Source organism: Scleropages formosus, chromosome 21 (genome assembly GCF_900964775.1).
Source record: "Scleropages formosus chromosome 21, fSclFor1.1, whole genome shotgun sequence".
Classification (NCBI taxonomy): domain Eukaryota; kingdom Metazoa; phylum Chordata; class Actinopteri; order Osteoglossiformes; family Osteoglossidae; genus Scleropages; species Scleropages formosus.
Genome location: NC_041826.1, coordinates 8,567,708 through 8,711,094, shown reverse-complemented (window position 1 = coordinate 8,711,094; position 143,387 = coordinate 8,567,708). Strand labels below are relative to the sequence as shown.

Sequence of the window (143,387 nt, the reverse complement as noted above, 5' to 3'; positions counted from 1 at the left end):
TCTGTTACCTGCACAACTGTCCTTTTTCTTTCCGCTTGCTGGAAATATCATCATGGTTTTTGTTTAATCAATGAAATGCCAATTATTTACGAAACCAGAGTTGTCTGTGCTACTGTACCTGCTACATCTAAGCTTTTAATCCATATGCTGCATTCGCATCATTTGGATCATCATGGGGGCCGCGGTGGCGCAGCGGGTTGGACCGGGTCCTGCTCTCTGGTGGGTCTGGGGTTTGAGTCCCGCTTGGGGTGCTTTGTGACGGACTGGCATCCTGACCTGGGTGTGTCCCCTCCAGCCTTAGGCCCTGAGTTGCTGGGTTAGGCTCCAGTTCCCCGTGACCCTGTATGGGACAAGCGGTTCAGAAAGTGTGTGTGGATCATTATGATTAAAAGAACTATTCTTAGACCATCATTCTTCTACACCCAAAAGACACTTTGGATGTCAGGTGCTTAAGGGTTTTGACCGCAACCAACATGCACTACAGCTCTTGCAAAGAACCTCCAGCAACAAAAGTGCACCTCTTATAGTAGCTTAGTGAAGATTCACTAGGACCCTCATTCATAGCTGACCAGATGCAGCTCAGTCCCAGACACACTGTAGTGTACTGTGAAATCCATAAGCAATGGCGCCTTGCTCTGAGAACACACACACACACGCTGAAAGAAGAGCCACTGGCCTCAATATGCTGATTTTTCTCTACCCGGGAAACGTGCGTCTGACCTGGTGAAACACCTCCTCGCGGACCCCAACGGCAGGACCACGAGCCTCCCGTGCGCGCATGTTCCAACTCGTGCCGAAGGGCTGCTGAGTGTGCAGGGGTCCACTTTGAAGCGGATGACATCCTGCCCTCTCAGAGGTCAAAGGGGATCAGACAGAAAACAAACTCAAAAAAATCCATCCCTCTGATGCCCAATAGGAATATTTATATCTTCTCATTCCTCAGGTTCGTGCCTGCTGGAATCATTTAAATTCAGTCAGGCCATCATTCCTGCTCCCTCGCCGCTCAGAGGCAACTCCGCACATGCTGTCGAGCACATTATCTATTCCAAGCCTTCCGTGCCCTCGTCTGCCAGCGAGCCAAGGCAGAGAAAACATTGGGCGTTTACGATAACTCACCATTCTCAACATGCCCCGTCCAATGAGTCACCCTGAGCAGGTAAGCAAGTCGAGCCCGTTTACCAAAGACCGCAAGAACATTTGGCCTAAAGATCAACACATGTGTTTCAAAGAGTAATACTTACACAGAACACTGACCACAAGCCACCGCGATGATACGTCACGAAAGTGCGAGACGACGGAGTACAGGGGAAAGCGTGCAAACGTGCTTTTTTCCGGGAAAACACGTTATCAGGAAGCACGAGGACGATAAACTGTTGTAGAAGGGTGACGTATCACCTATGCCCTTGGGCTGAGCCTTCTTACCGGTGACTGATGATCAGAGGTGGCCGTAGCCAACACGGTATCATCCTACCGCGAGCTCCGTTGAGTCGGCTGAGCTGGTCTAGTCCTGTTGAGCCGGACGTCGCTCCGCATACAACGCAAACCAAAAGCGAAAACCAAGCGAAAGTGAGAGCCGGCCTTCGGAAACGCGTGGTTTTTTTTCACCCGCGTGGAATTTCGATCTATGCTCCTTGTCGTCGGCGCTCCCGACCTCCGGACGGAAGAAGGGCCGCGCCAGTTGCTCGAGCAAGGTAGCGGTGCTCCAGGGAGGAGGGCTGAAAGAATGACTTAGCACAACAAAAAAAAAAAGACACGCGCTCGCACACGGGAGACGGATTATGTTTTGCGGCAGATCGATTCGCTCGGATAAAAACAGCAGGAAGAGAAAGCAGCAGTGAGCAGCTCTGTCCTGTTAAGTAACAGGGAAGCAGGAACATTTCCAGTCCCTGATGGGGGGCTGGAACCAATCTCCAATAGCAGGATACAAAATACAGTAAATGCTGCCCTAATAGCTCCAGGCGTTTTGGCTACACAGATCTGCACTGCTTTTACCGCACACCAAAGCTTCTTAAAGCCACTGGAGACACGTATCAACTCGGGGATTAAATTTATGCAGAAAATGTCCAGATATAAGTAAATTATTTACAAACGCATGATTAACACAGTTGAGAGGCTGGGTCTTTATTTGGAGGTGCAGTGAAAGAGAAAGAATTGGCTTCAGTAAGTGTTTTAACTGCGTGTTATTTTCTGCGTGTTCCTCAATAGCTATTCTGACCTTGGCGAGAAAAGAGGGAGAAAAAAAAAAAAAAACGCAAATCCTGAACATGAGTTTAAGCACTAAAATACAGTAACATAAAAATGAGGTAAATAAAATAATATAAGGCAAAGATAAATTCAGCAAAAAAATTTTATCTGCTACTCACTTCAATCTTACGTTGCTACTTGGAATTCCTTGTAAGGGTGACAAATTCACGGTTTTGTTTTCACATGTTACAGTTTTTACACTGTGCTCAGTTGAGCCACCATAATTATCCATTAACTCTGTTTTCTTATTAACTAGTAAATACAAGAAATATCTGTTCTTAAGTTTTCTTACAAACATTTTATTTTTTAAGGTGGTTAAAATTCATTTTTGGCCTCATTTCCCTCACATTACAAAATAATAAAACATGGTTTATATCTTTGGGGCCATCCTAATGATCCAGTGTGTGAAATAGCAAACGTGGACTGAGTAGAGGAAATGGAAAAGCCAAAATGTAGGGTTTACAAATATTACAAGAATATGGATCATCCATCCTGTCTATTTTCTATAAATCCCAAACCCAACTTTGAACTTAAAATTTAAACTCACATTCAGGTTCAAACTCCATGCTACTGGGGAGGCTTTTCTGCTGTGCAAAATCTCACCCTGTAATTATTCACTTAGAAGAGAAACCAGAGCAGTTCAAAGAGCCAAGTCAGGAGTTCGAGAGCATAATCCACTAACAAGAGGAGGGATTAGATCCAGATTTTGCACTCATGTCTTTATTTCCATACCACAATCACATGGACAACTTTACAACATCTGCTGTCAGAACTGCAATACTTTGTAAGATTGAAGGTGTTTTTATCCAAAAGTGCCATACGTACAGTGTTACACAGGCTGTGCCTGCACTTTTACCCATTTGTGCTGCTCAGTACTCCAGTGAGACAGGTCAGGTCAAGTACCCGGTTTGGGAGTAAAGAACCAGGCTTCTTACAGGAACTTTCAATTAAAAGTTTGCGGCCACAGGTTCAAGTTATTTACCGCTAAAATTTTTGCTGAAAAAGAAGATAAGAAAGACAAAAATGTTTTCGTTGTATGGTGCAATAAAGGAATAAACCATGAATGTTATAACTGTGCGGCACTCCATAAAACATTTGTCTAATTATAAAACAAACTCAGACATGGTTACCCATTAACTGCCAGAAGAACATCTTGTCTTTTATGGACATGGCAAATGAAAAACAATGGTAAATCAACGGCAACCGCTATAGACTCAACCTAGACACAGTAACGTCAAAATCTGCCCGGGGTGGCCAGTGCTATTTCTAATCCCTGCACTCAAGTATGCAGGACAACAAGCTGCTCTGAGGCGAAACAGGATGGGACAGAGGTGAAAGTCAAGGTTTTGAACGAAGACTTGCAATTTGACACCCATGAGACCGGGAACGCAAAGATTACATAAGAGCCGAGGAGTCACGGTTCACCTCTCTGGAATTTTCTCATTCCGGGTCCAGAGCGCTTGGACAGTGAAACAAAATACATGGGATACGGCGTCAAACTTTCACCCAGAATAGTCACAATGGAAACAAAGCATGCAAAGCAAAAACATTCCTCCGTGCCTCTATTGTCTTGTCTTAATTTACTGCTAGTACATTCATAGCCCTGCTCAGCCAGAAAGAAAACCATAATGCACTTTTTCTTATTATACTTTCCAAAACACTTTCAAGTACAGCGGCAACAGCCTCTTATTTTTCAACTGCTCAGACAATTTTACATCAGTGTAAAAAACAGCTGTCATTCAGCCAAGAGCAATAACTTCCGGAGCACGGTTTCTAGACGGAGGGATGCAGCGACGGGCTACAGCTGAGTTTCTACAACTTGTTTGGACGGAAGACGTGGAAAACGCTGTCGGAATCACAGTGACATTTTTGTCAACCCAGTGTTGATCATATAATTCCTGTTTTCAGACTGTTGCAGCGGATACACATCAACAGTACGTGTAAGTCGTTTTGGGCACCTTCTCAGTTTCGGTGTGAGGTAGAGAACCCGTACAATCGTACGGAATTACTTTGTACACTTAAATGCTATCTAGCTAATTTCGACAGCACATGTACCCCACTTATTTGTTGCCCTGAATGAAATCATCAATAAACAGGACAAAAAAAAAAAAAAAAAAAAAAAAATCAATAGCTGGTGTGTTTGCTGTGTGCGTTCGTGTAATCGATGGATATCATCAAGTGTCTCGGTGTGGTCAATGCAGTCCGTTCCCCCGTCATCGTGCCCATCGTGTCTGAAATCAGTGCGAGATGAATTAATGACCTGTGAAAAGGAAGTGAGAGGAAAGACATTCGGCATTTCTTTGAACGCCATCCTAAGTCCTAAGAGAAGAGCAGGTTTCGGTGGTGCACGATCGCACGTAAAACGCGGTTCTTTCGACAACGTCGAAACGCACGACCGAGTCATGTTGTGGTCTCCACGTTGCGACGACAATAAACACCAGTAGAATGAGCTGAACTGGATTACCCAGATTTTCATATGTAACACACAACTGTTTCTGAGCTGATCTCATCCATTCATACCCAGCATGCCTGTCCCCTAAAATTTACCGAGTGTTACGCTCCTGCCTTCATCTAAGCCAGATCTCTGTTACAGGGAGTTTTTTCCACGATGTTTAAGTAATAAACTTTTGAAAGGTTCCTTAAATGACTCAGACTCAGCAATGATCCAGCCTGTGACCCATGAATCAGACTGCGAGACTGAGATTGGCACTTGAAACATAAGTGACACAAATTGGACTCTGATTTCGAAATGACTGTAATTGCCAACAGAGCCAGTGACAAGACAAGGAAAGGTACAGTTTATGACAAAGCGGCAGCTACATTAAAAATAAGAAAATAGAACGGGAAAGCATAAGCCTGAAGCAGTCATCGCAGCGCCCGTAGTTCAGCCGGTAAGAGTCTGAATCAGGGAGTCGGTTGAGCCGCAATTGAAAAATAACCTCGGAACTGAAATGACACGCCGATTACACCGTTCACTGACTAATCCCTCCGTGAGAACAATGGGCCAGAATGCGCTGTATTGTGACACTGTCCATTTGCCTGCTCTCTTTGTCTGCCCTAGCAAAGAAAAACTTACTAATAAGAGCCCTTCGCAGATAACAGGAAAGTCAATAGACACACAATCGGTAAACAAATTCGGCTATTTTCCGAAAAGACCCCGCTTGCATCCTTTGAGCAATGGCTATTTAATTTATCCTAGCATGTAATGCTTCGCGAAAGATCAAGTCGATGCCGAAGACAAAAGGGCACACGTGTCGGACGGAGAGCTGCAGGTGATCTTGAGGCGCAGAGAGTGGGGTGACAGGTGGAAATCTTTGAACAAAAATTAATTTGCTCACTTAATGAAAGAGGACAAACAAACAACCACATGCGGCCACTAACCGGACACACCGTACCGTACGCAGGAGAACAATGAGCCAGCTCGTGTTGTTCTTTCCAAAAGTGCAGAGTATGTAAGATTCTGGAATTATTTCAAATAGACATCGAATGTTTTCACATTATGTTCGGCCTGTTCGTGGAAAAGCCCTTTCGCACAAAATTACCATGCCTTACACCAACACACCACGCAGGTTTTTTTTTTTTTTCTGAAATGCTGCCAAAGGGGAAAAATGTATTCCTGTGGCGCCAAACCATAATTTACTGTGGCATTTTAGGATCAAATTACAATAATCTGTAGTCAGAAAAAGCACTTCAGGAGACAAACTCTTCCACATCGTCCGCGTTGCCTCCATTCCCCAGCCTTCAAGTATCTTGCTGATTGTGTGTTTTTTCCTTGGAAGCCCCCCCCCCCCCCCAAAGAAAAAAAGCCAACAGTGCCCCCCTCCTTGTTAGGAGAAATTAATAATCATGGGACAGCCCTTTGACATACACAGATTTGGGTATGCAGGCATAACCAACTGGCTCTCAACCTATCTTACGCTTGATTTTGACTGGTTTTGACACACCAGATACCGGTACGCTTGATTTTGATGAGTTGAACTCGGGAATCCAGCAGAAGAACAGATATCAGTCTGCATCAGAGGGAAAAAAAAAAAACATCTGCGAATGGCTCATGCGCAGGTACAGCATCGGTCTCCATCGCAGAGACAGATGTCGGTCAACGGCCGATGGCAATGTACAGCATCGGTCTCCCGTGTCTGACTCCAGATGAGGTAGAGGTGTCAGTCTCCAACAAAATGACAGATAGATATGAGTCATCAGCTAATGGGGAGCTGCAGTGTCGGTCTGCATCTTGAGGAGAGCTATCGGTGTCTAGGTGAGGGACGCTACCGTGCGCCACGTTCATTCGCACAGTTGTGTACCGCAGCAAAATAACGACGACGAGGCGTGCTACAAAAACGGGTCGGCTCACCACGCTCATTCACCGTCCTGTCAATGAAGAGATGACAGCGTGTACCCTGGCGGTACACATAATGGCGCACAAATACTCGTCCGACTTTAAACATATTTAGAAGACATGATTTTGTCATGTTCTTCAATTTGTTGCCAGAAAGTAATTTTGCCGTGAGATTTCCTTATTGCCCAAAGAAGCGACGGCAAGTAGAGTCGCTCTCAAGACACTGAAGTGGAATGATTTAAATTGCTGCCGCACAATTACAGACTCCCGCTGGCTGGCCCTGCGCTGCCGATCGCAGGCTGCCTGGAGAGGGGCCGATCCCACCCGCCGGTGGGGGAAGGGGTCGGCCGCTGCCCCAGCCGACTCACCCACGCGGCACCGGCTCCGCGCACCTGCCGCCGCGCCGCAGCTTCTGATGCTTCCGCGGGCAGAAGACGCCCTGGCCCCGTCCCCAGTCACACCTCACACACGTCAAAAGTTTCAGAGAAAGCTAATTGTGCTCATGATGAAGATCGCTCCAATTTGCAGGCAAGTTCCATCTCTTCTTTTAACTGTATGAGGGTATGCTGCTGAAATGCAAAGACTACTTTTAAAACACACTGGAGGAAGACGAGAGAAAATATTACTGCAAATATTTTAAAAGGCACCTTCCACCTGGCATGCTTGGGAAACCAGAAGAGGACATGACAGCATTCATCAGGAATGGATGCTATGCTCTCGTCTGAGTTCACGGTGACGCTCTCTCTGCGGTCATCTGGCTCTCCGTCACCAAAATGAAAAAAAATTATTTCGCGGCTACAAAACTGTAGAAAGAAAAAAAAAAAAATCAGGCCTTTTGCAAAAAAAATTAACAAAAAAGAATTTTGCAAAATGACATCTTTCACTTGCAAAACATTTTAGGACACAAAATACTTAATACGTTTCAAAATCAAATGGAAATTGGAATGATGTAATAAACAGTGCCCTCACTTTTGTAATATTTTGTCAATAATAATAATAATAAGAATCTTCAATCCAAATAAATAATGCACAAGTGTAAGTCAACGTGGTGAATAAAGTGTGTGGGCTGATAACACTACATAGAGTTCATTGGAAGTCGCTTTGGAGAAAAGCGTCTGCTACATAAATAAATGTAATGCAAATGATAATGGTACCACAATTAAAATATTATCCGGTACCTAACAGTTGCAGGGAACATAAAGCCGCGGAAATATTAAACGTAAAAATCCAATGGCACGACAGCCGGACATAACCCTAACCCTAACCCATCACCTTTGGTGCTAAAATAATGAGGTGACATTGAAATGAGAAGAAAAATGCGTTTTAAAACAGGAAAGCGGAGTAAAAGGAGCCGTTGCACCGCTCAGGCCTGTCAGGTACACAAATGAGAAAGGTTCCGTCACAGCGCACATGGGTCTCCCCCCAGACGGACAGCTCCTTCGGGAGTGTCTGAGCTCATCACCAGACGGGGGAAGCCCTTCTGCTGGAGGCCAGGTCACCAACGTGGAGCGAGTAAATCCTTCCGCAGAGATGGCTGTTCCCGCAGCTGTGAGGTAGTTACCAGCAGCAAGCGATGAGCGGAACACGGGGACTGTGGACTCACCTGCCTGTACAGTCCTGCACCAGCCTGCCCCTGTTTGTCCCTCCCTCTCCATACGTCCCTGTCCCACGATCCCCCCTCTCCTGTGCAATGTGTTGAGTTTTTCTGTGTTGTGTTGTATTTTACCATGTTTGGTAATGTTGTATCGCAGTACTCTGTTGAGTGTCGTGCTCTATTGCGCTGGGTTGCGTTGCGTTCGGATGCCTTTGGTTGTGCCGTGGGGCACTGAACCGCTTTGCATCGTGTTATAACATCCTGTGCGGTGTTGCGCTCTTTAGATTTCTTTACCGATGATCCGTGTTGCGATGCAGTGCGTTTGAGGCTCCACGTGTGTTGCTGTTTTGCAGTTGTGCTGTGCGTTTCCCTTTCTGGTAGTGTCTTCCTTTCCAGCCACTGAGCTATGAGAGACATTTTTAGGTTCTCTGAGGCTCACTGTCAATTAAATCCAGGTGCTCAAACTGACTTCATCTAACTGAAACCACAGCCTCTTATTTTGCTCACTGCATGATCATCCACTCCTTATACGGTATATTTTTGTATTCATTAATAAATATACTCAAAAATAGACATTCAAACATATTCTTTTAACAGCGCCGGTGCTGATCACAACTCAGATGTTTGCTGCTTGTCAACATCTGAGATCCTGCTACTGCAAGCTGAGAATGTACTACCTTTGAGTCAAAATCGAGAATATTTTAACCTACCTTTGAAATACAATGAAAATCAGGTTTAAAGAACGTTTAACCGATAATTGGCTCATGCGTTGCCATAGTGTGAAAGTGCTGAATCGATATAACTTATAAAGCTAACAGACAAAATACAATGTGTTTTTCAGATTTTTTTAAATATTAGCCTATCCGGCATTGCAATTACACCAGTCTTCAGTTCAGTCCAAAACTGTCCAATAACTGTTCTGAACTCCACTTGTTACAAGACAACTTCTTTCACCATCCAAGGAACTGCAATACATGTATATTTATTTTCAATCAATAAAAAATTAATATTCATTACCATAAGTGGGCAGCACATGTGCCATTTACAGCAAACCTCTCTATTGATCGAACTATAAACAAAATCATTAAACCAGCATGACTCTTATGAATAAAATATGAAAGTGGTTCTCTTACTGTTAAAAGAAAATATCTAGATGCTCAAATTCTGGTGGCAACTGAACTCCAGTAGCTTGAACGGTGTTTTAAAATACCCCATGAATGTGTGTGTGAAATAAAAAATATTTTTTAAAAATTTTTGCCAACATATTCAGAAGATTATGGAAATAAACAATGGTTACTTTTCAAAACCTGACAGTTTTGTTATTTCAAGTTGTCTTAACCAACCCCCGGCACTCCCAAATATCATTTGCAACTGAACTGGCATTTTCTTTTAACAGTGCGTTATTTAGACATTTCTTTCTCGCAGTATTTGTGACTGGACCCCAGTGCTACTCGCTGAGACCAGTATGACCTAAATAAAGGCTCAATCACCATTAGCGTGAGAAAGCTGCCAGTCGGAGCCACATTAAAGGGCAAATTTCCCATTTTCACATCTGGGAACTTGATCACACTTACCTGGACGTGAGTGTGTCCAAACCTCACATTGTCATCAAATCAAGTCACACTGGTTTGAAATATTTAGCATTTTAAGCAAAAATGCCCAGGAGACACAAGAATGTATCTACTGTACATGCAAGGTATGTGTTTAACTCGCTAGATGTGTGTGCCCTATGCGCACAGTATTTGTCAGTAACACTACTAACATATCCACCGCATATGTGCAGAATGTGGCCAACACACCGTAGAAACTATACATACTGTACATTATACAGGTCTCATATATTATGTGACCGAAGCATCGTGAAAATATCTACTGTAAATGTACAGTATGCAAAAAGCACGCTATACATGTGCAATACATATGTGCAGTATGTTACGTGGCAAATGCAATATGAAACAGGTATACAGTACATGGACAGTATGTAAATGACACACTAAGGACATGTCTACTGTATATTTACAGTATATGACACAGCATATGTATGTATATATGCTGTGTGCCTGACAGCCACACTGTGATCTTCTCTACTGTATGTGTACAGTATGTGGCAAAAAGGCAAATAATACCCTTTCGCACTGACAAATAATTAGTTTATCAACAGAAGTTCACCTGCCAAGACGGAGGCGTACAGAATAGAACAGTACGCTAGGGAGCACAGCGGCATTTCTTTAAGGAAACAAAAGAAATAAAGAAAAAGAGTTTGGCCGCAGTTATAAAACTGAGAAGATTCTTTGGTTTGTTACAAATTTACACCCAGGCCATTTGTCACATTGACAGTCCCACCATTATGTTACACCATGCTCAACAGTTTCACCAGACATAGTAAACGTGGTTCACCTCAGCCTCTTCTCCCTATCCAGAACTTTACGTGTATATTTATACTTCAGATTATACACAAACAAGTCAAGTTTAAAAATGATTGGTTTTCCGATGGGAGCTACCCTATTTAAATCTGAGTGATGTAATGCTGATGAATACCACACACACAATAAAGTGATCACAGCTTAATTATGTCTAATACAGCATGAGGCACCAGGCCACAAAAGAGAAAAGAGAGTTTGGGATGAAAGGGAGAAGAGAGGTGTGTTTTGTGCACATGGCAGAAAGCAGTGTGAGTGACACACCTGTATAGGTAGGTAGGTAGGTAGAGGTGTGTGTGTGTGTGTGTGTGTGTGTGTGTGTGTGTGTGTGTGTGTGTGTGTGTGTGAGAGAGAGAAGATAAGAAAAGACAGATAAGATAAGATCTTTATTCATCCCGAAGGAAATTCTTGTGCCAGAGATTCCTCGAAATCCTTCTGAGATGCGAGAAACTGCAGATGGACGCGACGCACCGATGGAAACTGTTTTTACCAACACGGTTCGAGCTTCATCTGACAAAACACAAAGTGAAATATTTACACAATCATGTGTCACAGAAGCCAGGTCTTATTGAGCCGCTTCAGGGTTTTCGAAATGATCCAGTGTAATGAAAGAGGAGGGATGGTTAACTTTAATAAACATATTTGGGTCCACCTCGTTTAAGCACTTAAACATCATGTTTAATTTTTTCCATTTCTGTCATATTAAAATATTATATATAGCCAACATAAACAGCATACAAATCCCTCTATGAATTATGAAAACAGCTGTCTTTGATTGTTCCAGAATGATGCGATAATAACTAATAATAAAAATGTTACGAAAACCCAGTTCGAAATGACATATTTTAGTATTCCAAAAAGTGTTTAATATTCGCTTGGTGTCATCACTCCTTGGTATTTATGTTAGTAGGTTATTAATTATTCAACAGTTATATTCAGCCCTTCGACATACACACAGGCGTGGGATATTTCAGGTCAGGGTGCCTCCTCATACCTCACTGTACAATCGTGCGTGGGTTCGAGCGCTGCGGGGGGTGAGCAGAGCTCGCAAGTTCTGCCCATTTCTGCCCCCCAAAAGCTGGCAGTGATAAAGCGCTTCTGCACCTCCTTCGACGGCACTTACCCTAGTATTTGAAATAAACCACGGTATCGCAGCCCAGGCTTAATTTGCCTGAATGGAAATTTGCTCGTAAGGCACTGTGCTGTCATTTGCATCGTTTTAGGGATGAGGGGGGAAAGCAGGGGTCACGTGCAATGCCCCGAATGGAGAGAGTTCAAAAGAGCCGCCTCCGCCACGCGCACCTGTCCCCCAGGTGGAGACCCCCCGCGAGCGCGCTGTCCCCCAGCGGCTATTTGTGCCACGCTTGGAGAACATTACTTTGGGCGCGTAAATGAAAAAGAAAAAAAAAAAAGCGCATCGTTTTACTTTTTTTGTATTTTATTTACTTTTCTCTGGTACCAAATGAAGCGCATGTGAAAGGTGCGTAAGGTGCGACTGGACCGCTGTTCCACACTCCTGCGTTCTTTAGTAGGAACACAGCTCGGTTCTGGAATTATTGCGAGCTGCTGAAAGTTGAGCAGTTTCACACTACTTTCACCAGTACTGTTTCTAGGGAGGAAATCGAGGTAAATTCACCGGTGTGTCCGATGGGAAAGGAATTACTAACAAATTAGCGGCTTTGTCTTGTCCGGGGTTGTAGAATAAAAAGGAGAGGAAAAATCCAACTCTCCTCTTAAATCACGGCTTGATGCCTTTCTCCTAAAATACGCTGTTACTAATGTGCGAGTACCGCAAATGACCGAAACGTTTTTATTCCATCTAAACATATATTATCGCTACGGATTAATTCGGGTCGCGATCCCATTTTTTTTTTTTTTTTTTACTTTTCAAATAATTATTTTAAAATAAAAAGGTAACGGAACTCGCTGCAGAATCATGTGATCGTCCACAAATAATATCGCATTGCCGGGGGCAAACGAGAAGCGCTACCTACGCTCAGTAGTAACCCGAACCTGGAATTCCACTCCAAGTTCCTCAGATGCTGCACGTTGGCTCGTTTAACACGCCGAAAACGACACTGTAATAATGGCGAGATGGAGCGGGTCTTAGCCCCTTTGTAGGCACTATTATAATGAATAGACCTGGATTCATCATTTATCTTTTGTTGCTTAACGCCGTGATGGATGTACCGTCACTCAGCCTCATCGCAATTGATGCAGAAGGTTTTGTTCACACCAAATAAATCATTCACATTGTTTAAGGTACATTGATCAATCTAATGGCTTGTAATAGGCTCCTAATTATCAGGAGAGAAAAGCTTCCTTGTGCCTGGATGTGACCGCCTCCCGGAGCCTCTGCAGGAAGTCACTATACCACCTCTATACTAGTGTTTTTAGTATAAATTAAAATTCAAACAGCTACAGCAATGCGTGCGATCCGCGTGGCTGTAAACATCATGTACGATTTGTTGTTTAAACCGAAAATCGGCAGGCCTTCTCGAAACAAATCAGAACGCTACTGCGTGTCACGTTTCATCATGAAAACATGGTCTTATCATTTCCGCATTATATAAAATATCACTGCGGATCATATGAAAACACATATCTTGCTAACAATTTGAAATTATTACGGATGCTATTGTCTTATTCCTTTATGCCGTGCATAAAGGAATAAATTATGCTGGACGATGTTCAATAATCTGTTGATTAATAATTTTAATCGATTGTCCTTTTTAAGGACAATCTCGAGTAATGGGCGATCAGCGTTATTGGTATTTTCATAGAGGTTTTTTGAATCCGAAAAATTGAATGGAGCATTGGAAATCGTCACATCTTTCTTTCCGGCACAAATGCAATTTTAATTGTGGGGGGAAAATGTATAGTATAGGACTCATATGTAAAGTTAGAAAGGTATGATTGAAATACACCCGAATAAAACCTATGATCGCGCTGCATCTTAATGCCCGGGCAGAATATAGATCTGTGCTGAAAACCCATATAGGAATCAATCATACATTTAAGTTCACATAAACCGGCATTCACTTTCTGCAAGGGGCACTTTTGCATTTCAATCAAATTTGTTTATGCATAATCGACATTTAATAGTGCTAATTGCACTCAAGTCAAATTGCCATGATTGCAGAAATGAAGCAATTTTCCGAGCTCTGTGCCTGGGATTTGAAGAAATTGTTTTATATTCACCTCTCCGTAGGTGGGGATATTCACAAATGGCACTTGGACTGACTGGCAGCATTCAGGCTTCATAATAGAACATTATTCGGCCGTTTTGAAAACTCTAATGTACAGCTTTCGCCGAAAGCCTTTCCCGGGGAAAATTGCTTTAACTTTTAAAGGGACGATGATTAGCGGGCCATTGTCACATTACGCAATTACACTAAATGTTTTATCAGCCCGGGCAACATTGTCATAATGCATTGATCTTTACGAAAAAAAAAAAATATATATATATATATATATATATATATATATATAGCACCCGTGGAAAATGCATTGATAGAAAATTGATAGACCCTTGAATATTATGCATGTACACTTTTGTACGTTCGCGCAAATTACCGGCGCTTGTCGTGTGACATTTGTTTGCCTCGTGGTAAAAAAGGCAGTGTCGTCATAGCGTAAACTTTCCCGTCCCCCGTCGGAGACGTCCATTGGAGGCAAACGCGTTACACTTGTCGGCAAAATAATTTTATGCACTTGTCATCAGTCCGAAATTCTTTCACCCCTCCCCTCCCCTCGCCCCGCACCCTAGCCCTGGGATAATGAGTAGCCCTCGTGCTGGCTGCAAGACTATTTCATACAGATTTAAACGCGCAAACACACACAAGGACACACGCGCGCGCGCGCGTCAGCAGGAGTTAAAATTCACCTGTTGTAGGAGATGTTGTCCTGGTGCTGGAAATGACTCTCTGGACTCCTGTCCTGGGCAGCGCGCACCTCCAGGGTGAAGTAGTCCCTCGGTTTACCGCGAGTGAGACACCAGCGCTCCACGTGTCTTCTTTTTCTTCCACTCACTCACTCAGCCCTGAATTAAAAGCAAAGTTGCTGTTGTTCCTGAACGTACGATGCACAGAATGATAACGGAACACGCGAGGAACAAAACTGTTAACCGATGCTCGATTAATAGAAATGCAGATTTACTCCAGCATGCCATGTGTTACGCAACGGCAGGTCGAACTATTTCTTATCGTTAACTTGAATCGAGACGATCCATTTTGCAACATTAACACGGAAATTTTGTATGACATTTTAAAATAATCGCGTCAAAAATGTGACAAAATTAACAGACAGATATTTTATAACACAACGAAAGCATTTTTCATCTACATACGCAAGAGATCACGAGCTCCAAAATGACGACTTTTGCGTTTCCAGTAAACAATAATACCTGTTACTACTGGTGCACATTTTCCCAACACACAGCATTTCCAAGAAAATAATTATAATAATTCCCAGCACACAGAACCCGGCGTAGTCACTCATAACGGCCCGCTCGCGAGTAGTTTGAACCTTACCCTCTAGAGTCGCGGAGCATTTAAAATGGCAAAACTGGATTTAAAAACACTGTAACGTAAGAAGGATTTTAAGCTTGGTGGTGAATGTGTGTATATAATACGTACTGGAAAATGTGAGGGCACTTGATGCTCGGGACGAAGCCCTGGAGCAGCTGCTGATTGACGAGCGAAGAGGGGAGGGGGGGTGCGCTGCCCTCTCCACGCCTCCTATTGGCTGAGCTCCCGTCCGCGCGGGGCTCCCGCTGCTGGGATTGGCTGCTCGCTCCGGCCAGCTGTACTTCAAAGAAGGCGCTTCTCTACAACTGGATATAGAGTTTGGAGCGCTGTGCGCGAGCGCTGTCAGAGGTGTTGCCGCGGAAACACGGACACGACACGAGACGGACACGAACACGCACTCGTCTGTCGGACCCACTCCACGGACCACAGGCCTGGATATGGCTACCTCTATACTCGGGGTGAGTTTTAAAAAATCATGTTCACTTAGAGAGAATAAAAAAAAAAAAAAAAACTTCTTTAACTTCATGCAGAAGACGTCACGGTCAAGCATGTTTTGTTGTGATTCCGGTTTAACATTAGTTGCCTGTTTGTATGTAGTTTTTTTTTTTTTTTAACCCGTGATTAATGCATAAAAGTTCTGTTTGACAGCTTTAGTTTTCTGTATTTTTTTTTTCCCTGGAGTTTACCCGAAGCATAGTTAGAATAACTTACATTGCAGCTTTCTTTTTTGTCCCCTTGATATCTCCTACTTCCAAAAAAAAGGCATAAGAAAAGCAATATTTAATCAGAAAGAAACAATCATGGCATGTAACATTTTTCGTGTGACAGACAAGACCTGGCTGGAGGACGTTTTTATCGATGTTGCAAAAACTTTTCTTATAGATATATACATTTTTTTTTAATTCTGTTTTTTTTTTTTTTTATTTTTAACGGTAGGAAGAGCCACGATTCGGAACGACTCCCTTAGCCATGCTGGCCGCAACGTGCAACAAAATTGGCAACACCAGCCCCCTCACCACACTACCTGACTCCAACGCGTTCGCCAAGGGTGGATTTCATCCCTGGAAAAGATCCTCGTCCAGCTGCAATCTGGGATCCAGCCTTCCCGGCTTCGCCGTGGCAACGAGCCGGGGGTCCACCGCCGGACTAACCTCCAGCACAGGCTCGGCCAACAGCGCCTTCTGCTTGGCCTCCAGCTCCCCGACCACGTCCGCCTTCAGCTCCGACTACAGCAGCCTCTTCTCCAACTCGGCCGCGGTGTCTTCTCAAGAAGCGGGCCAGTCCGCCTTCATCTCCAAAGTGCACACGTCCACGGAGACGCTGTACCCGCGGGTGGGAATGGCGCACCCGTACGAATCCTGGTACAAATCCGGCTTCCACTCCGGCATCTCCACCGACGTGGCCAACGGCGCGTCCTCGTGGTGGGACGTGCACACGAACCCGAGCTCGTGGCTCGAGGTGCAGAACCCGGCGAGCAGCCTGCAGAGCTCGCTGCACTCGGGCACCCCGCAGAGCATACACTCCCAGCTCAGCGGCTACAACCCTGACTTCTCCACGCTGACGCACTCGGCGTTCAGCTCCACGGGGATCAGCCCGGCGTCGGCGTCGCACCTCCTGTCCACGGGTCAGCACCTGTTGGCTCAGGAGGGCTTCAAAACCGTCATCCCCGCCTACACGGACTCCTCGGCCCCGAACGCCATGATCTCGGGGGGCACCTCTGCGCTGGGGGGCTCGTCCAGGTCGTCCAGGAGGTACTCGGGCAGGGCCACGTGCGACTGCCCCAACTGCCAGGAGGCCGAGCGGCTGGGGCCCGCGGGAGCGAGCCTGCGCAGGAAGGGTCTCCACAGCTGTCACATCCCGGGCTGCGGGAAGGTGTACGGCAAAACGTCGCACCTGAAAGCGCACCTGCGGTGGCACACCGGCGAGAGACCGTTCGTGTGCAACTGGCTCTTTTGCGGGAAAAGGTTCACGAGGTCGGACGAGCTGCAGAGACACCTGCGGACGCACACGGGCGAGAAGAGGTTCGCGTGCCCCGTGTGCAACAAGCGCTTCATGAGGAGCGACCACCTGAGCAAGCACATCAAAACACACACGGCCGGGGGCGGCAGCAAGAAGGGCAGTGACAGTGACACGGACACGAGCAACCTGGAGACCCCGCGGTCCGAGTCCCCGGAGCTCATCCTCGAGGGGGTGAACCCCAGCAGAGTGGCCGTCAAAGACCCTTCCCCGCTCAACGACTCATAAGCATGATGTTTGAGTCACGATAGACACCTTCCAAATAACCTCGGAGACGACTTTACGCACGACTAAATGAGTGAGAAAAAAAGCAACGTTTTATTTAAAACAAAAAAAACTAAAACGGGTCTGGGGTGTGCGGAGCCCTGCTACATGGGGGACGTGTCACTTTCTGAAAATAAAAAAAGTCTTTTATAGTTCAGACACCTTCCTTCACCCAGTAACAGAAAGTGGCATCCTGTGAGATGAGCTCAGAATGAGCAGTAATTTAATTATGAGCATTTATTCCCGAGACAGATCCCCGACGAGCTCAGATGAATGACTCTTTGAGTGGATAGACGCCCACGCCCGTGATGGTCAGCGCCTCCGCTGAGCTGGTGGAACCGCGGCTGTCCTCTCACATTCATAATGTACATGTACAAAATACTGGCAAACATGATATTTTTTTTTCCTGTAAATGTCTATGATCGTTTTGTCCGTGGTTGGTCTCCTGAAATTCAGGAGGTTTACTTTCAACGCACTTTGTGGATATCAGTATGTATGTAAACAGCTATTTAAATACGACTTTAATTTTTTTTTTTTTTTTCCCCTCGAATAACTGAAATTCACTCGTTTAAATATGATATAAACCTCTACTTGTATAAGAAATTGCAAATATAAGCATTTCATTTCCTTATTATTAATTAAAACGATCTGCATCAAGTCTAAAGCGTTTTCATTTAATCATGAGGAAATATATTTTTTTGTGCTTTTTATATTTCCCCATCGAACAGATTTTATTCTAGGTACTTCGTTAGATATATCATCTTGTACTGTTGGGTGAAATTCCTTGTTCTTAAATGTACGGTTAACATGTTTACAAGAATTTTTTGCTAAAGACGAAATGCAAATGATGAGAGGCTCATTCTGCCATAGATTCAATTATATATTGCTAATAAAAGGAATGGCAAAGTGACAAACGTTTTACTCTGTGGAATAAATCAATAATTAATATCCCGAAACTTGACTTTCAGGGCCAAAGGAAAATAATGTTAAATGTTATTAATTATGACTCGGGGCATATAGCGGCCCCCAGAGTGCTGTATTCCCGATTAGAGATCCGTGTCTTATCAAAGATCTAATTAATCTGCCAGACATCATTTGTTCTGTCCAACTTTATTTGGATTCTTCCGAAGGGAGAACTCCTCCGGTTCCGATGACAAATCTCCCTTGAATATCTGTTTTAATTGTCTAAATTAACTGATTAAATTTGCATGTCAAGTAGAGTGCTGGTGATACGAGAATGGAGGAAAACAGCTTTAAGATGTAAAAAATGCGACACTTGATCTGTGTTATGGGAAGGCGACTGTTTGTAACCTATTGAAAGAAGGGGGGAAAAAAGGGTGTGTGTGTGTGTCTGGGGGGGGGGGGGGGGGCTATATGCAAATAGTGGATTTAACCCGCTAGTGGGGGTGCGCGGTCAAATGGTGTCTGTGTTATTTGAATGTTATTTGAATGTCAGTGGCCCCACATTGAAACGGCTCGGAGATGCTCTCTTGACTTCTTTGTGTGAAACCAGCGCAGCGTCCGATCCGAAAGAAAAACCCCGAAGAATAATGAGGCCATGGGAACACGTCGGCGGCCCAAATCTCATCTGGACAAACCCTCTCTAAAGACCATTGACAAATTGACCAGAAGGCCATCATTTTGGACGAAAATCATCTTTGTTTTTCCTTTGTGTCCTGGCGGCTGCAATTACAGCAAAGATGACACAGATTTTTAAAAAAAAGAAAAAAAAAAAAAAAACCTCAAAAACCAAATCCAGTTTTACTTTTACCATAAGACCCAGCATATAGTGCTATTTTGATCAGTTAAAGTATTTAATTGGACATAGATACATGTCACAATTCATATTACCTCGAAATACATATATGCGACAATTAAGAAATACGTACTGGAAATACTGATGGCAAAATATTTTGAAATATACACTTGCAACAATTTAAATACTGCCATGCAGTATCGATTCCAAAGTATTCTGCCCTGTAAAAATGTTAATACAGAACATTTATAATTTATACTTCTATTATTATTATTATTATATTTATTATACAATCGGCCCCGGTTGAAGGAGGTTTCACACATTTCATTTCCATATGAACGGACCTCAGTAATGATTTCCTAACGTTATCACAGAGGAAAATGAACTGAGATTCCACTGAGACGAGCAGGACACTGGAACTTGGGGCACCGTGCGGCTGCGGACAAACACTGTGATTTACACCGCGCTGCCGAGCCCTGAGAAGCGGCTGCCAAGCGGACGGACGCGGACCCGGTGAGGCCTGCGCTCGGACACGGGAGCTGGTGTCACTCAGGTATCACTCCGGGTGTCACTCGGGTGTCACTCAGGTGTCACTCGGGTGTCACTCACCGCGGCGCTGCGGACCTGCTCTGCAATGTGCTCCGGCTGTGCGTCCAGTGAAAGTCATCCCTCCCGGTCTTGAAGGCAACACGAGAGCAGATGAAAGCAACAAGGGGTCCAGTGAAGGGGGGACAGACAGCGACATCAGTGTGACCAAGGAGGAGCTCAGATCGCGCTGCTGCCCTGGGGGTCACAAACTAGTGTCCCTCATCATCACAAGCGACAACAACCGCAGCCAGCAAACGCTTGAGAGCTGCTGTGTGAACAGCTTGCAGTTCCGCATGAGCTCAGATGGGCTCGAAAACGGGCTGCCTACTGCTTCCCTGTCCATTCATCCTTACATTATGGATTTATGAAAACTGTATGAAAAGTCAAATATCGCTTACATTCTAATACAAGCCTATAATGCATTATGCGCATAACTAAGGCACGTCTCAGTGCATCCGGCTGCGATTTTATTGTCATTAGTGCTGAAATTCACACGTTGACACTTAAAATTAAATTTGGCAGCCGCCGTTTCCATGAGTTGGTCAACACACGAGCGCCATCATCCGGTTAAAACAAGTACTGCTGAGGGAAGGAAGGTTTTTTTTTTTCCCCCTCATCCCGAAGATCTCCACGAGGTTTGAGGGAATAGTTCTTCAAAATAAATAGATAAATACATAAATAAATAAATAGCCCCCGATGCCCATGTCTTTAAAACAAACAATCTTCAGCACGGTGACATTTGCAACACTTGCGGAATTTATTTACTGATGTGGATTTGCGTTTAACGGTCTAGTGGAATTTGTGCTACACTGGTACAGTACTGTACTTTTTTACTCAGCTGTGCGTATTTACAGCATTCGGGCCGAAAAGGTCGTTTTCCCATAAATCTTAAGGGAGGTCGAGGGATGCCCCTTGAGCTCAGGCCGTGTTACCTGAGTGCAGTAATCACAGTAATTAAGTACATTAGAATTACCTACTAATTACATTAACATGGAATCGCTCTTAATGGAAACCTAATGAGCCTGAGAGAGAAACAATTAATCAAAGACAACATAAATACAGGTGTTAATAAACATTCAGCCCCATGCGCCGCTACAACGGGATGCAACGTAGCAAATGACCGCACTTTTCATCCTCTCTCTCTCTATTATATCAGAATGTTTAAAATCATTGCCGCGATAAGTTGTTTCGATTCATGCCGGAAACAATGAACCATCTTTAATTTTTAAAGACATAAGGGTGATGTGAGGTTTTTTAAAGAACATGTTTAATTATTAATACTGGGAAAGGGACAAAGACAACGATATTTTTACGGTACGTAGTAGCTTTACTCAGAATACTTTTGGTTTTCATATTGTAATATGTAGAAGAAGGCCATTAAAAATACATAATTTTATTAGAGAACGTTTATACATGATATTTTACCATATCCAAGTAATAAAATTATGTCAAGTAACTGACAGGTGTTCCTATAATAATGCGAACACATAAAAATATTTAGCTGTGCATTAACAGGTAGTTTCGGAGTGTACAGATTTGATTTCTGATCTAACAGGATACGTTTAAGGCGGCAAAACGTTTTATGCCGTTAAATAAAGTTAAACTTTATACATGTGTGCTTAGTTCAGTTGAGTGTTCACTTTAAGTTTAATCCTGAGATCAACAAACATACATGAAATTAAGGGGCCTGTGAGGAGCCACAGGTATGTGGAAAGGTGTGAGAAACTTTATTTTTTTATTGCAGCTTAAGAGGATGATGATAAGTAGGGCAAGTAGATGAATTTAATTTAATTTAATTTAAACTAAATAGAAGAATGTGCGGTACATAGAACAGTAGAAATGGTAATAATCTTCCGCAGGTGGGTTAAATAAATTCACCTGCCATCCAAAAAGTCCACTAGATAAGTAATTTAATATAAACATATCAACTGTATGGGAAAGGAAGAAATACAAATAAAAATGAAAATACGATTCCTTATTAATGAATGATGCTACAGTACAGTTTAATACATAATCCAATGGTCTTTTATTGGTTGAACATCGGGTATCAATAACGCCCAAGCAATCCGGATACCTTCAGCTGGCTTCATACAGCAGATAGGCGACAATAATTGTAATAATTTTAAATCAAAGTTGACAGTATCTCAGTTACTTAGAAGGCTCGTTTGTTTGCATTTATTTAAAGAGCAGATAATCAAAGAAAATATTAAATGACATTTGTTTAAATTGCCTATAGCGAGTGGATGTGTGTGATGATGATGGACCGGTGTCCCGTTCGCTGTCCTGCCTCGAGACATCGCTTCTGGGACGAGCCCCGGACCACCCACATTTAGGAGAGTGGATGGATGGATGGATGGATGGATGGATGAACGAATGAATGAATGGATGAATACTAAACTTTTTTAAAAATCTCAAATATTTTAAAATGTATTAAGTTTCGACACTACTAGTGATTTTAAAACTAAAATATCATGTGAATTAAACAGGCTAAAATAAACAATATTTTCTGTTACGGTATGTTCTGGACCATAATATTAGAAAAATATCATCAAAATAAAGATTGCGTTGCAGTTTTTACCCAGATTATACCAAAAGTTAAATAGCGACGCCGAGAAGTGCTTCTCTTCCAGACCTGGGACTGTTACACCATCTACTGGACTAAAATGATCCACTTGCAGCTGAACATGTGCGTCAGACTCTGAAAAAAATAGTCCCCACCAACCATTATGTAACAACTACACATATTTTTTTAATAGCTGGTCTAAAAAAGATCTTTTTCTCATCATGAACAGCTTTCCATTATTTACAGAATTGGGAACACAGAATCATGCTACAGAGTATCTGCAAATTGCCAGTTTTGTCTGAATTTCACCATCTGAAGCTTGTTATCTTTAAACTGCTTTAAATCTCTGATCTCTACTGTAGCAGGTACTGTACTTCTTGGGGCTGCATTGTGTACTCGCGTCACCTGGTTGCGTCGGTACTGCCGGGGACCCGCTCTCATCCAGCCTGCACTCCGCGGTCCAACTGTTTCTCCCCAGTCAGGTGTACCACAGCTCCTGCTGCTCTGCAGACCGCCCTCCGGCCGCAGTCTCCCTGACCGCTCTGTCCGCTCACCGCCTTGTCCTCCCAGTGCCTCCTGCCTCCATCACACACTGCTTCTCTCCTTGGCTGCAGAGCCCAAGTGCATGATGGTGCCACCCGTCTCCTCCTGCTCCTTCCTCATACTCTAACCCCTGACCGGCTGTGAGAGGAGGTCTCGGCCCGAAAGCCATTTCTCCCGTTGGAACTGACCTTTCAGACCATCCGTAGTCCTTTGGCGTATCAATAATGACACACAATAAAGCTTAGAAATGGCTTATTAGAGTTCTGCAGAATTTCACCAGGCGTTATCCGTCGCACGTACACAGTTGCGCACCTCTTTCTGTCTCTTTATACACCTTCAAACTCACATACTTGTACTGGAAATAAAGACCACCAAAGGCCTCCTCCATCCAATCCCACTACATGGAGTTTACAAGCGTCTCTCTTCTAGAACTTTCTACAGCAGTCTGCATCACAGGTGTATGCACCGAATAAAGGAAAACAAATAGAAGCAATATATACCGTCACAGGGCAGTGCAATAAAAGAAATATGATCCAGTGAATAATACATTGACTAATTTACTAAGTACAATGTCAAATTGTTTCCCCATTCATACAGCTGAGTCATTTTACTGGAGCAATTCAGGGTAAGAACCTCACTCAGCAGAACTACAGCTGTAAGATTCAAACCCACAACCTTCCTTCCAAAGGCAGCAGGAATGACACAATAATTAGGAGTGAAATGACAATATACTGTAACGTGTAGCTAATAATGGAACTGTGCAGCAGTGAGTGGACTCCATGGCGCAGGGTTCCACTCCTTGCTTCACGTGTCCCTCTAGGAGCACTCAGCCCCCCCGCCCACGAGTCCTTTTCCCCTACATGATCACATGATCATGATCATTTCCTTGCCACTGCACTGGTCTTCAACGTCTATTTCAAAGATTCGCTGAATGTTTGTGTGACGTCGCCGATTCGTGTCAACGTCGAATCACGAGAGCAGCGCTGTCACGACACATGATGTCACGCGCGCCGCGTGGGAGGGAACACGGCGGCATCATGCAGTGCAGTCCCGTCTCATTGATTCCCGGCCAAGCAGCATCAGCATCTCATTTGTTGCTTGTGCAATTGAGCACTTGTTACGTGTGCAGAACTGTCCCCGAACGGAACCGGACCGTGTTCATCGCCGTGGAGAGACACGTTAAGAGGTGAGAGCGGCACGAGAGAAGAAGCGCAGCCGCCCCCTGCTTCCTTACGGCGTGGGCTCGTGTGTTTTTCCGCACGCGTGTAATTTTAGCAACTGAACTCACTAGAAGCGCCCACTGACGGGGGGGCAACATGTGTTTGTTCACGTAATTGGCCACTTGCACCAACAATCAAAACGAAGTTCGAACACGTGCCATAGATATTATTGCGGGGACACTTTTCTTCCGTGAGCCACACTGTCATCCAGTGGCTTTGTGTGTGTGTTGTGTGTGCCCAGGGGTGGGGGCAGATGATTACCTGCAATGGATCCCGAACAGTGGCATCCCTCCCCGCCAGGCTTTGTTTAAGCGCAAAGCCACTGTGTCACATGTCTGCCATCAACTCAGAGGGGAGCATCGACAGGCCTGTTAGTGCAAATCACAGCCTAAAGGGCTCTTTCATGTCCGTCCGGCCGGCCGGTCGCCGGCAGCCTGTTGCCGGGAGGGGAGAACAAGTCAACTGTGGCCCGTTCTCCGGCAGGGGGGAATCACACGATGCGGTATTATTGCCCTGAAGCGGCAGTGGGCCTCCTCTCAACACACAGTAATTGCGTTGCTCCTCCGTCCTCGTGCCGGACCCTCCCTCAGCAAACACACACAGGAGTCCCTCGCTGCCACTCAGCGACAGTCAGCTCAGCACTTGGAAGAGGAGCTCTAGACCAAAGCATGGCAGAAAACGCGGTAAAACCCACACCTCTACCCCCTTCTTTTAATTGGCACATCCTTTGACCAGGGGCAACATAATGGTAACATTACATTAACATATTCTATCTTCTCATCTGCATCTTGTCACTGTCATTGTCTGTGCTGTGGAAGTTTCTATCACCAAGACAAATTCCTTGTATGTGTGAACATACTTGGCAGTAAAGCTCGTTCTGATTCTGATTAACCCTCACTGTGTGCAACTGTGTGAAATGTGTTACTTTGCCAGAGCATCAGCACCTCCATGTACTGGAGCTACTGACATATTCCTCTTGATTGTACCCTTATGTGCATTACTTCTACATTTGTCTGACACTTTATTCCAAACAAACCTATGGTTTCAAGGTACACTCTGCTACAAAAAGTATTCACCCTTTTCACTGGAGCAATTTAGGGTAAGGACTTTGCTCAAGGTTAATACAGCTGGAGGCAGGATTTGAACCTGCAACCTTTGGGTTCAACGGCAGCAGCTGTAATCAGCTCTATATTCTGTAACAGGGCAGTACAACAAAAGATACAAATGAATACCATTTAGTAAATAATAGTTTGTCATTTAGTTGACACTTTTCTCCAAAGCAATGCACAATGTTATTTATCTTAAGACCATTTTTTTGTGTTCATATCTACCCAAAATGAGTTGCTGTCAACTGACATTTATTTATTTAGCAGACTCTTTTCTCTGAAGCAACTTCCAATGAACTCTATGTAGCGTTATCAGCCCACACACTTTATTCACCATGGTGACTTACACTGCTAGATACACTACTTACATTAGGTCACTCATCCAGACATCAGTGGAACACACTCTCTCTCTCTGTCACTCACACACTATGGGGGAACCTGGACAGCATGTCTTTGGACTGTGGGAGGAAACCCACACAGACACAAGGAGAACATGCAAACTCCACATAGACTGAGCAGGCATCAAACCCACATCCTCTCATACCACCCAGGTGCTGTAAGACAGCAGCACTACTTGCTGTGCCACCATGCCACTCTACCCAATTTAGCAGAAAGAGAAGGCTTGGCATTTTTTTTATGTCAAAAATGTTCAAAATAATGTTTTTTTTTAAATACAGAGGTTTGTTCATACATAAGCACTTCCAAAAAACCGTACTCTGAAACATTGCTGCATTACTGCATAAATTGTGCAGAAGCACATTCTTTGAGCAAAAGTGTCTGAGTCTCTTTCTCTAATTTTCAGTACAACTTTCTCAGTGTACAAAATCGACACTGAGCAGGAGTACTTTTCTGGAATATTTCTTGTGGAAGCCAGTATTAATTGCACAGAAAAGTTTACTGTATATTATTGTATACTATAGACTAGTATTGGATTGTGTTATCTTGAGTGACTTATGACGATTTACATTAACTAAATTCTTAGATGCACTCTTTTCTTAATTTCCTCCATTAATTAAATCAGATTATTATTGTACTTTACGGTACCTCACTGCTGCTGTTTACACACCTAAATTCGCAGAACACAGAAATTATTGTCACACATGAAATACTGTGGAAATTCATTGTTCGCCACACACTGCACGACTTTTGGAACTAGTTATACTGCATTTGCATCAAAATGTACGAGTTTTGTCCCGGGATTTCGTCTCAAGAGGCGCCACTGTGATGATTTCAAACCGTACAACAACTCCCTCCCCGGGTCGTGGTGACGTCACACGCCGCTGTCTGTTCAAGACGCGCTTTCCGTTCTCAACCACCAGGGGGCGCACTGTTTGACCTAATACAGGAAACGTGGCCGCTTTACAATATTTTCGACTCTGTCGAAGTAACGAGTGGCGTAGAGTGTGTGACGAGAACAATGCCGTGACTTTTGTCCATATTGCAGCACATTCTCGCGAAACGTTCCGCCCGGAAGTTGGTGCGAATCAGCAGTTCACAGACGTGGGATGCAGTACGTTGGGTGTGTGCGTGCACGCGCGCCCCCACCTGCCCCGGACTCACGAACAGACACACGAGCGCCGCGACAGACGAACGGAAAGTGTCCAAAGGCCGCAATGTCGACACCCGCCGGGACGTCGTTTCCTGCCGACTGAAGCGCGACCTTTGCACCGCCTCTCTGCCGTAAAGCAGCGGCTCTTACTGCGCGCCGTGCCGCCTGACCCCTGTTTCACCCTGTTTCACCCTTCTTCTACTAACTAGCACTCCGAGTGCACTGTCGCAGGGACGGACCGCGAAATACTAGTAGAGTACAACACCATATGATCTGTACCTATCTGCACAGGAAACGGGTGTGTATCTTTCACACGCACACACACACAAGACGACGATGGCGACGCGCGCGGGCGCGCGCGCACACACACTGACTGCTGTGTTTGTGTGCGTTCGTTCACTGCGGGAGACACTCAGCGTATTACTAACAATAGTAATTATTTATTTATTAACCTACTTATCTGATCCCCTTGTTTGTTTAGCTGGGTATCCTTAGTTACTGTCATGTCATGATTTTCAGGTAAGTACTGTTACTGTAGTAAAGCATGATCATGATCATCATGATCATCATGGCACCTGATGATGAGCCTGGTACAGCTCATTTGTTCGGGTACCTGCCTGGATGCGTTGTTTGAGTAAAAGGTCTTGTCCGTGTGCTGAGCATCTCCTGTCCCTCAGGATGTTGCCGTCCTCCTGCGACACCTTTGTGGCTCTGCCTCCGTCCACCGCTGGCCCCCGCATCGTCTTCGGGAAGAACTCGGACCGGCCCTGCGACGAAGTGCAGGAGGTGGTCTACTTCGCTGCTAGAGACCATGGTGCTGGGGACAAAGTGGAGGTGATTCCCACGTTCATCTTCCTCCCCGCAGACGCCTCCCTTCGTTCAGAGCATCATCAGCTTTCGTGTGGACCTGGGTGTAGTATTGTTCTACCACAAGTGACACAAGGTCACTTTGATTTACCACCTAGGCATTGGGCTTCTCCACTTCTTCTTTAATATATACGCTTGTTATAATTATTTTCTAATTATCATCATCGGTAAATTTCATTTAGCTTACTCGTTTACCCAAGGAGATGTTAATTGTTACAGTCAACTTTGTCATGATTTATCCACTTGTATTGCTGGGTATTTGTATTGTTTCAGTTCTGAGTAAAAACTTTGATCGCTACTAGTTTGATGCGAGTGAAGAGTGACCACCACTCTGTGCCTCTCATGCTCAGTGCACGTACATCGAGATCGAGCAGGTCCCGCACACCTACGCCGTGGTGTTGAGCCGACCAGCGTGGCTGTGGGGGGCGGAGATGGGGGCCAATGAGCATCAGGTGTGCGTAGGGAACGAGGCGGTGTGGGGCAGGGAAAGTGTGGACGACCCGGAGGCCCTGCTGGGAATGGATCTGGTCCGGTGAGGCTTCGCTAAATGTCGAAAATGCCAGTTCTGTTGTTCAGGTGGACATGTCATTCTTGAAAACGACCTTTTCGGTGAGGCTGTCTCACACCCCCGATTCCCAGGTTCTCGCACCTTGGCCTTGTGAAAGCCACTATTATTTTAATTGAACCAAAAGAGCGTATACATTAAATTCGTTCTACCTCAAACTATGACATGTCGCTCTTTGACCCCACGAAAGCAGCTACTGAACTGAACCCCCTTCATTTAGACTTGCCCTGGAGAGGGCCGACAGCGCTCAGAAGGCCGTGGACGTCGTCGCGGAGCTTCTCGACAAGTACGGACAGGGCGGCAACTGCATTGAGGACATGAGCGGCTTCACGTATCACAACAGCTTCCTGATAGCAGACAGGAAGGAGGCCTGGGTGCTGGAGACTGCTGGGAAGTACTGGGCAGCTGAACGTATCAAAGGTAACACTAGACTCCACAGTACCAGTGTGTGATCAGGGGTCCCCACTGGCTTAAATGGAGCTTAATAAAGCTGTGTTGCTTTCCTTTGTTTTAGTAATTGCATTTTTGATGCTTTATTTAAAAGAGGGACATCGCAATATTTCCAACCAGTACTCAATAACCACCAAGATAGACAAGGAGCACCCTGAGACGAGGCGGTATGCCAAGAGCCGAGGCTGGTGGGACGGGAAGTCCGAGTTCAGTTTTGCAGAAGTCTACTCCTACAGGACAACGGGCAGAATCGAGGCGTCAAACGATCGATATTGCGAGGGACGCAGGCTTCTGGAAAAAAGCAATGGTATCCGTTTTATTTTGCTGGTTTAGAGAGATGAGGAGATGAAAGAGTGGTGGAGAGAAGGGACATTATGAAATGTCAACTCTGATATTTTCTAGACTGGGAAATTTAGCACCTGTATAGGTTCAACAGTGCTTTTCACTGATCAACAGGACACATCACCGCTGAGACCATGATGGAGATTCTAAGGGACAAAGAAAGTGGCATCAACAGGGAAGGGATTTTTATGACAACTGGCAGCATGGTGTCTGTAGTCCCACGGGATCCGTCCTTGCCGGGTGTACACTACTTCACTGGGACTCCTGACCCAGAAAGGTGACTTAACATAGCTGATCTGCAGAAAATCTGCACTAATTCCACTTATTTTCATGCAGGTCAAAGTGCCATTAAACGTGACTGTAATACTGTAATACATAGTGTGGATAGGAAGTCATGCGACTTACATTGGTTGCCCTGCTCATCACCCAGGTCTGTTTTTAAGCCCTTTATCTTTGTGGAGGACATTAAACAGTTGAAGGAGACTTGCTCTCCAAGCTTTGGGCCGGATGACCCTGTGAAGAAGAAACCACGCTTCCAGAGCAAGCCCAATCGCAGACACCCGCTGTTCTTCAAACACGAGGTGGTGGCTGCAATCATCGAGACCAACAAGGTAGAGCACAGCTTTCTGTAACTTTGATTCATTAAGGACCCTTAATTTATTTGGGCTACATTTTGCCACTCTAGTGGAAAATCCGTTGGACTTCAAACAGCAGATCTTCCCCCAGTTATAAAGGGCAACATTGTTCAATTTTCTGTCAGTAATTCCAGACAAAACCTGTTAAAATTAAAATCGTATTGCAATCAGAGGACTATTATTTGTGAAGATTTTCAGTTTTGCTGCTGATTAGAGTGGCTGTTTCAGATCTGAGAAACTATAGTGGAAAAGTTTTCTTTTTTTTTTTTTTTTTGTGTTTTCTCCAGGATAGAGGTATGAAGATTGTGCAGAATATGAGGCAGCTGGAGAAGGAGAAGATATGTGAAATGGAAAAGTATCTGACAAGTGGCATCGAGGACTCCACATTAGCGGTGCATCTTTTCTCAAACACCACTGAGGAGGAGCTGAAGATATATGGCAAAGCCTAAGAAAACAATTGTTGGTTGTTAATGAATTAATCTGCATTAAACAAGTTAATGATTAAATAGTGCACATTTTCAACTCTTTAGCCTCTAATATAAGATGAAAATAGAAATGGTACAGATAGTACTCCTGATCTGTAAAATTTATAAGGAGCTTAATGAGCTAAAGGGGGTGTTACCTGGTTATTACTTGGATAATTCCAAATGTTGCATTATTGTACGCAAGTGAAATATAACATGAACCGCACATATGTGTTTAAAATGGTAACCAATAAGCAATTTGTCCAAATCACAGTAGATTGCAGTAGGTCAGTAGTTTCACTATAAACATACTTCAGGACAGTAATGTCACAGATACAGAAGATATTGAGGACAAAAGTACTGATTCATCATGAAAGGAATAGCTGTAAATGAATTTGTTTTTACAAGTATTAAAAGAATGAAGACCACTCAAACTGCATGTTTGGTGCATGCATATACTACAAAAAGTTAATATTTACAATGAGAAAAATGTGAAGTTGTCAGGACACAAACATATGTCACTTCAGAGCAAATTTTATTTATGATAAATATTGCAGTGACTGGGTACTAGACTAATGTTACTGCTTTTATTCTTGTAAAGCCTGGCATTTCTGTATCAACAAAAACAGCCTGGCAACAATTTTTGTATTAAATCATCAGACCATTATGAGTTACAATGAAAATGAATTATTTTTTTAGACTAGTTTTATACCTACAGTACTTGTTTTCTTACAACTTGTAAAAACCTTTTAATAGTTCTTACCTGATGATTACCTGTTTTACTGTGTTTAAAAGTGATGAGATTGGAGCGGTAACTGGTTAAAAAAGGCAATACAAAATAAAACGGTAACAGCGGTTTCCACCCCTTATGGCTTGTTTCAAAATAACATGAAATTGTTCTGTAAAAATTGACCATCCTTTTGCCTTACTGATAACAAACATGAGAACGAATCAAGTAGAACCCCTCAGAAATGTCAGCTCTCACCAGTGAGAAACAGAAGCTTAACAGGGCGTCCGTCATAGTACCGACATTACACAAGCAAAACAAAAATCTGGCTTGGTAACATGGTTTACCTGAGTACTTCAACAGGAGAAACATCTTTAAAATGAGTTAAGCACATATTTTCCACATGCAACCTATATCAGTAGCTCTGTTATTAGAGAAATGTGTTATGCTCCCTTACATTTGCCTTTACAAACTCCAGCTGCCTAAATACACCACCGATGGTCAGTGAACACGATGGGTCCTCCTGATTTCTTGCTAAAATTCACTCCATCCTTACAGTACATAACTCCTCTTGGATGCATTGTAACACTTCTAGTAATTATGGATTATGCTTATTACATAGATTATTTAACCTGAACAAGACTTTCTTCCTGAACTCAGAACAGCCCATGAAATCATGTCCATCACCCTTAAACTTGTGGAAGAGGAAGCTCCTTGCCACACTGCACACATGAAGGTTAGTGCTTGCATGAAGAGAAACTTGAAAAAGTTATCAATACAAAAAGGAATTCGGTAAACTTTAAGTGATGGATGAAGTGGACTGGAGTTTACAATGAAATGACAGCAGCATTTTAAATTTCAGTCAGTTTCATGTCATTTTTAGGGTTTAAACTGCAATTAATCCAATGGATGCAATTCAGTGCTGAGCATAAGATGCCTCAATGGTCATAAAGTAACCAATTATAACTGTGACCTAATTCTCATAGGTGTGGAAGAGAAAATAACGCTCAATGACATTAGTGAATACCCCATATGTGAATCACAGGTGCTAATCAGTACAAGACATCATTGCTGGTACAGTGTCACTGTGGCCACTGCCACCATAGCAGGACGAGGTGTGAATCGCAGATATGTGCCCTGCCCGGTGCTGCACAAAACATTTACCCTAGAAGGCAGGTCAATGGACGGAAGCCCAAAAAATGTGTACACCTGCAGCAATGTCCTCAGAGAAGATCAGTCATGAATAGAGAGAGAAAAGGCTACGAGGAGAAGAAAAAAACAAGAATTCATAACATCTGAGCGAGCATGTCCGAGCTCACTAAAGCTGTAAACCCTAACCCTAACTCGTGACCTGTGACAGCTACAGGCATCTGTTTGACATGTTTTCCTCCAAGACGTCCAAGTCTGAGGAAAAACAGTGCAATTGTTCACATTCTTCAGTTCCACTCATAAATTCCCACCATGCAACCAAAGTTAAAAGCAGCTACTCGTTACGTTATTCGGCTACGTGCCGGACAGTTACAGACAGTCCCTGCAACCCTGCGCTAATCCAGTTGTCCTCCCATGCGTGAGAGGTGCACACGCCACATCCTGGTGCTACCTCGCCAGCCTGCCGCCCTCCGTGAAGCGGTAGTGCAGGCTGTCGTCCTGGAAGCCGACCTCGCGGGCGACGTGTTGGAGCACCCCGCCCTGCTCCAGCTGGGTGCCGTAGAGCAGCCCCTCACCCCGGTCCCGTGCCACTCCCGCCCTCAGCAGCCACTCCACCAGCTCGCTGCCCAGAAAGGTGCCCACCACGGTCCTCTCTCCACACCTGCGTATCAAAGGAAGGATTCACCCACTGGGCCGGTTAGGCTCTCACCAGAGCTGCTAGGCAGGGGAGGAGAAAGATGAGAGAGAAAGAGCAGGGAAGAGGACAAAGGGGGAAGAGACACATAAGAGGAGCTAGAAGGAGCAGATACAAAAGTGCAAGCATGAGCAGGCAGGCAGAAAATGAAATGCGTTACACTGGCTCCTCAACTCACAAGCATTGCTGGGACCGAAAGTCTGCTCATTTCGTTCATAACTCCAAATTCGCAATTAACAGAAGTTTCATAATACAAATGTTCATTTTATTTATCTGCTCATTGGGGTATGTAGAAATCCTGAATATACCAATGATAAATGTAAAAAAAACTTTGTTAAAAATACTTTGGAAGACACTTTTTCACTGGTATTTCACATTTTAAAATACATATTGTAAGACTTTTTGAAAATACTTAACTCCAATATAGCTTGAAACGAACACAGATTTTAAATGACTGAAAATAAAGATGCATGATGTCCACAGACTGCTATTCAGCCCTGATTGTTGACCAGTTCATCCCAAGAACGTGTGAACGGTTGTCGTTTTGTTATTAATCGCAACACTATCGCTAGCAGACAAGAGCTGTAAACATGTAGAAGTGAGCTGACTAGAGATGGTTCCACATTATTGCTCTGAGTACACTTTACTGCCAGCTATGGGCCAAGTGGGTAAATACAGGCTAAATGTACTACAGGTGTTTCCCAATTTACGATGCGGTCATGTTATGTGCCGCAAAACCCATCGTAAGTCGAAAATACATTTAATACACGTAGTACACACCCCTGCGTGACAGACTGGGAGATGCGGATCGCTGCCGCTGCCCAGCATCACGAGAGAGTATTGCTCCGCATATTGCTTGCCCGGGAAAGAAAAAAAGAATCAAAATTCGAAGTAGAGTTTCTACTGAATGTTTATCGCCACCATCGTAAAGTCGAAAAAAACCGTAAGTTGAACCATCGTAAATCGGGGACCACCTGCACTACCAACCCATTTTAGAAAGGAGAAGAAAGTTCAATAAAAATACATTTCAAAACCTGGAAGAAATGTTTGTCTTCAAATATTTGTCACCTGACCATTTGTAAAACGAGGAGCTCGTATTTTCTTTTGTCTCTCCTGACAAATAATGCAGTCCCATCATGCAACATTAAACCGACATACATGATGTAATGTTTACTTGAATCAGTCCCATCATGCACTTTGCAAAAAGCCTACATCCTTGCTTTTCCGCATAATCTTAAAATAATTAACGCAATTCGAATGAGTAAAAGCTTTGGCACGAATAAAGCCGAAAGGGTCAAGTGACACAGCTGTAATTAATTAATTGTAATTACTCACAAAACACTTACCAGTCTATGATGGGCTATAATGTATCATATGGGATGGGGCTGCTGAGCAATTGTTTCTACTAAACAGAGCCTATGAGGAGAACCACTCTGATTTCGACCCATAATGCAACAGTGGAAGAAAAGTGAGACAGATGTTACTGAACCCTTACCTCCTCTTCTGGACGATGTCCTGCACGCACTGGTCCTTGTGGTACCTGATGAACTGCGTGCACGTCAGTCTGATCTCCTCAGGAAGAGCAGCCTGGGGCTCTTCCACCCTCTCGCGCCCTTGCCACAGACTCGCCAGCCTGGACACGCAGGAGCAATAAGCATGTTGAGCATGCTGAGCATTGTGGGAGCACCACTGATTGTACTATCGAATCATTAATATTATTATTGCCATTGTTACTGTTTATTTGCATATGCTGACACCTTTTGACAAAGGCACCTTACAATGCTAGGTACGCTACACTTACAAGTACCTACCCATCCACACAACTGAACAATGTAACCCACATGCAGAGTCACACACCATTACGAGTCTCCAGTTTGGAGAAAAAACATGCGTCTTTGGAAAGTGGGGGGAAACCAGAGCAGCCAGCAGAAATTCAAACAACACGGTAAGAATGTGTAAACTGCACACAGACTGAACACTTGTCCAAGTCTCACAGCCCAGACACTGCGGGGCACACATGCTACCCGCTGAACCACCATCCATCTCATTTATTTAGCATGATTCTTTAACCCGGAGCAACCCACATGGGCATTATGGCAAGGTACTGCGGGGTTAAATGATTATGGTTGGGGAACATAAGTAGTGCCACCTCGCTGCAAAACTATATTATATAAGAGCATGTTACACTTCAACAGCTGAGAGAGCTGAATAAAAACCACCCAAATAAATCCAAAGGCTCAAAAATGGAACTGAAGCTACAGCAATAAAAAAAAAGCGCTTACCTTTTTTTGAATGGTATTATAATTAAATGCTTGTCCAGTCCAAAAATCCCAAATGAAATAAAGCCCTTTGAAGAGAGAGAAGAGCAGCTCATTCACTCTGACTTTCGTGTAGCATTCATCACCAGATGGTTAGGACAGCTGGACAGTTGGACGTATACCTGTCCATAATTGGCAATGGCACAGAAGAACTGCAGCTCTAAATAGAGGCTCCCAGGGTCTCGGTTAAAGAGCCACCACAGACAGCTGGACAAGTTCTGAAACACAACAGAGGAAGCTGTGTGCTGCGGCTGCTGCCAGTGTGTGTTTCATTAACACACAATGGTGCTGCTAACACACAGCTCAACCACACACACGCACATTGACTGAAACTGCTTGTCCTGAGTGGGGTCGTGGCGAGCCGGAGCCTAACCCGGCAACAGAGGGCGTGAGGCCAGAGGGGGAGGGGACACACCCAGGACGGGACGCCAGTCCATCACAGGGCACCCCAAGAGGGACTCAAACCCCAGACCCACCAGAGAGCAGGCACAGGCCAAACCCGCTGCGCCACCACACCCCCACAGCTCAACCAGCAATGTTAAATTAACTTGAAATAAGTTAGGGAGAAAATACTTCTTGTTACAGTTCTGTTCATCCATTCTGATTTTCATAGCGTGCTCTTTTATCTATGTGTTTATTATAAAACCCGCTCACATGTCTTGATGCTAGAGGTCACATGATTTTTCACGGTTTCTCACAAACAGATTTTTCTATATATAACTTACATAAGAAATTATGGTTAATTTTTTGAATGCTCGTGAAATTTATATTTCAGATCAAAAGATAAATATGAGGACGAGTGCAGAATGTTGGCTTTTTAGTTCTGGGTAATGTTTTTCCATACAGGTTAAATCCGTGTTGAAAAATATCATTTTTGCCCTCTCGCTGTCTGGATATATGTATCTATATATGTACCTGCTTAAGTATGGGCATAAAGTATGTATAGATACATTTCTGTTACCACCTACATATTAAAAAGCGTCACTGCATCAGGCAATTATACTACAATGACACATCAGTGATGTCCACTGGGGGCCATCGTTATTCCGATTTCATATGCTCTACTGCACATTTGTAGTCATTAACCAAGTAAGTATTTTATATGTTTTTAGAGAAATTATAAGGGAAACACTGATGAGGTTCGGGGGGGCTGATGCGACTCACAGCCAACAGGCTAACGGTGAGCAGCAGGCAAAGCAGCGTGTGGCGAGCCACCTGGCGATCGGCCGCTTGCTGCAGGCGCTCCTCCTCCTGGACCAGCAGGCAGTGGGGCGACTCGCACGGTGCCGTGCACTCACCTGGAAGGGAGACACACACGGTAGAGACACCGGTTACTGGCAGCGCTTGCCGGACGGACACACACACACACACACACACACACACACACACACACACTCCGTGGACACATGGGACACCTGCCCAGGGAAGGGCAGTTCCACCAAATGTCACGTCACATTCACAGATGCTTGTCACACACGTAGGCTGACAGCGGAAGCTGTGCACATGGAGGAACCCGTTTCAGAGAGAGGAACTGAAAAAGACCAGAATAGTGTGGCCATGGCTTAGCAGAGCAGCCAAGTAACAGTACTTGTTTGTACCGTACGCACTTAACAAAATACGCTTGTTTTTGGCAGAAACCCTCGAGAAGCCAGACAACGGTGCTGAAACCACGCTTATGTCATACAGAAAAAGATAAGTGCAGTTGCCCACGTGTCTCCTTTAACTGGAAACTTACATAAAGGACACCAACAACAGTTCCAGAAATTTCTGAAAATACAAGGTTTGTTTCTTTAGATTAACTATTTTATGTATTATTATTATTATTATTATTATTATTATTATTATTTATTATTTTATGTCCCCTGGGTATTTAGATGACACCCTGTCCAAGGTGACTTACAATGTTAATTAACTTTACAATAATTTCAACATTTGTAGAACTGAGTCATATTTACTGTACCAGCTTGATTAAGGGTACTATAGGAGGGAGGGGATTCAAATTACATTGAACCCCAAATTAAGTCAGTACACATCACTTCCAGAATTTCAAACATAAACTACAGCAACTTCTTACCCTGGTTTTAGAATAAAAAATTACATATTGCATTTCATTAGTGGCTATAGTAATGCTGCCAGCTCTTTATTTGCAGAAGTGGCTGCTGTATTTGTAAAAACCAGGGACAGCCCTGACAAGGAAAAAAAATAATATTCCGAGTTTTTAAACTAGTCAAATAAAGGAATGTAACTTTGTATCATACGCTGAGTTTTTCTGCATGTTACAGTGAGCACCTTTAAGCGCAAATGAGCACAGCGGTGAGTGGGTAAAATACCTGGCTGCAGGCAGGATGTGTCGTTCACGTGGGTGCTGACGATCATGTCGGGCATGGGCTGCGGCTGAGCGCACTCACACATCTGGCACTCTGACAGGACATACACAATGACATGAAGACACAAACAATGCCGCTGGACATCACAGCGACGCTGTCATTTATGAAAAACATTCCACTCACCGAGTTCGCATGATCACAGTCTGGACAGAAAAGGCAAACCGTTTCCCTTGTCCCCCCATCTAGTTCATCCCATGAAAGAAGACTCATGTTGGTGTTTAACGCACGACTTCTGGACGAGAACTCACTCAAACATTATAACATTAAGAATATATGAATGCTATATTTACATTTATTCACTTAGCTGATGCTTCTCTCCAAAGAGCCTATTTTATTAGTATTTATTATTTACCCATTTACACAGCTGGGTGATTTTACTGGATCAGTTTAGGGTAAGTACCTTGCTCAAGGGTACTACAGTCAGAGATGGGGATCAAACCTGCGACCTTTGGGTCCAAAGGCAGCAGTTCTAACCACTACACTACCAATTTTTCCCTGATATCATTCACAGTCATTCTGCTTTAATTATCATTTTAATAATCCTTCATACTGTGCCTGTGAAGTAATCCATTTATAATACTTTCACATTTTTTTTTTTTTGAGACCGTCTCACGACCTTCAGGAATACCCTCAGCACCCTCACTTGGGTCACGACCATGGGTTTGGGAACCACTGCCTTAGACCACGTGTGTTTACAGGCACCGTACACACAACCATCTCGCTAGCACACAGTACCTCCATTAATGCAGCCTCCTCTTGTCCCTGACTGCAAAACGGTCTGGTCCTCCAGGTTGTTTTCGGGCTGCAGGTCTTCTGTGGTGCCTGAGGTGGAGCCCCGTTCGAGGACCTGGTAGCTGAGGTCCTGGGTGCCCCGACTGAGACCCATGAGAGAGCAGCCTCCCAGCAGGATGCTGCAAGACTGCACCACTGCGGTGCTGATGATCTGGCAGAGCGACAGGAGAGCAGTGTCAACATACACGGTGCAGCCTGCAACACAACTGCCCAGACAGTATTTACAGTCATGTGACTCGAACCTCATTTCACATTTTCTTTGCATGGTGTTAATCACCCTATTGGAGAAAAAAATACACACTTGCATTTACAGTTTGGCTTCAAGGTATTTTTACATTTACATGCATTCATTTAGCAGACGCTTTTCTCCAAAGCGATGTACTTTACATCTCACAGAAAATACAATGTGTGCATTACATCAGCAGAAAGAGAGACGAATGTAGATGCGTGATTCTTAAGTGCAGTTAGTTCGTTTCTTTCCACCACATGAATCAATGTACATCACACGAATAGCTGCATAAAGCCTTATCCAAATATCGACGATTCCTTCCTAGTATATATATAATATTTGTTGCATTTTTAAACATAAACTTGGAAATTTCTGTTTAATCAAACTCAGCAAGGGAACCTTCACGTTAAACATTCAGTGTGCAACAGCAGCGCATACCCATGTGAGGCACAATGGTTCAACAGAACCCTCTGGGCCTCCTCAGCCTGCGCTCGTACCTGAGTCCGTCCGTAGAAGAAGGCTGAGTCAATGGTGCCAGGCACGCTCTCTGCAACTATGAGCAGGATCCCCATTGTGAGTGCTGGCACTCTGCAGAAAGTCACGGGAAGCTTCACTTTGAGTAGTTCTCACACTGACCCCTGTCCCCACAACAGCCCGTGACACTCTGGAGAAAGGGAGCAGCACCTACCCCCAGCCCAGGATCGGAAAAATACCAGGGGGGACAGTCATTTCATTGTTCTTCTTCATCAGGACGAGGGACAGAGATATGAGACCTGAGACACAGACAATGTGTGGAAAGACAGTGATTGATTATTACTACAGCTATTACTATGATATAAAACAATGAAGCTAAAACACTAATAATAATAGCAATAATACTAATAATGATAATAATAATAATAAATGGCTGCAAATGTTTAGCTGAACTAAATTATGTAATTTTTACTCATTTACAGTGAGGTATATGACTAGAGCATTTCAGGTCTGAGGAGCTTTGAGGAGCACTCCTGTCAAAGGAACCATATCAAAGATCCTAGACCAGCAACTTTCAGGTTAAAAGTGTCTGTCTCACCCACTATAATCCATGATTTCCCAGTACTATTGCCTGTTACAGCAGGGTATTTATACCAGAGTGATTCAGGGTAAGTACCTTGCTCAAGGCTACTACAGCAGGAGCGAGGATTCGAACCCAGGACGTCTTATCAAGGCGATGGTCCTAACCTCTACACGACCTGCCGTCCCAGTATCATTGTAGTTATTTCCAAGTCACTCTGTGTAAATAAGTTTGCCGTCTCTAGTCCGTTAATGACGAATGCACATGCAACACACCTGTCCACACATAGGTGCTGTAGAGAGAACCGTACAGCAGCGTGAATGTCAACACCTGTCCAATGAAGTTGTCCTGCTTCACGATGAAGTTCCACAAGATCATGCCAATGCAGACCAGAAACTGGGAGGAAGCGAGGGGAAAGGGTTAAAGTGTCGCAGGTGTGCATTGCGCTAGCGCTGTGTGACGTGGCATGGAGTCCTGTGCCGAATATCGTGGCCTTGCCTGCGCCAAAAACAGGTTCATGGCGAACATGTGCGGAAGTCTCTTGAACTTCTTGCTCAGGAGCATGACGGCAATGGTCCAAACCTGGAACGTAGAGACAGACAGGGAGCCTGATGGTGAGTTTCCACTTTGTTTCTTCCTATGCACAATCTTTTTGTGCTGCTTTTTCTATTCACTTCTCAATTTATGTTGACAATATACCGGTTCACTGACTTCCTCAGTGCCTTGCAGATATGAAGGTCTACATTTTGTTACTGTCCCAGTGACCTTGAGCCAACAGAGAACCGTGTCAGAGAAACTTTGGTATGAAATCAAATCTTCCCAGCTTCCAAAGAGTCTTTCTTTTGCTCAGTTCCTCGACAAATTAAATGGTATATTTAAAATATTTTCTTTTTACTCCTGACTCATAACTGCCATGGAGACAGGACATTTAGACACTAGAGCACAGTGCACAGAACCACAAACTCGGGCTGTTCCGCCACTTTATTCTTGGTTCCCTCACCCCTCCGCCGCGGACGGCAGTAAGAGGGAGATTGCTGCTGGCCCTTCCTGTTACACCCATTCATACACGTTCATCTCTTAGTTTGCCTCTCTTGGTACCACAAGTCTACTTCATGAGGCTGATGCTGTGTGGCTTGAGTGAGACTGGGCATGCTTACAGCATACTTGGGGAAATGAAAACCAAGCGGGTAGAACAGAGGAGGAAAAAAAAAGAAAAACAGCAGCATCCGAATATAACCAAAGCCAGTACCAGTTTCACAACGACATGCAGGAGGACAACAAACACTCCTCACCAGAGCAACTAAACTGACGATACTGATGTTGAAACTGACGTTCTGCAGCGCAGTCACCAATGGCTTTGGGTCCATCCATGGGATTGTCAGTAACCAAGCGGAGACATACATAATAGGTGCGGACAGGAATGTGCTTATTACCATCCCTGAGGTAATCTGCAGATGGGAGGACAAATATTTGGTTACGTATATGTTTGCAAAGGTTGCAAAAGTGCCGGGTAAGCATAGCGGGAAGTCTGCGAGATGGAAAGTCCTTGAGTCATGAGCTTAAAAAAGTCAGCTTTCATGCACTTTCATAGCGTCTGTGACTCACAACTTCAAGTTCCATGTTGTACTGGGAGGCGTAGATAGCCACACTGGGGGCTGTGGGGAAGACGCCATAGAGAAATGCATAGTTGGAGAGGCTGGTGTGGTTTTGAGGACTACTGCTGTTTGAGTCCAGCAGCTCCACCATGTCCCGGCAGATCAATGGCATCACTAACCTGGAAGGGAGAGGACAGAAAAATTGAAACGCAGCCACAAAATTGCGTTCCCACCTGTATTCCATCAAAGCCAATGAAAATCAAAACAAGAGGAAATGACCGGGTCCAAAAAACACTCTCAGTGGTATTCGCAGTGATCTAGTCCCTCACCTTCCAGTCATATCAAAGCTAAAGTTTCACACAAAGCCAACCTATAACCTGATCTCTAAGCTTTGGCTTATGGAACAGTGACTCAAAGATTGTTCTCTTGACTTCTTAAGAAATTGCAAATACATATTTTATTCCTAGTGCAGGAAAGGCAGGAATTTATTAACCTTGCCCATGCACCTGCCTGCTGGGTTATGGTAATCCCTGAGTCTACAAACCATAAAGAACAAGAGGAAAGTCTATTAACCTGGTTGATTTAGGTTTGCACAGCAACAAACATGTACATATCATAGAAAATAGCTGGAGGAATCAGTAGTGTCCACAGCTCTATCTGGTGGTATCTGGTCAGGAAAGCTTTTGGGGGCTTTTTGAATATTGCAATGATCTCTGATGGCTTTTGTGTTGTGTAATTATATGGCACACCAATAAATATTTAGTTTTAGAAGTACACTAAGCAATGTCAAGTCTTTGAGTCAAACCCTACAGGAGTTCAACAGCAACACAGCGTGAAAAGTGAAAATTCTTTGCAGAACCCAAAAGTACTTGAAGGAATGTGGTCCAGCTTGTCACCCTGTTGAATATGTCATTGAGCAACAGGTGAAAAATATATGTATATGGGATCAGCTAAAGTTCAGACCTGTGTGCTGTCCTATCCTCGCAAAATGCTTCATTAGAAGCAGGCATGACTGAAAAACAGCACACAGCTTTAAGAGCTCCGCATTCCTTGAGGTTCACATTTCCTCAGTTCAAGGGACACACACACGCGCGCGCGCACACACACACACACACACACACACACACACACACACACACACACACACACACAGATTCCTTTGTAAAGACTTTAATTAACACTGTTCTCCTGACTTGTGTCATACGTTGGATTTCATTTTTATCTTTAGCCAAAATACCATACAATCCGGGACACTCCCTACTTGGCTGGTAGTGTTCCAAGAACCCAGCCGTTAAAGACTTAGTGCTTTGCCCACCACTTCCGAGACACTCACAATTTAGCAGTGATGAGAAGAATCAATGCCACCACAGTAGACTTGGTGAACTTCCTGAGTTGGCCCACCATGGACAAGCCCAGGTAGAACAGAGCCGCCCCGCCGAAAGAGTTTGCAAGGCCATCCACAAACTCCTGCATGACAACAGGGATCTTGTGGCCCAGCAGAAAGTGGGAAACAAGGCCAACGACCACCATGAATACAATGGGATTCTTCAGAACCTGCAGGATCACCACGCCCACAATCCGCAACTTGTTGTGCTGTTGGTCCTGACTGTTCCGCCACTTCTGGATCTCACAGAAGGCAAACCCAATAGGGTTGAGGATCATGAGGGACACCGGAGCCACCAGGTAAATGTACTGCAGGTACTCTGGATAGGTGTTCTTGTACAAGGCCTCCACTGAACATGAAATGAACAAAGGAGACCGTGACAATAAAATAGGTACAGACAAATTAATAAAATCCAGGTAGTTGGAAAGGATGAATATTATATCCTTCCTGACAGAAAAAATAATCAGACTGCCTTGTTGTACCAGATAAGAGGATAGTAATTTCAAATTTTAGGTTTAATATCAAAGGAAATCCTTTGTTTAATGTTGAACATTAGGTTGACACTAATACCTGGCTCTCTGGCCAATAATAGCACATTGTCCTTACTCACACAATGTGAAGCCTACACAGTCATGAGCGACAGCAATGAATGAAAGACACACTACTCACCAGCTGGGTGAGCAACGTCATTCAGTGGGATATCAGTCAGTGACGGGACTACTCACCAATCGGGTATCCTAAAGCAAAGTCATTGCTTTGAGTGGCGAATATGGAGTAAAGGCCGGCTTTACTGAAGCGACTCTCTGGGCCGGCAACCACCAGAGTGAGCACGCACACAATGATGAACACTGACACCTTGGCGATGAGGATGCTCCAGAGGAAGGACCAGACGACGTTGCCAAAGTCCAGCAGCACCATGTTCTTGAAGAGGAGTGCCGGCAGGGCAAACTTGGACACGAAGTTGCCCAGGCCTTTGGCCTGCGTGGACGTGATGATGTTGGCACGACCTGCCACGTACCCACACAGGATGATCCCGAAGCACTCAAGCAGTGCAGGGAAGAGCTTGTCGATGGACATGGCTGTGGGGGACCCAGAGAAGCTGTGGGAATGGTTGAGCCCATAGCGGCTGCCAACTGCGTCCCCTATCATGGCTGTGGTTATGGACCCTCAGGGACCGGCGCTGCTGTATGACGGCGATGATGGTAACGACAACATCGGCCACCACACAAATCCGACTCGCTGAAGAATGAAAAACTGGAACAGAAGATAAAAAAGATGTCTTTTACCATGCTCCTCACTGGACTGACAGCAATCCACATTTGGCCTAGCGACAAAAATTCTAAATGGGATTATCTGGCTCAACTTCTTCACTGTACTTTTTATTAATGACTGAAAACTCAACATTCTGAGAGAAACTGTAGCTGCCAAATACCTAAATAAACAACATATAGTCATTTTTTTCAAAGCACCCCTTCCTGAAATGAACATGCCTATTATACGTAGGAACATATTACATAATATATTGTACAATATATACAGACAGTTGGTAGTTTAGTGGTTAGAACTGCTGAATTTGGACCCAAAGGTCACAGGTACAAATCCCACCTCCTGCTGTAATACCCTTGAGCAAGGTAATTACACTAAAATTGCTCCAGTAAAATTACCCAGTTGTATAAATAGGTAAATAACTGTGAGTAGCTTAACACCGGGAATTGCTTTGAAGAAAAGCGTCAGCTAAACAAACAAATGATGAGCTATACGAAGCCTGACAGTCATTTAGATGTGCCGTATACATTCACACTAAGCAATGCAACAGCGCTTACACAACACACAAAAACGGCACAACTTTTTCATCCTTAAATTAATTTACATCACGAATAACGGATCAGCACAAAATGCTGTGTGTGGTGTTTTCACAGAATGGCGGGGAAATAGAGGGCAGAGTCACAAGCGCTGTCAAGGTAGAGACCCACATTGTCTTGCTCAAAGCGGCCCCACACACACACACACACACACACACGCACACACACGCGACAGGCAGCGCGCAGTGTAATCCTATAACTTGTGCAAGGTGCTGCTCACCCCAGTTTGCATAACTGCTGCTTTGTATATTTAAACATCCATTTTTCTCTATATGTTGGATTTAGTTCTTAACAACATAACGTGCAATTTCTCTTCAAATGCGCCGTGAGCGCAAAACACGCAACGAGGCCACAGTCACTCACTCTGCCGTGAATTCTTTGCAAAGGGCGCATGCACTTTGGTGAAACTAAAACTCAGCAAACCGCTGAGGGAGGAGCGAAACGTGTGGCGCAGCAATGCGTTTGATCGCAACTAGAGCTCCTACTGAGGTCAGCTGGGCTGGGTGTCCACTGCAACACACTACCCACTTGTTCAGACACGCGGTGTAGAATGTGGTCTGGAGTCAGGTCTTTCCTTTCTCTTCCTGCAGGCTCGCAGCATATGGAGGGCTCCCCTCTACACAAACTCTACATCAATTAATTAAAGTAATTATTAATTAAAGCAAAGTTATTTATTGAATTACAAACCCCATTTCCAGAAAATTTGGGATATTTTCTAAAATGCAATAAAAACAAGAATCTGCAATTTGTTAATTCTCTTTATTTAACTGGCAAAAGTGCAAAGAAAAGATTTTCAATGTTTTCACTGAGCAACTTAATTATATTTTGTATATATAAACAAGGGGTGCGCGGCGGTGCAGCAGGTTTGGCCAGGTCCTGCTCTCTGGTGGGTCTGGGGTTCGAGTCTTGCTTGGGGTGCCTTGCGATGGACTGGCGTCCCGTCCTGGGCGTGTCCCCTCCCCCTCCAGCCTTGCACCCTGTGCTGCTGGGTTTGGCTCTGGCTCGCCGTGACCCCACTCGGGACAAGCAGCTTCAGACTGTATGTGTGTGTGTGTGTGTGTGTGTGTGTGTGTGTGTGTGTGTGTGTGTGATAAATAAATTTAGAATTTGATGCCTGCAACATACTCAAAAAAAAGTTGGGACAGAGGCACATTTACCACTGTGTTACATTACCTTTCCTTTCAATTACACTTTTTAATTTATTTGGGAACTGAGGATACTAATTGCTGCAGTTTTGCTAGTGCAATTTCTACACATTCTTGCTCGATACAAGACTTCAGCTCAACGGCGACCACCCAACGGTCTGATTCTCATCTTCATGCCATGCATTTTCAATAGGAGACAGATGCGGACTGCTGTCAGGCCAGTCAAGCACACACACTCTGTCTACAAGGCCATGCTGTAGTAGGATGTGCACAATGAGGCCTGGCATTGTCTTGCTGTATAACCATGGACTTCCCAGGAAAAGACGTTACCTTGATGGCAATATATGTCTTTCTAAAATCCCAATATACGCCTCCGCGTCAACAGTACCTTCATACATATGTAAGTCACCCATACTGTGGGCACTGATGCACCCCACACCATCAGAGATGCTGGCTTTTCCACCTTTCACTGATAACAGTCTGGATGGTCCTTTTCATCTTCGGCAGGGAGGCATCGATGTCCATTTTTCTCGAAAACGAGCCGAAACGCAGACTCATCTGACCACAGCACACGTTTCCGCTGCCTTTCGGTCCATCTGAGATGAGCTCGGGCCCACAGAACTCGGCGGTATTTCTTGATAGAATTGATGTATGGCTTCCTCCTTGCACAATAGAGTTTCAGGTTGCCTTTCTGGATGCAGTGGCGGCCTGTGTTAAGTGACAACGGTTTTCCAAAGTACTGCCGAGCCCACGTGACTATATTTATCACAGCAGCGTGACGGTTTCTCACGGAACGCCGTCTGAAGGCTCGAAGGTCACGCACATTCTTTAATGGTTTCTGGGCTTGCCCTTTACGCACTGATATTTCCCCAGATTCCCCGAATCTTTTCACGCTATTACATTCTGTAGATGGTGAAAGATCTAAATCCTTTGCAGTCTTGTGTTGCAAAATGTTCTATTTCAGCTGACTGACAATTCTCGCACAAAGTGGTGAGCCACAACCCATCATTGCTTTGGTGGATCCTCCTTTTATACCCAATCACGACACCCTCGCCTGTTACTAATTAACCTGCTTATTGTGGAATCTTCTAAAACAGCGTTACTTGAACATTCCATAAACTTTTCACTCTTATTTTGCTTCTGCTCCAACTTTTTTTTCAGTGCGTTGCAGGCATTAGTACTAAAGTTGTTTACATTTACAAAATACAATCACGTTGGTCAGCCAAGACATTAAAAGTCATTTCTTTATACTTTTGTCAGTTAAAGGAAGGTTAAAGAGAATTTACAAATTGCAGATTTTTGTTTTTATTACAGGGGGCACGGCGGTGCAGCAGGTTTGGTCGGGTCCCGCTCTCTGGTGGGTCTGAGGTTCGAGTCCTGCTTGGGGTGCCTTGCGATATACCGGCGTCCTGTCCTGGGTCTGTCCCCTCCCCTCCAGCCTTGCGCCCTGTGTTGCCGGGTTAGGCTCCGGCTCCCTGACACCCCGTATGGGACAAGCAGCTTCAGACAATGTGTGTGTGTGTTTTTATTGCATTTTTGAAAATATCCCAACTTTTCTGAAAATGGGGTTTATATTTTTATGTATTTATCTGTTTTTTTTTTATAATTATAATATAATAACAGAGCAATTTTAATTATTAAATTACTTCTCCAGTTAAACAAATTTTGCCTTTTCTTGGTCTCAGCGGCAAGGTTTTCAGGTGTTCATCAAATCCAGGACCAGGGCCTGAAGACAAACCTCCATCTTGAGGACGGCTCGTGTCTGGGAACAGTGCACTTCTACCTGTCCCCTCTCCTCAGAGAAGAAAGTCGAGTGGCAACGATCTCACACACACGTGCGGTGAAAGACCAGGGGACTGTGCCTCAAGATAGAGCAGCTGACATGACAGCACTGTCATACAAAGGCATCAGTTTTGCCCCTGGCGAGGGGGTGTTGGGCCTCCGTCTATCTTGAGACAATGCAGATCTGCCAAGTCTACACCTTTTTTTTTCACTAAACTACAGGCAGTCCCCGGATTACGAATGAGTTCCGTTCCTAAAACATACATAAAAACTTAACGTAGAAGAAACATTAAAGAAACTTTTTTTGCTTTTCCATTGTTCCTTGGCGTTTCAACTTTTTCCGATCGCTTTATTATTTCCGCTTTAGTATCAGTCGTGATCGTTTTCATTTTCTTTGATGCATAACCATCACTTGCATCACATTTATGCTTTGGTGCCACGGTTAGGAGGGCAAAATTGTTTTTCAAATAAAGCCAAATAAAGTAACACAAGACGCTGTTAACAGAAACGTGGTTTGACTGAAAAGAAGGAAGTCTTTGTCCTACTTCGGGCTCACGCGCCCCGCCCACAAGCCGATGAACCGCTGTAGACGCATTATGTTTTGACGTGAAACGCAAAGTAGCGCCCGTTTGTTATTACAAATCATTGTATGCAACTCGAATTTTTAATATAGTAGGCTTTACGGGGAGCGGTTCGTAACTACAGGTTGTACGTAAGTCGGACGTTCGTAACCCGGGGACTGCCTGTATACACAAAGTGAGAAATGTATATTTAAATAAATACTTTTTCAATTTGCAGGCAGTTGCTATGTATGCAGGTTTGTGTTTTTTCCCCCATTGCTAGGCAGCTTGTTCATTCTTTCGTGTTCTTCATCGAGTCCTTTGTGTCTGCTGTGCCTCTTTATGATATTTCATTGTTCAGTTGACACTTATCAAAAGTCACTAGCAAATTAATTGACATCTGGATATTTCATATGGGCAACTCACTTTAAGTACAGTACCATGCGCAAAACTACCATGGTTTCATGCTGGGGGAAAATACAAATACAAGCAGAGCTGGTTGGCTGCTGTGTTTGGTTCACCCTGAATGAAGCAACAACCAACTGTATCGGCCCAAAATTTAATGCCACTATTTCTGTTAGGATTAGTTTTTAATCTAAGAGGTTGCAAAACTGGAACTTCTTCTGAAGTATTTTTCCTTGGCTGGTATGTGTCAGGTGTGTGTCCACTCCCCTCTGAAAATTGTGGCAAGAACCAGAGGGAATTGCAGGATGCTATGATGCAGGAACACGCGATGTAAAGGTGCTGGTTATACTTACTTCACCACCAGAGCTTCCAAAACGCTGAACACTGCAGCAACTTCTTTTACAGAGTTTTAAACTTTGTTTTTATGGCTTATTAGAGAGTTTCCCAGACAAAAGCAGTTTACCGACAAAGAGGGAAAGTCGCTTCTGGCTACAGTTCCTGTGCTCCACATGATGTGGCTGAATCTTTGACAGCCTCTTAAACTCGTCTTGTACTTTTAAAAGGTTATTACTTCATTTTTTACACCGTGCCCTAAGCCGCACAGCTGCTAGGCAAATGCACACTCACTAGACGTTTCTCTCACTTGCGAAATCCCTGCAACTTTCTTAACATGGGGAACCACTACGGACACGAAGCTCTGAGAAACGAAAGACAATTAAAAAAAAAAAAAGACTGAGAAAGACCTTATAAAACTCGTTCAAAATCAGGTTACACAGCAAAGCCCGTGTAATCCCGTTGCTTTAATGGCACAAACATGAAAGATTCAATAAGAGAAGACGTGTGTGAGGCGTTCATCCAGCCAATGCATATACAGCTGTGCCTTTCCATCTCCCCCCTCTTATATCCCTAAACCCCTATCTACCGAGCACGACTGGGTTTCTTGCCAATTTAACTGTACCTGTTCATAAATATGTATTGTCAAAATAATGCTGTCATTAGTTTTCACACGTACTGCATGTATTCGCATTGCAGTATTTCAGGGAAACGGAACATTTGCAAAGAGGGCCACGGGAATATTTTCAATTCTTCACATCTCATCTGCATCATTGTTACACTAGAGCATGTTTAAATTATGGGCGCTAAGGGAATAAAAACAGGGGGTGGGGGGGATCCCTGAGCTCTCTGCAGTGTGTGAGAGCAGTGAGTGACCTCTCCACCTGAGGTCACCCTCCAGCACGAGCTCAGGCCACACTGCTCGCTGGGTCACTTTACCATTGGTGACAGAGCTCGAGACGCAGCAAGGAGGTGCGCGTGAAGAGGTGAACAGCAGGTCGAGCCCGCGTGTAAAATCAAAATGTGCCAAAGCTAGTCCGCTCCACGAACCAGTGAGTGCAACACACGGCGCTACACAAACCGACATGATGATTCACCATGACGACTCGTGAAATCGGAGATTAAAGATTAAAGAATGAAGAATGAACAGTGTTTTTTTTTTTTTATGATGTTTACTACTTTGTGCGCTGCGCTTCTGGTCGGGAAGAGGTTTGAACGCCGGGGGCGCGCACTTGTAAAGCGGAAGCTGACACACAATTCACACATGCACACGCACACACACACACACGACATATGAATTATAACGCAGATATGATGTATAAGGTGCAGTGCCGTTCGGTACCGGGCCCGAGTGGGTAAATAAGAGCTTAGATATAACACGTCTCACTCTGTCTGTGTGGTGGAGCTGCTGCCATATGATAAATTGGCGTGTGTGTGTCATAATCGTTACCCACGGACAGCGCTAACCCGTTATCACAGCTGCCACAGTGACACTCGTGTTTACAAGATGGATTACTACAAAAAAACAGCTCCCTTTTCTATTTTATTTCGATTTTCCCCACACCTTTCCAACCTGATACACGTTTAACTGTTATCTGCTCACACCGACAGCAGCTGTGAGTTGGGAGAGGTAAATAAACGCACCTACCTCCTTTACCGGTGTGTGGCTAGTTCGTTAGCAGTGCCGTCACTGCACATCCGAACGGCTGACAGAAAATGACTCCGAAGACTGACAAGTACATTAACCAATCAGCGATCAGTTGTGTGTTGACTGGTATAGATTGGCCAACCAGTGACGAGGAGGGGTGTGCCCATGTGCTTAGGAGCAACGTTCTGAACTCACATGGACTTCGCACGTGGTGGTGGTTCTGCGACGCCGATTACTGGTTCGTTATTAGCGCCTGTAATAATCCGTCGTAAATGTGTTACGTGAATTTTCATTGTTTTGTCTATTGTGGCGCTTTTGTAATTTCTTGGCGGATGTTTGTTCTACGGTGCAACAGTCAAATAAATCGGACGTTTGTTGAAAATATTTAAAAGGTTCCTATCTGGGTTGAGGGGGCCTGCGGTGGCGCAGCGGGTTTGGCCTGATCCTGTTCTCTGGTGGGTCTGGGGTTCGAGTCCGGCTTGGGCTGCCTGGCAACCCGGCCTGGCTGTGCCCCCTCCCCCTCCCCCTCCAGCCCCGCGCTGCCGGGTTAGGCTCTGGCTCGCTCCTTGGGGCAAGTGGTTTCAGCCAGTCAGTATATCATTATATCTGTGTTGATGGCACCTATTTTGAGGTTTGTAATACTATGTCGAGTTAATTTAACAATATGAAGAGGGTGGACTGACAGATTGACTGACTGATCAGCCTGGCCTGGTCCTCGCTACAGTTGAGGGTTTACCTTGTTATGCGTTTGACACTTAATAACTTAATAGCTTTGTCCTTTGACAGTGTAGCCCCCACGTGCAGATTTACTTTGTGTCCCTCTTCTCCACGTTGTGTCACTTTTCAGAGCGCGACAAACATCTCGCTCCGTCCCTCTTAGCAACCGAACCGTAAAAGGTACGAAAAGCTGAAAACTTGGGTTCTCGTGGTTAAACCAGACTTTCCCGATGATTGATTAAAAGTTCTGGAAAATTACAACTCCCACAGAAAGCTCGAGGACAACATATTTTAAATACTTACTTCTTAAACAATTTATATTACAGTTTAATAAGTAGAGAGGAAGAATTAATAAGATATCAAATATGTAGTTATGATACATCTTTGTACTGCTGTTATTTTGTGTATTTGAAAAGGGCCATAGAAAACTATATAGAACTGAGTTTGAACAAAAATTGGATCTACTAAAATGTAATGACTACACATACAACATTTTATGTGCTTCCCGAAGACCATTTAATGGTTAAAGAAATAATTCAGTACAGACAAGCCATGTGAACTGAACACCTTACTGTAAAACTTAAGTATTATATAAGTTAAGCTATTCACTTCCAACATCACATGTCTGAGGAGAGGAATTCCATGAAAAGCAGAGGGTTTAGGTAATGCAAAGACACAATGCAAACAGTTTTATATGATTGTAGCACGCAAAGTTATAGAATAACACTGTTTCCTAACAAAAAAAAAAAAAAAACCATTAAGATGATTAAAAAACAGGTTCCAACTATCCAACTAAGCAATGACACTTTTTCTCATTTGAACTTCATCATAAGTGTCCTTCTACAAAATAAAAATTCTACTATATTCTGCTTAGGCTCTCACAGACCCTACATTATGCATAGAGACAAATATACTTGAGTTTTTTGACCTGGACTTTCTCCACCAGGGAGACTTAAAATGTTTATCAAAAATAAAGGCACCAGACTGGAATTAAATTTTCACTTTGTATGTTTAAACAGAGGCACTAAGAAGATGAAACCACTTCATAGATTTGAACAAACCAGAAATAAATATTATGGACCCCACGTGTTGCTTTGGCAGTATACAAACACATTTAATGCAATAATCAACAATGCTAATTATTGCTCTTTTGGTTTCCATTAATGTTCAAGGAATGCCATAAATGTAATAAAAATAAACGTCTTCACTTAGAAAGCAGTCCTGACATAAATGGTAGAAGAACATCCTGATTACAAGTATGGTGGATTTGTAAATACCAATATGTAGGTCTTTGCAGGCACTTTGGTTCATGAGGTTGTCACTTAAGCAAAAAACAAATAGTAGATATTAATTCCAGAACTCCACAACAGCCAAACATAAGCCAATCCACAGCCAAACGTGTGGGTTAGGCCAAGTGCTTAGTGCTGTCCATGTCAAAGAGAGACTCACTGTAATAGACAACAGGAAACATGGTAAATGTCTCCTGTAGTGTAGGAAAATGACAAGGGGTGTGGCTGGCCAGGATAACGCGGATAAAGAGGGGCATGGTCCAACAAGAGCATTCCCTTCACCTGGGAATGGGGGGCAAAGGAGGGGCACCCCTGTCCCTTTTTCCTGAGCCTAGATACAAAAAGAAAGAGACCAGTCAGATTTTGACACAGAGGAGTCACCTTTGTACTTTGCATAGCCGCATAAGCTGTTATTGCTGACCTCTGTTCTCGCCCTTGATCAGCTTGCTAGGGTACGTCTTCACTGAAGGAACATAAGGCTCCGGTAAAGGGAAGTCCGACACAGGGTGGAACGTGAATCGAGCTTCCCACTCATCTGCAAACAGTGCACAGACACACAAGAAATACAAGACAATTTACACACTTATCCTAAAACACACCCCAAAAACTCATTTCTTCATATTTTGTCACCGTATTTAAGTTTCATGTTGCTGCAACCTAGTTTAGCTCCCCTCAGAGGTTTAAGTAGGTTTTCATTTATTGACCATCTCAAAAACACAAAAATAACAGCATATTGTACCAACTAGCCTACCAGTTAGGTAGAAATGGAATATCTGCACTGTCACCCATTTTAACAGTATTGCTATAGACAATCTATTTATAAAGGATCTTTACACTCTTTACACTCCTCCCCTCTGGCAGGCATTACAGAGCACTGTCCACCAGAACAACCAGATACAAGAATATCCCCCCTCAGGCCATCACTCTCACGAACAGTTGCCAGTCTCTTATAGGTCTCCTGTCAATGCAACATTATCCAACCACTTTTTCTAATTTAAATGTTATTTACTTTTTTGTATCTATACTATTATTTTTCTTCTCATGTTTGTATACTTGGTAAATATCTTATTTATTCTGTAATTGTGTCAGTTGTTTGTCTGTCTAAATACTGGAGGCACTTTAGAACCACAGCAAATGTAATAAAATTTGTTAAAACTCATTCTGAACATACAAGGATCACATAAAACTAATTGTACAAAGGATAAATATTTGTGTGATACTTGAAAGCCTCTATTGCCCCCTGGTGGTTGTCTAAGCTTGTACGTATACTCTCACGCACGCACGCACGCACGCACGCACGCACGCACGCACGCACGCACGCACGCACGCAGACTGAAACGGCTTATCCCAAGTGAGGTCGCGAGAAACAGGAGCCTAACCCGGCAACACAGGGTGTAAGGCTGGAGAGGACACACTCAGGACGGGACGCCAGTCCATCACAGGGCACCCCAAGCGGGACTCGAACCCCAGACCCATCAGAGAGCAGGCACACACCAAACCTGCTGCGTCACTGCACCCCCCTGTACCCATAATATTTAGTTCATAACATGGGCCTCACAATTGAAACTAGGGCTGTCGCAATTACTCAATTAATTTCGAGTACCCGGTTTAAAAAAATCCTTGAGTACAATTTGCCGTGGAGTACTCGGAAAAATGGCGGAAAGGCAGCGGTGCACAGACAAGGGTCCGTGCAAAAAATGTCAACGGCGTGAGAACACTTCACGTTAGAAGAAAAGAATAACATAGTTGTCTGCAGTCTGTGCAAAAACCAACTTAAATACAATAACAGCACATCTGCAATGCTACAGCACCTGCAAAGGCGACATCCAGGCGTAACAGATCCTCCACCAGCACGGTAAGTTCACTACTAGTGTTACTTTAATCATTTTGAATACCCTTAATTTGCACGCCGTTTTAAACGCAAGACCAAACATGATATATGTATGATATATTTGCATTATAAAGAGTTTCACCACTTAAACACCCGTCAGAGAGCACAATTTAATGGAATGTAGACGATGATAAACTCTGATGAAATGTGAAGTTAAGGCATGAATATATCCATGTTTCAAAATGTTCACATTACTTTTCATCGCGATTTCATAACTCAAACTCCCACTTGGGTTAGCATGTTTGATGGTTACTAATCACACAAATCAAAGCATTATAACCCTTACAAAAACTAACCATGGCTTTACTACAGTAAACAGTTTAACTATGGTATTGCTGTAAAATCGTGATAACCACAAATTTTATGACATGCCTTTTATGTTTTTGATGCAGGATTAAAAGGCTTATTATGTTTGTATTTGAAGTCTTTTTAAAGGCTTCTTAGTAATTTTTTAATAAAGTATTCTCAATTTTGAAATTCAAAGCATGATACGTTATTGTTCACTTGATTCTATTTTCATTGTGAATAAAAAACAATTACTCAAGTACTCACCAAAATTGTCCGTTTACTCGATTACCAAAATAATCAATAGTAAGACTTGATTACTTGTCAAAAGAATTGTGCGATTACTCAATTGCCAAAATAATCGATAGTGACAGCCCTAATTGAAACACTGGCAGAAAGATAAGGGAACTAAACTCACACACATTTTCAGAACCGCTCGTCCCATACGGGGTCACGGGGAACCGGAGCCTACCCGGTGACACAGGGTGTAAGGCCGGAGGGGGAGGGGACACACCCAGGACGAGACGCCAGTCCGTCGCAAGGCACCCCAAGCGGGACTCGAACCCCAGACCCACCGGAGAGCAGGACTGTGGTTCAACCCACTGCGCCACCGCACCCCCTGAAGTAAACTACTTTCTTAAATAGTGCTTCATATAGACATCATCTAAAACACTGTTAAACAGAACAGTCTGTGTACGCCTGCATGGTGGGCACCAAGGTACAGAAGCTGCCGCCTGTACCTACCTGCTGACTGATGATAGGAGTCATGGTACCCATTTCCAATGGGGGGTGGTGGAAGTGGGGGACCCCCAGGTCCCATTCTGTCTGGTGGAGGAACCGGCCTGGATCCTCTCCGAGGAGGGTCTGATCCTGATCTATTTGGTGGAGGTGGGGCCGGAGATCCTCTCACGCTTCCTCCGACTCTTCCTGAGGGCGGTGGTGGGGGAGGAAGAGGACCTGAGAACACAAGAGAACATCATGGCTGTGCTATTGGCCCACTGGAGACCTTCAGCGTGATTCCATATGTACTGTGTTACTGTACAGATATGGAGGAAAACTGAAGTTCTGTTGTGGCTAAAAATAGCACTCGCTGTTCAGGTAAATAACACATGAGCACGTGGTAAGAAAATGTGGACCTACCTGACCGTCCAGGTGGGTTTCTGCCAGGAGGCGGTGGTCTTTCATTGGGAGGGGGTGGTAGGGGACCAGAACGCCCAGGAGGTGGTGTGGGGGCATGAAAGTTTAAGGAAGAATTCCTCTGGGGCAATTTTGGAATGTGTTCATCACCCCCAGGTGTTGGAGGCAGCGGAGGGGGGCCAGGTCGCCCTGGAGGCAAGGGTGGAGCACCAGTGGCAGGTGGTCTGGATGAAGGAGGTGCAGGGGGCTTATAGGCAAGAGATGGGGGTGCTGGAGGTCCATCTCGAGGGAGGGACGGCCTGTGACCCATGGGGGGGATGGGGGGACGGTCATCTGAGGGTTTGGCAGGAGCTGGAGGTAGAGGAGGGCGGCTGCTGCTGGGAACTGGGGGGGCACTGAAGGATGCCTGACGGCCAAAGGGGCCACCCCCAGGCACAGGAGGGGGGCCCCCTTGCCGTCCAGCTGGAGCATGGGGCGGAGGCGCTGGGGAAGAGTTTGGGGGCCGGCCTGCTCCAGGAAGAGGTGGGGGGCCTCTGTTCTGCAAGCTCCCCTGGTTCGAAAGAGGACGAGGGGTGTTGGGCACAGGGGGCGGCACTGCTCCAGTATCAGAATATTGGGGTGTCACGCGGGGCTTTGGCAGGTCTGGCGCACTGCCTCGTGGGACAGGAGGTGCCCCAAAGACACGCGAAGGAGCGGCAGAACTCCCACCAAAGGGTTTGGCAGCTAATGCCCGGCCTCCAGGTGGCAGTACAAAGGGTCTGTCCCCTCCAGAGTCTAAAAAGAGGAAGAGGAAACACATGAGAGGAACCTGCCAAAACATGTGGTTTCTACTCACGCCGACAAAATTCACCTGTCTGGACTTACCAGTGCTGTCTCGGCTCCCTGCAGATCTGAGCTTCGGCATCCCTCCTTGAAAGAGGCCCCCAAGTCCCCCAGCAGGTCCCCCTCCAAATCCTCCTCCTCCTCCTCCTCCTCCTCCACCACCACCACCACCTTTGGGCTCTGTCACAAGGAAAACCATCCTAAATTACCAGTCCCAGTTCCACCACTCCAGAGGAATTTCACCAGCACAAATGACATACACTGATTTCCTCTGCAGTACAAAAACATAACTGCCTGTTCTACGCAGCTCAGTATCACTGTCTTTCTTACTACGCTTATGGGGAAATGACAGACGGATGAGCAGGACCCCTGTTGAAGTCATCTCCCAATGTGTCACGTGAGTTTAAAACATGAACCTGTGCTTCAGAAGCCCTGAAAAGTAGCAACCCTGAGGCTCCAAATCACATTGCTATGATTGATTATGAAAGCACAGGACCAGGGCCCTGGTGGTCTGCTTGCTTTTCACTAGGCAAGTTAGCTGTAATTTTTACAAAACCATGGCATTTATGCATTTTTTGCTTATTTTAGGCATCTACTTACAAGCAATATTTATTAAATCCCTGTCACAAAACAGGAGTGAATTGCATTCAAACAATGCTGGGAAAAATATTTAAAAAAAAAAAAAAAAAAAGTATCACACATAATCTAGAACCATATCTTGCATAAACATCTATTCATGTACCCTACAATCAGAGCATATAAAACAAACCAGCTCATTATTTGTCTTCACTCACTGTCAAAAACCGGAGCACTTCTGTCATTGGTAACAGCCTTCTTCAGCCGAGTGCCTTTAGTAATATCTGATAGAAGTGCATTTCTCCCTTGCTGTTCACATCTGCTGAGACTGGGTTTTTCTGTGTTTGCCTAAAGAGCAAAAATGGTAATAATCATATGTAAGAGACACAAGCAACAGTCACAATTATCCACTAGGTGTCCCCACAGAGCATATGTAAAGGGACACCGCTCGTATGACCACTGAAAAGCACGTTACCTTACACATATATACCATATTGAAGAAGTACATTTCATGCTCCCACCAAAACAATTACTTTTCATAGAAAGATATATCCTACATCTTATGTACTGTGGAATGTGAAGCATGTCATTAATGTGGATTTTCTGGTATGACAATTCAGAGGAAATATACAGTCCTTACAAAGAACTGTTGTATTCAAATACAAGACAGCAATCAAGATTTGTGGTAAATGAGCATATGACTTCCACAAGACTGCTGGGTTCAGGGGAGCAGGAGAATCAGGAAAAAGACCCATCAGACTCTAAAGGGGTCTTTCCCCCCCCCCATATTAAGTGTGGAGGTTTTCCTTGTAATAAATAAGAACGGGATTTTTTTTGCCAGTCTCTTCACAGTCTTTAAAAGTTCTATTGCCAAGCAACTGCTGTAAACAGAGATGACAAACAGGAACCTGGGAGAGGATGTACTTCTTTTACATCCACTGTTTCGAACATGTGCTGAAAACGCAGCAAAAACGGTACGTGCAATGCTTTACCAGTGCAAACGTGGGAGGTGGGGCAGGTGGAGGGGGCGGTGGAGGAACGGGCATCTTCACCAAGCAGGAATCGTTTGATCACTTTTCCTAAGTGACACAAAAGTCAAAGATGAGCGCATCATACTTTTGGAAATAGTCAGTGGTCATGGAGCAACTGTCAGCTGCTGCGCTGTACATTTTACGTTTACATTTACTCAGTTGACGCTTTTCTCCAAAGCAACCTTACAATGTTAAACTATGTACAATAATTTACTCATTTATACAGTGGGGTAACTTTCACTGAAACAGTTCATGCCAAATACCTTGCTCAAAGGCACTACAGCAATAGGTGAGATTCAAACTGGCAACCTTCAGATCCAAAGGCAGAAGCTGTAACCACTATATGCAAAACAGAAGGGGGGATTTACAGGATTCACACACATTAAAGACAACTTCTGCACAATGTTCACAGGTTGTCGTCCCTTTTCCAGTAAAATTTTGTCTAAATGTTAAACCTGTTTAAAAAAAACGATCAGTGCCCTGTAATGGCAACTGAGCAACTGTTGTTTCGACTCTGCCTTTGTGCCTCTGCGAGAGGATGTCCAGAAAAGCATGACATACCGCTCAAATTCATTTGCTCTGGTGGTACACACAATCCACTGTGACTGGCATGACTGATGACTGTGGATTCCTGCGATGCTGGTCAACAGGAAGATATGCACTGAAACCAAACTCACAACCAACCTTCTACCACATCTGTACTCTCTAATGCTCCCTGTCATTCCACCTTTTCACTAGCACACCAATGGTCATTAGATCAAGCTTTTTGTTGGGTAAATGGAGTCTCACTGAAACCTGCAGCAAAGAGGCGTACAGCTCGGTTGTGGGTGCAAACATTCCAGTCTTCTACAACACTCCATGCCTGTAAAACATTCCCCAAACCCCTGTTTATAGTGGGGTGAGAAATACCCATGAATTGAATCACATATTGCTGCACTTTGCATAGCGCGAATGCACTTACCCATTTTCACTAAATGATGAACATCTATTAAGGACTAGCAAGCCTGAAGTCCACATTTTTCACCTGAGTAAAAAGGGTCCTCAACTTACAAATCCAGTGGGGACAGAAGGCTGTTTGTAATACAGTTTTTAATATTAATTTGTAGACCTTACATACAGCTATGAGCAGCTTAAAATTTGCTCCAAACGTATATTCATTCTATTTTCATCAATTGCTCGTCCTATACAGGGTTGGTGTGTTCCAGAGCCTCTTCTGGAAATACAGGGTGTAAGACAGGATGACAATCCATCACAGGACATGTATGTTATGTATTTATTATTATTAAAATGTATCGTTTATTGACTTAAAACTACATGTGGACCCTACACCATTATCTGGTTGTCTGCAGTTTACTTATCTATAAAAATCAATAAAACCACAATAATAAAGATGTACCTTTTTTGCTGAGTAAGTTCTATAAAAGGAATGTAGGGATGCACTCCTCTCTTTTTGGGTGTTGCAAAATAACAGACATGACTACACAGGTGACTTGCTGGACGTTTTCAAAATTAGAAAGGTATAGAAAATACAATTAAAAGTAAATACATATAAAATGTTTATCTTTTTAAAACTATAAACTTTGTTACACGTTTTCTGTTTCAAGGATCTCACTGGCCTCCTTTACACAGGATGTGTACAATCTCTTTTGCTCATCTCTACACACATCACATCTCATCACAAGACCATCACATTTTAAAACCACCTCCTGACTTCACAGGGTATAAAAGTACTGCTTGGGGAAAAGAAAAAAAAAAAATAATGTAGTTGGAAAATAACGTTAGATCAGAAACACATGTAGACCATTTCAGCCTATACTGCTGACATACACGGCCCTGGTGACAGGGATGAGGTGGGCTACCGCTCCTTCGCCAGATACCGAAGAATGTCTATTGCCTAATCTCCTCTGGTCCTCATGTCACAAGAGACGAGAACTACTACCTTCCTGCTTTAAATGTTAAACAAAATCATTATTAGTTTGCATAAAGTGTTTGCCAGCTAGATACACAAGCTCCAAAAAGAGCTCTGCGCACACTGAGCAACCATGCATTCTAACCAACCACAGTGTCCCAAGGCCTGAAGTCAGCTGATCACCACATAAACACAAACACAAACACACACACACAGTCACTGTGCACAAGAGGTCAGTGAGAGGCACATCCGCCTGTGTTACCACAGGCGGAACACAGCCAACAATGGGCTCTTTCAGCACACTGGCCAGAGACGTGGCACTCTGGCGACGCAACGCAGTTCTGCCCTGGAATGAAGCTCCTCTGTGACCACAAGCCACGGTGATGAGCTCTCTCTCAGAGCATTTTCAAAAAGCACTACACTGAGCACACTGGATCCAACAAAAAGCCTGCACCGAAGGGGGAAAATGACACATGCACAATCAACTTGTTAACACTTCAAATATGTTACTTTAACACTTAAAAGTACAACACAATGGTGAATGCAAACATACTTAACTTCTGTTGCTCCTGAAATTAACCGTCTTGAAAAAAAATCATAAATGGAAAGGATTTCCAAACAGTTTATAGCAAGACTGTGACTAAAGCTGTACACTGATTGAATTTGAGGGTATAGAACAACCACATAAAAAAAAGTAAAAACGCAGCTCACATTCTCAAACCTTAAACTCCCAGTGGGTCCACTGAAATCTTTGTTTTCTCTATCTCAGCTACAGAGAGACTCATGTTTCATACTCAGTCATTACATCTATCCATGCTATACTTTTACGTTAAATGGTTTTATATTAGCAGCTCTTTCCACATTCATTTCAGGCCTTCTCGTTGCCCAATACCGGATTTACTTCATTGGCATAGAACCCAGAAGACCAGCTTGTAAAAAAAAAAAACTAGAAGATCAGTTTCTATAAAGTCATGACAGCTGCAGACGAGCTTCAGAAACATGCAAAAGTGCATTTTATTGGAAGGGAAACTAAGCTGTAAAATAACCTTAAATGTGAGGAACTAAATGAGTCTTGTAGGCACACCCTTTCGCCTGCTCATACAGCAGACAAACATAAAGGCCTTCGCCAACTGCCTGCTCCAGAGACTGTAGCACACACATTCTTGGCATGCTTCTTTGTGTAACTACAGCTATTGTTGTATGACAGGCCCTATAGAAGCAGAGTCATAACAGAAACTAGAGTAACGCACTGAGGCCATACGGCTACTGGGAATGAAGAACATACGCAAGCCTTGCCACAACTGCGGCTAACAAAGAATAAAATAAGACTCATTACCTAGCATATGACAGTAAGTGAGACCGCAGTCATGCAGCAGCCGAAGTAGATCAGGTCAAAGCTGTGCCTGTGGATGCAAGACATCCATGAGTAGCTCAGGTAAGGACTGTCACCCGCAAAGGGGACGACCAAGGCTCACAGCTCACAGAAATGTCTCAGATAATCAGTCCCTCGGAGCATTCCTGTCCGCTTTTTCATCTTCCGTTTCCATGTCTTCAGCAAAGCTGTACAGAGGGTAACATTCCACCACTGCACAGTGGCACAGCTGGTAGTGCTACCTTGCACCTCCTGGCTCGTTCGTAACCCCAAACAAGCAGAGCCAGATTTAAAACTACCATGTTCTTCCTGTGTTTGTGTGGGTTTTCTCTGGGTTCAGTAGTTTCCTCCCACAGTCAAAAGACATGTTCCAGGTGATATAGGGACCTAACCTGCCCCTGGGTATGAATTTGTTAAATTGCTCTCTGTTCTGTCTGGATGGGTAGACAGTTTTGAGTAACTTGGTGTGACGTACGTAGCATTGTAAGCTGCCTTGGACAAAGGCTGTTGTCAGAGACAAATCACCCACAGAGTGAAACCAAGACTCTCATGTTAATGGAGCCACAAAGTCTTGAAAAGAACTCTTAGTCATATTTTTTTCTATAGCACGTGATCCCACTTCTATTAAAATTGTATTACCATCATGCAGTTTCCACAGACACTGGATTTCCATAATGACCTGATTAATCATGCAAATGACGGTCAAATCTGACCTTCATAAAACTAATTAAAGGACCTAATATATGGAGAGAAATGAAAGTAAACCCTACATTTTTATTTAATTTCAGTTCATGCATTTTAATCAATTTCATTTTTATTACACACTGCTCCTGCTGCATACCATTTGATTTATGAATTACCCTTCCATTTCTCTTTTTTGTCCAGGTGATACAACTAGGCTACTTCATGGGGCAAAAAAAACTGATATAGCACATCACCTATAAAATTTTACTACTGAATGTCTGCAGTAGTAATAACTTCACTGAATTCTGCATGGGACGGAGTAAGAACACTGCTGTTAATCACTGGCCGCGCTGAAGTAGTATTTGATTTATTAATACAGAGAGCTACAGAGAGGCTACCAGCTGCCCATAATGATTCTTAGACCTCTTAAAACAAAAATCAGGTATATGCTTATAATACTGAGGGGCTCAATGCCAGCAAATTAAACTTTTTCCAGAACCAGTGTAAACCGTCATTTCCACAATATTCCTATAATAAGTCCAGAGGTCTAAACATGAGACAATATGAGAAACAAAGAATTGGTTCTTTAATGCATAAGACACAAAGGTGGGTTAACACCTTAAGACATCAATCTATGGCAGGACATGCATACATACTTATAATAATAGCAAGTGAGTCCCCTGTTCAACATGCGTTCTCAATATGAATATACACACCAAGATGGGTCTAGATTCCAGCCCTTACCTGACCGAGTAACAGAGCCTTGGTCGGAAAACAATCAACTGATAGGATGCTTTTTTGTGGAACAAATTCTGCCACGCAGGTTTAACAGTCTCTTCATCTTAAAATTGCTTCTACACGCAAGACTGCTGGAGTCAAGAAGAAGCAGGAATGCACTCCGGCTGTCATGGAGCTAGCAATAACAGCGCAATGGCAGGCCTACACACTGCATCTGCTTCTTTTCACCAACACATAATGGAAGGGTCTCACTTGATTTTACTCCAAACACAACAAAACCTAGAGGAAGGTTATACCAATGAGCTTCACCTCCTTGTGAATCAACTGAGCAAAATGAGGTGGCACATACAAGATACAGCCATGTGTAGCACAGGGCCTTCAACATCAAGAATGACCATGTCCAGCAGGTCTGCCAGCTCTCTTCACATCAAAAGCCGTTAAATAGCTCAAGACACTAAGGTGGTTCAAGCGAGTTCCCTTGGTGCCTGAACCAAAACCTCCCAGAGTGAGACCTGATGTAGAAAACAATAGCGAATAGACTGAATGCCAGTACTGACCCTCAAGCCACCCAGGATGTTCTGAAACACCTGAAGCATTTCTAAAGCAGCTGTAGCAAAGGGATGTGGTGAACTTGCAGTTCCTCTCTGCTGCACATGGCAGTTAATAAAAGAGGCAGCCTAAAAACCTGAGTGGATCTGATAACATCCTGTGTGAAAGCACAATGCACAGCAATGCTGAACACAGCAAACAGAAAGAGACAGAGAGAGAAAGAGCGCAAGGGCATGAGCATGTCAAGGTCTAAGCAAAAATGCCATGAGATGATATCACTGTCAAGGTTCTCAGTATCCATTCTTATTTAGCAATACATGAGGTGAAAAGCCCCAAAAACACCAAATGTTGCCACAGTTACCACAACTGCTGGACATATATGCAGTATGACCATCGCAAACAAGCATCAGCCAAACTGAGTGTTTGTGACACAGTGGGCGTTCTATTTAAGCGGCATAAACTTAAACACAGAACTGAGTCAGGATGACAAATACCTCCCTCCAGCACTTTTTATATATCTGCATTAGATGACAACTTTTTTTATGAACAGTTGCATAAAAATCCTGCAAGGATCAGGGCATATAGAGTATCTAAAAACTTCATTAAAACACATACTCATACATTACTGTAAACCCTCAGAGGAAGGTGTGTTAGTCATCATTTTTCCATTTTCTGCACAAAAAGCATCATTCTGAGTATTTTACCTTTTAAAAATAAAATACTTCAATCAGAGCTCTCATAATAAAAATGCTACAGAAAAACAAAATGTTCATTTTAACCAGACACACTTCTAAAACTGTATATGCTTTGTCTTCTATGGACTTTCAAGCAATTTCTTATTTTCAAATTGTAATAATATATGGCCATAAAACGAAGTGAATTAGAACATCTCACATCCACACTTACCTGAATATCACATAACACGTTTATTTGTCAGGGAAACAAACAAACAAACTTCAGTCGGTTCTGAGAAATTATTTTAAACACATACATAAACTTTACTCACATTAACGACAAATACCGTTTGCTGCCGAGGTTCGTAATTCAGTTTTATTAAACTTGATAAGATATGCAGAAGTCAAAGATCTACATTTAGATACTTTTCAGTTCCTCATGCGGTCACACTTCAACTCTGCCACAGACGAACCAGGAACAACACCAACAAATCATGCACGCATGCTCTCGCACACACGCACGGACTCGCATCACAAAGAACACACTCTGCTGAAGGCAACAAGACAGTACTTTGCCCCTCAATCGGAATATTGGGATAAATAAAGAGGCTTTGAGAAGCGCTTACCGCAGCACTGTCAGTTGCTCCCGAAAAGACACTTCCTGTGCTCGGCAGAGCTGCCCCACACATTTCCTGTCCCTAGCTCAGCAGGCCTACTACAGTTCTCTGCCAAAGTTCCACACGCTTCACCGTCACATATGACATGCGTGCAAGAACGAAACGCCTCAACCACGACAGTTGCTTTTCTTTTCACACTATGAAGTAGGCCTATTGTTTCGTTGTGCACATCAGTACTGCACTGTGACATAATACAGGAGTAAAAAAAAAAAATTTTAAGAAAGGAAGCTTAGCGCAGACCCTTTTTACAGATTCTTCAGAAAGCGGGTCTGAATGCCTAGAGCCAATGTTTCTTTAAAACTCTCATTTGAACTTGGTCCAAGCAGTCTTCTCAAAAGCTGTGCATGCTAAATATATTTCCAGACTGCTGCTTTCTGCTTGTCCGCAGAACAACTCAGGATTCAGATATTTGAGCCGCTGAATAGAGACCAGATAGACGGCCACCCGTCCTTAAATTCGCACGCGCTAACAGAACACGAAGCGCATTGTCCTCTTGTCTTTCCCTCACACCAGCATACAGGGCTCTTTTCACGCTCAAACATACAAACACTCATGCATATACAAGCATACACTTCACAGATATCAACACTAACAACAGAAGTAATACAGCTAATTGCCAGAGAATGGACTTTATCTGTCAGCGAGAATGCCGTCAGACTCAAGGATCACGATGCGGAGACAGGGGGTTAAATGGCTCTTTGTTAACACCGCTATGAGTAGTCATCTTCCGCAGCACAAAGTGTGATGGTGACTTTCACAGGGTGACTGGGAAACTCACACCGTGCATCACACTGTCCTGCAGCAACACAGCACTGTCCTTCCTTCTGCGGGCAATGCCATCCCTCTAACCCCACCCAGCTACACCCTACTCCATGCCAGAGCTATGCTAACAATGCCCTGGACACTGCCGCAGCATGCTGCCTGGAAAATGTGAGGGCCAGACGAACGGGCCATCCAGTAATTTTGGCAGTTCTCCCCCTTGAGTTCAACAGAACCATAAAAGGCCACACTTCCTTACTCATGCACTGCACTTCAGGTTCAGGGACAGAAAGCCTGGTCAGTCAGAATGGACCTTGGACTTCCTGCATGCTCCTTTGCATACCTGCATTACAAAATTCTCTAGAAACACGCACGGCTTATGTTTTCCCAAAACCGCAGTGAAAACAATGCATAAACACTACTTGACCACAGGCTTAATGGAGGAAAATATTTCTTCGAACAAAAGAGAACTGGGTGTTGACTTGTGGTAACCTGCACAGGAAAGTAAAATTAGAAAAAGAAATAATCATCTGATCCTAGTAAATGTTTTACCTCAATCAAGTGTGTAAATAACCTGAAAAACAAGTTTATTATTAATTCACAGATATTTTAAGGTGACAACTGAAAACTATTCTCGTCTCATTAATGGTCGTCAGTGAGTAAAACAACCACTTTTACAAGAGATTTTTTTTTTTTTACTGCTACATGCAGAGTTTTCAAGATGTATATTCAGCAGATATAACAAATTGCTTGATATACTATATCCATTCAAAGGTATAAAGCTGAAAAGGCATCAGTCGCTCCACAATCGTCACTACACAGACTGGCAGGGCCCGTCTTGGAACTCGAACATACAGCCTTAAGGTTACAAATCTGAAGTACCCCTCCTCAGAATGTGGTTTTCCAACACAGCCACGGTAAATTTTATGAAAACTTTATTCACTCCCGGTCCTCCCATGCTTTCTTGTGTGAGCTCAGCTGCACCGGACCATCCGCGAGCAAACACGGATAGCACGCCCAGCTGGTGCAGACGGGGTCCGAGTGTAACAAGGGAACAAGAAAAGGCATGATGCTGTTTGGGACACCAGTGGTGTTAAATGAGCACAGGCTGGGGTACCAAGCCATGCAGGAATGAACACGCAGCACAAAAAAATAAACTGTAAAAATAACTAGTCTCTCTCCTCACTTAAGGACTGTGTGTCACTTAGGGCTGCTGTCTTTCAGCCCAAGGTTCAAACTGGCCTCCTGCTGTTACTAACACCCTAAGGCAACTTATACTGTAGTAAATAAGAATTTCCCCCTGTACCCGTGAGTAAATCATTGTAAAGTTATAAGCTGCCTTCAACCAAAGTGTATATCAATCATAAGGATTAAACTTAACAGTACTTCTTTTGCATTAATAGCAGTTCTGTTCCCGCAGAAGTGCAGATCTACGCACGGGGTGTGTTTACAAAAACATGCGTCCACCTCATTTTGAAGCAGACTCTGGTCCGCGGGTTTGTAAATACACACCTGAAGTGAAGGTTTTTAAACTAGGCAGTGGTGGAAAAGTAGAACAACAAGTAGAAAAGCTCCCTGTTGTTGATCCACTGATGATGTGACTCAGAGACACGCTGAGAAAACTCTCTCTCTCTCACACACACACACACACACAATTTACACTTATTCTTATTCGCACCAATAGCAGACTGTTTACACAGTGTGAGGACAAACTGTCGAGTTCATTATATGCTCCACTGCCTCGCGGTGACTTGACAGAGACACACACACACAAACACAAACAGAGAACGCAAAACGCATTACGAGGAACGTACACGAGCGCGGTCTTTATTTCCGCTCGAGCTCCAGCCGCCGCGAGGGGGGGGGGGAGGTGGTGGTACGCACAGTGTGACTTTTATTATTATGTTATTATCGCGGACGTTTACTGACCTGTCGCGTCGAACTGTCCACCGTCCTCGGCCGCTCCTACATCCCCTCGCGCGCGCTGTTTCCGCTCGCACGGGCTCTCCGCGTTTCTACCTTCTGTAGACTCTGTCCTCACGCGCAGCACAACTTCCTCCAGATCCGGGACTTTTCTCCTCCTCGTTCGACGCGTTTCCAGATGTTCCTCCCGCCGGCGCCGCGCGGTGCCCCGCGAAGACGCGCACGCGCTCTTCCGCTCACACGTAGTACATAGAACGCCGCAGAACACATAAAGCAGCCTTTGAAAATATTTAAAAACTAAGCTGTAAAGCAAACACCGTACATATAACTGTGAGTTCTCACTACGGGGACTGATGAAATGATAAGTACAGTGATAGACAAATGATAAAAACTGTATAACCGGTTCACCATGTAAAACCTGATAGCATTATTATTCAAAAACAATACACAGCAAATATAATAATACATTTTTACACAATATACTGTAATTTATCAGTGGCAAGCTGATAGTGCCTAAGTCAACAAGATAGATTCTACTGCTCCGTATTTCTTATGCATTACGATCACATGCTGTTTTCATAAAACTAGTGCCTCTCATGAATTTGCCTTTTTTGCATAAAAGTGCCTTCAGTATAGCATGTTCACCATTAGGGTATGTGAACTTCTGTTTAACAATGGAAAAATGTCTCCAATATCCCGTTAGAAAATTGCTTTATTGATCACGCTTTCCCCATTAGTCGGATAAACAGAAAATATGATATTGCCCATTTGGAATATGAAGCTGGAGTAGATGCGCAAGAAGGAGAGTATTAACTGTTTGTTGCACCACGGCTGTGACAATGTGAAGCTATGTTTCACAGCCAAATCCAGTCAGAAGGTCCCCGGGAGAATCGTGCACTGTACTCCAACGGTGTATCAAGAGGAGCTCCGAGAGGCCCGTGCATACTCAAAACAAAGTGTAATACTGTAATTCCCTGTTTCCGTCACCTACATCCATTTAGTTGCTTAGCATGTTTTTATGGAAAGATCTGCTTCTACTTATACAAGATCAAGTAATTTGATCATTCAGGTGAAACAGCAGGACTTCTCCCGGAAACTCTTTGATCCCAAGTCCACAGGTCTGTTCTATGGTTATTGGCCACCTAAGCAACTATCTTCCGCTTGACACTTTTTTCCAAAGCGACACACAATTCAGTTTACAAAGGCGACATTTTCCAACAAAGCTTTACATAAATAGGAGCACGGTGGCACAGCGGGTTTTGGCTGGATCGTGCTCTCTGGGAGGTGAAGAATCTCTGTTTTGGAGAGATTGAGTTGGAGGTGGTGATCAGAGAGGGGGGCGTGGTGGCGGCGCAGCAGGTTTGACCGGGTCCTGCTCTCCGGTGAATCTGGGGTTCGAGTCCCGCTTGGGGTACCTTAAGGTGTACCGGCGTCCCGTCCTGGGTGTGTCCCCTCCCTCTCCAGTCCTGCGCCCTGTGTTACCAGATTAGGCACCAGTTTGCTGTGACTCTGCTCAGGACATGCAGTTCAGACTGTGTGTGTGTGGTTTACATAGAAGCACATGATTATCAAAACAAAGTTTGATACCACCGTTTTTGCTGCCTCACATTACTCACATAACTACCTAAATAAGTAGTGTATGCATAGCAAATAGTTACATAAAAGTAGCAGATGATATTGGAAAACTTTACAAATGTGTCAGGAGATCAGGCAAAAATGGATTTTTAGACCTTTATAAAATGCTGGGTGGAATTCAGCATTTCTGAGGGAGAGAGGGAGTTTTTTTCTACTAAGACTGAGAACCAATACCTTTTAATTTTCGACCCCTTCTAAGTGAGGCCACCATGCAGCCAGAACTGAGGAAGCGCAGTGTTCTTGGGTTAATCAAGTCCTGAAGGTGGTGAGCTGCTGGTCCTTTGACCATCTTGTAGGCCATAAACCGAGTCTTGAACTTGATGCAAGCAACTACATGAAGCCAATGGAAAGAAAGGAGGGGAGACGCATGGGAACAATTTGCCAAGCCAAACACAGTTCAAGCCGCAGCATTGTTTAACAGCTGAAGCTGCTTAATGGCAAAGGCTGAAAGACCAGACAGGAGCTGCAGTAGTGCTGTGTGATACAGGCAGATTCTATGAATGTGGTGGTGTCTGCAGCATTGGGTTATGGCTTCAATATGTTTAGAGAGAAAGAGACTTGATGCAATTGTTACTCCAGGCTGACAGTGTGGATGAGATAACCGAGTTGTCCGGAGAAACAGAGAGTTCTTGACGGGAAAGCAGGGAGGTTGAAGATTTCAGTCTGTGAAATTAAACTGTACATGGCGATCAATCATCCAGACAGAGATGTCCAAGAGATGTGCTGCATTAGTCAAAGACATACCTGTGCTGGTTAGAGGAAAAAGGTATAGTATCTGTGTGTCATCTGTACACCTGTGATAGAAGAAGCAGCAAGAGGGAATCACCAAGACAAGGGAAGCAGGAGATATGTAAGGGCCCCAGTACCGAGCCCTGTGGAACACCTGTTCAGAGAGGGAAAGAAAGGAAGCCATGCAAAATCCTCTGGTAAGATTTACCTGAAAAAGCATTTCAGTGATGATCCTTTGATACCAAGCTGCTGTAGCAAGGTGAAGGAGATGTGGGGGGGTCACCTGTGTACAATGCAGCAAAGAGGTTGGAAGGAATGAGAACTGCAGAAATGGAAGCAGATTGGAGAGCAAAGTTGAGGAGTTGCAGAGAGATATTGTATAAAAACAGGAGAAGAACTGAGGTCAAGAGCACAGGTGGTGGTTCTGTGAGAGAGCAGGACACTTCAGATGTCAGGTTGAGAGAAGGGCTGGAGCACATGGAAGGAGGCCTTGCTGGGGTCCTGGTATGAAAGGAGGGAGGGATTGTGAAGAATTTTCTGGTGATGGCATTGATTTTGTCTGACAAGTTGAAGATGAAGAAACTGTAAGAATTATTACTGGATGCTGTAATCTGTTGTGATTTCTTTTTTATAGCTTCAACAGCAGAGTCCTTAACTTCAAGTTAACAGTCAACAACTTCAAGTAACTTTGATTGCTGCGTGTAAAATTAACGGGCCACTATAACTTAATTTGTGTGACCCACAATAAGTAAAGTATAAACCGTAATCTCAGCTCCAATATTTTGCTCAGCAGTACCACAGCAGTGCTCATGCTTACAAGTGCATGCCCTTAACTACACTGTGCTACTTACTGACCTACACTACATCTACTTGAGTGAATAATGCAAGTGAACCGTGACCCCAGTGTCATCACATAATATGGCTGCCCCATTTCAGGCAGGGCTCAGAGGCGGCCTAGCCCTGTGCATTGAGCTCAAGGAGGCGGCCAACAAACACACTCATGGTACCAATGATGCACACGGCCACAAAGACACACAGCAGTATGTGATCTAGCACCGTTGCAACAAACCTCTATTCCTCAGCAGCCTGGTAAGAAGAGAGTCAAAGAGGGAGATGACAGGAGAAGCTCACTTAAAAAGGAACAGCCAGAGAACTCTACTGAAAGACAGCTATCACACTGTCAGCCTACATGTGGACCCAGGATATGGACAACAAACAGTTTGCAGTTTCACTATGCAACATTACAAGTTTAAAATAAAATTACAGGAAGAAAACTTATAGTTACCAATAATGCTATAAAAAATATTTCATTAAAGTGAAAAAAATCATAATCCCATAATTCTAATCAGCTGTATAGATTCTTACATTGTTGGCGTTCTCATCAGACTTTATGGTTTCGGTGATGTATTTGACGCCATTGATCGCGCTACACACATCAGGGTTCCTGGTCAAGGGGGAGTGGAAGGGGATAGGGGCAGGGGTGGGTTTGCCAGAAATGTCTGAGATGTCAACACTGGTGGCAAGAAGCTGTTTCTTCTGCTTCACTTTGGAGGGGCGCTTCATGGTGGAGAAGATCATGATTTTGGGGATGGTGACAATGAAAACCTGCAACACAGGATCAACAGGAGAATTCACAGACTCAGCTCAAGTACACAGTGAAGACCTGTTCTTCACAGGAATTTCAATTAAAAAGCTATAAAAAATGTAAGTCAAATCAACTAGCTTTCATTTGTTTATTGAAACTAGTGTTTTCACAAACAAATAGTACTCGACAAAGAGAAGAAAGATACATATGATGTACGAACAATAGATGGCAGTACTGACACAGACATGTTCCATAAAAGCATTGGCGTCCGAAGGCTGTCTTGGGTAATGCAGACAGTAAGGACATAAGTAAAAAATACAAATTTATTTTCATAAAAATAGAAAAAGTAATAAATATGCCTACTGTAGTACTATAACTTTCATTTTATCACATGATAATACAAATATAGACACATATACTTGAAAACACATCATACTTAAATAAATTACAATAGAATACATATCTTTTTCAGATTAAGATTCAGTGTTTCACTTCCCGTGATTTTAAACGTGCAGCCTCTAGATCAGTTCATAATAAGATGCTGCAAAAAAAAGGCTGGATACTCCTGCTTTAAAGCTCAAGTATTAACCTACATACACTTTCAGAATAATACATGCATTCTGGCCATTTTATTAAGATACCAAATCCAAGATGAGGGGGTGCGGTGGCGCAGTGGGTTGGACCGCAGTCCTGCTCTCCGGTGGGTCTGGGGTTCGAGTCCCGCTTGGGGTGCCTTGCGACAGACTGGCGTCCTGTCCTGGGTGTGTCCCCTCCCCCTCCGGCCTTACGCCCTGTGTTGACGGGTAGGCTCCAGTTCCCCGTGACCCTGTATGGGACAAGCGGTTCTGAAAATGTGTGTGTGTGTGTGTGTGTGTGTGTGTGTGTGTGTGTGTGTACCAAATCCAATAATAAATCCTAACTAAAACTATACTTAGTCAAATAGCTATTGTATGTATGTCCTAATAACAAAAGTCCCTCATCTGACTCTCTTCTGTTGTTTCTAATTGTTTGGCTGTTCACTTCATCTAAATGAAAGTTAAAAGTTATATCATTACAGAGGCTTACACTCCTGTGTAGAAGTGGTTCAAAACAAAGTAAATACTTCAGAAATGAAGTACTGATGTGCTCCTGGGCTGCAGTCCATGGTGAAGACAGTGTAAGCAGTGGCAACCTGAGAGACTTTTTTAGTCATCCCTCCCAGTCTTTACAGAAGCCCCACCAGCAAGCTCACCTTGCGTACCCACTGTGGCATGGTGTGGGTGCTGGGGGTGCGGTGGTGGATGCTGATGAGCACAACAGCGCTGATAATGGAGGTGATGACGAACACCATAGTAAAGAGCATGTACTTTCCGATGAGCGGCACAGCACCGGAGGCGGACGGGATGAGCTCCACAATAACCAGCAGGAACACGGTGAGGGCAGCAGCACGGAGATGCCGAGTGTCATCCTCTCACCTGGGGAAAGCAAAAATAAACACTGCTTGAGAGAATACAGCACCAAAAATATTTCATGTAGAAAATGACCAGATGTCAACATCCTTGGTAAGGCACAAGACATGTCAGACACCAAAATCCATCTGACAGACTCTGTACACATATACTACATATCAATACTACAGTATGATCGGTACTGACAAATTAAATATGTCACACTGTACTGGAATAAATGAACAAAACAGATGAGCCGCTCAGCAGCACATAAATCTAAACTGGCCTCCAAACATACAGCATGCATAAGACAAGTGACATATTCAGCGCTAGACTAGGAAATTCACGCTGATGTCAGACACAGGTCACACGACCCAGGACAAACGTATGTATTGATTTTCTCTGAATCACGATTCAAGGACTGATCGTGTGTTAAAACTTAAAATAAGCACAGCGGTTTAAAAATACAGGGGTCATGTCATCAGTGTTCTCTATGTAACCATAGCCAGCTGAGCACCGAAGACACGGAAGCGAGATCTGGATCGTAAAGTTTCCTTCGCAGTTCGGTCTCGGCGTGCGTGCACATACTCTATGTGTACGTATGGTTTAAGCAAACATTCTTTGCCTGTCAGCATACACGAAAAACTCTTTCCACTGCCCACAGTGCCAGTAAACAGCCGACCACCGGGAGCAAATCCCACGAACGCACAGCACTCGGAACTATTTAATTGAAAGTGTCTTTTAGATCAATACACTCTGAAAGCAGGTAGTTCTGCGTGCCCTGCCACACACGGTGTGGAAGAGCAGCGCTCCTTTTCCCGGATGTTCTGCAGTCCTCGGGGACCTCAGAGCATTTATCGCCTCACTAGTGAGGCTCCATGGCTTCAAACCACCACTTGGATGAAACTGCGGAGCAAAATGCGAGGACGTAATCTTGATAATCGATCATCCCTCCCCTCCTTCTTACATAGAGAGCCGCTCCTCACGTTTGTGAATGGACGCTGATTCAGATGGGCACAGAAAGGACACGCAGAGAGCAATGCCATTCCCCTTCCTGCGGCCAGCGGTCAGCTGGGGCCTGCAGGCCATCTGGAGGTGCTGTGTCATAACACTGTTGTTCCCCTCTGATGCCTCCCTGATGCTGTTCAGGTGTCCACCAAAGTCCTGTGATGTGAGCACTCCATACTATGGGCCTCCTGATGCTATAGTAAAATGACAGCGAGGAACACAGGCACATCGCCAGTGGCAGAGCTGTGGGGCGTCCCTCTCGTTAGAGAAAAGGAATCAAGGGATCATATGAGATGAAGAGGACCCGGCAAAGCGTGCCCAGAAATCACCTCCTCCCATCAGTCACTTTTACGCTCACTAAGACACACACAGGCAGACTGATGCACACACATGCGCGTGGGCTTTGATCTCCCTAATGAGAGAGGGAAAACGAGGAGCACTCCCATCCAAGACAAGGCCCCCTGCACCAGAGCCCATCCACGGTGGCAGACGGGCCAAGAAGAGTCAACCAAAGATGTTTAATAGATGAAGAGATGGGCAGTTCCTAGACGCACCCCACAGCGGGCGGTGCCATAATGAAGCTGGGTGGACTGTGGCAGAAGGCCCGATCCAGACGGGATCACTCCGCGGGACCATTCAGGCTGCCAGTCTGCACTCTTGAGCTACTGTCTTCATGTTCCTCATGAGTGTGCTGCAGAACTGTTCTCCTGGATGATTTTTACACTCAGATTGACCATTTGATTACGGAACTATTTGGTTGTATTTAAAGTATTTCTTAAGACCAACATGATGCCTCACAATATGCTATCAGTTATTATTATTAACTGCTCCATAATCTTGCCATCTGTCATGACGACCTCTATATTTCCTATCAAATCTATGTGCAATTACTCGTATAACGTCTGTGGGAAAAAACAGCAGTCTTGGACAACTGACAGGAAGAGTCCACAGTCTCACGTGTGCATCTGGAACTCTTTATCTGCTGTGCAGTGCACTTCTGTTTACTCTGCATTATAAATTGCTTTGGAGATTTTTAAAGCATCTGCTAAACAAACGAATGTAAATGTCATGTAAATACGAGAAGGTTGGGTACCAGAGTCAGTAGGTAAGTAGAACACCAGGCCAATGAGGAAAGAGAAGAGCACGCAGGGGATGATGACGTTCACAGTGAAGTAGAGCGGAAGGCGTAGCATGACAAAGTGGTAGGTGATATCCAGGTATGGTCTGTTGAGGCAGCAGGCATAGTACACCCAGTGCTTCCAACTCCGATAGTCCATCATCACCCACTCGCCACTCTCCGTGAAGCTGCTCTAGTCAGGCCGATCACTGTCCTAGTTGAGACAAGATGGAGAAAACACCGTAAGGTCACACGATGGGCCCAATAAGACTCACTTATCTGCAGAAGCCATTTTTTCCTTGAGGGGATCTGATCCTGCTAGTATTGAGAAGTCAGTGGGTAGAAGAGGTATATAGACAACCTCAGCACCACCATCACCTCTACCGGAAGCTGTACAGGAAAATAGAGAAGAACAGACACCAAAATCATGATGTGCACCACAGTGCTGTGCGTTTCACACAATACCAGCTCAGCTTTCTAGACGTTGTCAGTTTAGCTCCATTAAGATGTCAGTAAACAGAGACCCTCATCGGAGTGTAAGTGAATTTGTTACCGGATTCCACATTCATAACATATACGGCACAGTGATCTCACAGTAGCTCTTGAATATGGCAGGTGGATTCCACGTGATCATGCCTGTATGCTCCAGCAGCACCTTGGTCTCGTGCACGATGGCAAAGTCCCCATTTGCACTGTGGGGAAGAACACGCACCTTGTTACCGCCGACACCTGCGGCCACATGGTCCAACCTCCACACAGGCCAACCAACCACGGGCAGCTGCTGGTGGGGGTTGCCATGCCTGCGGGTTGGTTGTCGAGGAGATGCAGCTATGTGTCAGAAGCAAGATATGGCCTGTGGAAGACCTGTGATCTGGAGGCCCACTTTAGCCTGAGCACCAATGCTATCTCAGTGCTCTCCTCAAGCACATCTGAGTGGAGTCACATGTGCGGAAAATGTCATCAGTGATGATTTCTGACTCTTTGTGATAGCCCCGGGCCTCATCACATCAATGACATTCAACAGCCATGTGAAATGAGGAAGCGTGGCCTGATTCTTACTTGTTATAGAGAACAATGTCAGGATGCCAAATGTCAGTGGATGGTACTCTGATCTTTCTAATTCCTCCAAAATCATCTGGGTTTCATTGCAAGTTGATGTCTTTCCACTGCTGATATACAGAACAAAAGAGAAATGGTAATATGCAATCTTAATACATACAAAACAATAGCCATGAGGTTAAACAATAAATGAAAAATCTACAAATAAAATTATCCTCCAAATTAAGAGAAAATTATCATAATCTAATTCAGTAGCCTTGAATATAGGTCACTTTCAAAGCACTGCTGCCTTGTGGGTTTATCTTAAAGCTCCAAATCCAAATATCCAGCATTAGAATTACAGATGTACGTTTAGGCACTCCCTCCTGGATCACAGGACACTGGACAAAAGTATTTAACCCAAATTGCTCCAGAAAAACAAACAGCTATGTAAATTTGCATAGTTATTCACATAAAAGCATCAGCTAAGCAATGGAAATCTAATTCCAACATCAGCAGCCATACAGACCTGCTTAATTCGCACATTGCTAGTGACAATCTCATTGACTTCATCCTGTCAAGGAAGGGAAAACATTAAGGTTAAAAGTGTGGTGAAAGACGGTGGAGATGAGGGAGCACACGAGGTGTGGCACATCACCCAACTCGTACCACGTTGACGAGCTGGATGAGCTGCAAGCCCACAGTCACCACCACTGCTTCCTTGGAGTGACTGACGGGACGGGCCACCTTGTTATATCCCTTAAACAAGGTCTTGAATAGCCGGGATTCATCCTCTGAGCCCCATGAAGAACCTACAGAACACATCGCATAATTCAAAACGTCCTGCAGTGCAACTCCTTGCAAATTTCAACACAGACATTCAAATCAAAATGTTTACTGCACCTTCGTTTAGGGTTAGCAAAGCCTGAATTACTGTGTTGGTACAAATGGGTTCATGTGACATGTTCGTGTGAACGTGGCCGTGAACTCTCATTGCATTTAAACTGGAAATCGCTCTGGTTGCACTCACGAAAAATACAGAACGGAGAAACACAGGACTGACACCGAGCTGCGGCGCAGCCTCCATCTGTGCATGAATTGTTAGAGGAATTGAAGGAAAGCAGGAGCCCAAGGCCACCAGTCCATCACTGAGCTTTCATGCGGTTATTCATTGAGGATTAATATCAATCTTCACTAGATCTGACACAACAACAGTGGTCCTGGGTATAAACACTGGCTATGATGGAAGAGAGCAGCTGAGTGCATAACTGAGATTGTGCAAAGGGAAAGTCACATCACAACGTCAGCTCCAAAAGAAAAATATAGGCCAAATGTGACTTGTTGCCGCAGGGAATGACAGCAGGTTATTTCAGATTCGAGAGAAAGATCATTGATAGATAGATAAATCATTGATCATATCCTCACTCTGGTCCACAGGTTTGACCAAAACATGTTGAAATCCCCGTCAAGTGTCTGTTCTCAGATCACAGCCTTCCTTCCTAAGTTTGAAGCAGCATCATGAGATTAAAACTCTAATGGAAATGGGAACAAAGTGTATTTATTTCCAGAACATTTCCCTGCTTAAGCACAGATCATGATCTGAAAAAAAAAATCTACATCTTTTTTTTTAAGAAAATGTCCTGGTTATAATGCCAATGATTAACGATCGCAGAAACAAGTCTCGTACATGATGATGTATTTATTTATTGACTCGGTTCCTGTACTCCTTTTATTTTTATGAGGGTTTTTTCGCAAAAATGATTGATTGCAGTGCCGTACACTCACACAGTGTTGTTTCAGAGAAGTGTAGAGAAATACTCTGGTCCAGAGTCTGGACTAGACTAGTCTAGAGTAGAGCGGGAGACCCGAAGGCTGAAGAGAAGCTCTTGACTCCGACTCAAACAGTCTTAGCTGACAAGGAGTGAAGGCGCCAGCGCAACGTCCGAACTCCCCTCCATGCCACCGCCCTGTACAGTCTGCAGCCGTCGCCTCTCGAGTCAAATATCATATATGCACCGCGCTCTGAAAATATGTGCAAAACATAGACCTCTGCCCCGTGTGAGGATCGAACTCACGACCTTCAGATTATGAGACTGACGCGCTACCTACTGCGCTAACGAGGCGGATTCGGTAAATGACTTCTTTGTACGTCTGATATATCTGTGAGGCTACGGATTGTTCGAAATTATTACCATATGAAAGTCGTGTTGTATTCTTTGGCAAAATTTTAATGTATTCCAGCTCACAACCTCACAACCTTTCAGTGATGAAATTCTTCGTAAATATACATAAACAAAAGCGGATATTAAACTTAAAGTGGACTCTCACGACAGGAAGCGAAACGTTACACAGCAAAGTACAAGCTATATAAATAATGTATTGAATACTGTGCATTGCAAAGTTAAGAAGTCTATTTTAAATCGTTTCCCCACAACAAAAGCGACTAAGATTGAGTGAGTTTTCACTACAGTAACATTGTCCAATTGAAATTCGGATGGTCACTATGTGTTTGGTTGTTTGCCCAATTACAGTCCGCATTGGCGCGCTAATATTACAAGACCTGTCCAATGAAAATACTCATCACAGCACGCGGGTCCCGCGAAAAGAGTCGCGAGGCGCAATCCTCGCGCTGATGCTGCCGAGTTATTATTGCCAGTACTGTGTAAAATGGTGAAGAAGGGATAAGGAAAAAGAACACGAGTTGATAAGTATTGTTTTTTTTCTGAATGTATTTTACTCGAGCGTGTCTTTGCTTAACATCATGTTTTAAAGCCGGTAGTTGATGCAGCACGTACACTACATTATTCGTCATCATCAAAAAGACACTAATTTGGAATAGTTATTTCCAGTGTTATTTGAAAAAAAGTGCTGGACAGCATCAGCAGCGACTGGATAGAGTCAATCTTTGAAATCACTGCTTTCCGTCGGGCGAAATCCTTGCTGGACAGCGCCGCGTCCATCTTCAGTGATTGGGCACAGCCTGTCTTTAAAAAATGGAGTCGGTGTAGGTGATTGGATGCGACAGATGTTGGAAAGATGGAATCGCTGGCACTGATTGGTCAGTTCATATTTGAGCGAGGAAAGCTGGGCTGCTACTGGCCTTATGGTTTGCGGAGCACTTGTGGCCTGAAGGAGGGTATAATTGACCCCTTCTTAAGGATATTATAATATAATCTCCGATTGCACATTGAGTTAAAAATTCCGTTGGTTTTCGCTACAAAGAATTATTAGCTAGCTAACAAAATTTAGTCTCACGCTAATTTATCTAGAAACTGGATGCACAGACTAAGCAAGTGGCTGATGATGGAAAATGTATGGAAAGCATCTTCAGTGTCGGTAATAAATTATTTATCATGGACATCATACATTTTTGTGATGTTTTTCAGTGCAAAATACATTCTATCATCTTTTCTCAATGGACGCTGCACATACCACTCCTGCCTATGCCAGTGTTAAATTGAGACTGGAGATGAAAAAAGCTCTTGGTGATATTCTGCAGTATTTACAAATGCAATTAACGGTGGGGCACAAAGATGGTTTTTCTGTGACCTCTTTTTCGTCAGTTGTGGGAAACAATGGAAGCCAAGGATTTCACAACACAATCTGAATTGGTTTTTCCCAGGGTTTAAGTGAACCCATTCCAGAGGTGGCCCATATTACTCGGTATTATTAAAAATTCATTGAAACATCTAGTGTGTGCTTAATAATAATGGTAACTTCAATACGTTTTTCCATTTTTGTCTAAACAATAAGAAAGAACAGGCACTGCACATCTCCCCTGTTCCCATAGGACTTGGCATGTCACACCTGCCCTTCCTGTTTGAGGCCTGATGGGACTCGGCAGCTCAATTTCTCCCTCGCCGCCATTCGTTCAATCAGCTAGTCGCTCACCCATCAAGCTCATCCATCAAATTTAGCAAGGGCAACCCCAGTGATTGCCGAATCCCCCGCCCTCCTTGAACCGCTATCCAACCCCCTTTCCAACAGAAACAGGCCAAGGCCAGAGCCACGGAGCTGTACCGTATGCCCAGATTACGCCCCGTGGGTCCTTGAGAAAAGCCCCGATTCTTCAACTCCACAGGAGCCCTGTGCTCGCCATTGGATTCCACCTCTTTCGGCAACATCGTCAGTTATGTTTCATTCAGAAGGAGCTCTCTGCATCAGCCAAAACTGTGCCCAGCAGGAAAACATCAGTATCTTCTTTTTGTGCCGGCAATCTAGATGTGACTGATGTGGCAGCTGCATGGCATCTGTCAGTGATGCCAATGTCCTAGGAAACCCTCTCAGAAGGGCTTCTGTTTGACCGTATGTCATAAATATTCCACCTGAGATTAAAGACTTGTATGACTAATTGAATAAACACATTTTAATACATTTTAATTGAAAAAGCCAACATCCTGGGGCTCTCCTTTTGTGTGTGTCCCTACAGGGAAAAATAAATTAAAACGTTGTGCCTTTCAAAAAGTATGACTGACATGTTTTAACTTTTAAAGTTATTGTAAACAAATGTACAAATTTAAGAATAAACTTCAGTCAGGTTAAAAAAGTGTTAAATTGTGTAACAGTGAAAACACAGTTAAACATATTTTTACATTTAAGAATATAGGTCAGCATACCCATAAATGAAAATTATTGTACTGATCCGAAAACTGTTGAAATAAATGGCTCTGTATTGTAACTGAAGGGCTTGAAGTTACTTGATGTAGATGAAGGAGATTTTGTAATGACATTTATGTAGCAGTAGTTTGAAATTCTGCTGTCTATTTAGTGCGCTGAGCAGTCAGAACTATTAGGAATGCGTGACGATTCCAGGCTTACCACAACAGCCGTGACCCATTTCCTTTGTGGCAGTGCGAATCATTTATGAGGGAAATACGTTAGATCTCTAGAACAGAAACAGATGAGAAAGTCTGAGATCTGGAGCAGTTCCTCAGTGTCATTTGAGGACTGAGGTGTGCAAAGTCAATTGAGTGTGGTGGCAATAATGCTTTCATTTAGTAGTTCCAGGTTCAGCAGCTTGCACGGGCAGATCTGTTTTCTTTTGTACGTCCCTGTCTCAAGGCATGCATTTTTAACATGCACGTTCCAGTGCTGAGCAAATTAAATACATCATCGTGGAGTAAACTGATAAACATGTTTCATCTCCCATTCCTGATTGCTTGTAGAAGTGTACATATTTGAAAAGGGGGAAAAAAAATTACCACCTTAACTTAGATTTTCTAAATGATTGCTAGAATTTATATAAAAACAAATATTAAAATATTTATAAATATGAAAGTATTTATAAGGGTATTTTGCCAAAATGATTGCATAAAAACAACCTACCTTTTATGGTAGTAGAACCTGGTGCAGGACATGCAAATCCTACAGATTAAGTTAGTTAAGTAGGGCTTGGGGTAATATCACTAAAACCAGCGGTCAAAACTGGCTTTGGCACGGTGTGAAAAACGTTTGGAAGCGTATGCAAAAATCCATGGGGACGTATCAGGTCGCAGTGTGGGCATATGACAAACAATGCCAGTTCAAGAGTATACACTAGTGGTAGCATGATGTCACAAGTTTGTGTGCATCTCAGAGTGAGTCCTTTACTTAGGGCTCAATGCAATGCAAATGGCCAGTGCAAACATACACATGAACGTTCAACTTTGGTAATAGCTGTTCTTAGGCAAACGAATAAGGTTGTGTCCGAAACAACCACACGTTGAATTTAATGCCTTGTGGTGGAGTCACTCAATGTGTGTGCGCATTTTAAACCATATGTTATCAGTTTTTGACCAGATGTTACTGCACATTGATGAATGCTATTCCAGCCTAATGCTTGTAATCATTCTTTTGATGCATTATAGAAAAGGCAGAAGCAAAAACTGTTCTTTTGAAAGCCAGGTTTAATAAATTAATATACCCATGCGCAAAATCAAATTGAAAAAAAATTACCAACAAAACATGAACCAAACATTTACAATTTCAGCGCAAAAAATTTGAAGGCCAAATATTTCAGGGAAAAAAAAAAAAAAAACAGATTCCTTAAATTATGTTAGAAAGCGGCTGTAAAGTCCAGCTAAATAAGTACTGTGTATAAAAAAAAAAAAGTCTGGAATCTTCACAAAGGTATAAAAAAAATACAGTATTCTATTTCACATATAGGTATATAGTGTTTCACAAAAACAACTGGGCTACAATGAGCTACATCCACAGGACAATGAAAGCAGAGCCACAATGCTTTAGACTGCAAAAATGCTAAACTCATGCTGGATACTCCCTAGAAGACTATCCAAGAAAGACACTCCGCCAATTTTAGTCCTGAAACAACCCCCGACAAAAATGGGGAGGCAAACATGCAAAACTTAATTTTAAGGTACATAATCCACACCCATCAAAAGGGGAAGAAAAAGGTATTTACAGTACTGGTCCATCGGGAGTGAGAAAAAGATGTACAATGATAAAAATGTTCCTTCATATTCAAGCCTTTTACACAAAAAATGCAAGACAGCATCAAGCTGCTAGATATCAAAATGTGATTCCTTCATTTGCTATGTTGAATTGATCCCTTTTCAGAACAAAATGTCCTCATTTTTGATGAGCGACTCCACCACTTGCCGTTGGTAGCGGATGTCATTCAGTGCTGTCATGGCATCCAAGTCTGGGGCACGCATGAGGGTGGGACCGAAGACAATGCCCAGGTTCTCCGCGTTCATCAGGTTGTCCTTCTCATGCTGGGTCACCCTGTAGACAGGAGGTCTGAATTATTGAGCTACATGGAAAGAGCTGCATCCCTCTCACCCAGCCTGTGAATTCGAATGGTTACAATGGATATTGTAATGCACTCCTCACCTCTGAGGTTTCTACACTAGAGTGTGTAGTGACCTGAAAAGACTTAATGTGTGTGCATGAGTCACATTTACCTCTTCAAGTGAGCCATGAGATATCTCAGTGTTTCACAGTGTGCAGGCGGCAGGAGCTTCAAGGCCTCATGCAGGGCCTCCAGCCGCTCATCAGTGTCCGTCAGCTCTGTAACCGCACACAAAGAAACATTTGTTAAGGCTAAGCAAACTAACTCCTTGTGGGCGATTTCTGTGTTGTAACAAACTAAAAATGCCATTTAGCCTGTACATTTTTCATATTTATTTAGCTGACTTTTCTCCAAAAGGATTTACAATGCTAAATTTGTGTATTAAGCTACTTATCATGATTTACCCATTTATACAGCTGGGTAATTTTTACTGGAGAAATTCACAGTAAGTACCATGATAAAAGGTACTATAACAGGAGAGGGGTTTCAAACCCACATCCTCCAAGTGGAAGATGGTAGCTCCAACTATTAAGCTACCTGCTAAGTTCCCTTGTTCCTCAGCCCTGACTTTTAAAGCCAGTGTTAGGACATAACATGAGCTTCTCTAAAAATGAAAGTACATAAATTAATGTATTATTATAATCAGTCACTCTGCACACGCTTATGTGTAAAACCACGTCATTTCCTGTCTAAACCTAACCCAAACCCTGGCCCTCTGACACTGTCACATCTTAAGGAGGAAAGGACTTGTCATCAGTTTAAAGTGACCAGAAACATGAAAGTACTGCTAAAACAATATCTTTTTACATTCATAAGATTGAGGTTTGACTCCAGCAGAGGACATCAGAATAACTGGAATTTTGAAAGCAGCTTTCAAAGGTAGTCTGATGGTAGGCAGAAAGGCGCTGCTTTGTGTTTATGAGCGTTCATTACAGGACACACCAAAACCGTGCTCGTTGAGCTCCGCAGCTTCAAAGCAAGCAATTCATCCGAGTGGAAAGAACCCCTTATTCCTCAGCTGACAGTACTTCTCAGAAGACACAGGAAGGGCTAGGGAATTCCTCACTGTGTGCCATGTGCAGACATCAGTGCTCTATCCTTTTGTAAACACTGAGAGCACCCATATTTGTGCTTACATTCCAAAATGTGGCATATTACTGGATAAGCAATGAGTTCACTTTATAACCTACACATGGCCTAATTTCTTTTTCTCTTGCACACACAGACAAATAATTTAATACTCACTTGCAGCCTCAATGAATCTGGGGTAGGCATCATATGTGATGACAGGAATCGGTAAATCCCTAAAGTACAGTTTAAGTGCACCAGTGATGATATTAATATCTTCATAAACATTCACAGAGATATCTGCCTTCTCACCATCTGCAAAAAGACAAAAAGGAACAGAATTAGCGTGATAGGAAGGTCCTTTGACTGAAGCTGGCTGTCACATCAGGGGAAAAGGGCCCAGTGCTGAATGACTCAGTGGGTACATCTCCCTGTCAGTTAAGGGCCCCCTATGCACAAGATAGCCGGCCCCCAGATTGGTCTCCACCACTGCTGGCCCAGATGTTGATTCAATGCAGAATGTGGCCTAGTTCTGCTCTGGGTTCCCATATCACAGAGCTGCCGTTGGGGAATCACTGGCAAGTTGCCCTACCCCCAACGCCAACATACTGTCCCAGGCAGACTCATCTCACTGGAGCTACTTCCCTTTTAACGCCATTACCGAGGCTCCCAGAAATCAAGTTTGGAGGCCATTCAAAAGTGAATTTATCAGCTAGATAGTTGTGCCAAACTTAGGCCATATTCTATAATGTGCTGTGCCATACAACTCCTGTGTAACTCAAGAATCCTGCAAATCACGTTAAAGATAGATAATATCATGATGTGTGTCCTTCCCCTATTTATGTCAAAGCAACACCCATTAGGATTTAGATGAACTACATACGTACCTAATAAAAAGATTGAAATGATACATATATGCTTAATTTTTAGTGGAAAATTGAAAAACATTCAACTAAAGAGATGAAAAATATACCTCTGTCAAACGCCAACTTGACATCTTCAATTAAATCACTGAATCCTGATACTCTGTACAGCCCCTCAGACTTCAGACCTTTATAGGAAGGAGGGAAAGTCATGGTCACATAACTAATAGTAAAGGGATAATTCAGCACAGCTTCCATTACCAGTGCTTGCATGCCAGTGTGCCATGATGTTTAATTTAGAAGGGGAAAAAAAAAGGGGGGGCTTCTGAACTGAAGACAATGACAACAGATCAACACGGCAATGATGCAAACAGCCAATTTACAGAAGTAACTCCTGGTGGTCTGTGTTCCTCCTGGGCTGCTCACCTCGTGACTCGATCTCACGAATGCACATGTCTACCACCATGGGCCTCTTGGTGTTATGGGCCTTTACCAGGGTGGTCAGGTCACAGCTGTACACTTTCTTCACATGCTTCAGGTCTGGCTTACAGTCATCAGGAACCACCTTGGAGCACTGCTTATGGACATTCAAACCACAGTCTGGAGAAAAGGAGGGGGAGGAAAGGCAGCAATCAATAAAATTCCATTATCCAAAGAAAATGTCTCATACACTGTTCAACGGAATACATTCATTATTCATTTTCCCTGCTTATAGCAGACCCTTTCTGAATGACTTAATCTTACTATTTAGCCATTTTAACAATGAAATATTTCACTAAAATAATTTTGCATCAAGTAACTTGGTTAACTATAATTATAATAGATGCTCTATGGTTATATATTGATCTTTTAATGCAACTCCAATTTTATTTATACATTAAATGTTCTTTGACAATTGATAATGTAAATTCTATTTTCTGTAAGAAATAAAACATGAAAAGCCAAATCAAATATAAAAGCTGGACATGCGTTTAAGTATATAAGGTTATATCAAAGGGAAATTCCATTCTTCAAATGCTATTATTGCCTCTGACTTCGGGGATGGCTCGTTTCCTTTTAAAAAGTCTCCTTGATCGATATTTGCCCTCACGGTGGCCTTGAACACTACACCACTCATAAGCAAGCAGTGACATCACTTCCTGGTGTGCTGCCAGCCCAGTGTCACCTTGAAAAGGCCAGCAGCGAATGGCTTGGAGAGGCAACCACGAAGCACTGCCTCATTCAAAGCTCAATACTTCATGTTTATTCATTACAGCAACGGCTGTAGAAATGCCTGCGAAAGGAACACTGAACCAAGGCACAGCATAATTAGCTTATCAGATACCTAACACTGGGCCATTCTGAATTTAAAGGCAATGTTTCAAACATGTTCATGGACAGATATATTATCTAAAATTTAAAAATAAATAAATGCCAACATTACTGCAACAATGGAGCCATACAAAACTACTAGATACTTGAGTTTTGTTCCTGCTAAAAATAATTACATAAGATATTTTAAAGTGTTTTTTTAATAAATAAAATCTTTTACAAAATTGCCATTTCCTTTTCCATTTTTGATTTCTACATCTATTACCATAACGCATTCTAAGTGTGTCCCACTTTAGGTGCCTGTGGTTCTGAGACTGGGGCTACACTTTTACGCCTGAGCGCAGTGTTGGGTGGCCAGCACATGTAGCAGAACCTTATGGGAAGGGGAAAGCCTACTGGCGGCAGAGCGCGTAAAGACAATGCACGCTGATGCCGTGTGCCGCACCCCCCCCCCATGCCCCACTGCTGGAGGCTACACAAGACCCAGTTTCCCTGTTCTAAATCCAAACAACAGCTATTCATGACCAAGATGGACTTGTTTTGGAAAGTTTTTTTTTTTAAACAGTTAGAAAATACAGATGTGCTCCCTTTCTTAAATATAAAATGGCTACCTTTAAAAAAAACTGAACATTTTTGTTATAACTTGAACTGTAAAACTGAAAACACTTTAGAAGTTAACCTTTGTATGTTTTTTTTTTTTTTTTTTTTTTTAATACTGAGAAATAACACGTTCAGTCTCTGAACAACTGCCCACCAAGGCTCTTTAAGTTAGAGCCCAGACATCCAGCTCATAGTACGTAACACTGGAAATGACATTGGACTGACAGCAGAGGTTTCAGAGGATGCTGGTGAGCAATGGGCAGACAAGGCCCTTGATAGAAGGACGAGTAACAACGGACTCCCCGCGGTGGCTCCGCAATGCAACGTTTCACTGTTTAACCTCAACTGAGCCATTATTTGTGGACTAAACACCACAGCGGGTTTGACCGATGGCTGTCGGCATTGTGACCAAAGGGATGGCATCAGGGTAGGGCTGCAGCGTGGGAGCAAGCAAGAATGCTTTGCCACAGGGTCCTGGCTCCGACGCATGTTAATGGAGGCAGGAGGAGCGCTTCTCCCCCCCCAGCCCCGAGCGCCCTCCTCATTAAAGAGACACGCCAGCTTTGTTTCTCTTCACAAACGCTCGGGCTGGGGGCACTCAGCGATGAGCACAAGTACCACAACATGCACTGGCAGACGCTTGCTTCGCCAGGGAGGGGGAAAAGGGGGCGAATTTTGGAATGCAAATTTATACATAAAAGACTCGTCTGTCCTAGATTCTGCAATCTAAAGGACTGGAAGGAAGTAAAACCACCTAGATCCTTCAGTCATGGTGTATATCAGAATATTTGTTGCTTTTCTACCCATCACATAAATAATTTACCATGAACACACGTGTACGACACTTTGTTCTATAAATAAAACACAATCCAAATGTCTGCTTTTACTGTGGTATTCTGATCTAATGCTTTCAAAGCATTAATGCACAAAAAATATCTGTAGTTGATGTGGTCTACCAGATTGACTGATTTAAATCTTCTGTATTTTCCATTTAAATCTATTCCTTAGCTATGCATAACTACCGTCATAGTTTGACAGTTTAATGAATGTAGTAAATGTTTTTTGTGCATAAATTTGAAAAACAAAAGTTTAAATATATTAAATGGAAGTAAATACTGAGTTGTATTAAGTGCTAAAAACTGATACATTTTTTTGAATCACTAAATCAGCTTGTTTCAAAGTATCTGCACATCTGTTTCATATTCCATGTCTTCATACAACCTTCTATACATAGCAGCGCAGCTATTAAAGTGCTAAACATACACAGGCACACACAATTTTCATTTTGCAAGCCAAACTGAACAAATGGCAAATACTATTGGGTCATGTAAACAATTTTAAAGTTTTAAAGTTGGTTCAGGGAAAAGAAAAATGGATAATAAATCCAGAAATTCTAACTGGAACTGTGGTATTCTGAATAAAGCAAAAGTGCTAAGAGCACAAGCAGATGCTTGTATGATATGCCACAGCACACTGAAGGCTTCACTGTGACAGTGGAGAACAGAACAGGATAAATCACTACGAGGCTATAAGTGTAGCTATAAGGATACAAACTGAAGGTCATCCACAAGGCACGTGGACCCAGCAGAAATAAATGTCAAACCACTGCATTTTATGAAAATGAAATGGTTTAATAATAACACTGTCAGATGCTTTTGTATGATTATTAAAGTGTTTATTTACCATTACAGGCCCTTGTGTACACTACTTTGGTTTTCAAAAAAAGAGGTTAACTCAGATCAGCTTTCTCTTCAACAATGACATCTCTATTGCGCCTGGTTTTACATCAGTATACTTATACTGCTAAATTTTAAGATGTGGCTATAATCACTGTGTAAATTCTATAAGTAGAATCCACTGTAAAACAATTACAGTGAAATGTAATACCTACCTAAACAAAAATTGCACAGTAAATTAAAAACATTTATACAAATGCGCTGTTAAGGAATGAGCAGCTAGTATGTAACTCAAAGATCTGTGTGTATACAGGGTGTAAACATATGTACCTGCACATTTGACTCCCTGAGCAATCAGTCCCCACATGAAATTGGCACAGTATTCACACCAGTGGGGCCCCCGAAATGTGTGCACCTGCAGGAGAAACAGGAGAAAGGAAACAGACGAGTGAGAGAGTCATTTACTGGATGGACAGACAACTGCTCCCAAATGTCGTAAACGAGCCAGATTGTTGGATTATCCTACAGAGATAAGAGCCGTTGCAGCAGTCAAATCAGCCTGGATGTTAATCCACTCAAACTATTAGTGGGCCAGGGGTGTAACATTCTGACGCTTTTGGGAGGGGGGCCTCCGCCACACTGCACTAGGGTCTGAGGGGGTGGGTTGTCATGGTGATCCGCTATGGTAAGATCAAGCAGAGCCCCTCTCTGCCAGGTAATAGCCCAGCCAATCAGGAGTGGCACAGCCAGCCTACCCAGGTACAGGAAAACCGGACTGTGTAGTCTTCATGGCCAAAGGAAAACAGTAGCACACACCTGAGCCCAGCTGTTTTAGGCCATTCGCTCTGCCCAGTCAAACCAAGCAATAGTCACAAAAGACAGAGGCAGCTGTTAAACAACAAAATCAGAACGAGTGATGGCTAAAAATAGAAGTTTAAAAAGGTGAATAATTAAACCTCAGTGGTGCTTAGAAAAGACAGACTGTTAGCAAGTCTCCATCTACAACCCTGTGAGCCCTTGTTGTAAATCAAATTGGGGGGGGCCCTTCAGAGAACAACCAAACACTTATTTGGTTCTTAATCTAAGGGCACAATAAACGACTCCTTAGAAACAAAGCACCAGTCACTGACCCTAGCTGCCAAGTTTACAGTTTGTCATTAAAGTTTCTTTGCCTCCATCTAACACAGATGCTCTGTTTGTAGTAACTATATGACAATGACATTCTTCAACATTTCTGTAAGTAAATATCATGTGCACCGTCTATGCCTTATGTTTACTTTGGAGTCTGGAGCAAGCAGCCCTTTGGGGAAGATTACAGTGAAAGAGCTGAAATGTGTGAAAGACCCATAAAATGGTGATCAGGGAGTCTGCAGTAAGCCAGCAGGGAGTGGGGGGAGGCTGTTTCTGCTCATGTCAGCACTCGGGGGGGCACAGGGCTCCTCTACACACCACTCCATTAAGCAAGCCAGTGCGAAGCAGCACACGCAGACAGAAGGCAAATAGGGACACTCTCCTCCATGAGGACCCCCTCCTTACTGCCATAATCTCCCCCATCTGCTGCCCGAGTGAGCAAGAGGCACTCGACAAGAAGCGTTTTACAAGCCTTCACTGTACAGACCCAAACATAAGAATCACAACACAGGCGTGTGGGTGTGCACACAGACACACAGTCAAATCAAAAAGATACATATGTAGAAAACACACAAAACACACGCAGACTGCTGTCAGCAGACATTCTTTGACTGTAACAATGTGACCAAGACCCCTGGTGAGTCACTGTTTAACTGGAGTGTGTTGGGAACAGGGGTGAGCGTACACAATGAACAGACACGATAGACAACACGAAGGAGGCAGAGACTCCTTACCTTGAAGTTGTGCACTTTCTCATACTTGGGTGTACGGTCGTTCTCCTTCAGTGTCGCTCGGCGGACCAGCGAGGTGAGCTGTGAATAGGCAAACAGTTTGAGAGGCTGCCAGAGTGTGGAGGGTGGTTTCTGAGGGCCCACGCGGACCCCCAGGGCTGCTGCCAGCATGTCCTGCTGCCCACTCTCCTGCTTGTTCTTTTGCACCAGGGTCCTGCTACCCTTCAGGGCCGAACACGACTCCCTGGATGGCATGGCCCTCGGAACCTCGCAGAGCTCAACGGGGAGCTGGATCGAATGGAAGTCTGTGGTGCTGAGTCCCAGTGACAACAGGAGGGCAAAGCAGCGTGGACCGACCCCTCGCGCAGAGCTAGCCTATGCTGTGCGCTGCTTCCATCATTGTCTCAAGGACTGGTGCCACAAAAAAAAAAGCAAGCCAATAAGACTAGGCACCCCCAAAATTGAAACAAGGCTCCTGTTACTGTCTGGAGTATTTCTACACTCCTTACAAAAAAAGTACAAACATCAAAAGCTAGCAGTAAGCGTCACGCATCCTCTGAGTCCAGGGCTGGAGAGACGCAGTGAAATGAGCCTGTGCTGTTTGTGTGCAGTTGGGTGACCTCCTTCTCAGTGCATCTATATGCACATAAACCAAGCGGTGTTAATCCTGTCCTTCCTGCATAGAGGCGATACTCTCTCTCTGGAACATAGACAGTTCTGAGAGTGGAGGCTTCACAACCGGGGGAGGAGGCAGGGAGGTGGAGCTAAAACACAGCCGGTCCGGATGAGGACAGGTCACATTCAACGGGCAGCCAACCAATCAGGGAAAGGCTTGCCAAGCCTTTTCGGCTTCTAAACACCCCACCCCCAGTCAGCAAGCCTTTTACAGGCAGACGGATGGATGGAGCGGATGGAGAGGGAGGCAGCGGAACGAGAGTGGGAAGAGCGTGAGTGGTGAATGAGTCATGCATCATCACTCGGTTCTCTGCTGCTTTACAGAAATGGCATTAGCAGTCACTGCTAAGGATCACAAAGAAGCCTGTCCTTCACAGCAAAGAACCTGGCTGCAATAAAAACTCATTTTTCTATCCACAATTTTACTATCAAGCAATAAAATTTCAAATGTTAAAAATGACTAATAAAGTAAAATAACCTGGGAAAATGGCAATTAGCATTACTTGCTAATTTCTTTCTTCCCCATCTAGAAAGTCTTCTTCACCCTAAATATAAACCAACAGATGGACAGACTTCAATCTGTGACCAATACCCAATATTTAAAATAAGAAGGAAACTGGAGCGGCATTATGTAAAAGAAGCCCATTTTTATGTAAAACAGGAGCACATTTCACTCATTAGAGAGCCCAGGGGGGTGAAAGCCCATATGTTTTCTCTGTATGTAATTAAACCCTTTTAAGGCAATGGATTTTATTATCTTTTTCTGCCTACTCCTCGATTACATTTATAAAAAGTAATGTAAATGAATGTTAATTTTAAAGTAAATATTATATCAGACAATGGCAAGAATGATACTAATGATCACCTAATGCAATTTTAAAAAAAATTCTCCCAGGGACAGTCCTTAGTGGCTTTCAACAGTTCATCACATGTATTTTCATGGCTGGAACACCATACGCAATCATACAATAACCATGTGAAAATAGGCCACACTTCAGTGAAGCTCTACTTGATGCTCTCAGCGGGGCTCCAGTGCAAATTATTTACCTACCATCTACTGTAAGGCATCAAGCACAGGTCAATTAAACACCCTTGACACCACAGTGCACGTGCTGCGCAGAAAACGATGCAAGTGCCACCTACACCGGCAGCCAAATGCGATTTCCATACCCACACAGAGTGTGGTGTTAAGGACTCAGTTGGGAGAAGTTTCCTGTGACCACTGGCAAGAGTGCCACAGTAAAACCAAACTCTGGGCTCAAAGGCTGTGGGGGCTTCATCCATCCTGAAGGGAAGCCAGGACACTTGCTAAGGTATGGCGGCCGTGTGAGATGGAAAGAGTCGTCGAGCTCCAGAGCAAGAGACACAGCAGAGCCCCTTGCATTTGGCCAGTCCAGGAGGAGTACCTGCGAGAGGCGGATGAAAAGCACAGCCAAACTCTTTCATGCTGGTGGCATGTGCTCGGAGTCCTTCCTGCTGTTTGGCCCGATGCTCCGATTGGGCTCACAGGATGAGATTCACTTTGAACGCAGCGCTAATTGACACTGATTGATCTGCTCGTCTTTCAAACGGGTCCCTTGCTGAATTGGGCTCGAAACAACAAAAATACAGACAGATGCGATATGTCGTTAACTCACTTGTTTTGGTAAATGAGGGGTCTCTCTGAGAAACTAAGTACCTAATGGCTCCTTCTGTACACCTGCCACTTCTGGTCAGAAGTTCGTGGCAGAGAAGCGAGCTTCAGTTAGTCCCGTAAAAATAAATAAAAAATAGAAATGCTTTCTGAAGAATTTCTCCCAATGCTACTATTCTACATCCTTGGGGAAAAAAAAAGAAAATGTCATTAAATTTATAAATGGTTAAAGAGGAAAAAATGGGTTAAATATAACACACTGAGAATAGAACAGCTGCCATTAACAGTGGTTTAACATGGGTGTCAGGAATATGTCAGGGGATCACTGACTGGACAAGTTAGGTGGTTTAATATTCTCCAGATTGTGGTCTTTTGTCTGTTTCGATCTATTCACATTCTACTTTATGACCACTGAGTGGTAGCTTAACATTCACATTCCTATTTGGGATGAACAGTTTCTATACTGGTAAAATTTTTGTACTGGCAAAGGATTACATTTATTCATTTAGCTGATGCGTTTCCCCAAAGCGACTTACAGTGTTAATCTACCTACAGTTATTTACCCATTTATACAGCTGGGTAATTTTACTGGAGTGATTTAGGGTAAGTACCTTGCTCAAGGATACTGCAGCCAGAGGTGAGATTCAAACCTGGGAATTTGGGGCCTAACCACTATGCTGTCAGCTGCCCCAATTTTTTTAATCTGCTACCAGATGGATTTAAAAAAAGAAAAACATTAAAAAAAATCCACACATTTCAGATACACTATGCCTTTATATAAGGCAGCATTCTTAAATGAATCCCCGAACCTGCACGGCCAGAAAAGGAGTGTTGACTAGGACTGTGATACTCTCATCTTCAGTAGGGAAAGCCTAATTAGCTAGGATGTCCAGTTTCACTAAAAGTAAATGCCAGGCTTGAGAGAAATGGGGCAGTTACATTTATATACAAGTGTTGTGCTTCCACATTTGTAAAAGAAATGGATGGTTAACACGTATGTAATACTCAGAATAAATGAAAGACTTTTGGGAAAGCAGAATTAGCAGAGCACAATACCTCCACCATAATGAAACAGGTTCACTTTGCACAATGAGAAACTTTCCCTTGCCTCAGCTTGCTAGCATCGTAGGTGGCACATATTACATAATGTTATGTAACCCAAAAACTGCTTATTCACAGGCAGAGCTGGATCGTAGACCTGCTGGGTCCTTCAAAAACTGCAAACAGATCCATGCTGGCGACGGTGGTCTGACCCTGAGCCAGAGCTTGCGATGCACAGCAGACCTGCTTTGCAAGATTCGGAGGAATACTCCTGTGTGTATGTATGGGTCAGGAGAAGGATTCTTCCCGATAGACAGCGTAGCAGCAGTTGCACCCTCACCAGTCCCCTCCCTGCCTCCTGCTCTATAGCGCAGGACTGATGTAACACTGCAGGTATACACAGTCTTACATAAGGCAATCAGAAGATGGAAGAAGGAAAAAAGGAGTAATGTTCCTAAACAATGTGCGTTATCCACTTTCATACACATAATGAAACATGGGGCCCAAGCATGGACTCATAAGATACACTTTACTCGTATCCATCATAATCAAATACAATTTAAGCACAATATAACAAGCACACAATCAATAAACACTTGTTTTCTTTGTTTGCTACTTCACATTCAATCACTCAACCAGTCCAGTTCAATGCATCTGGCATTAACTCTTCCAAACCTTCTGTACCTGTGTTCTTTTCACATTTACTTGCTTAATTGGGTTTTAAATGTCCACTAAAGTATACATTCTCATAACTAATTTTACAGCAAGTTATGTAAAAGCAAAGTTGTTGACAAATTATAAGTTTACATGGAGAGCAGGACAAAAATATGCTGATGACTTTGGAAAGGCCAAAATGTCCAGTGAGTCATAACACACAGCTCCCACTTCTGAGCGAAACACAGCACAGGAGGGCAACTAGCACCGCCTACGTCCCTTCAGCGAAATATCAGTCCCCCGCTGGCAACTGTGGGGGATTTTCATTTTGGTTCTGCACCGGCCTCACATCTGTGCCTACTTTACCTAGCCGGACTAGTGTGTCTTGCCTTCCCTTACAGCGCAGGAGAAGGCCTGGAACAAATAAGGCAATGTTCTGACGTCAACAGAGGGTCCCTGGTGCTGCCTCTCCACAGTTACAAACAGTGGTGGGCTCACTATGGAAGTCAAAAAACCAAGTTCAAGAGGGCAAGCAGTGACAGGGGAATTAGGGAATGTGAAGTTTGCAAATGCCCTGTACAAACAGAAGTCTCTTCAACAAATCACAGCTCCCAGAAAACCTTTTCTGCATTACCCTCATTACACTGCACTCTCTAAAAACATTATTAGTATTATTAACAATTACCTGACACTTTTGTTCAATGTTACTTACAATAGCTACACACTACATCAAAAAAAAAAAAAAAAAAATAAAATTTACCCATTTATACAGTTGAGTCATTTGTACTTTAGCAGTTAATGGTATGTTTCTTGCTCAATGCTACTATAACAGGACAGAGAATTCAAACGCAGATTCTTAGATTGGAAGGTGACAGCTCTAAGCTGCCTGCTGCCCCGTATTACAGTTTCACACAGTATAATGATTTGTTAGGAAACGATTTCAGAGACTCAAGACAGAATTGGCATCAACAACACAAAAAATAAACTAATATCAGACAAGAACTTTTTAATAACAAAAACTGCAAACATAGCAACAGTGATATGACTGTATACAGCAGACAGGAACTGGAAGCAATGCACAGAGTCAACATTTGCAGACACTGCCAACAAATTAATGCACCATAGCTCATGTGGAAGGCACAAATAAAGGATGAGCCGCTTGTGCATCACTCGGCCAAAAGGAAACACGGAAGTGAGAGCACAGTCACAGCAAAGAGCCCAGAGAGCCACTAAAACTCGTCACAAGTTCGTTCAGACTCTCTGAGCCATGAAATGCAATAAAAAGCTTCCAAAGTGCCCTGAGCAAGAAGCAGCCTCACTCTTTAGAGCCAGGGGCTGTGCAAATGTTCACAGTTCCTTGTCTACACCAGACTGAGAAGCAAAGAGGAGGCCTCCTTCCCCAACAAACAGGACATAGAGCTGATTAGTATGCAAAGACACTCATTGTTCCAGGCTTAAGCCTTTCAAAAGCGTAGCGAAATGTCCTCGCTTCCCATCGTCCCAGCTGTTCGGTATGCGAAATAGTGCTTGTTGGATGGCAGTCACTGGAAGGACTGGCACTCTGGCGTGTCAGCATGGTGGGGGTTAACACACAGCCTTCAGTGGGCTGGCATTATGATGTGGTGCTGTACAGTACACCCTGTCCTTGTGTTAATACCTGCAGCAGGCAGCTTGCTGCAGCTCCATCGATCCAGTTACACAATTCCGCTGCATTACTGTTGCTCCCCCATACCAGGATGCTGCAGACACCTCTCCCAAAAGGTGACTGAGACACTGCATGAAGGCTACATCCCTCCCATGCCCTTACTTTGTTACTCATAGATTAGCGGTATAGTATTTGTCTAAGACATTACTGTGATGTCATCTCAGCCTACAGTTCTAAAATCCCTCAAAGCTCCTCTGAACCAACAACACTGAAGTGGTAATTAAACTCAAAAGGACTGAAAGAAATGGGCATATTGTAACCAATTTTGAACTGGAAGGCAAGTGAGATGAATGACGTCATGAGCTAGTTTAACGATCATGGAACAAGCAGAAGTGTTACTGAGGCCACTGGCAGTCAATGATTTTCCCTGCCTCTGGGAGTTCCTTGTGCTTGTGCAAGAGGGGCAGGCCTGTGGGGTGTGGCTCATCCCATTCGCTTGGGCTCCACTGGGTGCCATGCTACAGAGTGCTCACAGCAAACGCCATTAACAACTCCATTTAACTGTGCATTAGCAGCCGCAAAATGTGTCAAGCTTCCTGCACTTCCGGAGTTTCCATCGAGAATTGTCAGCTTCTGCACTTCATGATTAAAATACACAGGCAGACATGCAAATATTAAAATCCCATACTTTAGAGTACATCTCTGGGGTATTATGGAATCTCCAGTCAAATGTGCCATTCAGAAATCAATAGCAAAAATGCACCATAAAAATTGAGTAGTTTTAAAAACAAACATTTGCGCAAGCACCGCTGCATTTATTGTGGTTCGGCACACGGACTAAATGGCTGGGGAAAGCCTCTGAACACTGTACTACAGCCCCAGACAGCCATTAAGGATCAATCAATGGGAGTGCTTTTCATGGCGGGAGACACAGACCTGCAGAGGCCTGGTGACGCGGCTGCACGCCTCATCTGGCTCACCGTGATTACATCTGTTCCGGAGCACGGCACTCCCAGTGGAACCCTGCGTGTGCGTCTGCACTTCCTGCCTGTGCCAGCACTGCCCTTGTTTGATGAAATGAGCCAGACAGTCTCCAGAGGAAGGCCCATATTACTGCTTGCTTTGGAGCTGCAGCGTTTCAATAATTAAATCTGTGGATCCGTTACTCTGAACGGATATTACCTCCTAGCAACAAAAACATGCAGGAGTAACATCCTGCAAACCACACTAATAGCTTTAGACACAATGTGTCTAGTTATTTCTTTGTAAGAACAACCCTCCTTAATACCCTTTTAATACCTGGGAAGACCACTGTGGGAAGGGGGGGCTTCACACTTACTATATGCAGGTTATAGACCCGCAGTGACTCTTTCACACTATTCCAGCTCCTCTTTTGGAGGGAAAAACACAGCAATTCAAATAAGACATAACAGCAGTTTCAAGTAGCTTCCCATGTTGAAAACAGTACTTTCAAACAGTGACTCAAACAAACAGTAACAACGGAATTGTGTATGGCCTCAAGCAGTCAATAAACAGTGGGCATGCTGCCATGAATACGCAATGATTCAAAGTGACAACAAGGCCGCTGAGGAGAGGACATCTGGTCACGTTGTGATGAAGACGTCTCCGTTTGAATGCTTGTTAGCACGTGAACAGAAACTAGACAGAGTGCAGCTCCTGAGAGCCAGCTAGGCTCAGAGGACCAACAGACAAAAAACTCACTGGCTATGGTTTGGGCAGGTGGGCTTAGCTCCCAAAAAACAGGCATTAGGAGGTTTGATCCTGCAGTACTAGGCATGAGGTCATCCAATATAATAGGACCAAATATGAGAGGGTTCAGCTCCCACAGAACCAAATGTATATAAAATTTTATCTACTACAAAAATTCAACAATACTAGGGGTTCTTCCAACATCATACTTAATTAATACAAATATTTTTGTGAAATTGACTATTTGCGTGAATTAAATGAAAAGGATGTTACATTGGGATAAATAAAAATGCAGTGTGCGCAGTGCTGACCGTGACAAACACTACGTGAAATCAAAAACTAAACACTGCATGAAATCAGCCAATGAATAACCTGCTCGGGCTTCATGGCATTCTCACACATTTGTCAAACATTTTACACTAAAATGGCTTATTGAATACAAAACATGTATACTTAAATCCTAAAAAAAAACATATTGAATTTGTTAAATATTCTGTTGAAATGTACTGTAATGCAAGGTATCAACTCAGTTTGAGCACAGCCGATAAGTTTACCAAAAACAAACCGAAACAGGAAGTAACTGATGTTTCAACAAAATTATTTTTTGTTATGGAGTCAAGCTTTTTTCTCCTCTGAGATGAATACAAACTCACAGGTTTTTAGCAATTTCAGTTAGTTATTCATTCCTTTAAACAACTTACAAAGTGACTTACAATGAGGTAACCCATTAATACAGCATTATGAAATTTTAGTGGTGATCCCACTCATGAGAGGTCGAAAATGGAAAGTTTGCAAGTTCTCAGTTTTGGCTCCAATGTGGTGGACTAAGCTCCTGCTCTCCCTCAGATCTGCTGAATCCTTTCCAGCATTGAAGGCTCTCAAAACATCTCTTCCAGACCCATTCCCTACTGAAAGCTACATAAATATGCATCACATCATCTGCCATGTCATCTACACATTCATGACACAACTCTCCATTCAGCTATTCATGTAAAGTGCGCAGGTAAAAAATGGTGGCAGACAGACAAGCAGCACTTCTATAATCGTGTGTCTATATCTAGAACTCTTCAGCTGTCACTCTGGAGGAAAAATTAATAAATGTAATTTTAGAGAACTCTATGCTGGTTTACCACCAACAGAAGAAAGGAGATAAAGCTGCTTTGCACTGACAAAACCCTGAGGGAGCTGCTCAGAATACAGGCACTGTGGACTCAACAGGACAGAAGTGCATCTGTTCCACTCTCAGTGCCAGTGTCAGTCCAGCTTCTGTTCATCTAATGAGACCTCAGGCATATTCTCCTGCTAGAGCCAAACAAGTAGATGGTTCAAACACTGAGCATGACATATAACACACAAAATATATGACAAACAAGCACGGATTAAAACTCCTTTTTTTTACTGGTCTGAATTACAGAAATGGAACAATTTCCTTCTGAATTTTTTGAAAGAAACTGAGGAGTGAGTAGGAGTGGTTCTGTGGAGCGGTTCCGTGGAGCAGTGCCATTTACTTGACCTTGGTGGGTGGATCACACATACACAACTCAATGTGATGGGTGTGGGGGAGGGAGATGAAACACGAGGCCCCTGGACATCGGATGACCACTAGGTTTCATCCGGACTCTGCAGAACCCAAGATAGAGTGTCTCATCTTTAGAGCACTCTGACGGAGGAACAATTTGGGCAGCTCAATCTTTGTTCTTACTTGCCCTCAAGCCTAACAGTGATGGAGAGCCCTGTTTCCTGCCGCAAGCCTGGCATCGTCTCACTGGCCAATTAGGGCTTGTGTAACTGGTCTTGCATCCTCCTTCCAACAAATACACAGAGGATACATTTACAGGCTTGGGAGTCTTGTGACTCCTCTCAGAGCATTGCTCCATTAACAGAATAGCAGCATGGTACAGCTAACAGTCCTGGCACTGCTGTGGACTGCTCAGTTACACAAAAGCTGTTGAGCATATTAAAAGCACAGTAATGGGAGCCATAGGGTGTGCGGCCATACACGCGTGGATGCACCTGAGGATCTAGGTGGCCCTCAGTGCAGAGATAAAGTGAAGGCACATGCTTACATAAGAGGATGATCCAAGCTCTCAAAACTCACTCAAATGTTCACTGTCTCCGGGAAACCTTTCAGCTGGAAGTAAGGACGAGAAAAACCTCCCACGCAGCTCTTGTGAAACCGCTCACCAGAATGGTACATGCGTCAAACGCTTCTGCATCATACCAACTGAGCAAAAGTACAGAGAGTACAAGGGCAGGTGAGGGGAAGAATGAGAATGTAGGGACCTCAAACATTTTTTGCTTTTCTGATTTCTTCATCAGTGCTATGTATTAGTGAATTCTGCTGAGCAGCAATCCACAGAAATGTGCTTCAGGTGAACTGCAGACCCCATATTGTCCATAGTGTTTTTGAGTGTTACATTTGTCTGCTGTATAAACATGAATAACTGTACATAGTTTTACATAATATATTCTAAGTCACCTTGGATAAAGGTGGCAGCTAAATGCTAGTTAATTATCATACATTGTTTTGGACAAAAGCATCTGCTAAATTAATAAATGTGAATACACAATTCTTTTCACTGTTGTATGGCTGAGTACAACACTGGCAACTTTGTTTTTAAACAAAGGCTGCAACAACAGATAAAGATCAACTGATGGATGGACACCTGCTGCCTTAGTTGTTTTCAGACTATGAAGGGGAAATGAAAGGGAAATGCTGGATGCTGTGGTGCCAATGGGTGGCACCGCAGGGGCCGACACTACTTCTCCCGTGCCTCCTCCTCCCTGACACTTAACTATCACCAACTCAAATGATGACACTTTGTGAAATCCATCACCACTGAACCCAAAAAGTGAGAGAAACAAATTCAGCTGAAGCGTGACAAAGGCTGCAAATGTGTTCATTAATTCTTCTATATTTCTTGTCTCATGTTGTCAGGACTTGGTGGTGAAGAACACCCACTGCGACAAGTCACACAGGACAGACATGTTTGCAAAGGGCTACATCTTCAATTACTGACTGGCAGCATTCCTCACAACAGACTCAGACAGTGTGTCAGGTCTAAGCTGGGATTCTTGCACTCTGATAAGTAATTAAAAGAGGCTTTGGACATTATTATTTCTTGGAGCACAGGACAATAGCAAGAGTACTTCCCTGGTATGGATTGCTCGGACTTATGTCAGTAAACCCATGGAGATACAACTGAATTCAGAGAAATATAGTATAAAGGACCCCGAGCTTACTTGAAACAACAATGTATCCCTTTCTCTTGTTATGAAACCGTCAACAACACTGACAGCATTTCATAAATGAGGGCTAAAAGAAAAAGGCCTGGAACCTAAAAACAATCACTGAATGCAACTTTCTCACAGACATAGGTATAAGAACCTAATAATTTGCTTATGATTGTCACCTTTAGAAGGACTCATATCAAATGTCCACCTAATGAGGACACGCATGTCTTCCATAGTTCAACAGAAGAACACATAAGTATTAAAACATGAGTTTCAAAGGCACAATGGCCGAGCAAGTAGCGCTGCTAGGTCTCACAACACCTGGGTGGTGCGACAGGATGTGGGTTCAATCCCTGCTCAGTCTGTGTAGAGTTTGCATGTTCTCCCTGTGTCTGCGTGGGTTTCCTCCAGGTGCTCTGGTTTCCTCCCACAGTCCAAAGACATGCTGTTTAGGTTCACCCATAGTGTGTGAGTGACAGAGAGTGTGTTTCACTGATGTATGGGATGAGTGACCCATTGTAAGTAGTGTATCTACAAGTGTAAGTCACCTTGGTGAATAAGGTGTGTGGGCTGATAACACTACATAGAGTTCATTGGAAGTCACTTTGGAGAAAAGCGTCTCCTACATAAATAAATGTAGGTTACGCTGCATTTTATTCCAGCTATGCATTTCATCTAGTTGTCTTTAAGACATTCATTGAATAAAACATAATTGAAAAGGTCATTTTCTATTTTGCATATTCATTCTTTTCACCCCTACGGGCACTTATAATATTAATGCAAACTGCAGAGATGTAAAGCTTTTAAACTGAATTGTGCCTTTCAATCCATTCAAAAAGCCAGTCAGTGCTAATCAGTTACAAATGGTTTACTGAAAAACAATTATTTAGAAGTTCCTACCTGTCTAAGCCTGAGAACTGCTAATAAATAAATACCAGTCTAATAAATAATAAGCAATAATACACTGATTTAACACAACAACTCTTCAATATATGTTGCACATTAACAATTACTCATAATGTGGTAGAAAGAGAGCAACAAAATTTTAGGACATCTTTTCTACCTGATGTCAAGCAGCAGAATATTTAGTTCCCTGAAGAATATAAACTACAGCCTACACATCACAGGATCCTTCACACAGCTTTAGAGGTGAGCAGTCAATAGACTTTTTCCCCCCCCATAAGTGTTGGATCAGAGCCTACATTAATAACCCACCTCAGCAGGCAGAAACTCTTGACAGCATGGTATCACATCTAAAAACTTTCAAAGCGGACTCAGTTTGTTTCAGTTTCTTCACAGGCCTCAGCAACAGAGAACATACTATAAAAGGTAGGAGAACACTGTAAAAAGTTATAATTACTGCTCAGTTCAACACAAAGATTAGCACATACTACAGGCTGACAGCTCCTCCTACAATTCAAATAGCACAAATTAACAGGAAATAATTTGCCTTGAAGTGGCGTGTGAACAAACAATTCAAACAACCAGCATGAAAACAAAGGTGTTGCTCACCCTCTCCTCCAGGGCAACTTCTTCCTTCCCATCTGGCAGGTCTTTGAGGACAGGCATGTGCCTCTTGGGGGCAGGCTCACGATTCAGCGTGGTGTAACCTACGTGCTCATAGATGGGGTTGATGGTCATCTTAGAGATGTACTCGGCTGCCTTGGTCTCAATGTACAATGTAATGAGGCCATCTGTCACCAGGTCATGAATGGATTCAAAGCGTTTTTCCCCGACAAAGTGCTTCCCATCGTGGTACAAGCGGAAGTTCTTCGTCTGATTCCCAAAGCTAGATCAGGTAGAAGAGCAGAGGGAGGGGAATGTGAGCAGATTAGCACAGAGTTTTGGGGAAATATAACATTGCACAGAGGGAAGCAACCCACACACTGTCTGAACCGCTCGACCCATATGGGGTCGCAGGGAGCCAGAGCCTAACCTAGCAACACAGGGCATAAGGCTGGAGGGGGAGGGGGACACACCCAGGATGGGACGCCAGTCCGCTGCAAGGCACCCCAAGTGGGACTCAAACCCCAAACCCACTGGAGAGCAGGACCCGGTTCAACCCACTGCGCCCCCGTCAGGAAGCAACCCCAACACATTAATAAGTTGCCTGGGCATTACTGCAATCTCTGTCCTCTCATTTCATATGGAAAGAAACATTTCAGAGCTGACAGGCACAGAAACCCAACACTGATGCTGGATACACAGCCATACATTGAGTAAACCAAAAAAGGAGAAATCTTAGTAGTTGGGTATGGGCCAAAACTTTTGTCTCTTCTGTGCTACACAAAGTGCCTGCATGTCAACTCGCTGAGGTTGTGTCAGGAGCATACGCTCTTAGGTCATCACCAGTGATGACCAAGGATTAAAGACATATTGTTTGATAATGGCTCCTGGATATGTTGTTAGTTCTCTCAGGATACAACATATACTGATCTGATGCAAGACAACCTATAAGTAGAGCACTTCTCTTAGCTCATCTACACTGCTAGTCAAACCAATATTCACTACTGTGAGTTCCCAGTTTCCTTTAGGAGATCTTTTATTGAAAAGTATTAATTAAAAAACATTTTTGCTAACAGTGAAGAATATCTTGAATATTTATTAAGGGGAGGGGGGCTGCGGGGGGACTATGTAGGATCCCACATTGTACCCTGCAGCCAAAATGAAAAGCTGTATTTGTCTGTAAATAGACATTACACATTTGAAGAGGCTGCCTATTGTCAAAGGCTCACCCAATGCTCCTACATCACTCCTTTTAACTACTCAAGTGAAGAAACATTAACCCCCAAATCAGATTTCATGGAGGACAACATATATAACGCTGTAATATAGTTTTCCAATGGAAGCCTTTAAATCTCACCCTGAACAAATGCTAAGAAATATTTCTGACCCTGTTCATGTATTTTTTAATAATTGTGGCACTGTTTGGATATAGAGCTGCTTAATCTTCATTTAAAGAGACTGTCAGTTATGTCAGTAGCAGAGAACTCGAGATGAACAGGAGCTGGGCAGATTGACACAGAAAAGACACATAACATGGCTGAACTCAATTAACACACAGAATGGAAAATTTAACCCTGCAGCAAACTTATCCGAATACGTAATGAAATACTTTACAATCCATACAGAACCAACAAAGGACTTGACAGTGCAGACAGAACCATCACTCAGAATGAAGACTTTTTTCTTCTTAAATCTGTGGAACTGTATTTCACAAGTCATATTTAAACATACCTGCAGTTTACAGGTTTCAAAAAAAGTGCAAGGAAGACATTTCACCTGCATAATTTTACTTTTTAAAATACTTTGGGGAAAAATGTCTTCCCCTAACTTTACAGGTTATTTTAGCAATGTCATCTGCACCATTACATAAGTTCCAGGGTACAGAATAAAAACACTGAAAGGCCATTAGTGAAAGTATCTCTTTACAGCCAACAGCAGACACCTTTACTTATGGACACCTTACATTTATGTCTTACATTTTTTTCTCTTTATTCTCTCAAGAAAACTTAATTCAGGACTTCAGTTACAATGAAATGCATTTTAATATAACTATTACATAACTATGAATAGGGTAAATACTGTTCATCTGAGTAACATACACTTACTAAATAGAAATAGATTGTTAGACGGCTACCGCCCAAAATCCATGCTGAGCATTTATGAAACAAATTCTGTACAAAGACTGTACCATATCAGTGTGAGATGACAGAAACAAAGACACTAGAACTTCAAGCAGAGAATGAACAGTAGACTTGAAGACCCTTTATGTAGGGTGTAGCCTACAGGGTCTACGATAAAGCAAGACACGAAGCATTTTTAAGCCACGTGTGTGAAATAAGAGCAACAAAAGCAGGAAGTGGGAGAGAGTAGTTATAGATCTTGGCTGGAGTAAGTTGGTCCAGCCGAGAGGTAGCGTGTTCCACTGTCAAACACTGCAACCTGTAAATGGGCTCAACGGGAGATCTTCTATGCGTACACACCTGGTGCATGGAGGGCATTGAGGATTATGGGCTTCAGGAAGATAACCCTTCGACCCTGAAGCATAGGGCATCCTTTTAGCAGGAAGGGTCATACTGTCTTTTTGTGTAACCAATCCTGAAAAGCTGTTATATACACTTAATAGCCAAATCTGGGATAAGCAGCCCTGCACTAATCCAATTTCACACTCCAAAAGGCAATTTCTGCATGATTGTTAAGAAACTGGGTCTAAAAGTCCAGGGCTATAAAATTATATTAAATGGTTAGCATCCTTACCCAATTGAAAATCCTGATCAGCAATTAAGTTGCATTTTTAATCCTCTTAATAGATTTTCAGTCACTCTCAGATATAATGAGCTCACTAGTGAAGCAGAAGGAACATCAAAAGAAGGGGGGGGGGGGGGGGGGGGGGGGGGGACTTTGGAAGAGTTTGGCTAGTTAGGATCACTGTATAGACTTCACAAGACTACCCTCAACCCGCAGGAGGACCATCTCCTGTCTAACTAGTGGTCACCATCAACAATACGACAAACAGCAAATAACCAAAGAAAAGCACTTCTGATTATACATGCCGCAAGGGAAAGCTTTTCCTTTCAGCAAATGACTCAGTTTCACACACTGACTCATTTGTACAGCTTATATAATATAATCAGCTCCTTCAAAAAAAAAAAAAAAAAAAAAAAAAAAAAGTCAGTATCAGTGGTACAGTATATAATAAAATTCAGTATACTGGGGTAGTAAAATCATTGAGGTAAGGTTACATTTGATTTAGTATTGCACATGCAATGCTACAGCACATAAAAATAATGTGCATCATCGTAGGGATCATAGAGGTATTTTATCATCAGGAGTGCAAAATAGCATTAAAAATAAACCTAGCATAAATGTGGACGGTCAGGCTGACCATAAGGCTTTATTCTGAGCGACATATCATGTTGGAAAAAGCATCTACTAAATGAATAGATGTAAAATGTAGTGCCTGAGAGTTGCACTGACCGTAAAGCTAAAGTATAAGTGCCTGGCTGCCTCTGACTCTCCCGGATGAGATAGCTTCCTTCTGCAATGCTCAGCAACTGATCAGCTTCTTCTCTGGAAATCATACCATGGAATCTTGGAGAAAAGGAAAATATTTCTTAGAAGACAACAAATTAAAGGGGATCACATTCATACAAACCAGACAGATGGTTGACAATGGCTTACTCCTTTCAACCCTAAAGACAGAACATTCTAGAGGCCCTCTATGTGGTTCATAAGAGTGGACAGACTCAATGACATTAAACAATTTTCATACAAAAACAAACACCAATGAGCACAACTGAATATATACCACAATCAACACAAATCAACACCATACATGAAGATGTGAATATGCTTAGAAGAAATTTAAACTTACTCCCTTCCGTAATATTTGGGGCGATTTTCCACCTGAAACGAGAGAGATGATGAAAGTGCACACAAAATTGCTGATTAAAATGAGATTGAGAGATTATCTGTGGTCAGACTCTAAAGGGCAACAGAAAGGCAGCAGCAGCAGGAAAACAATCAACATAATGATATTTCTCATATGCACATAGAGGTCTTTACTGCCCCTGTACTTCCTCAGATGCACAATGCCTGCCTATCCAAGAACATGCCTTAACTCTGTCAATACAAACCATTTGTGTCATATGGGTGTTGTCTCCATCTAGAGCTTCACGACAGCTGGTAAGGACACACTTCAGAGAGCTATACCCTTGATTAAAGTGCGCAAGTCAGTCTACATGCATAACCTTGAGTGTGCCAGCAGAGAGCAACTGTAAATAATCAGTAAGGTATGTGCGGGCAGATCGGGGGCAGATTATGGGGCCCATCAGGTCACTTCACAGGTACTGAGAGCTGCTGCCTTCATGTTTTGGCACATCGGACCCTCAGCACCCCTCTCTACCACCACCCACACTGAATATCACACATACTGAGGTGAATGAACCAGAATGGTGTATAATTTGGAGGGGTGCTGTAAATGGCATTGAGAATAATCTCTTGAACTATCAGCTTGCCTCTCTTTTCTCTCTCTCTCTAACACACACGAAGTGCAAGGAAAGCAGAAAACGATATAATTTACTCAGTTAAGCAGTTGTGGGTTCATTCCAAGCCTTCACATAAACACTGTAATGAAAGCTGACTGCTTCGCAAAGAACTCACAAGCGTTGAAGCAACTCAACAGCACTCCTGACATAGCAAGCAGTGTGAAGCGAAGTGACCAACAAGGTCAACAACAGACTAATTAAAGTGAATCAAGATTGCTACAAAGCCAATAAATCAACAAACTTGTGTCTGCAACAATAAAAGTACAATTTATAAAAATATACAATCATTGCAAGAGAATGGTCCAATTGTATGTGCAATAAACTCTACGCAGTCTAGTATGGGAGGGAGCAGATATGCTTTTTAATACTGTACTATCAAAGCCCTGGTCCTCCGTTAAGCATCAGTGAATTTAAATGGAAAATTAAAAGCACTCAATCTCTAAGTGTGTGCTGTGAGCCATTTTCTAGCTCTCTCAGCCCCTCACTCCATTTGTAAAGACATCTTCAGAACAGACCTATTCACTTATAGGGCTCCCAGACTGAAAATACACAACAAACATAAGAACAAAACATTACAGTCATGACAATGAGGACATGGGGGAACTCAAAGCATTTTTACAGGAGTAATGCTTTAATATACATAAGTAAAAATAAATGAGTAGCATCAAATTTTATACCCAGTAAAGTACACCTACACACGGTTGTGATCAAAGTCAGACAGCATTCCCATTGTGTCCTGTTCCTCAGTACTCTGACACGTGAGAACCTGCTCTACAGTCAGCAGCAAGCTTAAACAATCAAATATGCAGTCTGCAGAGTGGGGCACGTGTTGGCTCCTGACCTATTACTCCAGCTTAGCGGTTCTGTAACTGGGTCAATACTGTACCTTGGCACTGGCTGCATGTTCAGCTGTGAATGTCCTCAAACACCAACTTCCAACAAGGTGCCTCATGCTCTCCCAAGCTCACTTTGACAGACTAGGTCATGTCCTCACAGGCTATTGACAGTAGAGGCTACCACCATATGACAATAAAACATGGATGAATCAAAATGTATCTATAATAACCTGCCTTTAAACAGATTTTAAGTACTGCAGATACTTTTTCACTTACCTATTTTGATCGGTGATCTTACAATATTAAGCTACTTAAATAATTCACCCATGTGTAAAGCAGTAATGCTTACTGGAGCAATTCAGGGTAAGTGCCTTACTCAAGAGTACTACAGCAGCAGGTGGGATTCAAACCTAGGGGCTTTGGTCACAAGGAGAAGGCTCTAACCACTATGTACGATACCTACTGCCACAGGTTATAAAAGTTTTTCCAGAAAAATGAGACAACAATCACTGTTTTGTGAAGAACTGCACTCATACCTCCATACTTAAATGTATTTACAGGATCACAAATTTCTACAGCACTCTGGGGACTGAAGGCCTGAATGGAGAACCAGTCCATTTAAAGTAAAGATCATGCCAATGTTTCGGCAGTAAGCATGAGCAGAAACGCAGACTCGCAGCTGCCGGTTCACTTCATGGGAGCGCTGGAACTTCTCTCATCCTCTGTATACGGTGCTGGTTACTACTACACAGCTGGGCCTCACTACAGTCTGCGCCCAGGTTGTGCGAGGTACACTGTACTCTCCCTTCCTCCGCTGACAGCAGCATGGCCACTGGTTCTGGCAATGCAGCTAACGATGCGTCTGTCTGGAGGAGGCCCACTGAAGGGGTAGCCTCAAACAGCCTTGCTCTTCAAAGGCACCGCATGGGACCAGGGAGCTCAGAAGTGCCTCAGCATGAAGCCTCTTCAATAAGGAAAGCCTTCAAGGCCTGACATGCGCTAGGAACAAACGGCAAAACCTATACTTCCTTTGTAGCAATCAAACCCAAACCAAATACTCAACATAAAGAATGTCACTACAGCCTACAATATTTATCATTTCTGAAGACCGGCCCCCCCCAAAACCAAACAATAAAAGAATTGGACCATAAGATGACAGCCATTCTCTTATGAATTAAATCTTCTCAATCACTTGCCTTAATTACCATACTGTTAATTTAATTTTCCACATTATCTAACTGACAATTTACTGGGCTCATGTCATTCATTGAAATCTTTTTCTTATTGGAAGTCCTTTGTATTTTAATTAACATCCAATGGACATTTCAACCTGACATGCAACCCTGAAATGGAAAGGTTAATTAACACTCAAATGTACTGTGGGTCATCACAGCTTGTAATAAACTTCAGTTATGGGACACTATTCAATATGAACTGGACCACTAAAATTCAAGTAGAGAAAAAAATGCACTATTATTTTTCTGCCCTAATTCTAAAAGACAGCACTGGTGTGACACTACTTGCACAGATGCACAGACATATATATATATACACACACACACACGTGTGTTTCAAAAGCAGGAGTGCCAAGTGTCTATCTGTGGTCAGTCTCCCACAGTGTGAAATGGCTACATGAGTCCGTTGTGTCAAAGTAAACCACAATTTACAGCTGGCTCCTCACAATGTGGACATTTCTAATAGTAATATCAAACAAAAGAATGTGGAGACAGGGCATACAAAGCAGAAATATAACAGTTTTGCCAAGTGTGCAGGAAGAAAAGAAGTGCCTCGAAACAATTAAAAACTGTTCTGATGATTGATGACAGTACTTTATGTAATTTGCTCCATGCAGTGCATCCTGGGTTGCAGCCAGGTTTGGGGGTGGCATTGGCAATTTGCATATTTCAAATTACATGTAAATCAAGCCACCTCATGCTAGATAGCCTGGATTATTAGTGTGTGCAAAAAAAGACAAATGGTAGTTATTGTGAACCAGACCTTATCTCTCTGGGGGGAAAGGCTTTCCAGGGCAAAACCCAGAGCAAAACAACTGTCCAGACCTACTGCAAATGAATAATTCATGTTTTCCAAAAAGAGGAATACAATCGACATGCTTTTCGCGATACGTCTCACGTAAATGAGTCTCTTTGGATCTTAATCCTTGGCTAATTAAGAGAGCAGCCAATCTGCTGAGGCAGCTTGCTGAGGGCTGAGACAGGGTAACGGGACAGTACCTGTGTAAATGGAGGACGAGCAAGGGCTCTGTGTCCAGTATGGTAGCCACCCTAATTTGGAAACAGATTTCAACCCAAAAGGTGTTGGTTCAAGCTCCAGGAGGGCTCCTGCTGCAAAACCCTTGAGGGAAGCACTTAACCAGGTGCAGTGAACACTCAGCTGTACAAATGAGTAAATCCATGAGTGAGGGCAGGTGTGTCCCTCTGCCTCTGGCACACCGAGATGGGGCCTGTATTTTTAGAACCTCCACACCACACTCCTGCACTCACAGCCCCCAGTGCCACTGTGGTCACATAGCCAATGATTGGTACAAATTAATTATGCAGACCCGTTACCTCAAGGTTTTTAATTAAAGCCACTCTCGGCTTGAACAGTCCCGCAGCAAGGATAAAGGTGAGGATGCAAACAACATTTGAATGTTCATTAGTGCCCTTTATTACAGTGCTATGGATAACAGATGGCTGAAAACCACGAAAAAGTGCTTGAATGTAGCACCCTTAGAGCTACTACAGACAAGGAAGTCATAAAAAAAGCTATTATTCTAGCTATGTGACCTGAATTTTATCACATCACTAAAATTGTCACTGGCTTAGTCTGATAATTTTCCTACTTAACCAATATACCGTATATGGATATTTTACCAATTTTAAATTTTCAATTATGAAACTTGTAGAGACTCACTTTTATTTCTCTCTGGGTAACTTGCAAACCATTTCAGGTCTTCACCTCTCAAACCCTGAGCTTTCTGGTAGTTTAAAAACCAGAAGATTCAGCTTATCTTGCGGTTCTATGTTAACCGTGCCAGTTGTGCCGCACAAGACACAGCTGCTGTGATTCAGAAACAGATCTGCTTCCATTTACCAATCCAAGAATGTGAATTGTACCAAATAATCCATTATCAGTGAGGACATGACAGTTAACATTTGCTTAAACACAGCTGGAGGACTCTGCACAACTATAACATAGTGCAAAACCTGGGCCACCATTATCCACCTGACACCTCACACACAGCCAAGAGCAGCAATAAAAGGAGACCACCACCACGGTATTGTCTCGCGTTGGTGGGGGAACAATAACTCCTAACAGAGACCTACCACAAATGGGCAGCCCTGCAGGAGAAAGGTGGGGAACCCCTGGCAATATGATGGATTAGTAGTAAAAAGGCAATGGAATTGAGGGTGCTGAAGTGGGGGGATGGGAATGAGGCAAGCATACACACCAGGATTGTTCCCCTAACCTTGGTAATGGAACAGAGTACACCACAAATACATAGCACAGTGGTGCCACCTGCTGTTCAGAGAGGGCTGGTCACATAGCACCAGGAAGTTCTCCCTTTTTCCATCCCACTTGCACAGCAGGTCAAGATTTGTTTAATTTCATACTGTACGTGTATGTAAATCATTACAAAAATGTCTGTGTGCTTCAAGTCACTCACCTCAGAAGTGCAGGTGATACGGCGGGGATGGGGTGCTTCCTGCTGGAGCTGATACACTAGAACAGGAATAAAAGAACCACTAGGTGAAATCCTGCGCAAGTCAGAGCTCCATAAGTGCTAATGTAACTGAATAGATGGGTACTTACAGTAGGATTTCCACACAGGTGGTCGGTATTCATCGTTATCTGAAACAGAAAGGAAAAAAATTAATATAATTTTGAACCGGACAACCAACAGGTATATTTGAAGGTTTTCAAAGTTGAAAAACAAAACAAGCATCAACTTTAGACAGAGTTACTGCACAAATCTGTTAAAATGCAAATCTGAGATTTAAGCCAACATTTGGCAAAAACAACAGGTTTATTGTCTACAGCCTCATTTTAGAAGTTTTAAGGAACAGTGTGCTGAGAATGTCAGCTGCGGACTGACCCTGTTGGCTTGAAAGCGTGTTTCCTTAGCAACAGCTTAGATGAAGAAAGCCAGTTACACAATACAGCTTTGGTTCAAGCACGAATGACCCTCAGACATCAACAGTGTTTTTTTTAAAAAAAAACCTGCTCCTCAGGAATGAGAGAATGTCTCCAGCATACTAATTACTAACTACAGCTTAGTGTGAGTGATGGTTTGTAAGACCAATAGCTTCCACTCTGAAACTGTGAAATGCCAATTAGTAATGAGGCTGAGAGTGCAAATCTTCGGTTCCATATTGGTACCAAAAATTTTATCCTTAAGACACCCTGAAAATATCTGTAATGTCTGCTAATAAAACCTGTCATTGCTTTCACTAACAAAAGCATAACACTTAAAATATTAACATACTCAATGCCTGTGCTAAGTGAGCTCGCTGTTACAGCAAAGTTCATGTCTGTTTTAAGTAAAAGCGCCCCCTGGTGAACATAAAACTCAAATACATTGCACTTATAACCAGAGCAAGAAATGTAGCCAAAAAGAGTAAACTCATCTAAGGAGACATGGAGGGGAAAAAAAAAAATTGGTGAAAGAGTGAAGGAGAACCAGAGCAACATTGTGGATAACACAATGGTCCAAAGGCTACAACTGCAGGCTAAAATGGCAGAACAGCATGAAAAGTAAAGCTATACATTAATTTGCTCAAACAGTTAAAATGTAAGCCAATCACTAAGTGTGTCTTTTAAGAAAAGAAATAATGCAATAGATATTGATTAGAAAGCCTTCTTAATAGCATGCCATTGCATTTGTACTCTCCCTAATAACTCTTATTCCCTTCAGACCATAAAACTGCCTGCTCATGCATTAAGAATGAACCACACAATAACACTTCATCACTCAGCCCCAAGTGAAATCAATGCAGACTGATTACAAGTTTTTTATAGCGATGCCCTTCCTTTGACGTGTTTTCCTGGAACAAGCCCACACTGCAGAGCTGGCATTTAACTAATGATTTGAGACTAACACTAAAATATTTAATATAAGCACAGAGAGAAGCTTAAGTATTGGGAAAGTTAAGTAAATTTTTCTTTTTATTTTTATTACCACCTAGAAGTAAGAGCTGACATTCTATACTTCAGCCTCAGTCACTGTATGATCTGAAATCAAATTTAATGAGTATGCAAAAAAAAAAAACTATTTTACTTCACAGTTCTACATATATACTTATGCTTCTCACTGTAGGAAAAATGTAAAAGCAGGTATATTTTTACATGTAAGAAGACATGGCAAACACGGGCCAGTAGAAACACAGCTAAGAGTCTTCATCCTTGTCGTCCCCCCCCCCCCCCTTCAGGGTTATGGATGAGGATTATTTATTGAAATGCCAGTGAACCAGTACTCCAGGAAGAAAGTAACACAGAAGGGGGAGACCGAAAGAACACCAGCACCACTGCTCTGCAGATACACGCCCTGTTGCTTCAAGTGTCTCGTAAACATTGTCACACTAGAATACTGAACCACTGTGGAACGTACTCAATAATTTCCTTGGTCAATTCCCAAAGCCCTGACAGAGCTCCTCCACCCTGCAAAGAGAGCACTTCACAACTCTTTACCATGAACTGAACGTATTTGAACTATCGCTCAACATAACAGATCTTCCTTACACCACTGCCGGGGGGTCTATACTAAGATAGTGTGTATCCTGCCTAATGAAGAAGCCCTTGGCTGAAATTGAGGCGATCGGTGGTTACCTGGGCAACACCCAAATCCTGCCACACCCCCCCCAAATGGTATTTCATTATAATTGAATAAAAAAACGAAGAAAATACAACATTAATAACTAAGAATGTAACCTTCAAAATATGACCTTTCAACTCCTGCAAGACTAACAGCGAGATAAAAAAATTGTGTTAATCTCGCTAACCCCAAAAGTGGCTCTTCGAAGTACATCAATTAAATGTCACCATGTCGCATCGGTCACGTCTACAGATGTGACAGAGCTGCGAGCTGTTATTTACATGAGCTGATCTTTCCTCGGATGAGAAGCGAGCCAAAGGAGCACACTCCCACCTCGTGGGCCCAGCGTTTCAAGGAAGCGCGCGGCCTGTACAAGACACCCTTGCATCGCATTTCTCGCCTCACTTAAATTGACCGCACCGCTTCACGAGTTCTGAAAGCTGGAGGAGACCGTGAGCGTCAAGTCCTTATATCACCGCGAGCAGCTTCCTGTCTCATCCCTGCGCCTGGGCGACACGGCCCTATCTGCACCAGGACTGAACTCCACTTCCCGTCCTTCTGCCACCCCTCCCCAGTCAGTTGTCTGCTCTTCCTATGATTCAGCAACTAGCCATAAATACTGGTGCCAAACAGCTACCGCCGTCCGCATTGTTTCACTTGAAAGTTCACAGGAAAGGGGAGAGCGGAGTGTCTTTGTATCATCGTTGAAGGAAACCTCGGCGTTGGGTGCCGTCGCTCTCCTCGACTGGAAATGTCGCCAGGCCTGAGAACAGGGTGGCCGCCGAGCTCCGTCCAGGGCCCTGACTGCCTCTCCTGTTCTCCGCCACAGATATGAACGTTCAACAGGGTTCTGTTCGCCCGACCATCTCCCGCACGCTCTCTGCCCATCCATCCATCCCCCCCTTTGTGTCTCTGAAGCCCTGTGCAAAGAGCGGATTAGCGCCACCATGTTGCCCAGAAGCAGCTGTGCTGGACACACGATGCAGTGACAGGGCTGCGCGGCCAGGCGACTCATCATCTTCTCACAGAAATAGAGAGAACAGTGCGCACAACTTGAGGCAATTTATCGAGCAAAAAACAAAAGAAGTCTACATTAAAAGCTAAATGTAAGGTAAACGTAATATTTATTTTAAAAAAAAAAAGTGGTTAAGGTCAAAAAGTGGACACCTTCGACGTGCCTCAGGTTCACTTACTGAGGCACCGGCTCCGAACCATGACGATGAGGGGACAGCTGGCGGCAACAAACCTCCTCCGCACGGAGAAAGAAACTGGTTACTATTGGTGCTTTCTCACACTCACACACTCTCTCACAGTGACACACACACACACGAAGGAACGGCGCGGACGGACGGACAGACACACACACACACAGCAGGACAGGGTGAGGGCGAAGCAGCGGCCGGACTCACCGAACACATGCTGGGCCATTTTGACGAGGTGGTCGGCGCGCGCGGACAAAGCCTCCCTCTCGGACACGGAGCGAGCGCGCCTCGTTCCCGCTCTTCTACGTGCACATCCCGCCGCTCCTCCACGCACGCAGCGCGCGGACACAGAACACGCGGTTAGAGCGCGACAGAAGTCCGCCGCGCCCCACTCTCACTCTACAACCGAACCGTTACAGTCAGAAAAATCACACGGCACCAGCAGCCGCGCGTCGCTGGCGAACTTTACCGGCGCTGATACTGTACACACACACGCGCACGGCTCCAGAAAGTGTAACACGGCAGAGCGTGCCGGCTGCGGTTTAAGAGAGAGTGTGTGTGTGTGTGTGTGTGTGTGTGTGTGTGTGTGTGTGTGTGAAAAGACAGAAGCGTCACAAATGAGAGAGAGAGAGCGTGTGTGTGAGAGAGATGGTAAGAAGACAGAGCCGCTCGCTTACAGCTCGCCCGTCTGGCACGAGGGCGCCATCTTGTGAGGCCACGTGACCACGCCACACCAACACCGGCTGCTTTCGCTCCGCTCTGGACCGCGGACTCGCCACCGCCCGTTGCCCTGGCGACGGCAGACCGGGATGCGGCAGCGCAAACATGGCGCAGACTAAGGGAAGAAGGTTTCTTTTTCGCTGTGTCGTCGCGATGAAAGTTTAAGCCCGTTCTGCGACATTTGTATTTCATTGCAGCATCATGTATTTATTTATTTTATTTTTATTTTTTTTAAAAAGACTTTATCGACTCGAGGAGTTTGCACGGTTTTGTCTCTTTGGAAACAAAACGAGAAGCTTTAGTTTAGACTAGAGCCTGGTGCGTGCGGAATGGTTTGCTCCGCTTCCTGTGTGTGAAACAGGTTGACCCACAGTTCGAGTCGGTCAGTGAAACGCAGGTGATGAAAAAGCCCCGTACACCAGCAGTACTAAAGCACAAAAATGTGAGATACATTGATTGAATCAACCTGATCTGAAACAGAGCAAGACATTCACTGTGTTTTTTAGTAACACCCCTCTGAATGCTGTAAGATGAAAGTCCACTGAGCTGCACACCTGTAGAACCAAGGGACCTCAGACACTGGATCTCTGCTGGGATGCTGCGGACACTGGTGGTCAGAGGCGCACCTTAGGAGGTGATGTCACACTGTTGGGCATTTGCACTAAGTGGCACTTTGGAACACATCCAGGCCATCTCCATGCATTATTCCACCTGGGGAAACAGGAGTGTGATTTAGGCAACAGCAAAACACTTACTCAGCCATGGATCTCATATTAAATAACATGCACTGTTTTTGAGCTTTGAACCAATAAAACACTCCCAGTTTCATCCAAAGGCATTAAATTGATGAGAACACTTTGAAACTCACATACATTGACTGAAGCCGCTTATCCCAAGTGGGGTCACGGCGATCTAGAGCCTAGCCCAGCAGCACAGGGTGTGGGGCTGAAGGGGGAGGGGACGCAGCCAGGACAGGATGCCAGTCCGCCGGAAGGCACCTCAAGCAGGACTTGAACCCCAGACCCACCCGAGAGCAGGCACAGGCCGAACCTGCTGCACCACTGCACCCTCCGCTTTGAAACTGACATTTGCTTTTCCAGTAGACTTTAAATTACCCATCATGACCGTTTTTGAGAGATGCTCCCAAAATGTGGTCATTTAAAAGGAACAGTTTGTGTAATTTTTTGCTATTTATACAGGTTATGGATAAAGTCTCCAGGATAGCCAGATCAAAAAAAGATGATACAAATGAAAAAGTAGCTGAGGTCTTGGCATGGTTGTTCTCACAACCCATATGTCAGAAGGGTGAGGATGTTAGTATTGGGTATTGATGTTTCTTGTCAGATTGAACTTGTGATTCACACTTGTTACATGGAGAGAACTTCCCTTGAAGACTCTTCACAAGCACATACACTGGAGTGTCAGAGACTGGGAGATTGGCACAGCGTGTAAAGACAAAAACTAAGTTTCAAGTTTTATTTGTTACCATATAGGCCTGGGGTATCCCACCTTTTTTGGCCAAGGGCCACAAACACTATTGTAGACTGGTCCAAGGGTCAAACGTGTAAAAATCACAGTAAATGACACAGTAAGTGACATGCTGAATTCTAAATGTCTACACTGAAACATTATTTTATAGTATTTCATTTTAGGCATGGTGTGTGTCTAACTATAGCTGTAATATCACGTGACTCAACAGAATTTACACTATTTAAGGTAGTAATTTTCCAGATGTTCTTACAGGCTGCAGTACATGAAACTGAGGTCTGCACATTGGATGCCCCTGATATAAACATTCTGGAATCTGATGCCACACATTTATGTGTACACAAATTAATAACAGTGAATATAATAGTAAGCATAATATGAAAATAGTATAATTACATATTATATATAGTATAATTGCTTGGAAAAATAAACAGTAAAACATACTGACACAAGAGAACAGGTTTGATGTGGAAAAGGACAGCTGGTAATGTAATGGTTAGAGCTGCTGCCTATAGAGCCAAAGGTGTGGTCCCCACATCCAGCAAGGTACACACACACATTTTCAGAACCGCTTGTCCCGATACAGGGTCACAAAGAACCAGAGCCTAACCCAGCAACTCAGGGCATAAGACTGGAGGGGACACACCCAGGATGGGATGCCAGTCCATTGCAAGGCACCCCAAGCAGGACTCAAACCCCAGACCCACAGGAGAGCAGGACCCGGTCCAACCCACTGTGCTACTGCACTACTGCACCCCTGCCTCCAGCAAGGTAGTTATCCCAAATTGCACCAGTAACGTTACCCAACCGTATAAGTGGCTAAAATAATTGTAGGTAGGCCTACATTGATATTGTGCAAAAAGTGTCAGCTAAATTAACAAATGTAAAAGATGGCTTGAGATCAACTAGTCTCTTGCAAGGACCACCCTGGACAAGGTCCACGTAGCTCTGAGCTGGCATGCATTCAGAAGCGTTATTCATAAACTAAGCCATTTTTCATCAAATAAAATTGCAAAGAGGGAAGCGACGCTTAAGGGCGAGCCCGTACGAGTGAGCTGCCCCTTTAAGAGGCGACTGCGCGACTCAGCGTTTGCGGTAAAAACGCGGAGACTGCGACTGCGCTTCTCCACACAGCCACAAGGTGGCAGGACACTCCGTAAGAAGACACACAGCGCGCGCACCGGCTTGCGCTCTTTGTTTGCTTTGCCCCCTGCCAGAAACATACGGACATCACAGCATCACGGTAAACCAAAAGATTTGCAGTATTTATGTTTTCGCCTAGAAAAAAACACACACACACACAACTGATACCATCATATGAAAGCAGAGAGAAGCCCGAATTGCTGGAAGAAATATTAAAAGATTTATTACAACATTTGTTTTAAATTTATGGTACTTTATACATAACTTTCACCAACACAACAGTATCACACCCTTTTAATGCAATTAAACAATGATAAAAACATTATACAGGACCAGTCATGAACTTAAGATCACCTGGCTACAACCCAAGGGGACACAGTATGTTCGATGGTACTTATTCAACCGAGACACTTGTTTAAATATTGGTTTAATTCTCTGAGAAATTACTCATGCAAGTAGCACAAAATATTGACAGTACAAATCACCTGTTAAACGAGAATGAGTTTTCAATAGAGAATATTGGAAGTGACATGACTCAGAAATGCCTTATGGAACTACATAGTAGTAAAGCCAATACAATTTAAGAGAAAAGGCAAGATATCAGAAGCAACGATGCTGTGATTTCTTCAATACAGTTAATTATTATCCTTTTTAGAAGTATGACTTACAGTAACACATAAATGCAGAGTCTTCTTAAAATTGCAGTGTAGCATATAATTCTAACCACATGTTCATATTCTAAATTATTAAAAAATTAAAATAAACCCTGGGTTTCGGGGCGTGAAGGCCTTAGGTTATGGTTTCTTCATGTCCTTCATGTTTTTTTTTTTTTTAAGATTTTGATTTTTGTTAATAAAAAGAATAAAGCTTATTATTCAGACTCTACTACAGCAGTAAAACTACCCTATAAAAACAATGTACATATTGTCCCAAAAGTTAACATACACTGTATCAGTAAAGATGCCATTTATGTTTCCTAAAATGCCTTATTTTAACTTGATGAATATAACCAGAGAGAGAAAATATTTTCAGGTGGCTTTTACAGCCTCTTTTCAGTCAATTGAAATAAATTAAAAAAACAGAGTATTTCTACATTTGAAGATCTAACTGCAGACCTGGATGACTGGCACGCATATGATTGTTTCACATAAATTGCTATAACACAAATAGAATTTAGCAGATCAGTAAGAAACATTAATGGCACATAGAATCAACATCAAGGAGATGTTTGATTGATGGGAAAATAAGCACTGTAAACCTACAATCACTGTATCAGTAACAATCAAAACTACACATGGAATGTAATCAAAGCGTTGCTCTTCAACATACACGTTTCTAACGAAGACCCCCTTCAGCCTAATGTACGGACGGAGGCAATCCTTCACATTCCCACCACACTGTGCTACTGAAAGAAGTAGCCAAATTACTCTTACACACAAAATACTATTTCAACCGCAGCTGGGTTTAAACATTAAAAACCACTTGCAGCAAGACATGTATTCAAATCTATTTCTAAAAGCTGCCAGTACATAACAGGTGAATGATCAATACAAAAAAAAAAAAAAAACACACAACAACCCTTCTTTCCTTCACATGTGCAAAATAGAAAATGGCATAAATGAAAAAGCGACCTCTTCTTTCCACGTTGTCCTCCCTCATATAGTGCTTAAGACGAACTGACAGGACTGAGCCACGTGACACACTTTGGTAGGAATGTCTCATTAACTATGCACTGCTTAATCCAGCTCGACTTCATACAGAACCCTTTACAGTGTTCGAAAAATTTCCAAACCAAAAGATGGAAATATTACCCAAATAAATACAGTAATGATGAAAAAGAAAAAAAAAAAAAAGTACAGTCAGTCTGAGTTTCAAACCACCTGAAAAGTGCCTTCTTCAGCATCTCCATTCACATTAGACGAGATGCATTTGGTGTTAATAAACAAACAGAACAATTAAAAATAATAAAAATAAAATAAGACAATTCAGCATTCCCCAAACTGGAGGGGATCTGGGTTTCTTCGCTCTGTCATTTTGATGTCGGCCAGGCTGCGGACCTGCAGCTCATCAGCTCCCTGAGGACTGGGTTTGAGCAGCCAGCTTTGCCCCCAGCGGCGACCGGGCCTCCTCCGTGATGTGGTCCACCGCTGCGGCAGGAACCGCCCCGGCCAGGGTCAGGGAAGACGAGCTGACCCCGTTGGAGGTGCTGACCGAGCTGTGCTGGATGGCCTCGCCGTGGGGGCTGCTGGGCACAGACATGTCCTCGCAGCCATCCTCCTTTTCCGCATCTGGAGCGCAGGGACACGGGTGACAGAAGAGTCGCTCAGTACACAGAGGCCCAAGGAACAGGCAATGGCGCAGTAAGAGAAAACACTGTGCGCGAATTTTCCGTGTTTTAAAGCTTTAAAGGGACAAAAATGAGCAGTAAGACACGATGACATCACAAAGGCCCATCCTTGTGCCTGTACCGGCCGGGACCCCCGATTCCGTAACAGCAAAGAAATTTAAATATACTAGACCACAGCTCCACTTTCTTGCGCATGTGTGCATGAGTGTGTGTGTGTGTGTGTGTGTGTGTGTGTGTGTGTGTACCCTGTTCTGTAAATATATCCTTTCTACCTCCATTCATTAAAGCTACAATTTAAACCAACATCATAAGGCTACATTACGTTTTTTGGCTGCCGGTGAATTTTCGGAAAGCCTCATTCTGTTTTCATTTGTTTCTTGCGATCTTGCCAACTACTGCTGCGACAGATGATTACAGCACCTGATTTTAATGATGCTCACACTGGAGAATATGCAAGACTTGGAGTCGAAATACCACCAGCTGTTAGGCAGTTGCACTGAATTAATTGGATCTTGATGGGGAAAAAAGCCCTCTGTAATGTACCGACTCATAAAGGAAAGCAGACCACCACAATAATTAATACTGCTAATGATAAAAAGTCACTTCAAATGGCACTTGGTAATTAATGATTAGGTTTGGTATTTAAGAATGGGAGATACGCAAGCCGCAATAAATTCTCATTTAAAAAGCCTTCGGTGGGCAGCGTCTCCCCAAGTATTCTTATTGATGGGATTTTGGGCAAATGATTTAGCACAAATGGATGCCAACACTCCATAAACTCTTTCGCCATATTCTCCAACATAAGGTGAGTCTCGGCGTAAATCAGAGCGCTTTTTTCCGCTCCACACTGAAGTGCGTATAATTGCTCCTAATGGCGCTGGGTTTAGGACCGGAAGGCTGGCGTGGGGTTGATATATTATCATGCGCGAATCTGCAGGTTCCCCAGGCAGCGTTACACCTTTTTTTTCCACGAATTTGCGAGCATGTTTCCGCCGCAAGCAGATGGAGGATTCAGTCTGCCAAGCAAAAGCGTAGCCTGGCTTGTTTGCAGGGGAGGCTGGGTAATTTCCCTCCACCTGCCATGGCTACGCCTCAGCTGGATGGTTAAGTACGCCAGCAGACAGCACTCGTGGAGACTGGGGCCCCCAGGGGGCACCCTTCCTGGCTGGACAGCTTTACTGGCTTTCAAGACCAGCAGACTGAGAGATAAACAGTTTGAGACAGAGGAAAGTCACATATCCGCTGCTCCAACAGCGCTATTAGTATGTTTATAACCGGAAGGCTCCAGGTGCTCGCGGCGTGTCTTCCATCGCTGTCACCGAGCGTGACCCTCCCCCACAAACAGACATGAGCGATGGCCCCGGTCCCTTCCAAGCGCTCCCCGAAGGAAAAAGCGGGGTCGTCCACGACAGCCGAGCGCAGCCCGGAAGCCATCAGTCTGTTCTGTGGTTAAAAAGACAAGCGACGAACGAGCGCCACTCCGGAGGGGTCCTCACGCTTTCGTCCGGCCCCCACCTGCCCCGGACATATTTCACACGCAATTGTTGTCAAGCCTCAGCCATCGTACGGCACCTGCTGACTGCGGAATGCCGCAAACTCACTGACGAGAGGGCATTTTTCCACGGAGCCTGCGACTTGCGTGAACACCGCAGGCAGCGCTGACAAAAATAAATACCGAAACGGCCCTGAGAAAAAGAGGGCCGGGACGCACCCCTGAAGAAAACGGAATTAAAAAGCATCTCCGGCTCCTGCAAAAGTGCTTACGACGCCCGTTCGAACCTGGGAGCCATTACAGCGTACGGCAGGCGCCCGAAGGCCCGTTAGCGGCGCACGCGGCGAGACACCGCTGCCTACCCGCCTCGGGTTCCACTGACAGAGGCAAATTGAAATGAAGTGGCCGCATATGGTAGACACAATCTCCAGATCCGCAAACATCACAAAACATCATTAAATCACGACGGCAAACGATGCGCCGCGCACTGCAGCTGCCCTCCTCCCGCCTGTCAGGGTCCGGTCGTTTATTATAGGCTTCTTAATAGCGCGAGTGGAGAGCCGGTGGGTGGAGGGATTTGTAAAGATCGCTCAGAAGCGCAAACGGCACGCAAGCGCGGGCGTGGAAATCGGGGACGACGCAACGGTCCGACTAGAAAAGGAACTAAGTGGGCGAACCAGACGCGGGGTGATTCAGCTTTATTTGTAAAGGTGCGGAACGACACCTGCGCCCTTGCGAATGCTCTTAGCGGAGGCATCGTACAGCCGTGGGCCCGTGAAGCAGAGCAGCTGGTGGAGGCGACGCGGTGCTACTCACTGTGGTAACCAGCCTTCTTCTGCATGATGGTCACAGGGCAGTCTTTATGAGCCAGGAGGAGCTGCTTGAGCTGAGCCACCTCGTTCCGCAGCAGGGTCACTTCATTCTGCGGGGGGGAGAGGGGGAGACGCACATGGGCACTCGGAGACACTCGGAGACACGCGGCTCGCCCCCCCGCCCCAAGGCTGCGGGTGAGACACACAGGGCACATTTTACCGGGAGCGGATGTGGTTTGACACGAATTCGGGCACAAACGATCAGGGAAGTGGACATTCCGCTGTCAGACAGTCGGTTGCTGGAAACCCAGCAGCATCCACACCTCCTACATGCAGTCCTCACACCACTATGTATGCACGGATTATTGCACGGACCCCCCCCCCGCCACCCACATAACCGAACCAGCGCGTCGCTTCGGTACGAGGTGTTTTTCGGCGCTGCTCTTCCGAGGCCGTAATTATGGCCCTGATGGCTGCAGAGCCCTACATCTGTCAGAGAGAAGCTCCTCTGCCTGTGGACACAACTTTGTAAGATTTACGGTCGCCACCCTATGAAGGGGGGTAAGAAGGAAATTCTGCAGGCAGTAAAGAGGGCCACATTATCGTGAAGGTGACTTTATCAGGATTTAGAGCGCCAGAGAGCCGGCGGAACATCCTCTGGCAGATTTAAGCTCTTTCTGCTCGGCTTTTCCGAGCGCCACGGCAGTCTAATCTACGAGCGGAAAAGCGGCCAATTTATCTGAATCCATCTGTTTGGCTGCCTCCTCTTGGCACGACCGGGCTGTTGCGGCAACATATTTACACACAGCTGCCGCGGCCCAGCGTAGCCCGGTAACGCGCCCGCTGCCGCGCCTCCGCGGTGCAGCTGCGCCATCACCTCCCCCAGTCGCCACGCTCCCCGCCGAAGCACGTCTCGGTGCACGCAGGTACGTCATCTGCGGAGAGCACCTCGCGCACAGACGCAGCCTGCTGCAGACGGGAAGCGGCAGATCTTGGCCAGCTGGAAAATAAGCCGAAATGTTGGCTTCTGTCCGACTGCGTGCGAAAGCTACGGTCTCACACACACATCCAGCCTTTAAAAACAGGCGCTGTACAGTGCAGCACAGTGATTAAACCACAGCTGTGTAAATGAAGGTAAATATTCAGGGTAATAAAGACAAAGCAAATGCTTGGAGGATCCTGAGTCCTTCCTGCTTTGCATTTGCCAGAATGTTCCGCTATCCGGCTCGCCTCTCTCCAAACCTGGAGGAGAGTCCAGCACCCTCCGCAGCTGAAGACCTGGTTGCTAAGAGACTGAGCGCAAACAGAGGGACGAGTCCAGGCTCCCAAACTCGAGCCATTTCACGTGTTCACGCAGCAAAGAGTTCAACACAAACACACGGGGCCACGGGAAAGCATCTCGATGAAGAAAATTCCAGAAAATGTCACTACCTCGCTACCCAACGGCTCATTGAAAAGCCAGTTAAGTAGGACATCTGAATAACGGTGAATCATTAAAGCCCCTCCGTCGCAGTGATGCTGGTGCTGCGGTTAACACACCTGCCTCGCCGCTGACAAACACCATCGCATTAAGAGCGCTTCCATGTTCACCACGGGTTCTTCAGCTCCTCACCGCTACCATCTCTGCTCCTGACACCCCCCGTGCCCCCTCGCATGCGCTCCCATTCGCCGAGCCCTTCGCGCGATCGCGCACGTCGGCTCCATCGCTGGGGGAGGTGCTCTGTTTTTTTTTTAAAATCACAGAAATCAATGATATGCTCCCCCCCCATTAATGTCTCCCTCAGGTTTAATGGACAAAGAAGACAGCGCACAAATAAACAGCACATCTCATTAAACTGTCTGGGACGCCAACGCAGCGTCCCCCCCGTTCGCAGTTATCAACAGAGACAACAGATACGTGAACTGTTTCGAACTTGTCAGCATTAGATCCTAATTGCTTTCTTCAAAATGAAGGTTCAAACAGACACGTTTCCCAGGGAGATTTTTGAGGCCACCCCGTAAATTGCCGAGGAGGAGGAGGAGACGCACTTGTGCGCGCCTGACATCTGGAGATACATCTTCATTGACAGGGAGACATCAACACGCGGCGCTCCACGTGCTGCCGCTGTCATACCGCAACACTTGTTAATCGCCACGAATGACTTCATTACCACGGTGGGGGAGGGGGGGGCTTAGCGTGGCTCACAGGGGCCGTACCTGCAGCTGCACATTCATGGAGCTCAGGTCCTCGGCCTTCTTCTCCAGGGACTGGACCCACACCTTCCTCTTCTGGCGGCAGCGTGAAGCCGCCGCGCGGTTACGCTCCAGGAATTTGCGGCGCTTCTCGTCCGGATCCTCGCTCACAGCCCTGCGTCGCCGGCCACCGGTGCTGGGCGCGTGCTGGGCAGGGGGCGCCGGAGAGGCCTACGGCAAGGGAGCGCAGAGACCGGACAGCTGTACTACAGTGACGATGCAGCACCGCACCGGAACACTTCTGATTCTGAAAGGCGTACGAAGCGAGTTCATTTAAAAACAATATCCAAGTTTAACACGTTTAGCTGAACCCTCGCTGTCCACGACTCGCATAACGGATCAACTACGGTGAACTTCTTCAAATGTAAAAAAAAAATGGTTTCCCCCATCAAAGCTGGGTCCACGAGCACCAGCACATACACACTCAGCTGAGAAGCAGTACTCACAGGTGTCTCTGTGGTGGAGGTGGCGGGCTGTTGGAGAGACTGGGGGCAGGGCTCCTCGGGCTTGGCTGGGGGCGGGGCAGAGGGAGGGGCTTCGGTCACAGCGACACTTGGGGCATCGCCCACCTCTCCGTTGGTTACCTGAGGGTGCTGCTGGGTCAGCGCCGCTTTCAGCCTCTGGGGTAAAAGAGCAGGACAGCCGCCCGTGACGCCTCTCCACAGTGTACATACGCCACAGCTGTGTCCAAAGTCGCATTAAAATGCATTAACCAACTGGCTCCTTACAAGTGGACCAGTAAATGAGTCTGATTAAAAAAAACTCATCGTTCGGTTAAACTTCTCGACAGCATGTGGCAACCGTCCTCAGGATTCAAAGTGACATCTTTTTCTGCCTAAAGAGGGAAACAAAGACAGTTGAGCAGACGCTTTTTCCATGGGGCTGCCTTCATGGCTAATTTCCTGCTACCTCCGGGGGCCCACGGGACGCACTCGCTCTCCTCGGATGTCACGTCGCATGCAGAGCGGCGGCCACGCAGAGTTCTGCGTCCATCCCTGCTGCGAGGTTCTCGGTCCAGCAAGCCCAAAAGCGACAACACGAGTCTTAAGAAGAATAACCCCCTCCCTCGTAATCCTGTCTGTGCCACTGGACCAGCAGCGGACCAGCAGCGGACCACTATTATCCCTCAGCGAGATGAGCACAAAGCTACTCTGAACAACACAGTCATACTTCCGTATCCCTATACATTTCACTCCGTTTTACCGGCCCACAACCCATAATGGGCTGCGGTAACGTTGGATGGCCAGGTTTACACCTGTAGAGTAAAACCACTTATGATCTAGCGATTGTCACTCTTCACAGGAGCACTTAGAAGATGAGAACACGTGACTTGCAGATGATCTAAGAAAGAGATTTCAGAGAACAGTAGAGCAGAGGGTGCGGACGCTGACTGGTGCAGGCTGCGGTTCGACAGGGAACGGAAGTGCCATCAGCTGAAGGTGAAGGACTGTATCGACCTTACTGCTTTTACACCGTGCCGTTTCACTTACGGTTGGGTACAACAACCCGATCCTGGCTAGAGCGCTGCATTTTTCCTAAGAACAGCCCATAGAAAGAGAACAAAAACCTGTCAGATCCATATTTCATATCTGCCATGGAGACCTCCTCAGTGTTATAACCCTCCTCCTCCTGGGTGTTATTCCACCATCTGCTGCAGTATTACTTATCTTTATTTTGCAACTAATTAACAGCATAATCGTCTGAATTCAGCAAGTTAATTATCATTATGGTGGACTTTGCAGCATCATCAGTCCTTGTAAAGCAGCGTCCTGGCGCCCCGAGAGAGTGCGGGCGAGGGGGCTGGCGGGGGGTGCAGGTGCCCTCCCTTGCGTGGGCTCATTAGGGGTCTGCCGGGCGAGCTGGAGCGCGTGCGACTCGTCACGTAAGGAGGGTCTCGCTCAACAGAAACCTTCTGACCGGCAAACCCTGGCCGCCGCCAGCAGCGCGCCGCACCTGTCCGCGTGTCGGCTGAGCTCACGCTGGGTTCCGCGTCAGACATTTCACCCCCACGCCAGGGGTCTCCCTCGCCGTCCTTCAGCAGCCATTACAGGCAGCGTGAACCTGACACGGCGCGGCGCACACCACATCCTATTCCGTCCCCAGCGAACACACAGCCACTAGTGGAAGCGGTTCACAAGTGACCTAAGACAAGAGCAGATGCTGCGACTCAGCCAGCGCTGGACCTCCTTCCTGCCTGTGGGCCTAGGAAAGGGGCCTCCAGCTAATACTCTTCAACATACCGACATACTCCTGCAACACATTAATAGCATATTCTCACACGTCCAAGGATCAGAGGAGTAAAAGAGAGCATAGAGTGTTTCAATACATAAAATGATTGCGTAATGAACTGCAGGAAACTAGCACCTTCCAGAAACGAGTCCTACTTTGTGTTACTGAAGCATACAAACCTGGAAAAGATACACTGTGTGCCAAACTCCGGTCTTACCGGCTCCGCCGTTATGATAAACGTGATGTTGGAAAAAGAATCTGGTTAACTGTTGTTTTCTAAGCACTGTTTTGTCTACACTGACACAGATCACATACAAGAGTTGTGAGAAAAGGGGAATCTGAATGACCAAGGACTTGTTCCCTCTGCTGGTGAAGTAAGAAAGTGCAGTGTTACTCATACAAACACACACTTCTAGAACCGTCCTGAATCCATGCCAAACTTTGTGCCCGAAATTGTCATCGTCGCTTAATTTATGCGCATCGTACAGATGGTAGCTGAACTGTCGTGCAGCGGAAAGTAAGGTGGTGTGCATAAGGTACGTCTTCGCGAAGAGCTGCAATTCACAGTTACACATATTAATACAACGGTTCCGAGAATAAGAGATACTAAAGGGCAGGGAAAGAAGGCTTTAATATCCTCGAGCGCTGTACAGTACACAGAAGAAACGGAGGGCTGTAAACATATACGTAATTATTTAAAAAAGAAGATTACCATTTTAGCCTCCGACTGGACGGGCTGTGGGGAGGAGGGCCCCGGGATCCCTGGGACGGCAGGCACTACGGTGACAGGTCTGACAAGCTGACAGCACAGACACAGAGAGACGGCAGCACATTGCAAATTACCGGTACGGTCGACGAGCCGGCCGTTCCCCAACCCCCCACCCCTCCACGTGTCTGAGCCTCATTAGGCTGGAGGTTCTGTTACTGGCAGGGGGGGCCGAGCTCGCTAATGAACCCGTCCATTTGCCTGCCCGTGTGCAGAACATACGGGCGGAGCGGACCGCAGGGAAGGACTCGGGGCTCACGGGTCGGACGAGCCCAGCCCTCCAACCTCGAGAGCACCCCCTGCAGGCTTGGGGATTGGGCTCCGATTCCCTGCTGTGAGGTCATCACGAGGCAGCCATCACTCCCTCGGCGTTCCCCGCAGACAGCCGGGCCAGAGAACCACCGGACATTATTCCAGCAGCCATAATAGCACCATTTCTACGGCTGACTGGTAGGATGCCGCCCTGGATATGAATCTATTATTCATGCATGCGAACCTTCAAGTACCATGCTGGTGACTGCTCTGGACTGATCAGTCTGCCATCAGTACTTTCACCAGTATTTATCTGCTAATGGTGTCTTTTGCGAAGTTATTGCTGCCGACACAGCAAACGCTGCATCTGCCCAGGGAGAGATAGGCCGGCATGTAACACAAGCAAATCACAGTAAGAGGGCCCCAATGCAGACAAGAAATAAGGCTCTCACCACCTTATGAACATTCAGTCCAACAGCTACTTCTTAAACTTCAATATACACCATGTGTCCCACTGATCTGAGAGGTTAATCTATCCTGGAACTGCTCCTCCAGGAGATACTGTGCGCTAATAATACTGCAGTCATACAAGAGAGGAATTCATGGAAAGCCCTTTGGGAAATAAAGGCTGCTCAATGTGTTCAATGTAACAGGCATCCGGGGCACTTTCACTGGGTCTCTGTACTCTCAGAGAGTGAAAGAAAGACACAGTCTTCCAGACTTACTGGGATGGCAGTGGGAATATGCACGCTCGGGTTTGTAATGGATGCTGGGATAGCAACTGGCATTGTCTGTCCATTGGGGAGCTGTAAGAGTACAGGGAAAGTGCCCGATACAGGGCTGGTGGGGAGGAGAGAATACCCAAGTTAGGCAGATCACCACATTTCTTTAGTGCGTGACAAAACATTATTCAAGAGCGGCACACAAAGCATGTTCAATCAAAACACAAAACAAAAGCTGTAATTATGTTTATTCTTCCTAGTTAGGCATATAATGTGACACGCGTTGCCTCCTAATGGAAACTACATGTTTAAAAATATGAAGCTGAAAATTAGCAGGGAGTCCAAATAAAAATTAATCTAATTAGAAAAAATATATAATGACTGAAATACAGAAACAAAACAACGATGTCACGTGAAGAATTCAGCGAGGCGACTTACACCACAGGCCTGTTTGAGGCCGGGACCTGTGTGATGACAGAGCTGGATGTGGGTGAAGGCAGCGCCGACTGAACCACCACTCCCGTGTCCGAACTAGCCAGGAGGACACTGGGAACCTGGAGGGATGCGGGACGGAGGACCGTAGATGGCGGCTGGGAGATTGGCTGCAAGGTTATCTCCTAAAGTGCACAAAAAGATCACAACATTTACTTAGCAGATGTTTTTCTTCAAAGCAACTTCCAATCAACACTATGTAGTGTTATGAGCCCACACACCTTATTCACCGTGGCGACTTACACTGCTAGATACACTACTTACACTGGGTTTCTCACCCATACATCAGTGGAACACACACACTCTCTCTGTCACTCACACACTGTGGGTGAACCTGAACAGCATGCCTTTGGACTGTAGGAGGAAACTAGAGCACCCAGAGGAAACCCACACAGACACAACATGCAAGCTCCATACAGATTGAGTGGGGATCGAACCCATGTCCTCTCGCACCACCCAGGCACTGTGCGACAGCAGCGCTACTCGCTGTGCCACCATGCTGCCCACAACACCAAAACCGTCTCAATAGGCTGCTGTTAATGACAGCAGGACACATTAGGCACTGATTCTACTTTATATTCCTACCACACCGTGTTGCGTAACCCTTTGCGGTTGCTGAGAATGGTGACACAAACCACTGACACAAACCACTGACATCTATGAAGTTCAGCATTGCATGCAGAAGATAATAAACATAAATCACACTGCACCCAAAAAGCCGCTCAGCCCATAAATAGACGGGTGCACAAGTCAAAAAAGCAAAACGATTGCATGAAGAAAGGTCTTCTGATGGAAGCGTTTTTGTTTTCTAATTTGTGCAGTTAACAGTACAACTTCCGAAATTGCTTTCTAAGTCACTTTAGTGTCTCAGTTTATTTTTTAAACAAATTTACAAAACGTATGACATTATTATTCACATAACACTATTATTTATAGACAATACTACACACAAAATTTAAGACAGTGTCATAGGTTACTTCTCATCATATCTACAACTATTAAAAACCGCACAATGTAGTTACTCCCTGCAAGCTGTGGACTGTATGCTGCTAAGAGAGAGTTACCATAGTACAGGAGGAAAACGTTTAAGTATTGAGCAGCTGTCTAAATGAACAACATGCAATTACCAGTTAATTAGTTCAGAGAAGATTTAATTTGCCACATCAATAAAGGTAAACATAAAAAGTATGTGAAAATCAGTACAGCTCACATTTAAGTCTGAAATGAAGGGATTTTATCTACGGTACGCATCTGATTAGTTTTTTTTTCCCAATTTAATTTTTGTTTTAATAGAGTTGCACCCACATTGTGAGGAGCATCTTGCTGGTAATTTCCTGACTGCAAAATGATCATTAAACATTTGCCGCTGTGTGTTTCAGCAATAAAACATTCATTTGTGACATTACTTTGTCTGCTACAAAATAATTTCTTATTAAGCCTTTACTGTAATGATGCCACAGGGGAAAAGAATCAGTTTTCTGGTTTATATGTTGAGTTCAGCTGAAGCCACTTCTTAACAACAATAGGGACAAAGCAGAGGACCTGTCACAAGAAACCTCTGATCATCTCAAATCTCAGTGGTCTCTGTTTGGTACTGGGACAATAAAATACTTTTAAAGTTATGTATACACATAAATTATAGTAACTGCAATTTGGCATCTTTTATAGTAGGGCTGGATCACCCAGGCTTGTTACTGGGTGTTGGAGCCGGAGCCGAGTGGCAATACATTGGAAGACTTTCCATTTCACAAGCTGAGACAAGACTGAGATGAGTTCTTTTTCTTTTTACACGTGAAGGGAATCCAAAAATGTGGTTCACTGCAACTTTAAATGAGATTTTATTGCAAGCACTTCGAAGAAACACGCTAGAGTTTATCAATAACCTCATAAAGAAGATATGCATATAGAAGATATTCCCCTCTGAAATTTTTTGTTTTACAGCCTAAAATTTCAAGTTACAATTATGCCTCCCCCCTTACCAACACCGACTGAAGAAATTTAGAAAGCAAAAAACAGAAATGTAGTTACCTATTGACATGTTAAACACCCTTTTCCCCAGAAATGAAAGACCGAGATTGTTTTACAAAGGTTATTCTCATCGGATCACCAGATCATCACAGTTACTCATATGAGCATGAAAGAAGAAATTTTAATCTGACACTGCAAAACCACAAAATTAGAAATACTTGGGGACTGGTGAATATATTCTACAGACACTGTACATCATGAAATTTACAGGAGTTGTATAGAGTAGCATTAATGCGTTACGCATATAATAGATTAAAAAACTGATCTCAGTATAAATACCGGCCACATGTATTCTGGATTCACTTCTGCCAGCTGTGATGTTTTCTATCAACATTCATGCAACACGACTAAATTAAATTTAACGGGAGGAGCTCCCTACAATGCCTTCTGGTCAATCTTAAAAGCGTGAAAAGTACCATATCGTTGGTAATGCAAAAATGCTCCCTGGGAACTGCAGAACTGAACAATCTGCAGACCTTACAAGGAAATGAACACCATAGCGGGAAATCAATCATGAAAACATTTGTTTAGATATTTATAAAACTAAAAAGAGATACCTGGCTTCGATTACTATCGTAGTACGCATAAGTGACGATGTAGGAAGTGATCGAAGAGCTGAGGATTCCTGCTCCGCGATGAATCTCTCCTGTCATTACGAGTAGGGATGTTCTCGTTTTGAGCTTGTTGGCGCCATCCCTACAGCTTACCTTGTCGTCACTTGTGGTGGACTCAGGGTGGGGCAGAGGGCTGTCTCGGTGGGTCTCCACGCTTGAAGGCTCTTCCATTTTGTTTCTTACAGTTGGCGTGGCGAGTGGTGACAAATCTAACGGCAGCTAAAACACAGTTGAAAATGTCAGCTGAAAGCAATGACAGAAAAAGAAAACCCAGGGAATTTCTGCAGACCGTTTTCCCACCTCTACGCGGCGATTCCGAGTTACCTTTTTAATATCCTCTTCAGTCGCTTTTTTGAAGTCATGCTCAAACGGACTGGCGAGTTCATTGAAGAGCCCCACTTCTTCACAGTTCTTCAAAAAGCGCGTAGGCGTTGGCGTTTGGTCTGGAACGAAACACATCGCACGCTAGCGGGAAGAGTGAATTTCTGTATCCTTCTCCGAGCGCCCGAGCTACTTGTTCGCTCACCAGCAACGATGACGCTGTCGTTTCGCGCTGGACCGAACTTCAGGGTCATCTCGTGCTTGTGTTTGTGGACCGCCAAATGGTCTTCATTGGTGAAACGCTACACAAACGCAACAGGGAAGCGCCTTAGAGTGACGATCTAGGGCAGAAAGTCGAGCGCAGCGTTGAACTCTAACCTCTCACACCAACCTGACCACATCCGGGAGCAGTGCATACAAATGGTTTGTCATCACTCATATTCAGAAGATCCACTTGCACCCCTGATTAGAAAACAAAGGAATACTAGGGTCATATCAAGAAACAGAACATCAAGAAAACTAAATCCAAATAAAATGTTACTGCATTAGACTGCGGTCAAATGATAGAACGAACGTCGAAAAACAAGCATATTTACACACCAATGAAGCACTTTATCGAAAAGGATTCAGGAAATATTCCAGCCGTGCACCGCAAGCAAGCAAGCAAGCAAGCAAGCAGTGTCAAATACTTCGGACGAACGATATTAATAAAAAGTTTTATTCGCAATGTTAGGGGAGGTGATGAACTTCACGACGACTGACCCATTTATACTCCAGGGTTTTCTCACTGTAGTAATGCAGCGCAACTACCTTGATCAAGGGCACTACGATGAGAGCTCGATTAGATCCGGCAAGAAAACAGCCCTAAATGCTACAGTACTCGCTGCCATATTAAACTTGAGAAACCCATGCTATCAAGCAACAAATAACATAAGTGACGTTCACGTTGATTGACAGGTAACATGCAGATGCTTTTCTCCAAAGGGATGTACAATTAAGGAACTTACACTTACTTACCCATTTATACAACTGAGTAGCTTAGGGTAAGTACAGTACCTTGCTCAAGGGAACTACTGCAAGAGGTGGGATTCGAACCTACAACCTTTAGGTCCAAAGGCAGCAGCTATAACCACTACGTCTGCAGCTATACCATTAACACAAGCGATGAGTGAACACTTTCACGTTTACTAGCACATGATGATGCGAAGTCTCCAGAAGACAGAGGAAAAGGAGGACATAAAGACGACGCTATGCAGCAGGGTGGAGAGAGCAGGCTGGTCACACAGCTGTGCTTCCAGAGCTCAATGAATGAATGAGGAGGAGGAGGAGGAGGAGGAGGAGAGCTGCACAGAACAGCGGACCGCGGACCAGCCTGCTCCCACATCCATGATGACGATCGCCGTGGAAATGATCATGCCAAGTTCCAGAGAGAGTGGCTTCCAGTGCGTGTTGACAGGACAAACAACAAAGCGTCTTCGACTTCGAGCTCAGCCTGTGTTGTTGGAGCGAACCACCATGATCTGCTCGCATGATGAATACGAGTAGAAAAAGCGGGTAACGGGTAAAGATCAAGTGAGCGATCGCTGCCGGAGACTGTAGCTGTCACCCTGCGGGAGAGCTACACCACCACCCTCTGCCTGCCTGCTGCTCTCTCTCACACACACACAGACACACACAGCACAGAGCGCGTCGCGTCGCCATATTTAGCATCATTATTATTATTATTACTTCTCTATGCAACTGTCTCTGGCTCAGAGCTACCTCTTTTCATTAACCGTAAAGTTTCCCCGGAGGGATTTAACCAGGGCTTTACCTGTCTTAGCGATCGCTGTCAAATTTACATGCAGTATTTACACTTACCCACGGGTTCAACCTTCCTGAGGGCCGAATCCCATACGGCTACCGTCACATCTCGCGAGAGTTTACCCCTCGCGTTTTCCGGAAACGTCTGGCCGTCGCATCACGTCACGCCACGTAAAGCGCGGGAGCCTTACGCGCACTGCGCCTCCCGTACTGCAGAACGCTTCTTGCCCACGAGTTTTATAAATATCCATTTAAAGCAGTTGATTTCGATTGGAAATAACTGCCATTTAATTTTTAATTGTATAGTCAATTGTGTGTATGCTGTAATGGATCCTCCTCCTATTAAATACAATTTGCAGCAAACTTTACACAGAACTGGTGTTCTAAAAACTGTTAACTTAATAGTATTGAAACTGTAATTAGGCATATGATAGAACGTAAGTACTTAGATGGAGACCAAAAGAATCACTATTATTTGTAATAGATTAGCACTGACCTATGCATGAATTACAGGAGTTATTCATTTCTATCATTTGAACAGGGCCTGGTGCAAAAACAACTTTGGCATTTTCATATGTAGTTAACAGAATACAAGAAAGACTTTTTTTTTTAGCACCAAGAGAGTATATCTACATTTATTTATGTGATATACAAAACCAAGATACTGTATTCAATAGACTGTTTGCCTACTTACACAGTGCAACTGCTCTTCTGGTCAACTTTTATAGTTGCATGTCTTCATTAACTTTAATGCATCTGAAAAAATGTTACTGAACGGATTCTAGATTTAGAATGAGTGTACAATCACTGATAAGCTGAAGGATGTGACTGCTGATCAGAGTTGAAGCTGGTCTAAAAAAAAAAAATTACACATTACAAAATTTACTACTGCTTCGTTAAGTCAAATACATGTATTTTAATTCCATAATTGTCATTTTTTTACAATCCATGTTTCATTTTAACTGTCAGACCTGGAAAAAGTACATTTTCATGACACCAACACCAAACACGTGGTAGCCACTGTAAAATTCAGTTACACTGGATGAGACTGTTAACCATATATTTTACATGGCAAACAGGATGAGGAAAGCAACCATCAGACAGAAGAGTCCCATGGCTTCAGACAAAGCAAATCCCAGGATGGCATAGGAAAAAAGCTGCTGCTTTAGAGAGGGGTTCCTAAAGCAGGAAGACAAGGAAAAATGGTCATCCAACCAACATAAGTATAAAGGACCTCCTGCTTAAATACAAAAGTACTCTACTTAGAATTAATGGACCTGTTTTGTTCTAGACTTCATATCCAACTGTGCAAGAATATTTCAGGAAAGCACTTTGTACTTGAAAAGGGCACAATCTACCAAATTAACCAGATAAGCAGTTTAAGTAACATTCTGATCACTTTTAAACTAAGTTTGTCAGGAGACAGAAGACGGATGTTACATACCTAGCATATCCAATGATAAGACTCCCAAACACCGTCCCAATTCCAGCACCAGACCCAGCCACTCCAACTGTGGCAGCTCCAGCACCAATGAACTTAGCAGCAGTGTCAATGTCCCTGCTAACAGCACTGGTTTGGAAGCCCCTGAGTGCCACTTGGGAGATGGAGCTCTGTGGCACAAGGGCTACACTGGCCTTTGAAGGCAAAAAAAAAAAAAAGTACTCCAAGTTGCCATGGGAAACAGTTCTACAGACTAAGTTATTTAATCACAATTATAATACTATGAACAGCCAAAATCCTACAATGCAAAGAACACTGATATTTTATTAAAAAAAAAAATAATGAACATAGATTTTCCACTCACCTCTCCTGTTCTGACCTCTGGCCTTGACACCACAGCCACAGAAAGGGGTCTGTAAAGAGCCCGGGAGCCAGCACGGACCTGCAACCATGACCACATAAAACAGTCACTGCAAGGCTGGGATACACTGACTATACAGTCTGCTTTTCAATAAAAACAGACTCAAAATAAATGTGTACTATAGAAAACATAATAAGATTTCATAGCTAATGTCTTATGTGCTAATTAAGTCTGAAAAAAGCTGCAGTGAACTTTGATATTTCCAAAAGATAATCTGCATTGGCAATAAAACATCTACACACCTTAACGAGGTTCACGTAGTTGAAAGGAAGACTTCTGCTAAGCTGCAGTTAACTGTTTTTTAGTAACGTTTGATTATACATTTTGGTTCTTTTCACACCGTTATCAGGTCTTTGAGACAGTGTCAGCAGAGATTCAGATTGCTAGCCAAGCCTGCCCTGGAAAAGAACAAGCCCTAAGCTCCAGGCTTTTTGACACAGAGTTTAGAGAATGAACGGGCAGAAACACGGTAACTGGGTGGTCCGCTGTGGTCCATCAGTGCGGTATTATCAAAATCACTCAAATAAGCGATTATGACCTTGGAATGATGAGCCATCACAGAGACACCGCCCACTTTCAACCGTGGCAGTTTTAGTTTATGTATATAATGTAGATGTCAACCGCAAAAATGTGCACCGGTAACACCCCGGTCACTCCACAGCCGAACAGGAAAGCACGCAGACGTCTCGTGCAGAAGGAGTGGAGGAGCGCGCGGAACACCAGCACCGACCCAACCAAGTTCAACAGGAGCAGGCCCGACTGCAAATAACACCGGAATTCGACACCATATCCTCGACCAAGTTCTATTTTCCAAGAGTATAACCTCACCAGAGCAGGTGTAGAAACGAACTTCGCGCAGGCGTACATTGTAAATGGGTTTATAAACCAATTTGGTCGGACTGGACTGAAACCCGGGTCTGTTTCTGCAAAGAAAGACAATGAAGAGACAGTTAAGGTCAATGTCGACAACATTATCCCACAAACTCCACGACAGCAATTTCAAACAAAATGAAAGCAGCGTAGACATGTCTAAGCAACATGTATGTCATACAGCTGCAAAGACACAGTTTGTTTTTGAAAGGGGATGATTACAGATTGTACGTTCACAGATCCCCGAGACTCCATTTACCTCTCCTTCACTTACCGGCTACAGAGGTCGAACAACGGCGAGCGCAACGCGCATGCGCACGTTTAATGCAGAGACCCGGATGTCGGTTTTACGACACTTCGGGCCACTTGCCTGCAACTTTATTGAAACGGTTTAGTTGTATGGGTCTGCTGTTTGGATACATATTAGGACAGGAGCAGTAAAGAACTGGCACATATAATCAATTTCATAATTATCTTAGACAAATGTCGTATACATAGATCCACATTTGTAAAAAAGTTCTTTTCTTTCTTTTTGAACATTTGAATCTGAGCAGTACATAAAGCCAGTGTGTTCTAATAAGAAGGCTGTGTGTGTGTGTTGGTAGTAATTATTATTCATTGTGAAAATGTTATTGGCGTGACTTTTAGTTATTCATTTATTAATTTATCTATTTAATTTTGCATTTATTATGCATTTCTGCCAGTTGACTTTGGTTGCTCTGTATTATAATTCCTGTGTGTTTGAATTGTTCAATAGACATGAAACAATGTAGAGATAACAGCAGTCAAGTTCACTGAAATCACTTTTACTCTCATTTGTTTCATCCTGTTTCATAACATGATGTTTTGTTTTGCTTATTCTGCTGTTTGTGATAATTTTTTTTAAAAATATAATTACAAATATTACACTTGGTGTGAGAATTGGTGTTTTTATCTTTGAAACATTTGTTTATTTTTTACAAATTGCTAGTTTACAGTGCAGTATTCTTATTTTACTGTAATGACATTTAACTGATTGTTCATAATGCTAAATCTACCTATCCTATGTCTACCTGAATGCATAAATCTATCATTGTTTCAGATGTGTGCTCTCCACCACTGTGTACCTGTTGAGAGGTGTGCGTTACATTTATTCATTTCGCCAACATTTTTCTCCAAAGCAAATTACAGTTATTCACCCATTTATAATTTTACGAGAGCGATTTTACGGTAAGTACCTTGCTCAAAGGTATTACATCTGGAGTTGGGACTCAAACCTGCAACCTTTGGGTCCCAAGGTAGCAGCTATAACTTGTACACTACTAGCTACCCCGTGTCTAATGTTTTACCCCCAGAGGGAGAGTCCCAGGCCATCGCTTCAGATGAAACACAGAGAGTAGAATATAGGGTATGGTGCAGTCTTGATCAAATCCTTCCCAGTCGTTGGCACAGTAAGGTGAAGGTAATGGGAACTGTGAGAAAGGTCCACCTTGGCAGTGGGTCCTGTAATTGAAGACCCCCTGCTGGGTCTATAAAGATGCATAGTGCAGGAGCACAAACACTGTTGACTGATCTTCTGAATTCCATTTTATAACTCAGTTTTCCCACAAAATTTATTTCTTCACAGCACAGGACAAAACTGGCTCTTAACCTATACCAACCCACATGCATTATGAATGCTACGGTGCTTTGACAGATCGTATTTTCCTCTCTGTACCTCAGTCATTATTAAATAAGTAATATAAAAGCAGATAACATAATGTTTTAGGTTCTCTCTTGTACCCAAAGGACCCAGGCTGAAATCCCACCTCTGGCTGGAGGACCTTTGAGCAAGATCCTTATCCTGAATTGGAACAGTGAAAATTACCCTGCAGTGTAAATCATTGTCAGTTGCTTTGGAGAAGAGAATGAGATCATTAGACATCAAATTAATCTTGTAAAATAAATATAAAGCAGCACTTCAGACTGAATTCTTTTTTATTGCTACACCTATCTACCGTATGCTAGTACCATGCATTCAGAAAAGATTATTATTCAGACCTTTGTCTTAGGGCAAAAAATGTTTCATATCGGAATGGTACCATAGAGTTGCACAGTGTTAGTTATTGTACAGCACAGAGTTCTCCTACAGTGGCAATGATTTGCCTTAATATTTCTTAATATTTGTTTGCATCACATTATTTGTGTTTGCATGTTGTGCTGTCAGTTCAATCTATTTGCACCGAGTGAAAAGAAGATTTTTTTGCTTGAGTAAAAAGCAATGGTCTTATATTACATTACCTAACGGTACGTGTTTTACATAATTGCTTGAATTGTCTTATTAATAAACGTTGACAAAACGTCCGACTTGAGGCTATGAGGCTCTGCGGCTTTCGCAGGCGGGGGTGTGCGGAAGGTGTCCAGCAGAGGGCGCTATTGGCACTTCCGCGGGCCCGGCGCCCCGCGACACTTCGTCATATTCCTCTTGGATTTTATACTCTCTGTGTTGGTACTTATAACTGTGATTTACAAATTCATTCCGCAAATTTACAAATCCAATTCCACATAATTGTACATTTCATATTGTACATTTAAATACTGTAAAATATGGTCATTTATGTAAAAGCCTTTTAACACTTCAAATTTAATTTACATTTTCATTCTGAAGACAATTGCAATGCAGAGGACACTTCCGGCTCTGGTTTAATGCACTGATTTCCTGTGGCTCAGACGTTGCGTCGATGCACGCGTTTGCCTGGATTGATGGAAACTTATCGGGGGCCGTCATTTGCATGGTACGTGTGCAGCTCCAGGGAACAGAGGCCTCAGCACAGCTTTTTTTTTTTTTTTTGGAGTTTTGTTGGGAATGGAGCCCATCACCACTGTCAGTGCCCCCCCCCAACCCCCAGAGCAGCATGCACAGTGCACAGCCTCCTCCGCCGGAGACACAGCACATTACCATCACAAGCCTTCCATTTGCATGCTTGGTCTACATGCGTCGGATGCCTCCAAACTGGCAATAAAAGGCACTGACCTGCTTAACCTTTATGAATTACAATTTGTGCCTGCAGCACGTCCTGTCAGGGCCCTCGGAGATTGGGCTCCTCCAGTCGGCCGCAGGCTTCTTGCTCCTCACTTGTTTAAAGGAGAGGGAGAAGCAGGCTGTGCTGCTCCTCAGCTCAGCGCCTGACCTGTTTGGAAGAGGGGTGATGACAGCAGGGAAGGTCTGCAGTGTTGCTCATCACTCCCAGTTCATCTCGCTCCAGTCACATACAGATCCACCAGACTGTGGGGGTTGGAAATGTTCTGGATCCTCTCGGTGGTCAACTTCATGGTGTCAAACAACCACCTTGGGCTGAAGCACTGTGTCCTTTAGCACACACCTAAAAGCAAGCTGGCACGGCAATATACTTTAATACACAGTATTGCATGCGGTATTTCACATTATAAGCAATTTATCTTAAAAAGTAAGCAGGCTGAGAGACTCAGGAAAGCACACCTTCAAAAACACATCCTTGCACATTTATTCATTTAGCAGATGCTTTTCTCCAAAGCAGTTTACAGTTGTTTACCCATTTATACAGCTGGGTAACTTTACAGTAAGTACCGTTTCTGGAGATGATACTCAGCATTGCAACCTTTGGGTACAAAGGTAACAACTCTAACCCTTACACTAGCACACACACATTGGCCGAAGCCACTTGTCCCAAGCCAGAGCCTAACCTGGCAACACAGGGCACGGGGTTGAAGGGGGAGGGGACACACCCAGGAAGGGATGCAAGTCCTTCGCAAGGCACCCCAAGCAGGACCTCAACCCCAGGCGCGCCAGAGAGCAGAACCCAGCCAAACCTGCTGCGCCACCACACCCCCCTCACTACGCTACCAGCTGCCCCTATTTATTTAGGGTAAGTGCTTTGCTCAAGGGTACTACGGCTGGAGGTGGGATTCAAACCTGAAACCTTTGGGTCTAAAGGCAGCGGTTCTAACCACTTCGTTACCAGCTGCCCCTGTTCGTTTAGTTTGAACCGATATTCTTGCGGTGTCAGGTTATGTGCTGGTTCACTATGTTCTTGCAGTGCCGGGTTCCGAGCCATTCTGAAATGCCGGGAAGAGGTATTCTGGGCCCGTTCGGCTCAAAACCTCCCGCACCGACGTGTTCTTGTTAGTGCTGCATTTCATGCCTTCCTCCTGGCAGGCGTTTCCACCCAATCCCACCGTTGCCTCGGAGCGAGCTCCTTGTCATTGGCGGTGGCGTATAAATCCCGCAAACCCAGCACATCCATTTAGAGGCCAGTGACCGCTCATCTCTGATAACAGCGGGATAGACAGCGCCCACTCCCTGAGAGATCTTCCCGTCGGGTGCGCCGGGGTGACATTCCTCCCGTACAGAGAAACTGCAGACGTTCCCTGCGCTGACAGACAGCAAGCGGGGCAGCCGGATCAGCGGATATGGTGAAAAAGTGTATTGTTATTACGTCAGCGCGGTTCGTTAATTTCACTTAAAGCGCAATAGGAGCCCGATGAAGACTGGCGACACCATTATATTAGTATGTTCCACCTCGAGTCGTTCTGTGTTCCTCGGGCTTAAAACAGTTCATTGCGATGTGCTGCCGGTTGCTCCAATCTGAAGGCTGACCTCCAGCTAAAATGTCAAAGGGCCACATCCAGTGCACTTTTTACTCCGCTCAGTGTCGGTGACAGGAGGAAACTGGAGTGTGCGTCTGCGCTGGACTCTGTCTCTTTGCCGGGCTCGTCTTGGGCTTTCGAAGCATCCCTCCCGCTTTCTCCAAAAACATCTTGAAAAATGGTCTTTTCTGAGGCTGAGCAGACCGCGCAGGCTCATTTGAAGTCTTCTTGTTGAAATGTAGTTTGTTACTATAGTTTTACCACAGTTACAGATACACTTTAGGTGAACCACACACACTTAGTCTTTACTAAAGCATTTTCGCTAATCTGCTCAACTGTGCTTTTTGAGAATGTATATTTTGAACAATACCTCATTGGTACCTTGTTTACTACACTGTTACCCTCCTTTGAGTCGTGTTGCAGCTCAACTCCTAATCCAGATATTACTGTAGAACTGACTCTCATTAAGAGGCAAGTCTTTCAACTTTTCCACTGGATCATCTGCTTTTGATTAATTTTTTAATATGACGGATCTCTATTACAATTTTTCCACCTTCTTCAAAATGACGTTTTATCGAGTGCTTATCGACGGTTGCGCTTCTTCTCTTTCACCCTGAAAACAGTGACCTGAAACGTATGTCGGCGTGACGCGGGCCATCTGCAGACCGAGCCAGGAGGAGAACGCGGATCTTCCAGGGCAAAGGCAACGAAGGTTCGCTCTGTAGGGAGCAGCGCCGTCATTCTCTGGTTTCCACCAGTGGTTCAGTCCCAAGAGTCCCTGTAAAAACACTGTATTCCGCTGCAGGCGGATTCTGACTGCACCCCCAGCTGAACCCCGTCTTCCTCCCAAGTCTGGCTTTCCGCACAGCCGTCTCCCTCTCAGTTTACCTCTTCCTCTCTTATCTACATGGATAAAGGCGATATTAAGATGTAGACAGGTGGGAGGCTTGATTCCATACTGAAACTGACAGGGCTTTTCTCCAGGGGAGCAATAAAAGCGTCTTCATCTGCAGAGCAGGAGTACTTGTTTAAAGTAACGGCGGCAACAGCAGCTGAATCATCGGCCTAATCAATGAGACGTGTTCATTAGATTAGTGCGGTTCTCGTGATGGGGAGAAAAAAAAAAAAAACGGAAAAGTGCAACAGTTCCCCAGCGAGGAGGGTCTTAACGTGTGTGTGTGTTTGCCATGCGGGGTATTCCATCAGTTTGCCGAGCGCTTATGACTGTTAGCTGACCCCCATATAATACACATTAAATGGTCTGCTTCGAAGGAAAAACGAGACCAGAGCTTCAGCCTTGTAAAGAATGAAAAGAGCCATGACCCCCCCCCCCCCCCCCCCACACACATATACACAAAGACATACTCGCATACACACACGCACACCCACGTTCCCCCCCCCCCCCAAAAACCCCCATTCTCGATTCCTTGTCTGCTCAGCATCACCGATGGCAGTCAGCGGCTGCGTGCGCGAAGGAGCGTGGAAGACAGGGACGCCCGCGCGATGATTGGTCTACAGATGTGCGCTTCCTCCACCCTCCTCAAGGTCACGGAGATTTACAGTCAGCTGCTTATGGCTCTTTAATAGCGTGGGTCTGAAGCTGATTAAAAAAGCAGGGAGTGGGCCTTTGTTAATGGAATGTGCTTGACCTTCTCTGTTTGCTGCCATGTTCCATCTGAATATATTAATATGGGACAAATAATGCACAGACACACACACACACACACATGCATGCACGCACACACGCACGTAACAGACGGACAGGGAAGTGGCTCGGCTTACAGACATCTGGGGAGGCAGGTAGACGTATGCAAGACTGACAGTGTGCGGAACACACCATGTAAAGAGGGATGTTGTCTTTTAGAAATACATTGCTGGCATCTGTGGTCTGTTTTCGATGAGGGCTTTCCCTACGAAAGGTACAAAAGCAAGAGATCTGGACGGCCTTAGTGATCAGGCGTCATAAATGGATCTGTGTGTGTGTGTGTGTGTGTGCGCGTGTGTCTGTGTGTGTTTTCAGCCCTTCCTGCTGGTAATTGCCTGACCTACAGCCTAGTTCAAAGAAGCAATAAAACAATCCTGGTGGAGGTCCTGGTGCTGCAGTGTGTCACTCACAGATGCCTTTCTCAGCAAGTTCCGGAATGCTCAATTAGTTCTCTTTATAGGGACCATTAATGCACATTAATTGTCTTTCGTGAAATACGAGCGCAGAAACACCGGCAAGGCCTGTTTTGTTTATTTGGAGGCGAACGTTTCTT

The 143,387-nt window shown here is 44.1% G+C and overlaps 7 protein-coding genes, 1 long non-coding RNA gene, 1 other non-coding gene and 1 pseudogene across 19 annotated transcripts in view; 2 read left to right on the top strand and 8 right to left on the bottom strand.

The window, feature by feature from the left end:
* Nucleotides 1-2,034, bottom strand: part of LOC108920295 (uncharacterized) — a 12,998-nt gene extending 10,964 nt beyond the window's left edge. Inside the window, exon 1 of the long non-coding RNA XR_001964981.2 lies at nt 1,423-2,034. This is a non-coding gene — a long non-coding RNA (uncharacterized LOC108920295). The remainder of the gene's footprint in view (nt 1-1,422) is intronic.
* A 13,486-nt stretch (nt 2,035-15,520) lies between these two features.
* LOC108920293 (transcription factor Sp9-like) lies at nt 15,521-17,367 on the top strand. Its single transcript, XM_018728924.2, has 2 exons — nt 15,521-15,581; nt 16,060-17,367. Exons 1-2 carry the CDS (start codon nt 15,561-15,563, stop codon nt 17,365-17,367), a joined length of 1,329 nt encoding a protein of 442 aa, XP_018584440.2. The 5' UTR covers nt 15,521-15,560.
* Nucleotides 17,368-26,528: 9,161 nt separating this feature from the next.
* On the top strand, nt 26,529-30,906 carry scrn3 (secernin 3). Its single transcript, XM_018729055.2, has 8 exons — nt 26,529-27,026; nt 27,406-27,562; nt 27,946-28,127; nt 28,381-28,580; nt 28,705-28,917; nt 29,067-29,229; nt 29,383-29,563; nt 29,875-30,906. Exons 2-8 carry the CDS (start codon nt 27,407-27,409, stop codon nt 30,034-30,036), a joined length of 1,257 nt encoding a protein of 418 aa, XP_018584571.1. The 5' UTR covers nt 26,529-27,026; nt 27,406; the 3' UTR covers nt 30,037-30,906.
* An 80-nt stretch (nt 30,907-30,986) lies between these two features.
* Nucleotides 30,987-50,192, bottom strand: gpr155a (G protein-coupled receptor 155a). Of its 4 annotated transcripts, none has more exons than XM_018729050.2 (16): nt 50,116-50,192; nt 43,106-43,634; nt 42,330-42,729; nt 41,007-41,175; nt 40,694-40,849; nt 39,900-39,983; nt 39,677-39,797; nt 39,036-39,120; nt 38,845-38,935; nt 38,062-38,269; nt 37,270-37,359; nt 36,104-36,237; nt 35,062-35,157; nt 34,904-34,968; nt 34,117-34,254; nt 30,987-32,588 (listed from the first exon to the last, which is right to left on the bottom strand). In XM_018729050.2, exons 2-16 carry the CDS (start codon nt 43,527-43,529, stop codon nt 32,375-32,377), a joined length of 2,475 nt encoding a protein of 824 aa, XP_018584566.1. In that variant the 5' UTR covers nt 43,530-43,634; nt 50,116-50,192; the 3' UTR covers nt 30,987-32,374. The 4 variants fall into 4 exon arrangements, with proteins under 4 accessions (XP_018584566.1, XP_018584567.1, XP_018584569.1 ...); XM_018729053.2 differs by having other exon boundaries at nt 32,506-32,644; XM_018729054.2 differs by having other exon boundaries at nt 32,506-32,641.
* Nucleotides 50,193-51,576: 1,384 nt separating this feature from the next.
* On the bottom strand, nt 51,577-67,320 carry LOC108920379 (WAS/WASL-interacting protein family member 1-like). Of its 3 annotated transcripts, none has more exons than XM_018729108.1 (8): nt 67,155-67,320; nt 57,825-57,911; nt 57,051-57,180; nt 56,299-56,436; nt 55,438-56,208; nt 55,042-55,254; nt 52,543-52,656; nt 51,577-52,452 (listed from the first exon to the last, which is right to left on the bottom strand). In XM_018729108.1, exons 2-8 carry the CDS (start codon nt 57,876-57,878, stop codon nt 52,400-52,402), a joined length of 1,473 nt encoding a protein of 490 aa, XP_018584624.1. In that variant the 5' UTR covers nt 57,879-57,911; nt 67,155-67,320; the 3' UTR covers nt 51,577-52,399. The 3 variants fall into 3 exon arrangements, with proteins under 3 accessions (XP_018584624.1, XP_018584625.1, XP_018584626.1); XM_018729109.2 differs by lacking the exon at nt 67,155-67,320 and adding an exon at nt 64,416-64,593; XM_018729110.1 differs by lacking the exon at nt 67,155-67,320 and adding an exon at nt 58,127-58,164.
* A 3,146-nt stretch (nt 67,321-70,466) lies between these two features.
* LOC108920253 (acetylcholine receptor subunit alpha-like) lies at nt 70,467-79,811 on the bottom strand (annotated as a pseudogene).
* Nucleotides 77,738-77,810, bottom strand: trnam-cau (transfer RNA methionine (anticodon CAU)). The gene has a single exon. It is a non-coding gene; the product is annotated as a tRNA-Met (tRNA).
* Nucleotides 79,812-81,663: 1,852 nt separating the features above from the next.
* Nucleotides 81,664-115,073, bottom strand: chn1 (chimerin 1). Of its 2 annotated transcripts, none has more exons than XM_029247241.1 (14): nt 115,030-115,073; nt 114,560-114,751; nt 111,152-111,190; nt 111,006-111,061; nt 105,827-105,858; nt 105,430-105,543; nt 101,962-102,238; nt 89,861-89,938; nt 88,326-88,410; nt 84,835-85,008; nt 84,519-84,596; nt 83,723-83,860; nt 82,590-82,695; nt 81,664-82,410 (listed from the first exon to the last, which is right to left on the bottom strand). In XM_029247241.1, the coding sequence occupies exons 2-14, from the start codon at nt 114,576-114,578 to the stop codon at nt 82,239-82,241; spliced, it is 1,368 nt and encodes a 455-aa protein (XP_029103074.1). In that variant the 5' UTR covers nt 114,579-114,751; nt 115,030-115,073; the 3' UTR covers nt 81,664-82,238. The 2 variants fall into 2 exon arrangements, with proteins under 2 accessions (XP_029103074.1, XP_029103075.1); XM_029247242.1 differs by having other exon boundaries at nt 114,560-114,676; nt 115,030-115,064.
* A 2,834-nt stretch (nt 115,074-117,907) lies between these two features.
* Nucleotides 117,908-133,950, bottom strand: atf2 (activating transcription factor 2). 3 transcript variants are annotated; one of them, XM_018729094.2, is made up of 12 exons: nt 133,871-133,950; nt 132,402-132,472; nt 132,216-132,312; nt 132,014-132,132; nt 131,783-131,908; nt 128,994-129,172; nt 128,559-128,673; nt 127,528-127,614; nt 125,033-125,206; nt 124,551-124,757; nt 122,359-122,464; nt 117,908-119,991 (listed from the first exon to the last, which is right to left on the bottom strand). In XM_018729094.2, exons 2-12 carry the CDS (start codon nt 132,447-132,449, stop codon nt 119,771-119,773), a joined length of 1,479 nt encoding a protein of 492 aa, XP_018584610.2. In that variant the 5' UTR covers nt 132,450-132,472; nt 133,871-133,950; the 3' UTR covers nt 117,908-119,770. The 3 variants fall into 3 exon arrangements, with proteins under 3 accessions (XP_018584610.2, XP_018584608.2, XP_018584609.2); XM_018729092.2 differs by having other exon boundaries at nt 133,824-133,871; XM_018729093.2 differs by lacking the exon at nt 127,528-127,614 and having other exon boundaries at nt 133,871-133,925.
* A 759-nt stretch (nt 133,951-134,709) lies between these two features.
* On the bottom strand, nt 134,710-136,884 carry atp5mc3a (ATP synthase membrane subunit c locus 3a). 3 transcript variants are annotated; one of them, XM_018728882.2, is made up of 5 exons: nt 136,820-136,884; nt 136,504-136,598; nt 135,619-135,696; nt 135,258-135,448; nt 134,710-134,992 (listed from the first exon to the last, which is right to left on the bottom strand). In XM_018728882.2, exons 2-5 carry the CDS (start codon nt 136,540-136,542, stop codon nt 134,878-134,880), a joined length of 423 nt encoding a protein of 140 aa, XP_018584398.1. In that variant the 5' UTR covers nt 136,543-136,598; nt 136,820-136,884; the 3' UTR covers nt 134,710-134,877. The 3 variants fall into 3 exon arrangements, with proteins under 3 accessions (XP_018584398.1, XP_018584397.1, XP_018584399.1); XM_018728881.2 differs by having other exon boundaries at nt 136,805-136,834; XM_018728883.2 differs by having other exon boundaries at nt 136,768-136,822.
* Between the last annotated feature and the right edge of the window lie 6,503 nt (nt 136,885-143,387).

Coding starts and splice junctions, on each gene's coding strand:
- LOC108920293 (XM_018728924.2), top strand. CDS start 15,561: ATGGCTACCTCTATACTCGGG. Junction 15,582..16,059: donor TGGCTACCTCTATACTCGGG/GTGAGTTTTAAA, acceptor TTTTAACGGTAG/GAAGAGCCACGATTCGGAAC.
- scrn3 (XM_018729055.2), top strand. CDS start 27,407: ATGTTGCCGTCCTCCTGCGACACCTTTGTGGCTCTGCCTCCGTCCACC. Junction 28,128..28,380: donor CTGGGAATGGATCTGGTCCG/GTGAGGCTTCGC, acceptor CCCTTCATTTAG/ACTTGCCCTGGAGAGGGCCG. Junction 29,564..29,874: donor CAATCATCGAGACCAACAAG/GTAGAGCACAGC, acceptor TGTTTTCTCCAG/GATAGAGGTATGAAGATTGT.
- gpr155a (XM_018729050.2), bottom strand. CDS start 43,529: ATGATAGGGGACGCAGTTGGCAGCCGCTATGGGCTCAACCATTCCCAC. Junction 38,936..39,035: donor TTTCCGATCCTGGGCTGGGG/GTAGGTGCTGCT, acceptor GACTTTCTGCAG/AGTGCCAGCACTCACAATGG. Junction 37,360..38,061: donor AGGAGGCTGCATTAATGGAG/GTACTGTGTGCT, acceptor ATGTCCTGTCAG/AGTGCCAGATGTGTGAGTGC.
- LOC108920379 (XM_018729108.1), bottom strand. CDS start 57,878: ATGCCCGTTCCTCCACCGCCCCCTCCACCTGCCCCACCTCCCACGTTT. Junction 56,209..56,298: donor AGGGAGCCGAGACAGCACTG/GTAAGTCCAGAC, acceptor TCCTCTTTTTAG/ACTCTGGAGGGGACAGACCC. Junction 55,255..55,437: donor AAACCCACCTGGACGGTCAG/GTAGGTCCACAT, acceptor TTGTGTTCTCAG/GTCCTCTTCCTCCCCCACCA.
- chn1 (XM_029247241.1), bottom strand. Junction 105,859..111,005: donor GTATCACCTGCACTTCTGAG/GTGAGTGACTTG, acceptor CTCTCGTTTCAG/GTGGAAAATCGCCCCAAATA. Junction 82,696..83,722: donor CAGATTCATTGAGGCTGCAA/GTGAGTATTAAA, acceptor GTGCGGTTACAG/AGCTGACGGACACTGATGAG.
- atf2 (XM_018729094.2), bottom strand. CDS start 132,449: ATGAGTGATGACAAACCATTTGTATGCACTGCTCCCGGATGTGGTCAG. Junction 132,133..132,215: donor CGACAGCGTCATCGTTGCTG/GTGAGCGAACAA, acceptor GTTTCGTTCCAG/ACCAAACGCCAACGCCTACG. Junction 131,909..132,013: donor CTGAAGAGGATATTAAAAAG/GTAACTCGGAAT, acceptor ACTGTGTTTTAG/CTGCCGTTAGATTTGTCACC.
- atp5mc3a (XM_018728882.2), bottom strand. CDS start 136,542: ATGTACGCCTGCGCGAAGTTCGTTTCTACACCTGCTCTG. Junction 135,697..136,503: donor TCGTTTCTACACCTGCTCTG/GTGAGGTTATAC, acceptor TCATGGTTGCAG/GTCCGTGCTGGCTCCCGGGC. Junction 135,449..135,618: donor CAGAGGTCAGAACAGGAGAG/GTGAGTGGAAAA, acceptor TTGCCTTCAAAG/GCCAGTGTAGCCCTTGTGCC.